Raw genomic sequence first — 133,212 nt, 5'->3', positions numbered from 1 at the left:
CATTGTTGAAAGTGAGTATCTCCCTTTCATTTCGTTTTTCGCTCCGAAGACCCATTTCAATGTTGAAAGTGGCATCTCCCTCTCATTTCATTTTTCGTCTATCTATACTCTTTTGACAACTCCATTAAAGACCTACAACTCCATCTATCTCTTATTTTTCATAAACCCTCGTTATTTCCTAGAATAAATTCAATTTTGCTCATTTGATACTGGTTATCCTAATGAAAAAGGTTTATTTGATTTTTAACTTCCGAAACAAGTAAAAAAATTCGGAACTTGATTTCTGAAATAAATTCTTAAATTCGAAAGTTGAGTTTCAAATTTGGTTTCGGAACTTGATTATCGAATAGATTCAATAATTTTGGCAATTGATATCCAAAAAAAGTAGACTATGGTGGCTAAATTTTGGTATGAAAATGGTCATACTGGGTCTTGGATTCGAGTTTGTAGACTATGCTCTTCACCAACTGAACATTGATCTTTCACTGAAGTTGTTTCTTAACTTTCATCTATATTGAAAATATGGAGTTCTCATTGTGTGGAGTAAATTCTTTTTAGTTGATCCAAACACAAGAAGAAAATGATGAAACAACTTGTCTCAGATTTGCAAACACTTGAGGAAACTGTTGGATACTACAGGGTCATGTGCTGATATGAAAGTTTGTGACTTTTTCACAGATTAGTCGTTGTGTTGGCTATGAAACTTGTAAGCACACACACTACAAATTTAATAATCCTTTCACTCGATTTAAACCAAGAAACAATGGAAAAATTAGGATTTAATTTTTTTTTAACTCAAAAAATGTGTATTGATTTTTTTTTAAAATTTTTAAATGATGTGTACAGAGAAAAGTACAGAGAAAATTTTGACTTATTATGAGTGTGTTTTGATGTCCATTAGGGTTATTTTACTTTAGGGTATAATTGTCATTAAAATAATATTTTATTAAGTGTGTGTATTAAGGTAAGCAAGTATATGGAAACAGAATTTTTTGAAGGGGATCTGTATTAAGCAGAAACCTCAGGAGGTGTTAGTGTAATTTACCCAAAAATTTATCACAAATTTGATTCTCATAGATTGTGTATCTTACCTTTCTGGCACAAAAGAAGGAGAAAAAAGAAGAAGAAGAAGAAGAATAAACATAATAGAAATAAGGGTATAATCGTAAATATAATTTCTAAATAATATGTTAAATCTACATTTTCAAAATCAATGGGATTAATTAGTCTATAAAAAAAAATTTGGGACTAAACGGATCATTATTCCTTAAGATGGAATTTATAAGTAAATTTTACTTTAAAATTGTTTTGGATGGCCTATATATGTATAAATTATAACAAATTATTTGGTCAAGACTTAAAAAATAACAAAATATTTTTTTTGAAAAAATAAAAAAAATATTTTTCTTCAAAATAAAAAAAAATAATTTTTGAAAAAAATAAATTTTCAAAAAATAATAATTTTAAAGAAAAAAATAAAAAAAAATATTTTTTTGATTTTTTAAAAGAAAATAGAATTTTGAAAAGAGTTTGATTATAAGTTTTGAAATTGAGTTTTAATAACTTTGTTTGATTATGAATTAAATTTTTTTTTTCCAAATTATGATTCTAATTTTTAACCAAACGCTACCTTGAATTCTTACATTCTAATTCCAAACTAACATACAAGAAGGAAAAGATTTCTTTAGAAATTTAGTGTGTTTGGTTTCATCTTTTTGAATTCAGTTTTTTGAAAACTGAGCATTTTGTTTTTCATTTTTTTTGTTTTTAGTAAATATTTTTAAAATTTTAAGTATTTTTTTTTACTTTTTTGGATGCACCTTATTTAGATGTATTTAAAAAGTAAAATATTTGTTGAAAATATTTTAAAAAATTATAAATACACAAAAATACGAAAAATATACTGACTTTTCATTTTTTTTTTGTATTTTTGGTATTTAGTGAATTTTTTAAATATTTTTTTTACAAAAATTATACTTTTTAAATGTATTTATGTTAGGTATATCTAAAAATTTTAAAAATTGCTTCAAATATTTAAAAAAATCAATAAAAACAAAAAAAATATAGAAAACAAAAAAGTAAAATTTTCTAAAAAATGTTTTCAACAAACTTGTTAAAATAGTAAAGAGAGAGAGAGAGAGAGAGAGAGAGAGAGAGAGAATATACCTCTGTATATTTCAATAATTAATATGAATGAATACAAGACTCTTTTATATAAGAAAAGGAGAAGATAATATGGTAATGCACAATATGGTAATGCCTAATATGGTAATATAGATATATGGTAAGTATGATAAATAGAATATATAGTTATTATATTTAACACCCCCGCTCAAATTCAAGTAGGGATACCAACTTGAGTTTGGAGAGAGAAACTAAAACAGGAAATAAAAAAAAATAAAAATAAAATGAAAGGCAAATGGATTGCAAAGTCCGAACGGGAGCGCAATGGCGCTTGAGATAGATCGGAGACTGAAGCTAATGCCCGAAGACAGTTTAAAGGGTCATGTCCATATCGAACCGTTGTAGAGACTGAATGTTGAACCAACAAGCGTGGCACACACATAACTTATGATGTGGTGCTGAACGATAATGGCAACAAATGATTGAGTGCACCAAGGTGTGACTTGGATTGTACGCCAAGGGGCGGCTTGGATGGTGCACCAGGGGGCGACTTTTGGTGCGCCAAGGAAACGACTTAAAGAGTGTGCCGACAGGAGGCGGCTTAGAGAGTGCGCCAAAACGAGACGGCTTAGAGAGTGTGCCAATGGGGCGACTTAGAGAGTGCGCCAAAAGGAGGCGGCTTAGATAATGTGTAGCAATCCTAATTTTTCGTAGGTCATTATTTATTTATTATTACTTTACTTTATTTTTGATTTTATTATTTGCGTAATTACATGAGAATTTAATGTGTTGTTTAGTTAATTTAATGTGATATTTAATTAGTTTAATATGGTATTTAATTATATATAATTAATCTGAATATTTATATATTTATATATTTTATATATATAAAAAAAGTGTTTTAAATATTGATAAAATATATAACATATTTATATATGTTGTAATTATTAATAAAATAAAATAAAATAAAGCAAGTTAGAGCCTTTTTGGTTATATATATATATATATGGAAAATGTTTGAGGGTCACAATTTTTGTGGCTCAAATGGCTCAAAATTGTCAAAACGACGTCGTTTTGGCAATTTTAAAGTTGTTTTGTACTCAAAACGACGTCGTTTTAACAATTTCGAGCCATTTGAGCCACAAAAATTGTGACCCTCAATCATTGCTGTATATATATATATATATAAAGGAACCCTACAATTTTTAAAAGCTGTAGCCGCATGAGAGAGAGAGAGAGAGAGAGAGAGAGAGAGAGAGAGAGAGAGAGAGAGAGAGAGAGAGAGATTAATTAATAATCAAGAATCAAGAATCAAGAAAGAGGGCTTTATGTATGGGGAAATTCCGAGAGCAAAGAGAGACGGCGGTAGAGGTGAGGAAAAATAAAAATAAAAAGGGTTTGGGTTTTATTATTAGTTCTTCAAATAAAATTCACTTTTTTTTATTTATATTTAATTCATTATTTTTATTTATTTATTTGATATTAGTTTGATTTTGTATTTATATAAAGATGATAGATTGATTTTAATTATTTTAATTAGTTGTGTATACAAGGCTTAGGATTTTTATATGGATTTATTTTATAGTTGTAATCACACTCATAGATATATGAAATTAAAATAAATTAGGAACCCATAGATAAATTCTTTACATTCCACATGACTCCATGGATTGTTGTTTTATTTGAGTGATGGTGAGAAAGAGTGTATAAGAAAAAAAATGAGGATTATGAGATTTATTTGAATGCCTTAGGCTTGGCATTGTTATGTATGTTTATTATCATGAGTGAGATGTTGTGTATATATATATATATTGTTGTCTCGTTCTCATGAGTAGACGAGTGCTTTGATTTACGTGCGTACGTATATACTAACCATCCAGGGAGTGTGGGTCAAACTCGGGACGATATCCCCGTGCAAGTTTGGCTTCGGAGCGGTGCTAGGTATATGGGAGGCACATGGGATATATGTGTAGGCCGGAAGTGGAGGGCCGAAGTGGTGGAGTTAAGGTATAAAGATTTTAATTATGAATTTATTGGTATAGTGTGAATTGTATTGATTTGTACATCTTGAAAAATTGTAAACGACCTCAATAAAATATGAAATTTGAGCAGAGGCATGTATACGTGATTCTAGACAACTTTTGTATCTTAACTTTTTATTAAAAAGATCGATTAGAACTTCTAATCGGATAATCTTGATTATTGTTGTTTTGATTTATTTTAGCAATACAAATTTTAGATGCTGTTTTAACCCACGAAACGAGCTCATTTTTATTGGTTTCGCGTAAACTGAAGTAAAACCTTATTCTGCACACTTTTCGTGTTTTGGATTTTTCCGAAAAAAAATCATCTTAGGGCAGTTTTTGTTCATTTTCAGCTTCGGATTTTTCGATTAAATTCCGTCTAGGTTTTTCTATCAAGTTTTTCTCTCAACCTGTTCAGTTTTTGTTAAATTCGTTTGCGTTTTCTTTTCAGAAATTTGATTCTGTACAACTTTCGTTCTTTGAGTTTTGATCAATTCGAATTATTTAAGCATGAAACGGTGCATTTTTATACTTCTTCAGCAAGTTACTTATGATTAAATTATACTAACTTTTTTTTTTTTTTTTTTGCAGGATGGTACGTCTGACCAACTTTTTTATGCAGGGCTAACCCGCCATATTTTTATTTCTATTTTGTTTATTTTATAATCAATTTATATTCCGTTGTGTACGGACAAGAAATTAAATGCCACCGTATCTTGAGAAACTACCCATTCGTCTCGGTGCAATTGGAACTACTTGTCTTGTCCCGTAACAAGAATTAAATGTATTTTTGTTTGTGTCTAGTGAACACGTGGGTGTTAAATCTTATATTCATACCAGTATACATGTATACTGACCCGCTTTGTCTCTTGGCAACTCGGGTGCATTCTGTTTGAGCGCAGCCGAGCTTCCTCTGCAGGATTAGTTGGGGTTACGGTGGTGACGTGGAGTAACTATAGTTTTTGGACATATATCTTGAATTTCTTTTGTTTTCTTGAGCTTAAGGTTGATATTAGTTTATGTATTTATTATTTTTTATGACTTTAGTATTGGGATAATTTGGCATGGTTTGTAACCGTACATTATTTAAGTTAGTTTGACTATTTATTGTTACTTTAATGTTGGAGGCATTGGTTAGTTGTGAAATTATGGTGGATGATTTGGTTAGCGTTTAGTTTTTTTTGTTTCACCCCTAGGATTTGGATGATGGAATATTAATTGGGGTTTAGTCCTAATTTAATATTTAATTGTCTAAATTTTGGGGCGTGACATAATGCGCTAGTGGACGGCTTAGAGAATACGCCTGGGGGTGGCTTAGAGAGTGCGCCAAAAGGAGGCGGCTTAGATAATGTACCAGGGGGTAGCTTAGAGAGGATGCCAAGGGGTGACTTAAAGAGTGTGCCAGGGGACGACTTAGAGAGTACGCCAAAAGGAGGCGGCTTAGAAAGTGTGCCAGGGGGCGGCTCAGGTGGTTCACATGGTATATCACCATGCTCAGGTGGTTCACATGGTATATCACCATGCTCATGATATAGGGATAATACCCCCCATCAAACTCAAATAGGGTGGAAGATAGAAACCTAGTTGAGGTTGAAGCAAAGGGAAAGACAGAGTGGAGCAGAAGCACAAAAAAAAAATAAAAAAAAATATGATAGAGATATTTGGGGTTGAAATAAACCAGCAGACAAAGGAAGAGATCACCACGAAGAGATACTGACAGGAAAACATGACAGCAGAATAGGTTGAGGTCTGGCGGGCGGCCAAGGCAAGGCTGCAGCTCGCCGATAAAGCAAAATTACTAAGTACTTAACCTAGCTCTGATATCATGTTATGAGAAAGACAGAGTGGAGCAAAAAAAAAATAGAAATATGATAGAGATATTTGGAGTAAGAATAAACCAGCAGATAAAGGAAGAGATCACCACGAAGAGATACTGATAAGAGAATATAAACCAGCAGATAAAGGAAGAGATCACCACGAAGAGATACTGATAAGAAAATATGACAGTGAAATAGCTTGAGGGCTTAGGTGGTTCACTTGAAAACAAACATATTTCTTTTTTGGAGTTTTCTGGAGGAGGGATTATTTAGCATGATGGGATGTAAATGAGAGCCACTAATAAGTTATTTAAATTTAACATGTTTATCTTTTGAGCTAATCTTACATGAATTATAACCAATTTGAGCTAATATAAATGATTATTTTTAATATATGAGCTATAATTTTTTTTTTTAAATTACATGAGCTATTAGTTTTTTTTTATTATTTTATTATTTTTTATTTTTTTAAATATTGCACCATATAAATTTATCCAGTAGAGCTTAAAAAAGTAACAAATTTGAAATTGTATTTCAACTTGGATTTCCTATATATATACTAGTGGCAACCCATGCTATACACAGGCAAGTAACAAATGGTGGTAAACAATACTAAATATGTTAAAAATTACTAACAAAATTCTATAATATTAATTTAGATAGGTACTTAAATAATAGATTTGATTGATCTCAACTAAAAAAAAAAAAGAATCATAGTGAGATTCTATAAATATAAGATAAAAATAAAAATAAATTAAGTTTGAATTTGAAGATAAACTATAAGAATATAGAAAGTGAAAATCAGATAAATCCTAGAAAAAGAATAAACTTAATTGAAAATCAAAAGTAAGAGTAGATCATGTAAATATAAGATAAAGATTAAAAAAAAAAAATCAAGTGTAAATGTGAAGATAAATTATAAGAATATAGAAAGAGAAATTTAGATAAATCCTAGAAAAATGAGGTAGAGAGAAATTGAGTAAATATCAAATGAAGATTGAAAAAAAAAAAAATCAAAGTTGAAATTTTAAAATTCAAAAATAAGATAAGATAAACTTGATAAGAAAAACATCTAATATAACTCTAATAATAGAATAACTGGAGAGAATGGTAGTTTAAAAATTAGATAAGAGTAAAATGTCACCTATAATTTGTTAAAATTGGTAAAACAGAACTCAAAAGTAAGAACCGTAGTAAGTTAAAATTATAGAAGAGTTAAATGCAATCTATAATTTTTTAAAATTTAAATTTTGTGTAGTTAAAAAATAAACATTTATGTTATCTTATTATACAAATTTTAACTCTATTTTTAATAGTTTTTGTATTCTAAAGCTATTTAATTAAGAAAATTCAAGGATCACTTTTTTATTTTTTTAAATTTGTTTTGTGTCTATAACCTATAAATTTCAACAACTTTCGTATTTTGAAGCTACTAAATAAAAAAAAATAAAAATAGCATCACTTTTTTTTTTTTTTTTAACATCTTAGTTAGTTTTATTTTTACTTTATGTTACATGATAATATAATCATTCATTTTAAATAAGAAAGTCTTAACCACAGAACGCGCATGACATAAATATTTCTATGGCAGTGACATGTGAAAATAAAATTCAACAACCATGGAAAAAAATTTCTAACCTATGATTTTTGTCTAAATACATAAAACATTCAAATTAAATTTTAAAATTTTGATCATTAATACACTACAACAAAATGCACCTTTGGCGGCCAAAATTGGCGACCAACATTTTTTTAGTTGGGGTATATTCATTATTGGCGACTAAAAAAAACATTTGTCGCTAAAAATGCCAGAATTGGCTACAAAAAAAAAAAATTGGTCGTTGTATATTGACTTTTGGCTACTAAAATATTTAGTTGCCGAATGGGAAATAATTTTTTTTTTCTCTTTAGCGACTTAAGTTTTAGTCGCCAAAAGCTTACTTTCAGCGATAAAAAAAAATTTAGTCGCCGTATATTGACTTTTGGCTACTAAAATATTTAGTCGCCGAATGGAAAATAAAAAAATTATTTTTTCTCTTTGGCGACTAAAGTTTTAGTCGCCAAAAACTTACTTTCAACGACAAAAAATTATTTTAGTTACCTTCAACTGACAAAAAGTAATTTTTTTTTTAATCTTTGTTAACCTATCTTCAGCGACTAAAATTTAGTCGCCAGATCTGTTCAAAATTTTAGTAGGAAAAATTTCATATTAGCGCCTAAATTTTTGCTCAAATCTATTACTTCTTCACACGGTTCTTTCTCTCTCTTGCTCTTCCCCTGTCTCTCTCTCTCACACAGAGAATCAATCACTCGTACTACCCTCTTGGCTCTCTCGAATCGATTGTGAACCCGGTTCAACCCACCTTGGCCACGGAGGACATGGGAGCCGGACGCTTCATACTGAACATTTCTAAGGTTAATGGGTCGGTGGCGATCGATACAGGAATCCGATTCGAAGCGGCTGGGAATGGCGTACAAAGATTCGTTCTTGCTCTTTGTTGTATAGCATTGTATCTATTGGTGCGAGATTGATCATTTCTCATCATAATTATTAATTTTTTCTTTCTTTTTTCTGAGTTTGTTTGTGTATTTTTGCGATTGATTATCATACGAGTAATTGAATTTGGGGCTACAAAATTATTCAATTGAAGTCAAATGTGATTCCACTTCTTATTCATGGGTTGGAGTTTAATGTGACTCCAATCATCACCACAACCATTTTGTAGTTTCTTTAAACCTCTCTGGTTTTCAAATATTGGGTCGATTAGGACCTGAGATAGCTGAATTGACCCAATTGAAGTCCATTGATTTCAGCAACAATGGTTTCACAGGCTCAATCCCTTCTGAATTAGGTAATTGTAGTCTCATTGAATACTTGGAACTCTCCCAAAACAGCTTCACTGGTGATATACCAGAGAGCTTTGGGAATTTTCTGAATTTGAGATTCATAAACTTGTATTCTAATTTCATGAAAGGTTCAATCCCTGAATCTTTGTTTCGAATCCCACATTTGGATACTGTTTGGCTCGATGTGAACGAACTTAATGGTTTGATCCCATTGAATGTTAGCAACATGAGTGAGATTTCATCTCTTTGGCTATATGGTAATCAATTGTCAGGCACCATTCCTTCCTCCATAGGAAATTGTACCAAATTGGTAGAACTTTACTTGAATGATAATCAATTTGTTGGGGATTTACCGGAGAGTTTGAATAATCTTGAGGAGCTAATGTATCTTGATGTTAGTAATAACAGTCTAAAGGGTACTATTCAATTGGGTTTGGGTAGTTTCAAGTAAATGGACACTTTGGTCTTGTCTTTCAACTATTTTAGCAGTGGTATTCCACTAGGGTTGGGAAATTGTAGTAGCTTAACTCAACTTGCCGCTGTTCGTTGTGGTTTAACCGGTCCTATCCCACATTCTCTCGGACAATTAACCCAGCTGACACTTCTTTACCTCTGTGAAAACCGTTTATCGGGTAGAATACCACTTGAACTTGGTAATTTGAAATCCCTCAATGATCTTCAGCTGTATGACAACCAACTTGAGGGGGAAATCCCAAGCAAATTAGGGTTGCTGAGTGAGTTGCAGAACCTTTTCTTGTTTACTAACCGTTTGGATGGTGAGATTCCAATAAGTATTTGGAAGATTCAGAGCCTTGAGTTCTATTTGCCGATTAGTTAGATCGGTCTCCCTCTCTCTCTCTCTTCCTTCCTCTATTTCCCCATTTCTCACACTTGCCCTAGGGTTTTATATGATTTTTGTTGTTTAATTTTGTGTTGAATTTGAGTTAATGTTGTGTTGATTTCCCACACTTGGTATAGGGTTTGTGTTGATTTTTACACAGAAATCCCAAATTCAAGCTGGATTAAGCAAGAATTTGGGACATGATTGGGGTATTCTAATTCTAAACTATTTAGTAACACAGATTGATTACCACAGATTTAAGCAAATTTTGAGGAAGGTTAAAACACAAATTTGTTACTAAGAAGAGTAGAGAATGAAAATATCAGGAACTATATTCATTGTGTGGATTGGGAAACGCAAATTTGGCATAGTTACATTGGGATCCCTAAAACTTTTAATTTGCATAACAACTCTCGAACCAACGTATGGATATCACAACCAAATTCTCCATGACAAATAAAACTTGTGACAACAAATAGAATGTAATTAGCACGTGTAGGTTGCGAGTTAGAGCCGAAAATGCTTTAAACTTAACCAAAAAAGGGCATTAAGGGGGCGAAAATGCAAAACAGCCCCTGAACCACCGTACGGATGTCACAACCAGCTTCCTCATGACAAATAGCACCTGTGACAACAGACGAAATGTAATTAGCATGTGTAGGTTGGGAGTTAGAGCCGAAAACGCATTAAACTTAATAAAAAAAGGGCATTAAGGGGGCAAAAATGCAAAATATCCCTCGAACCACCGTACAGATATCACAACCAGCTTCCCCATGAAAAATAGGACTTGTGACAATAGACGACATGTAATTAGCAAGTGTAGGTTGGAAGTTAGAGCCAAAAACGCCTTAAGCTTAATCGAAAAAGGGCATTAAGGGAGCGAAAAATCGAAACAGTCTCGGAACCACCATAGGGATATCACAGCCAGCTTCCCCGTGACATATAGGACTTGTGACAACAAAGAGAATGTCATTAGCACACGCAGTTTGTGAGTTAGAGCCAGAAACGACTTAAACTTATTCGAAAAAGGGAGAGTTTGACATCCAATAAATGTTCAACATTTTTATTGTAAATGATGCCATTGTTTCATCGTACACAGTGGTCATTTGGGTGTTAAGCGTATTAAGAAAGCATGATATGGTTATGGAGATAATTCCGTAGATTACTCAATCATTTTACTTTGATAAAAACTACTCTATTTCATCTCAACTTTTTTACTTGTGCAGGTATTGGAATTACTTGAGGAAGCACACATATGTTCTGGAATCTATGGTTTCTTCCTCTCCCTTTCTCTCTATCTGTGATTTCTCTATCCGTTCTCTTGCTCTTTATCATTTCTTACTCTCGTCTCTTGCTTTCGAAGGCTTCTAGAAGATCTTTGTCTTTTTCAGTAGCTTATTTGTTCGAAAGAGTTCTCATTGAAGAGGTATGGCTTGAAATCCCTAAAACCCTATCCACTCTTTTGTACTTCATTTTGTTTCCTCTTAATTAGTTATTTCTTTCATATATTTTGCACTATGTATTGGGTTCCTTTTGGTAAATTTGAATGTAATATTTGATTTTTATTAGTATGAATTTCTGATTTTGGAGACCATTATATAAATTTCCTTTGAGTTGTTCTTTATGTGGTCTTCTCTTTTTAGTATTTTCTATGCACATACTTGCAAGCATTTTTATTCTTTTATTTTGCTGTGAAAAGATTGCAAAATTCATTTGGGTAAGAATTTTTCACCTTAAAAAAAGGGTCAAACAGATGGCTTTTAATGTTCTTGATTTCAAATGGGGTTTGGGATTTGAATTTTTCTTGATTTCAAATGAGTTTTATTAGATATGTTAAAATAATAGTACAGAAGTGCTTCAATTAATCAATACAAATGAATATATAGTAAACCTTGCTGGGTCAGTAGGTCTAGATCTACAGTGTTGGGGCATCAACAATTTTCTGCCTGAATGGTGATCTCTCTCTCTCTCTCTCTATATATATATATACATATATATATATATATATATATGTATATATAACATATGTATGTACATATTTGTATGCACAATTGCATATACACATGTGCATATTAATTCTCTGTTTTTTCATATTTGGAATTGAATTTGGATGTAGTATAATGGAATGGAAATTACTTGGTTGAAATTCTGGAAGTTTAATCGGGATGAAGAAATTTTGTTACCTAAACAGGAGAGTTTGGAAGTGGTTAACAACCACATGTTGGTGATAATTATATCATGTCCACAATTTTACGTAATGTGCATTGAAGTACCAAATTTCCTTTGTAATCTTGTTTATTGGTGCGCATCATAAACAGAATGTATTATTATGTAGTTATCTTACCATTCTATTGATGTTTAAGTGAAAGTATACTTTTGTTTAACAATTCGTCTTACCATTCTATTGATGTTAAGTGAAAGTATACTTTTGTTTAACAATTCACTAGCATTCCATGTTAAGTAAACTTCACTTTGCCTGTTGTTTAGTTTGCACCCATGCCAGAGTAATTACATATGCATTTTGCTGATATAACCAAAAAGCTGACTGAATACAAAATTTGACAAATTGACATCATTGAAAATGGAAAGGAAGGAATAAATACATGCTAATATTATGTGTATCTTGTTGACACTTATTGTTGTCACAATAATAGAACATTAGGAGTTGCTGTAGAAAGCAAGTAGCATACTATGTTGGGTTTATAATATGTAAACTCACAATTTGAATATATTGCTTAGCCTTTAATTGGGTAATTGTTAGAAACCCCTGATTTTTCTTGCTAGTCTGGTGTATGCACAAGATGCTCAATGTGCTGTCATAATAATTCTCTGGTGTACATGTCCTTTTCAACTCATCATTCACAAGAACACCTATAATTTTGTATGTGTAGCTCCATTTCATATCAATTTATTTATTTATTTTTGGTGGGTAATATTCATCTCAATTAGTGATGAACATGTATTTAAATGGTTCCCAATAAATAAAAGTTACAATGGTTCCCAATAGCTCCATTTCAAGTGGGAGAAATATCAAATGTGGGGTGACTGGTGGGTATTCATTGTCATTGTATTTCTTTGTATGAAGATATGATATTAATTATGTTGCCTTCTTGTTTCTTTCTATGATAGTGGATTGGAATTGGGCCCTCACAAAATGATGGTGGGAACTACTATTAGTGGTAAGGCTTTAAGGTGTGGATTGTGGGATAGATATGTTATCCAGGTTCTTAATGAGGAAAAGATATTGGTGTTGTTTGTATGGTTGTGGGTGTGCATTTATGGCTTTGATTTTGACTCAAATGGTTGCTATATTTGATTGGTTTACATACTCCCCACAGTGAAAATTTTGACATTGAAAAGCCTTTTGCTAGTTAAAATTTTTGAGTAAAGAAAATGATTTCCACTTGGATTCCAATAGGACAACAATGCATTAAACTTAACCGAAAAAGGGCGTTAAGGAGGCGAAAATACAAATCAGCCCCCGAACGACCGTACAGATGTCACGGCCACCTTTGATTTTTGTACGATATATTTTGTATGGAATTATTATTTTAGTTTGGACAATAGTTGATTTGTATGGACTTTGATATTTAATGTTATTTATTTTTGGTATATGGATACAGATTGTAGAATGATTGATAGTATGTATCATTTTGTTTTTATATGTATTACAGGTGGCGTTGTATATAGATAGGTTATGGAGAAATTATAATTTCGCGATAAAACATAATATCATGTTTTTGGCGACTAAACAATTAGTAGCTAAAAAGAAATTGGGAAAAGACATTTGGCGACTAAAAGTTTTGTAGCAAAAAAAAAAAAGACATTTGGCGACTAAAAGTTTTGTAGCCAAAAAAAAAAAAGACATTTAGTGACTAAAAGTTTAGTAGCCAAAAAAAAAAAAAGACATTTGGCGACTAAAACTTTAGTAGCCAAAAGAAAATCAAACATTTGGTGACTAATATTTCGTAGCTAAAAACAAAAAACTAAATTATAAACGCACTTTTACCGACTAAAATTTTAGTAGCCAAAAATGTAGAACTTTAGGCGACCAAATATTTAGTAGCCAAAAGTGGAACTTTTTGCCGACTAAACATTTAGTAGCCAAAGATTTGGACTTTCGGCGGCTAAATTTTTAGTAGCTAAAACAGAACTCTTTGCCGACTAAAATTTTAGTAGCTAAAAAGGTGGGACTTTAGGCAACTAAAAGTTTGGTAGCCGAAAAGGGTCTAATTTAATTTAATGTTCAACCTTTTAGCGACTAAATATTTAGTCGACAAATGAACACATTTGGCGACTAAAATAATTTTAGTCGCCAATTAGCTTTCCCGACTACTCTTCGGCTACTAATTTTGCGACCAAAAAATTTAGTCGCTAAAGCCCTTCGGCGACTAAAAATTGACTTTTGGCGACTAGAAATTTAGCTGCCAAAAGTAAAAATTCTTGTAGTGATATGTAATGTGTTTATAATTTCAACACAAACATAGTTGAATAATAATTTTGTTTATAAGAAATTAACCAAACTTTTATTGAAGTATTCACATATTGAATCCAATTTGTTTAAAAATTACATGACATTCAATAATGTAATTGAAATTAACAATTAAATATTAATTAAGTAAAAAACATGTATATTGAGTTTTTGCTCTTCGAATGGATCCAAATGGCCTTGTCTGCAATTGGTTTTCGTTATATATATATATATATAAAGAGTATTATGAGTTGAAAACAAAGTAATTTATTTGTATATTCATTAAGGATTTTGAAATCCAATCTTGAGCTTCAAATATTCCTTTATGCAGTTGACTTTTTACTGCAAAAGAAAAACTTATCATTTAAAAACTTAATCCTACTCACTACATATATGCAAAGAAACAAATTTAAACTCGTGAAGATCTCAAATAAAAAAAATAAAAATATAAGCAAAAATATTTTAGAGCTACTACATAATTAAGTTTACTTACGTTTGAAATTAAATTGAGTGCCCTCCTTATATATTACAACAAAATCGAACGCATAAATTAATATAATTGAAGAACAAAATATAACAAAAAATATATGAGATTGAATAAAAACTTCTTTCAAACTCATGAATGTGTTCCAAATACTCTTCTCGATTGATACAATTTTTTTTTTAAAAAAAGTGGGTGAACTCCAACTGCATCACAAAAATCACTTTTTTTATTGGTCTTTTAGCCCTTTGTTGCCATTGCTTTTTTTTTCTGTACGACATAGTTGTAAAATTTTAAAAAAATGAATAATAAATTTTGGAGGCATAAGCGCATCTACTATATTATTATAATTTTAACAACTAACTTAGATTATGAAGAAAAAAAATTAAATACACCAAATAAATTAAAACTAAAACAAACAAAAAAACCCGCAAAAGAAAAAATAGAGCAAAAAACATTATATGAGATTTCAAATATATATTTCTTTTCACATGAGAAAAATCTTGCATAATTGATTAAATCACCTGTTTAATTTCTCTGCAGGGTTCTTCTGTTCTCCAATATTTTTGTCCAATTTCATATTGTCATGAAAGTAAGGTTTTGAGATTTATAGCTTAATTTATTTATTTTTTTTCAAATATCCTTGAGTAGGATATAAATTTGATGAATGAATTTGAATTAGAGTCAAACTCATTTTTTGTCTATAAATATTTTGAAAAAATCCTATCCATATGATATTATATATATCCATGCCCTAAGTAATTAAAAAGTGAAATAAAATATATTAAAAAAGAGGAAAAAATAGGAAAATAGAATGAGAGAAGAATAGATGTGCCACCTAGGAAAGAGTTTAATGAGATGATAGAATTGAGAATTTGGAGTTTTTTAAGAGATTTTTTCCTGTACGTTGTAGTTGTAAAATTTTTAAAAAATGAATAATAAATTTTGGAGACATAAGCGCATCTACTACATTATTATAATTTCAACAACTAACTTAGATTATGAAGGGGAAAAAAAAATTAAATACTCAAAATAAACTAAAACTAAAACAAACAAAAATATTTACAAAAGAAAAAATAGAGCAAAAAAATAATATGAGATTTCAAATATATATTTCTTTTCACATAAGAAAAATCTTGCATAATTAGTTAAATCACCTGTTTAATTTCTCTGCGGGGTTCTCCTGTTCTCCAATATTTTTGCCCAATTTCATATTGTCATGGAAGTAAGGTTTTGAGATATATAGTTTAATTTATTTTTTATTTTTTAAAATATCTTTGGGTAGGATGTAAATTTGATGAAGAAATTTGAATTAGAGTTAAACTCATCTTTTATCTATAAATATTTTGAAAAGATTCTATCCATATGATATTATATATATCCCTAAGTAATAAAAAAGTAAAATATATTAAAAAATAGGAAAATAGTGAGAGAAGAATAGATGTGCCACCTAGGAAAGAGTTTAATGAGATGTTAGGATTGAGAATTTGAAATTTTTTAAGAGATCACAAAACATCGCTCTTTGTATTGGTCTTTTATCCTTTTGTTGCCATTGCTACTTTTTTCCTATACGTTGTAGCTGTAAAATTTTTAAAAATGAATAATAAATTTTGGAGGCATAAGCGCATCTACTACATTATTATAATTTTAACAACTAACTTAGATTATGAAGAAAAAAAATTAAATACACCAAATAAACTAAAACTAAAATAAACAAAAAAATCTGTAAAAGAAAAAAATAGAGCAAAAAATATAATATGAGATTTCAAATATATATTTCTTTTCACATGAGAAAAATCTTGCATAATTGGTTAAATTACCTGTTTAATTTATCTACAAGGTTCTTCTGTTCTCTAATATTTTTGTCTAATTTTATATTGTCATTGTCTTAACCCAAACCCGCCCCTATAGGTTTAGCGTCGTAACCGGCCGCTAATCCTAGGATTATTGAAGGCCTCTTAATAGAATAACATTTAATTGGGGACTGCAGAAGCAAATATACCAAATATGAGTAGTCCATAGAGCCGTGCAAATATACATGGGACAGAAATTTGAAACCTTATATAATATATTCATATATATGACATCATGATGCATTGGTTTTCATCACATTTGATACAGTTGTAGCCCAAAAAGGAAAATAGCTTTTATATGCAAAACAAAAGACTTGTTCGTATTACAAACAAAAATATAAGGTCTTTACTATTGCCACTTAAACTTGACTTGATCATACTAGGGAACCTCCTCGGAGGCACAACGGTTGACTGACAAAACATAAGTGCCAGATCCTCTACTTTGGGTTTGGTCATGCGCCTGGTCACCTATATGCATAATATAAATAGTGAGCGGAAGCCCAGTGAATAATAACAGAGTAAAGATTTTAGTGAATGATGCCTAGAATAGATTTCAAATCTCGTAACAAATCAGAATCATAATCAGGTTTATAACAGAAACTGAGTCGTAGTCTTATTCATATTCAAATCACGTGTCGTACGTCCATTAGCATAAACATGTCTCTTTGGTCAAGCATATCAAGTTCCAAAAGGAACCTCCGGTACCGGGTAACATATCTCATACATCGGCCACGGTATTGTTTCCCCCAAGCGAGGGCCTGTGCCACAGTATTGTTTCTCCTGGGCGAGGGCCTGGGCCACAGTATTATCCCCCGGGCTAGGGCCTCATGACCATAAGCCATAGTATTATGTCCCTTGGGCGAGGGCCTCTGCTAATGATACCATAATTACGTTTTAAGAAAATTGGACAATCATTCATTCATGCAAAACATAGCATTTCAGAAAACTGATCATTTCATATCATCAGAAAATAATTAAAGTCAAACATAACTTTATAGAGTTATTACTCACAGATAACTAGTGGCTCCAAATACATGAGTAAAGTAGGTAATTCACTTAACTTGAGGCGCGTGACCTACACAACATGACAGATACATACATTGAAACACACGCTCGAATTGTACATAACTTATTTCATTTGTCCTTAGTGTGTTTTTAGCCTTTATCCTCATTATAGTGTTTTAATCTTGGCCTAGGAATGCTTTGGATGGCATGAGGATGCAAAAAAATGTACTTAAAAATATTTTCAAAACTTGCTGAAAATAAGGTCCACGCTCGAGCGTGGCTTTTCTCACTCGAGTGAACATGCAAAATGTGAGGGTCCGCTCGAGTGTAACTTCCTCGCTCGAGTGGTCTGCAAACTTTGACAAAAGTACTGGTTGCTTAATTTTCACGCTTGATGGACGCTCGATCCCTACTTGAGCGTGAGACTTAGACCTTCGTTCGAATGTGACTTTTGTCGCTCGAGCGTTCGGCAAAACATATGAACTTCTAGGAGCATGCATTTCACGCTCGAGCGGATTTCTGGTCGCTCGAGCGGAAGTGCAAGATCACAGAGTCGCCGTTCGAGCATAGAATTCGCTGCTCCAGCGGAGAGGCAAAATCTGGGATTTCCAGATTGCTCTCATTGGTTCAAACTCGAATTCAACCTAATCAAAACACAGCTCTTGGCCTCAAAACTTGAGAAGACACTTACAAACTTACAAAACATGAAGAATTAAGGATTATTGCGCAAAATCAAGGCCCAAAAGTAAGTAAATTGGCCAAAATTCAACTTGAAACTTCAAAGACATAATATGAACTTGTCATGAATATATTGACTTGAGTTCTTAGTTTCCAAAACATGATCAAATGAGGTCTAATGGTGAGAAATGTTATGAATTCTTCAAGCCATGCTAGAATTACAACATGCATGTGAGAAAAGCTTTGACAACAACTTTAAAATGTTATGAAACATGCATGCATGTATGGAATGACTTAGCTTTTTTCAATTCTAGCTCAATTCCCATATAAATTCACATTTTTCATTTGTATTCATGTACTAAATGACTCAATCCCATGGTTGTAAGGTTGAGCTCTTACCTAGGCTACTCAATTGAACTTCACTTAATCAAAATCTTGAGTAATTCTCCAAATTTCCTAACAATGGCCTTCTCTACTTCAAGTTTGGCCCCAAGTTCTTTAGTCTCTCACTCTCTCCCACGTTAAGCTCAAAGATGAGGGAATGAGGATGTAAAAATGTGTAGGAAGAGGTAGGAGTGGCCTTATATAGGTTTGGGCATAAGTGTAATTATTTATTGATCAAGTTAATCAAGTAAGCATTAAATTATTTTAATTTAATCGTTCCGAATCAAATTTCAATTAAACCTACTATAAAATTCTAATTAACACATAGTCAATTTCTGAATCGGATGCCAATAAGGCCTTCGATTCGTAATCCGAAACGGAAACATGAACAGATCTTTCTACGTTAAACAAATATAAACACATATAATGTAATGTGTGATACAAAATTTCACTTTAATTTCTTTTTTAGATATAATTAAACATGAATTAACGTTAACTATGAGTTGTTACAGTCATGGAAGTAAGGTTTTGAGATTTATAGCTTAATTTATTTATTTATTTATTTTGAAATATCTTTGAGTATGATATAAATTTGATGAAGGAATTTGAATTAGAGTTAAAATCATCTTTTATTAATAAATATTTTGAAAAAATCCTATCCATATGATATTATATATATCCATGCCCTAAGTAATTAAAAAGTGAAATAAAATATATTAAAAAAGAGGAAAAAATAGGAAAATAGAATGAGAGAATAATAGATGTGTCACCTAGGAAAGAGTTTAATGAGATGTTAGAATTGAGAATTTGAAGTTTTTTAAGAGATGTTTTCCTGTATGTTGTAGTTGTAAAATTTTAAAAAAATGAATAATAAATTTTGGAGGCATAAGTGCATCTACTGCATTATTATAATTTCAACAACTAACTTAGATTATGAAGGAGAAAAAAAAATACACCAAATAAACTAAAACTAAAACAAACAAAAAAATCTGCAAAAGAAAAAATAGAGCAAAAAACATAATATGAGATTTCAAATATATATTTCTTTTCACATAAGAAAAATCTTGCATAATTGGTTAAATTACCTGTTTAATTTCTTTGTAGGGTTCTCCTGTTCTCTAATATTTTTTCCCAATTTCATATTGTCATGGAAGTAAAGTTTTGAGATTTATAATTTAATTTGTTTTTTATTTTTTGAAATATCTTTGAGTAGGATATAAATTTGATAAAGGAATTTGAATTAGAGTCAAACTCATCTTTTTATCTATAAATATTTTGAAAAGATCCTATCCATATGATATTTTATATATATATATATATATATCCCTAAGTAATCAAAAAGTGAAATATATTAAAAAAGAGGAAAATAGAATAAGAGAAGAATAGATGTGCCACCTAGGAAAGAATTTAATGAGATGTTAGGATTGAGAATTTGAAATTTTTCAAGAGATCACTACATTTGATTATATATATATATATATATGTGTGTGGGAGTCGAATAATTACGTGCTCAAGAGGTTCAAACAGAGCGCCGAGAATGATGGTAAGGATAACTCGGCGCTAATCAAACCTATTGAACAAGAACATGGCCGAATATGCCGAATAATTTCTGACGTACCTGGGGGTCCCAGATATGATATTGAAAGGGTGGACCCTAGGAGAGCAATATAAAAATGAGAAGATCAGCCAAAGAGAGGTATGTGTGAATATAGAAGATAATTTAAGATAGAACAAATTAGAGAGAATATTGACTTGTCCGTCGGAGTGCTAATTCCGGTACCCCTGACCCGAGTGTTCATCCCTTTTTTAGGTAGCAATTAGAGGAGCAAGAACGTCTAACTAGATTCTGGAGTATTTCCAAACCACCTCACCACAATTGCCGCTGTCTGTGGGAATACTCAAGTACGTCCATGGCGGGCGTAACAAATGATCCTTTGGTAGTTGCTGACGATGTTACGCCAAAAGATGACATCACTCCAAGAAACATGCTTGGACTGGAGAATATCAACGTGCGACAGGCCCTAAACTTCAACCCAGTAGCTCAGACCTCACCCTCAACTTCTGTGCAAGAGACTATGCAGACAATCATAGATCAAGCAAAGCGAAATGAAAAGTGTTTAGAAGATATGATGGCTAAGAATGAATGCTTGCACCAGGAATTGGCCCTGGAGCTAGCTAAATCCCAACAGGCCACAAGCCATGACCGAGGTCGATCTCCAAGAAATAAAGACGATCGACGACGTCGACTTCGGAAACATGATAATGGCAGTGATTCTGACTCACCATACCAGGAACCCAGAAAGAAGGGACGAGTCGATGTATCCAGCTCATCCGAAGGAAGTTCGTACGTATGACATAGGCGAAGGAAATGAAGTGATGATTCAGATGAAGAAGACACGCATGACCCTTTCGTACGATGCATTGCAAGGGTTGTGCTGCCTAAAAAGTTCAAAGCATCGACGTTCACCCTATATGATGGAGAATTAGATCCCACTGACCATATTCATCATTATAAACAAGCGATGATGTTGCATGCCGATAATGAAGCCCTCATGTATCGAATGTTTCCAAGTAGCTTGGGACCATTAACCATCAGATGGTACTATAAACTAGAGTCGGCGTCAATAAAAAGTTTTCATCAACTCCAAAAATCCTTCAGGGCAAGATTCATTACCAACGAAGTTCAGCCAAAGCAAGTCGACTCTCTCTCGGCAATGCAAATTAAACCAGAAAAGACCCTCCATGAGTATTCGACGCGCTATTGGGAATGTTTCAACCTAGTGGATGATGCCTGCAATGATTTCATGGCCATTACCGCCTTTAAGATGGGATTATATCCTGATAGTCCTCTCTGCAGTTCATTGACCAGACGGCCCCCCAAAACAGTTTAGGCACTAATGAAAAAAGTTGAAGAATATTGTAAGGTAAAAAACGATGCCTTGTGGGTCAAGGCCGAACAGAAAGTTGTTAAGTCGACTCCATCTGGTCTCATTCAGCAGATAAGTGTCGTGCCATCAAGGAGCCCCGAACCTCGGACTCGGGCTAAATGAGACAAAAGGCGTGATTCGCGCCGTTTAAAGATCAGTGTTCGCACCGATCAAACGAACAATATCAAGTGGATAGCAGGCGCACAAGACGTTCGGGCAAGAAGTATATGGAATTGGCAGAGCCGATCAGTAAAATCTTATCCAAAGTCCATCATATTCCGTTCTTTACATGGCCGTCCAAAATGATGGGGCCTCCTGATATAAGGAGAAATGATAAACGGTGCGAATATCACAAGGACCATGGCCACGATATCGACAGTTGTTATGCACTGAAAGACCATCTAGAAGAGTTAGTGCAAGACAGCCGACTGGCGCAACACGTCCGAAAGAACAATCCATCGAACACGGTAGCCTTACGGCCGGATTCACCTCCACTTGGTGTAATTTACATGATATACAGCCTATCGTCGTTAGCTAAGGTACATACAATTCACTTGTAACCTAGCTTGCCCAAGCCGATCACACCAGCGAAACGGCCCCATGAAACTGAGAGGATTAGCTTTGATGACACCGACCTAGATGGAGTAACTCTCTCCCACGCCGATCCCCTCGTCGTTGAGCTAGGTGTGAACAGATTCACAGTTGAGCGTGTTCTCATCAATCAGGGAAGCACCTTGGAAATAATGTATTACAAAACAGTTGTTAAACTCGACTTCACTTATTCGGATTTGTTGCCGGCTGATTACCCATTGTTCGGCTTCAACGCCAACCCTGAGTATCCCTTGGGTAAGATCACACTACTAGTACAGGTGGGTAGCAGATCAATAGATGTAGAATTTCTGGTCATTAAACTCCCGTCACCATACAATCTCATCATGGGAAGGACTTGGTTGCAAACCATGCAAGCTGTGCCTAGCAGCTACCATCAACTACTCTGTTTTCCAACCGAGTATGGCATCGAGCAAATTTAAGGTTCTCAGAAATCGGCACAAGCATGTTATCTTATTGCTGCGACAAAGAGGCCAAAGGAACTGAAAGTAAACTCGATTAAAGTACTGAATCAAGAGAGCCTCGAGGACATTGGGAAAATCCCCAGCGAAAAGGTAACTAAAGACCTTGATCGGACCGAAATCAATGGGAGTCCTGACAAATTCTTCATGATTGGCACCTATTTGAGCGAAGTTGATAGGCGCGAGCTGGTATCATTCTTACTCAGCAACCTTGACGTGCTTGTGTGGACACCGTACGAGATGCCGGAGTTGGATCCAGCCGTGGCCCAGCATCGTTTAAACATTGATCCAAAAGTCAAACCAATCATTTAGAAAAGTCATCGGTCAGCTGCGGAGCATACATCGGTCGTTGTTGATGAAGTCGATAGATTGCTTGATGCCGGGGCAATTTTTGAAGTCACTTATCCCACATGGTTGTCCAATATCGTGGTTGTAAAGAAGAAAAATAGATTTTGGCGCATTTGCGTCAATTTCACGGATTTGAACAAGGCTTGTCCAAAGGATTGTTTTCCTTTTCCCATAATCGACTAACTTGTGGACGTAACGGCACATCAACAGCGCACGAGCTTCTTGGATGCCTACAGGGGTTATCATCAAATTGCCATGCATCCGGAGGATCAAGAAAAGACTGTATGCCTCACCCCAAAAGGAACCTATTGCTACAAGGTCATGCCTTTCGGAATGAAGAATGTAGGGGCAACTTACCAGAGACTGGTTACCACTATGTTCAAGGAACAACTCGGCCATACCATGGAAGTATTCATCGATGACATGGTGGTGAAGCCCAAGGAAAAGCACAACCATCTAGCCGATTTATCAGAGACCTTCGGCATTCTCTAAAAGTACAAGATGAAACTAAACGCCTCGAAATGTGCATTCGACATTGGATTTGGTAAGTTTCTCAGTTATATTGTCAACCATCATGGAATAGAGGCCAACCCGAGGCATATCATAGCAATTCTAGAACTTGGCTCCCCTCAGTCGATCAAAGAAGTTCAGAAGTTGATGGGGATGGCCGCCGCCTTGAATAGGTTTATCAGCCGTTCCTTAGATCGCTGCTGACAATTTTTTCACACACTTCGGCAGAGCAAAGCATTTGAATGGACTTTCGAGTGCTAGGCTGCATTGGACGGCTTGAAAACTTATCTCTGATCAGTACCACTCTTGGCAACTCCGTCGGCAGACAATCTGCTCATCTTGTATCTGGCAATATCTGATCGGGCAGTCAGCGCCGTGTTACTAAAAGAAGAACTTGGGAAACAACAACCAATTTACTATGTAAGCAAGGCCATGGTCGACGTCAAAACGCGATATCTATCGCTGGAAAAGCTCATCCTTGCTCTCATGGTAGCTGTAAGAAAATTGATGCACTATTTTCAGGCTCACACCATAGGGGTATTAACGGACTATCCTCTCCGGTCAGCACTTCGTAGCGCGGAAGCATCAGAACGATTCTCGAAATGGGCTTTGGAACTCGGCCAATATGATATCTAGTTTTTGCCTAGAACTACCATCAAGGGGCAAGTGCTTGCCGACTTTGTAGCCGAGTTCACGGGATGCCATGTCGACTTCAAGTCCGATCAAGTGCAAGCTAAACCTAACTGGCGAATATATGTTGGAGACATTTGGCAGATGTACTATGATGGATCATCCAACTAACGTAACAGCGGGAGGCATAGTAATCATGACCCCCAAAGAGGGAAGAATCGAGCAAGCGGTCAAACTAGGCTTTGATGCATCAAATAATGAGGCCACATACGAAGCATTGCTAACCGGCCTTCGTAACGCACTTCACCTTGGTGCACGGCGGTTGCTTGTTATCTGTGACTCGAAATTAGTCATCAACCAGTTGAAATGGGAGTATGCAGCTAAAAATGACCGCATGGTAGCCTACATGAAAACGAAAAATTCCTTGCTCATGAAATTCGACCACCACAACTTGAATTAGATAACCCGGGGTCAAAACACTCATGCGGATGCCTTTATTTGCCTAGCCTCTGCCATTAACTCAGAAGTCAAGCGAATAATCGAAGTAGGGTTCATCCCAGAGCCGAGCATCACCTCCTCTGAACTGGTTCAAGTTAACCTCATTGAACAAAGACCAAGTTGGATGTACCCTATTGTTGTATTCATTTCCTAAGAACAGCTCCCAATGGATAAGAAAAAAGCCCGTAAACTGTGAAATAAAGACCTGCGATACTACCTGGATCAGTAGGGAAAGCTTTATAAAAAATCTCTCTCTGGGCCATACTTGGAATGTGTTCACCCAGATAAAATTGATGAACTCTTGGCCGAAATACATGAAAGTAACTGTGGTGCCCATTCTGGAGGATGCTTATTGGCCCACTGAGCCGTAACACAGGGGTATTATTGGCCAACCATGCAAATAGATGTCAAAAACTATGTGAAAAAGTGCGAACAATGCCAAAATTTTTCCTCTTTAACTCATCTATCTGCCAAAGAATTAAACTCTATTACTAGTCCTTGGCCATTCGCTCAATGGGGACTTGATATCATCGGACCATTACCACGGGCTCTAAAGAACAAGCGATTCCTGATCGTCACAATAGATAATTTTACAAAGTGGGTCGAAGCAGAGGCATTAACACATATTCGAGATGTCGATGTTAAACATTTTGTATGGAAAAACATCATAACACGATTCGATATACCGAGAGCACTTATCTTCTACAACGGCACCCAATTCGATTGTGACATCTATCGGGAGTTATGCAACACATATGGTATCCGGCCCTACTTTTCCTCGCCGGCATACCCACAAAGCAATGGTCAAGCGGAGGCTTCTAATAAAGTGATCTTGGACGGCATCAGGAAACGGTTGGAAAAAGCCAAAGGCAGGTGGGTCGAAGAATTGCTTAGTGTGTTGTGGGCTCATCGCACTACTCCAAGACCATCTACTGGGGAAACGCCGTTCGTTTTGTGCTTTGGAACCCAAGCAATTATCCCCTTAGAGATTGGCTTACCCACGCTAAAATCCAAGGTTTTTGACATGGACCGTAACGACATGATGTTGGCCTTAGATCTAACTCTGAATGAAGAAAGCCGAGATCGTGCTCTTGCATGCATGGCTCGGTATCAGCAATAACTCGCCAAGTCATATAACCAACACGTATAGTTGCGTCGTTATACACCTGGAGAATTAGTCCTCAAGAAAGTGCTTCCTACTACTAAGAATCTGGCAGACAGTAAATTAGGCCCCAACTAGGACGGCCCTTATCAGATTGATTCAATCGCTGGAACAGGGGCGTATCGGCGTTCAGACATGGCTGGCAGAAGTTTGCCACACCTCTGGAATTCCACACATCTGCGTAAATTTTATCATTAAGCCAACTTGTACGGCGTGTTAGTTTGTTTCTAATTTTTGTTGCTATGTTAACGTGTACACATCTACAAATTCCTCAATGCAATGTCCTTTTTATTGCCATCTCATTAATAATGGTCTAAAAAAGACTCCGAATTTGGAGCGCCCTTCGTCGATATCATGTATGGGCCGAATAAGCCTCCAAATTCAGAGCACCCTTCGTGGATATCACGATTAACCCACAAAAAAAACTTCGAATTCGGAGTGCCCTTCGTGGATATCACATATGGGCCGAATAAGCCTCCGAATTCGGAGCGTCCTTTGTGGATATCACAATTGACCCATGTAACAACCCCGAACTCTGATTAACGCTAATCTATGATTAATTATGCCTAACAGTAATTAAGGAGAGATTCTGAATTAATTTTTATGTGCGTGTGCTGCATTATTTGTGTTTGTATCTATTTAGCTTAGAAAGATATGTTCATATTTTAGCTTCGGTTTGCAAATTGAGGGCTTTATCAGTATCCAATTCAGAAATAGACTTGACTTATGTGTTAATTGAGAATTTTAGAATTTTATGGTAGGTTTAATTGAAATCTGATTTGGAACGATTAAATTAGATTAAATTTATGCCATTTGATTAGTTTTGTTTACCTATCACATAGTGCGCCTTTTTGACCCCGCTAGTCCATCTCCTTGCATTCAACACACACACACTCTTGAGCCCACACACACACAAACGTGAGAAAGAGAGAGTAGAGAGAGATTGAGCTCAAACAAAGAATTGGCTAGGAAATTGTACACAATTTGAGGCCTTGAGTTAGAATTCAACCTTAGGTAAGAACTATACTCTTAAACTTTGTATTTAAGACAAAAAGAATATGGATTCAAGAGAGTTAGGTGTGCAACTAAGCTAAGATTGAAGAATTAAAGCTCAATACATACATGCATGTGTAATTCATGGCATTTGAGGTTGTTTTCCCAAAGAATTCTTGCATGCATGTCATAATCCTAGCTTTGTTTTGGAAATTCTTCCTGTTTTATGTCATTTTGTCATAGTTGATCATGTTTTTGAGTTGAATATTGCATTTGATCTTGTTTTGAGAAGCTTTGGTTCAAAGAATTGCATACAAGTCATGTTCATGAATTATTCTTGAGTTTCAAGTTGAATTTTTCCATAATTGGCAAGCCATTGGGCCATGATTTCTTGAAATGATCTTTAATTCATGTTGTTTTAAGGGTTTTCATGTATTTTCTCAAGTTTTGGCCCAGAAAATTTAAGTATGATGCTTTAATGTTTGAGTTTGAACTTGAAGATCAAAGCTGGAAATTCCAGAAATTTGATCCACGTTCAAGTGGGGATCTTCACGCTCAAGCGTGCACTCTGAGTACATGCGCTTCCGTTCGAGCGGCATGAATCACGCTCGAGTGTGAAATACATATACCCAGAAGCTCATATGTTTTACAGTCCGCTCGAGCGAGGGAGTTCACGCTCGAGCGAAGGTTTGAGTCTCACGCTCAAGCGGGGGTTGAGCGTTCGTCGTGCGTGAAAATCATGCATCCAGTACTTTTGTCGAGTTTGTAGTCCGCTCGAGCGGGGACAGCCACACTCGAGCGAGCCTTCACATCTTGTACGTCCGCTCGAGCGGGGAAGGCCATGCTTGAGCGTGGACCCTATTTTCAGCAAAATTTGAGAAATGTTTTCAAGTGCATTTTTGCATCCTTTTTCCATCCTAGGCATTCCTAGGCCATGCTTGAGACACTATAATGAGGATAAAGACTAGAAACACGCCACGAACAAATAAAGCAAGTTATGAATCATTGAGCGAGTGTTTCAAGTGTGTATTTGTGTGTATGTTCGTGTAGGTTGCGTGCCCCGAATCAATTGATTAATCTACTCTGTTTGTTTGCACCCGGAACCAACTGTGAGCAATAACTCTGTAAATTTTCTTATTGATATGATATGATCTGTTTTCTGAAATACTATTTTATGAACTATGAACGAATGTCCAATTTTCTGAAATGTATTGTGGCACCCTTAGTTCACGTGGCCCTCGCCCGGGGGTGACAATACCGTGGCCGTTATGCACATGGCCCTCGCCCGGGGGTAACAATACTGTGGCTTATATTCACGTGGCCCTTGCCTGGGGGTAACAATATCGAGGCCTGTGTTCACGTGGCTCTCACCTGGGAGTAACAATATCATGGCTACTTGCGCGCAATATATGGACCTTTATGGTCGTTGGTACCAACTATGCATGTGGGTCTCCGGACCAAATTGATATGATAGCTAATGGATGTACCACACATGATCTTATGTAAAATCTGAATATGAATATGAACATGTATCTGAATCTATTTCTGATATGAACACGGATTTCTGAATCTGTGATGGACATCGTTCATTTAACCCCTTTACTTAGTTATTATTCACTGGGCTCTAGGTCACTGTATTATTTATATGTATGTAGGTGGGCAAGCGCGTGACCAGGCCTGAGATGTCGCCTGACGAGTTTTGGTGTCAGCCAACTATTATGCCTCCCGTGGAGGTTCCCTCTGTGATCTACCCGAGTTCTTAGTCCTTGGGTTTTTTGTATTTCTGAAATGTTTATGTCTGGCCTAAAAACATAGTAATCTATATATGTGGCTTGGATGATGTAAGGCTACTGTATTTTGATGCCTTATCTGTATGTATGCAAACATGTATATGGAAGTTTTAAATTTTCTATCCTATATATAACTGCACAGCTTTATGGACCATGTAACTTTGTATATTTGCTTCCGCAGCCCCTGTTGTATATATGTATTTCTGTCAGAGGCCTTCGGTAATCCTACGATTACTGGCCGGTTACGATGCTAAACCCTTAGGGGCGGGTTTGGGTTATGACAGCCCATAAAAAAGACTCTGAATTCGGAGTGCCCTTCATGGATATCACGTATGGACTGAATAAGCCTCCAAATTCGAAGCACATTTCGTGGATATCATGATTGGCCCCTAAAAAAGACTTCGAATTCGAAGCGTCATTCGTAGATATCACGTATGGGCCGAATAAGCCTCAGAATTCAGAGCACCCTTCGTAGATATCACAACTGGTCCATAACAAAGACTCTGAATTCAGAGTGCCCTTTGTGCATAACCACGAACGGCGGAGTAATCCTTCGAATTCGGAAGGCCCTTTATATTTCGCAGTAGAATGGCATGGACCAACATTCAATTGTCACAAGTAGATACAAACATTAAACAAAACAATATAGCAAATATTTATTTATTTCACCGAAGAAGTACAAATACATGGCTTTTGACAAATTCAAAAGTACAATAATGTATATTGATATTTAAGTCTTCTCCAGCTCGACGCCTTCTTCATCGTCTGTTTTCTCAGCGTCGTAAGCTTCAAAGGGAAACTTGTAATTCTGATATAGAGGTGACGTCGAACCGACACCCGCGGCCTGTAAAGCCTTAATCCATCCATGCTTAAATCCACGATTTTCGCATCGACAAACATCATCGGCTAACTTTTCCCTGGTCTTTTCAGTACCAATTTTTCGACCGTAAAAAAGCCTTATTCGTAGGCCCTCGTTCTTATCGCTTCTCTTGCGAACATGCTCGCTGTATCACGATCAGCAATGGCATGATCAAGAAAGCACTAGTTTACTATTTTCGTTATGATCGGGTTCGTTTGACTAGCCAACTGCGTTTCAGAATCCTTAGCTTTTTTCAACTCATTCTCGGCCTTTTAAGAGCGATGTTCCAAGCTCCTAATGTGGCCGTCTTTCTGTTCTATTTCTCTTTGCGTGGCACGAATGTGCATGCTGATTTCGTAAGAGGTGTATAGTCCCTTCACCACTCCATGGACGCCCTCCGGAAAAATTTCGTAATTAGGCCAACCGACCATTGATTGCTGGACTTTGGACGGAAAAATTTGTCGAGTAAACTCGACTGCCACATTTAGATCGTGGATAATCGAATCCGCTTCAGTCATCGGTTTATTCCCAACAAAAATCAAAAAACTCAATGAGCGTGGTGGCCTATTGGTTTTGTTTCGCGAACATTAGGAGCTCCCTCGTTAGTGCCTCTCCTTTCTTGATGACTTCTTTACGCCACCCTCTCTTGCAGACCTACTCCGACGACGGGGGGAGCGACGCCTCTCACGCTCCTCCGACGTCCTGTTACCCGTTCGTGCAGGTTCGTCACCTCTTCAATTCATTTCTAAGTCCAGTTCAGTTAGCGTCCTGCCCTTCCCTCTGCTGTTAAAGAATACTCTTCTTGACATACAAATTTCCTCAGTTCGACACAATGCTTTTTTCCCTCTCGCACTCTGTTGAATTTGAGCAAAATATATTTAATGACAGCACCAGACCCATGCGCGCCTAGCCCGCCTCCCCATCCGCTTATTAATTACGGATGCAACGTTCTCGAAGCGACCGCTTCAAAGCATTTTGCCGAATAAATACAATGCCCCAACCGATCTCATGAACTATACATTTTCGGCGGTTCTGTTCAGTGATCCGCTGGGACAAGGGCATAATTATTAATCTATTCAGCCTATTTTCAAAGCATTTCGCCGAATAACTACAATGCCCCAACCGATCTCATGAACTATACATATTTGGCGGTTTTGTTCAGTGATCCGTTGGGGCAAGGGTAGAATTATTAATCTATTCGGCCTATTTTCAAAGCATTTCACCGAATAACTACAATGCGCCAACCGGTCTCATGAACTATACATATTCAGCAGTTCTGTTCAGTGATCCACTAGGGCAAGGGCAGAATTATCAATCTATTCGGCCTATTTTCAAAGCATTTCACCGAATAACTACAATGCCCCAAATGATCTCATGAACTATATATATTCGGCGGTTTGTTCAATGACCCACTGGGGCAAGGGTAGAATTATCAATCTATTCGGTCTATTTTCAAAGCATTTCGCCGAATAACTATAATGTCCCAATTGATCTCATGAACTATACATATTCGGCAGTTATGTTTAGTGATCCGTTGGGGCAAGGACAGAATTATCGATTTATTCGGCGTAGATATGACATTTGTCTATTCGGCGTATTTCAGTTGAAATGACATTTGTTTTTCAACATTTAATGATAACATTCAATAAATTGTGTACATCCACTTTATACACTTGTCATTTTGCCGAACTAAGTACAGGTCATGATCTCAGTTGAAATGACATACTTTTGTTTTTCAACATTTAATGATAACATTCGATAACAAAATAGACATTTTCATTAATAAACTGTTTACATCCACTTTATACATGAAAATGTCCTACATCTGAAATAAACTGTTAACAAAAAACTAATAAAAGCTAACAAAAAACAAATAACAGGTATCTATTGCGAAACTGCTGATCAAGGGTCCAAATCCTCTAGATCCGATTCCAACGGTTCGACTTCCAGTTATTTGTAAGGAATCGCTTGATCCAGAGTCACCTTAGCGGCCGCCAAAGCCTTCAGCCATCCATGCTTGAAGCCTCGATTCTTGAACTTCAAGGCTTCATCAGCATAAAGCTCCTTGGCTTTCAGCAGGTCAGTGTAGACCACCTGAAACTCTCTCCGCGCGCCCCTCTTTCAGAGAGGGCGTGAATTGGTGCCGTGCTACTACAGTTCGGACTCCTGTCACGGTTCTAAATCTAATCTCACAAAGTGCAATGTAAGACTGATAAATCACCAAAGAATCCAAATCCGGCAAATCGTTTTGAAAAATCGATTTTAATAAAAAAGCGTCAAACTTGGACTACTTTGCCAGATTTTAGAGTCGCCACCTAAATATTTTATTTTGGGAAATTTAGGAAACCCTGACTCGTGCCTAAGGCTACGTGTCCGTCGCCACCAAAGTTGCCTCGGCTTGGGAACTTGGGTACGAGAGGGGAAGGTCCTGAAATGAGCACCCCCGCTCGCCCGATCAAAGGATCGGTCTCTACTAAACATGATATGTTATTCCGGTTTATTAGCTAACCTTATTATGTGATGCGCATAGCATACAAGTATAGATTAAATCACTCGATTTGGAACAAAACATCTCATGTTCGTTTTTCGAAAATGGTTTGGAAGTGCTACTCGCAAGTAGGCTAAAATGCGAATTTTCCACCCTTAAGTGGGCTTAGAAAAACATAATTTTGCTACTCCGCAAAGTGAGCTTAAAACTCACAATCATCGAGTTGTTCCAATTCAGGCAATCAAGCCTTCATCCACAAGCATTCATGCAGTTAATCACTTAAGCACATAATCTCATGGCAAGCATGCTATCATGGCAACACCCACACTCATGCAAAGTTGCTAAAACATAAACACTTATAGTGTACTCCGAGCCAAAACAGAAAACTAGTTAGAAACAATGCATGATCCTAACTATGTTAAGATGCCTAATGCAACACATGCAAAAATGCAACTAAAATAGGCTCGACTATCTAAGATGACATATGAATGCAACAATTGATAACATGCTTTGAAACACGTATTCAAGTAAATGTATTGAAATATAATGCGGTTTGAATGATGCGCCGAGCCTGGTGCATGCAAGACAAATGAATGATGCAAACATGCAAAGCATAAGGTATGCTAATCAAAACGTGCCCTAAAACTGACCATCGAAAGCGGTAAGTAAAAGGGAGAAAGAAGTAGGGGTCGGAAGACATGCACACACGCACGCACCCTTATTACAACAATATGCCCTCGCGAAGGAGGATCCGAATGAATATGCTAAGCTAAGCTAATCAACTAATCTAATCAAGCTAATTAGACTAATTATTACAAAACAATAAAGAAATAGCTAAACTAAGCTACTTAATTATTATAACACTTAATAAATTAACAAATTAACTAATCATGACATCTAACTAAACATGTAAGATATGTAAACTAGGCTGCCTCAGCTCTGCCTTGAATAATGAAGGATGCATGCTCTCGGTTGCCGCTTCAAAACGCCTTCTGGTTTGCTCTTGAGATGCTCTGTTTGCAGGGTGTCTTTAGGAACTTTCTGCTCCACCTTACCAAACCAACTTTGAGGAATCCACCAGTGGCCTGCCGGCCATGAGGAGTTGCTGTCGGCCACCTGCGGGCCAAGGGTGTGCACTACTGGCCATCTGTGAAGCACTGTTGGCCACTGGTTTGCTGTGACACCAAACTGCAACAGAGCACAAAACAGAGGAAAATGGAGGGTCTCCCAAGGGTATGTATATACTGTGCCACTCCTTATCATCTCAAAACATCAAGGGAGAGGCACCATTGGATCCAAAACCATCAATCAAGCATCTCAATGCAAGATGGCCAAGGATCCAACTTGTACACATTTCAATAAATGCAAAACATACAAGACTCTAAGACTACGGCCTTATCATGAGTGATCAAAGGCAATGGAGACAAAGAGAATTGGCTCATTTTCATCACTTCAAGTATGAAATGAACCAATTCATCTGTGTTCAATAAAACGTTCAATTGAACACAATGCAATGCAAATGCAACATGCTTATCTTGGCATGTTTTACTTGTCCAATTCTTATTTACACATTTTAAGCTACTGAGCCATTCATTAACCAATTTGTCCAATTGTGAAAGTCTTCTAATGAGAGGAAGGTCAATCAAAAGATGACTTAAGACATGGGAGAAACCATGCCTTTGACTAGTAGAAACCCTCAAAAGAGAGTTAAAGCCATTTAAGCATAAGTCTCAATCCCATAGCTTAAGCACAACTTAAGACTAACCAACCCTCAAAACAAATCAAAAGTGGAGAAATGAGGGAGGTGGCAGATTTTTTTAGTGCTGAAATGGCATGCTAAAGACACCAAACCATGCAAGCAAAGCATGCAAGACATGTTCAAAAGCCACAATTATCAAGACTAGTGAGGAGCATTACACTAGAGTCATGAAATATCAATCCCAAGTGGCCAAACCAACTATGGACAGACCTCAAACATGTCAAAACAGTGGCCAAAATGTGCTGAGATGGTAGCATGAAAAGCAAGAAAAGCATGCTCATGTATTGGCCCATAAACAAGGCATAAGGCACAACTCTCAAACAAAATGAATGAGTGATATATGTAAGTGTGTGATGGAGTTATATGCTCTGAAATCACATGAGAAGTGATGCTATATCATGCAAACATCACAAGCAAAGCATGATAGAGGCCCCAAAACTCAAAGCTAGTTAAGGCACTTGCACTATAGCTATAAAAAGCAAGCCTCAAAAGGCCAAGATCACTCAAAACAGTCCTAAAGCATGCTAAATCATAGCCAAAAACATGCTAGAGTGGAGCATACATATGCTAGATTAATAGGCTAAACCATCAAGTACACTATGCTAGTGAGCAAGTTTACACTACAAGTGCAAGATGCATGCAAGAGGTGACCAAACTAGCTAAAAATAGAGTTATAACATGGCAAATCAGTGGCAAAAACATGCTTAAACCAAGCTTTAAAAGGGTAGAAAAACATGCTCATTTGGTAGGCCAACAATACATGCAAGCAAGACAAGAGGAGAGGGGACCACCCCCTCCCATTTTGGACCTCAAAACCATCTTTCCACCACTGAAATTCCTCTGAAATTCCTCTGGAATTCAGTGGTTAAAGGGCCAAAAAGAGATGGCTTGAAATGCTTTAAAAGATGGCTCAACACTTAGCAAATAAGCAACAAAGGAGGGTGGACCACCCCTAACTTCAAAGAGGCCTCAAACCATCATTTTAAACACTTAAAAACAGAGGTTCTTTTAGTTGACAACTAGGCCAAAATTAACATGAAAAGGTGGCTAAGACTATATACAAAAATAAGCTTAAAAGAGGGAAATGCTCACCCTTGAAGCACAGCACAAGAACAACCACTTTTCTTGAGCCAAAATCACCTTTTAGAGCTCAAACAAAGTCCCAAGCTACCTCAGCCCAAAGATGATTCACTATTGTTAAGGGTTGATAGGTTGAAGATGATTGTATGCAAGCCTTCAAGCACAAATGCCAGAGAGAGAGAGAAATGTAGAGAGAGATTTAGAGAGAGAGGCTCCCAAAATTTCACTCCCAAAATGTTCTAACCCTCAATATGAGATATATGGCTTCAATATATAGCAAAATACAAGCTTTAGGCCAAAAATATCTCAAGAGAGATAGCTGTACCAGCTGGACAACAAATATCTGCCAAAAACTACTTTCTGCCATCAATGGCCGGCACATGACCATTGTTGGCCGGCACTTGATCATCCATGGCCGGCATGGGTCACTTTTGGACGGCATGGGGCTGGCATTGGCCATTCATGGCTGGCACATGGCCCAAAAATCCCATTTATGGCCCACATTCTCCATCTCTGGTTGGATAGAAAAATCGGCTTATTGGTCTAGACTTCAACTGAACATATCTCCTTCATTTGGACTCCTTTGCAGGTCATTATTGAGCCCAAATTCAATCCCTTGAAGTCTTATTTCCAATGGTGGCAGCCTCACATCAAAATTCCAACTGTACAAAAAGTTGTGCTTGTTTGAGTGAAGACTGTTCAGTTTCGATCCTACCCGGATTCATGCCGAACTTCTCTTCCAACTGGGTTTCTTCTCTCCTCTTCTCTTTTATTCAAATCCAAACCCATAGATAAGGTGTTTTGAAATATTTTTCAAAAGAGTTCATCTCTCCTTCATTCATTTTCACTTTCTCCTTGCTCAGTTTACCGAAAAGCGCGACATTTAACAAAATGTGAGCGTCGGAACATCGTAGGAACTTTTTCAAAAGCTATTTTGAAAGAGAGGGTTTTAAGGTCTCAAAATCATTTAGTCAAAAATAATTTTGGTCCAAAAAGGAGTGTGAGGTTGGGATTTGTCTCTCTCCTTGCTGAAGAAATCGAACCTTTGCCCTGCACATCTTTCATCACCAAGTAAACCATCAGTAGCGCCCAAGTCTTAAGGGCGGTAAAAAATGGGGTGTCTACAGCCGGCTTCGAAGGCTTTGGCCGCATCCGCCTTAGCACGCTCTTTCGCCTTCTTCTCAGACTCAAGTTCGGCCTTCAGCGCTGAGACTTCTTCTTGAGCCGACTTGAGAGAGTCGTCTATCAAGTTTATTCTTTCTTCGTGGCCTTGCGGAGTAAATCGGCGTGTTCAGCTTTCTGTTGAGCAACCACTGCCCTCATTTGCTCTTCTTCAGCTTTTGTAGTCGCTGCAGACAAATCGGTGAGGGCTACAGTGACCTTGCCCTTCTCTTCCTCCAGCTGACGCTCAAGGACGCCGAATCGCTCCACAACATCGTAATGATGACGACCAATCTCTGCGAGCCTTCCTACCGTCTAGAAAAGAAATCAAATTAGTTTGGACAAGAATATGAATTTAAGTTATTTGGAAATTAGAGGTTTTCAACTTACCAAAATGGTCGACTCAGCGGCTAGAGTAATTGAGATTACGTCTAGCTCAGCACGAAAAGTCGCTTGGTCCGAAGGCAAAGAAAGGGCTGAAGCTACACTCAGGGCCATGGTGGGATCTTTGATCGCCGAGCCACTGACAAGCACCAACGCATTCTTCATCCTTGATTGGATAACGAACACCTCGGCCAACTCATCTTCGATGGGCGACATATCCACCCTTGGCCGTTTTTCAATCGGCGCCTCTCACAAATCGATCACAGCGTCGGCAGGACGCTTCTATCTTGTGAGATCGGCTTCCAAGACTTCAACTTGATTTTGTTCAGGAATTAACTCGGCCAATGTTGTTTCCCGGGCCGTTTCTTCCTGACGCACTTCGCTAGTTGGCGTTATTTGGTTCCCTCCTAGCCCGCCGATCTGTCTCCTGGCCGCCATCCTCTCCGCATTTCGTTGCCTAGCAAACTGGGCAAGCGACTCCGAGCTCATCTCTTCGGCTTCAGATTCGGCTCCTGGCAGATTCTCTAAGCCGGTGAAGATATCGTCCTCTGGAGTAACTAAATATACTCGGCCAAAAGTAAAGGAAAGGTCAGCTTATTGGTCTGCGCTGATATTCTCGAACGGTAATTCAATTTCTTTGTTCAACTCCTGGTTCTTCCCGTGGCCCTTAAATTGTGCGTCTTCACTAGCCTCCCTACTGGCATCAGAACCTTTGATGCCAATGTCGCTGAGACTTTTGTAACTAGAGAAGATGAGTGCAGTAAGCTGTCGTTCGTGTGTCGGCACAGGAATATTATCTGCTGTCGAAAAAGTGGAGTAAGTTGGGTCATATCTCAGCAAGACATGGGCTGCACGACCTTGTCCTTAGAGGTTTGCACTGTCTTTGTAATTAAGGACCGTCTTCACTTGGCCCAAAACGGCTTCATCTGCGGATGGCAGTGCTGGTTTCAAATCATTGCCCGCAAAAGGCAAATGATCAGAACAGTATTAAAGCCAAATAAACTATTTATTTTAAGATGTGTTAGCAATCCTAGCCGGCAACCTGGTTTGCCATTTTGCCTGGGAATTAGATCTTGGTGATCTTCTCTCTCGCCGAATTTCCAATTACCTCGGATGATGACCATGACATCATCAACCGTTTTGCCAGAGCTAGCGAGCATGGTTACCAAATGATGATCAACATCCTTGGCTCTTAAAAAGTAATGGCCTTGTCGACCGGTCGATTTCGCCATAACGTAGCAGTACCAAATAGCTGAGATTCCTAGGTTAAGACCCAGTCGGCGATTCAATTCCACTATGCCCATAACAATACGGTAAAAGTTCACGTTTAGCTGAGAGGGAATTAGTCCTCAGTAACGCAGGACTGTCTTAAGAAGAGGATGGAGGAGGAATCGAACTCCACCCTCTGCGATGGCCAAAAGAGGAAAATTAATGGTGCTAGTGCTAGCCCTCTCCATGTCCACTACGTTATCTGGAACAAGGGATAAGTAAACGTCGTCTAGAATGAAAAAATGAAGATGGAAGGCTACAACTCAATCCTTAGGAAGAAGGGCTTTCAAATGTCTTGTCGTTCAAGACGAAACGAAAATAGCATGTACAAAAAACAAAAGCAAAAATATGCGGGGAAATTACAATGAGAAACAAAATGCGAATAGAGAGGGGACTTACAGGATAAAGAAGGAGACGAACAGTAAGAGGCGAGGTTGTAGAGGTCTGGAAGGAGGTTAATATGAAGGATGCTCGAAGGTTGACAGTAACTTTCCAATTCAAGAGTATATAGGCGTAAAAAATGTCAATGGCTTTTCGATTCAAAAGTATATGGAGGTACAGATTTCAAAACGCATTAAATGAATGTCAAATACGAAGGGGCGGGAAGCTATAATGATTCAAGAAGCGCATTTGCTCTGACGAATCAGTACGAAAAGGAGTGCAGCCGTCGTACCTGTCTTTCGAGAGCTCTTGTTTTGATTGGCCGAGAAACCAAACACGCCAAGTAAATATTTTATTTGGGTGTTTGGGGGACAATTGTGGGAGCCGAATAATTACGTGCTCAAAAGGTTCAAACAGAACGCCGAGAATGATGGTAAAGATAACTTGGCGCTGATCAAACCTATTGAACAAGAACAAGGCCGAATATGCCGAATAATTTCTGACGTACCTGGGGGTCCCAGATATGATAATGAAATGATGGGCCCCAGGAGAGCAATATAAAAAGGAGAAGATCAGCTAAAGAGAAGTATGTGTGAATATAGAAGATAACTTGAGATATAAGAAATTAGAGAGAATATTGATTTATCCGTCAGAGTGCTAATTCCGGCACCTCCGATCGGAGTGTTCATCCCTTTTTTAGGTAGCAATCAGAGGATTAAGAATGTCTAACTGGATTTTGAAATATTTCCAAACCACCTCACCACAAAATATATATATATATATATATAATATCGATATCCAATTGATCTCAACTGAGTTTTTAAGTATTTTTCATATGGGCTTTGATTTGATGATAAAGGCACAAAACACGTACAACATGTGTATAATTTGATTTATTTGATTTGATTTGATTTTAATTTTTTAAATGGCACGGTTTGTTGTCCCTATTCTAATCCGAAGTTTAATACTTCATTTATATAATTTAAATATACACATCTATTCATTAAAAAAAAATAATTAACTTTTGTAGTTTTTTTTCTTTTTAAAAAAAATTGTTTTCTTTTCAAAAATTTAGGATCTTCTAGACCATAACAGGATCTAAAAATGTTTTTTTTTTAATTTAAAAAAAATTATTAAAAACATAATTGGCAAACTGTATAATTTGAGGAATTTTTGGATGCCAATAAGATAGATGCCACGTGGTATCTTCTTCTATTATTTGGAAAAAAGTAGGGCCATAAACATTTGTGATTGGTGAAATGTAATGTTACATGATACTCTATTAATATACAAAATTTCTGCTATAATTCTCAATGGAAAAAAATTGGAATCTCTAAAAAGTTTCTTAATTTTACCTAGTTACATTACTTATAATTTTTTTATTTATCATAAACTTAGCCATGTAAAACTTAAACTCTTATCACGTTATTGTGAATAAATTATGAATTTCAAATTATGTTGTCGTTTGGCAAAAAAAAATTTAGTTGATTTTTTTAAGTTGAAACTTGTTTAGCTTGAGATTAAAAAGTTTATTTGGTTTGACTTTTTTGACTTTTGTGAGAAAAAAAATGAAATGATTATGATTTAAATGTGTTATTTTGTCTTATTAACTTATTTAATTTATTTTATCTTTTGTATTTTTTTAGCCCCAAGTAAATAGCCAAACAAAGCCCATGAATGGCTAATATTTTTCTTTGACAACCTAATGGGGTTCTTGATTTTATTTACAAAGAATAAAAGGAACATCAAAACAAGACCACTTAAGGTGGGATGCTATAATTGCATCTCAATTATTTGGGTGGACACTCCAATGTTTTCTCTTTTTTTTAATATCATTTTATGCCTCAAGCAAATGATCAAAATGGGCAAAACTCCAACTTCTGCCAATCACCCAACTTTGGCCATCTTTTCTCATCCCCTCTTGCCACGCCATAACCCTTTTAAACTCTCTAGCACCACTCTCCATCCATTCCCTATCCTCCACCGCCATCATTCAACTCCTTTTATAACCTTTACCACCACCCCCTTGCAAACCCTTCCCACTACACCCCCTACCAAATTTGTCATCCCTCCCCTACCCTCTAACCATTGTGAACTCCATTTTTCTTTTTTTTTTCTTTTTTTTGGTTCTCAGTAGAGGAGGACTAAGGGTTGGAGGTAGAAGGTGGATGATGAGGTGGCGAGACAAAAGGAGTAATGTTAAGGATTATAAAAAAAATATCATAAAAATGATCATGAAAAATTATTCACATTTGGATTATATATATAATAAAACATCACACATTAATCAAATGATCAAAAATTTTCATGATACATTTCATGATTTTTTTTTTTTTTATGATTCTTAATATTATTCAGAGAGAAAATGAGTGGGGTGGCTAGAGCATACAAGGGTAGGGATGAAATTATTGAAAATATTCAACAAAATTTAAATATTAATTTGAAATGGTCTAAAAAAATTGAGGCGTTCAATAATTTTTATCCTTTGCTTGGAAATAGGAGTCAAGGAGTCCTGCACAATCTATTTTTAAGGACAATGAGGCCGACGCTTGAAATGTATCTTTCAAAGGAGAACAAATTTCAGTTGGCGTTCTAGGGCACCCAAATTGGGCTTTCGTCCACTCCAACTCATAGCAAAGCAACAAAGTTTGAATTTAATTTAAGCACGTGCTCTTATCCCAAAAAACAAATAGATAAAATTAAGCACGTGCTGAATGTTATAGATATTTTTTTTGGTAATAAAAAAAGGTTGTTACAAGAGATGCCGCCATAAAGCTAAACACCCACTACTTTTGCACAAAGACAACCGAATATATAATAATATTTTAAGTTAATTATTAATGAAAAAAATTATTAGTGAAAAAATTATATTAATAGATCTCATTTTGGATGTGTACTATATACCTCAATTATGATATTTTTTTTTTAATTATGATCTATTATTTTAGTTATGATCAAAGGATATTTAGATGTAGTGTTAGTTATGACTTATTATATTTTTTTTAGTTATAATTAAAAATGATTTAGTTATGATATTTGTGTTAATCAACGCTATGACCTATTTTGACAACACAGTTAAAAACTAATTTTTTAATTTTCTGACTTTTTTTAGGTCACATCACTTCTCTATTTTTTTATACAAGCCAACTTTTAACATGCGTCTCAAAATAGGCTTACAAATATTATAACCTGTCAAATAAAAAAAAATATCATAACTCTTATACAATGTACACCTTTTAAAAGTGTGTATTTTAAAATGACCCTTGAGAGTAACACATATTGGTCGTCTTCGGCATCACTTGTAAGTTAATTTTTATAGTTATAACTTAAAATATCTAAATTAAATTATAAATTTGTTTGAGGTAACTTTTCACGATTTATAAAAAACAAAAAATTTAAATTTCCCTCAAAGATATAATTAAGATAAAAAAAATGTAATTATTTTGTTCATCTTTATTTTAGAGTTTCAAATCCGTATTAAAAAAAGGTAACAAATTATATACTTTAAGAAAATCTTACTTTTTGAGATTAAACAAGTTGTGAAAATGAAATATGGTATAATTAAAAATTATAACTAGACACCATTAGCCCACTTACAAGATTATAACTCACTTTCATCTCTTATAAAAAATTGATTATAATCAACTTTTAACTAAAAAATTGATTATAACCATCTCTTCAAAACTCATCAATTTTTTAACCAAAAAACTGATTAATCAATTTTTTTTAATCAAATAAGTCCAATGAGTTGACTCATCAGTACTATGATATTAAAACTCATCATTATTAAAAGTAAATAGGAAATAAAAATAAAAATAAAAAGAGAAACAACCATAGTAGAGATGTTGGAACAATCTTCTGTGTAAAATAAAAAAACTTGAAATAAATTCAAACAAAATAAATAAATAACATATCGGATTTATTTATCGAACTCAAACAAAATTAAGACCAAGTCGAGTGTGTGACACTCTGTCCTTAAGACAGATTCGCCCCGCTACGGTGCTTACGGTTGAATGACGTCTATCTCCCAGGATACAATGATCTTCACAAATTTATAGAAGCACTTCAAATAAATTTGTTCGGCGAACCAAACCTGTGATCTATACTCTCTTTAATTTATTCTAAAACTAAATATGAAGAATAAAGAACGCAAGAGAGCAAAATGAAGGCAAGAAAAATGAATTTTCGGAATACTCAAAATTGGAATGGGGCTGCCTTTATATAGGCTTTGTTGGCACCTATTCAAATTGAATTGAAAAGGTATGAAGAAGGGACATACCCCTTCATTTAAAATAAAGAGACACCATGAAAGGTTTGCACCCTTTCATTCAAAATAGAGACCCTTCTTTTAAAACAAAAAGACACCATGAAAGGTTACACCCTTTCATTCAAAATAGAATCTATTTCAATTCACAACTACCTCTTTATAAATTTATAAATTTTCCAACAATCCCCCACATGAATGAAATTGACAGAGAGAAAATGCAACAACATGATGTAAATACAGAGAGTACAGAAATTGAAAATATTCTGCAAAGGATAGGTAGCTTTTGGCTTTGAACCTTCCCTTGTGAGACACTATCGGATTTACTAGCTAACCAGTGAACATGATGTCTTGAACTGTTCAGCCGTTTGTGTAAACCAAGACAATAGAACTCACACAGTATATTCCCAGACACAGTTTAGTTCTCACTATTGTGTTCATTTTGGCCCTGAACAACCTGGTCTTCATGAGTGCTTTAGAGAATTGTAGCCCTTCACAAATCTCATAGAACCGGCCCAGTTCATACTCATATAGGTAATTCTTATGAAAAGTATCCTGCCATACTCCACTAGGTTTACCTAGATATAAGAATCATTAAAAGTATTACTTAACCTAAATCGCTGCAGACATCACTTATTTCATCATAGAAATGGGTAGGAGTTGGACTCCACAGTGATCCTTCTGAGTCAATCACAACTCGGTTGTCCCTTTGAACCTAGATCTTGGGATCTCCAGTCAACTAGGTTGGGTTGCCGTTGTGGTAACTCTTATTTAATAGGCTTTAGTCCCATTCCCCTCGATGAATTCTCAACTAACTCTCTTGCTAACCCTTTGGTTAGTGGATCCGCTATGTTGTCTTTAGACTTAACATATTCTATGGAAATAATTCCATTGGAGAGTAGTTGTCTTACGGTGTTATGTCGACGACGAATGTGTCGTGACTTACCGTTATACATATGACTTTGTGCTCTACCAATTGCTGATTGACTATCACAATGTATGTATATAGCAGGCACCGGTTTTGGCCATATTGGAATATCTTCAAGGAAGTGGCGAAGCCATTCTGCCTCTTCCCCTGCTTTGTCTAAAGCTATGAATTCAGATTCCATAGTAGACCTAGCAATACAAGTCTGTTTGGAAGATTTCCAAGATACAGCCGCCCTACCAAGAGTAAAAACATACCCACTGGTGGACTTCGAGTCTCTAGTATCCGATATCCAATTTGCATCACAGTATCCTTCAAGTACTGCTGGATATCTAGTATAGTTAAGCCCAATGTTACGAGAAAATCGGAGATATCTTAGAACCCTTATAATTGCTTTCCAGTGTTCTACTCCCGGATTACTCGTATATCTACTTAATTTACTTACTGCATAAGCTATATCTGGGCGAGTGCAGTTCATCAAGTACATTAAGCTTCCAATAATTTGGGCATACTCTAATTGAGAAATACTTTCCTGTACATTTTTAGAAAGATACAAATTAACATCTACAGGAGTTCTAGCAAGATGATCATCATCTTTGCTGAATTTGTCAAGTATTTTCTCAATGTAATGAGATTGTGACAAAGCATATCCTTCTGATGTTTTGGTAATTTTCATACCAAGAATTACATCAGCAATGCCCATGTCCTTCATGTCAAAATGTTTATTCAACATTTTCTTGGTAGTTTTAATCATATCATTATTACTACCAATGATGAGCATATCATCTACATAGAGGCATACAATAACATAACCTTTGTCTGTGTTTTTAATGTAAACACATTTGTCACACTCATTAATTTTAAATCCATTTGACATCATTGCCTTGTCAAATTTCTCATGCCATTGCTTTGGCGCTTGTTTTAAACCATATAATAATTTAACCAATTTACACACTTTCTTTTCTTTCCCTGGAACAGAAAACCCTTCTGGTTGTTCCATGTAAATTTCTTCATTTAACTCACCATTTAAGAAAGCGGTCTTAACATCCATTTGATGAATTTCTAGATTGTATAGAGATGCAATGGCAATTAGCATTCTTATGGATGTTATTCTAGTAACCGGTGAGTACGTGTCAAAGTAATCAAGACCTTCTTTTTGTCTAAATCCTTTGACTACAAGTCTTGCCTTGTATTTGTCAATTGATCCATTCGCTTTCATTTTCCTTTTGAAAATCCACTTATATCCAAGAGGTTTACAACCTGGTGGTAAGTCCACTAGTTCCCAAGTGTGATTTTGCAATATGGATTCAACTTCACTGTTGACAGCTTCTTTCCATAAAGGAGCTTCAGGACTGGACATAGCCTCTTTAAAAGTTAAAGGCTCATTTTCTAACAAATATGTTAGAAAATCTGGACCAAAAGATTTTGAGGTTCTAGCACGTTTACTACGCCTAAGTTCCTCTTCCTCATTTTGATCTAACTCTTGTTCTTGATCATGTTCTTGATCTTGACTAGTAATAGCATCAAAAGATCTTTTATTTGTACTAGTCTCTTGTCCAGTCTTCTTTGGAAATACATGTTCAAAGAAAGATGCATTCCGAGATTCAATAATAGTATTTACATGCATTTCGGAATGTTCTGATTTATGAATCAAAAACCGATATGCACTACTATTCTTGGCATAACCAATGAAAATGCAATCAATGGTCTTAGGACCTATCTTAGTCTTTTTAGGACTAGGAATAGCCACTTTTGCCAAACACCCCCACACTTTTAAGTATTTGTAGGATGGTACTCTTCCATGCCACAATTCGTAAGGTGTTTGATTCACTTTCTTTCGGGGTACTTTATTAAGTATATAATTAGCAGAAAGTATTGCTTCCCCCCACAAGTTCTGAGGTAATCCAGAACTTATTAACATGGCATTCATCATTTCTTTTAAAGTCCTATTTTTCCTTTCAACAATTCCATTTTGCTGAGGTGAGTAAGGAGCAGTGGTTTGATGAATTATTCCATGTTCTTTACAAAACTCACCAAAAGGTGATTCATATTCACCACCTCTATCACTTCTAAGTTTCTTGATTTTCTTACCAAGTTGATTTTCTACTTCATTCTTATATTGAATGAAAGTTTCCAAAGCTTCATCCTTGGTTCGAATTAAATAAATATAACTATATCTAGTATAGTCATCTATAAAAGTGATTACATACTTTTTTCCACCTCTGGTTTGAATTGATTTAAAATCACAAATGTCACTATGAATTAATTCAAGTGGTTCCGTACTTCTTTCAATTGAATGAAAAGGAGTTTTAGATAATTTTGCCTCAACGCAAATTTCACATTTATGATTTGAATCAATGTTAAATTTAGGTAAACATTCCATATTAATTAATCTACGCAAAGATCCATAATTAACATGTCCTAGTCTACCATGCCATAAATTTGAAGACTCACAGAAAATTAAACCAAATTCACAGAATTAAATTCTGTAAAAATAAAAGAAACAAGAATGTAACTTTTATTTTCCAATTAATTTGAAAATAAAATTAAATTTTATTTAAACAAATTAATTCCACACAGAAAATTAAATTCTGTAAAAATAAAAGAAATAAAAAACTATAACTTTTATTTTCCAAATAATTTGGAAATAAAATAAAAAATTTTTTAACCAAATTAATTCCACAAAAGAAAATAAATTCTGTAAAAATAAAAGAAATAAAAAACTATAACTTTTATTTTTCAATTAATTTGGAAATAAAATAAAATCTTATTTAACCAAATTAATTCCACACAAGAAAATTAATTCCGTAAAATAAAAGAAATAAAAACTATAACTTTTATTTTTCAATTAATTTGGAAATAAAATAAAATTTTATTTAACCAAATTAATTCCACACAGAAAATTAAATTTCTGTAACACTTCAATAATTAAAATACTGAAACAGAATTTTAATTAAAGAAAACTCAGAAAATAATTTCTAAAAACCAAAATTAGTTTTCTGACAAAATTCCACAAAAATATATTCTGAATTGTTAATGACACCAGTATCGTACTACTAGTTGTTGTCAAAGAAAAGAGACAGTATATTACTACTATCTGTCAAATAGCATATAATCACTATTTGTTTTTCCAACCAGAATATTATTTTGTAAATTCACAGAAAATATTTTTTTTTTCCGAAATTATTTACGAAGAATGAAAACGGAAAACAAACGAAAAATTCTGTAAACAGAATAATTCGAATCTGTCTTAAGATTGTTGGAACAATCTTCTGTGTAAAATAAAAAAACTTGAAATAAATTCAAACAAAATAAATAAATAACATACCGGATTTATTTATCGAACTCAAACAAAATTAAGACCAAGTCGAGTGTGTGACACTCTGTCCTTAAGACAGATTCGCCCCGCTACGGTGCTTACGGTTGAATGGCGTCTATCTCCCAGGATACAATGATCTTCACAAATTTATAGAAGCACTTCAAATAAATTTGTTCGGCGAACCAAACCTGTGATCTATACTCTCTTTAATTTATTCTAAAACTAAATATGAAGAATAAAGGACGCAAGAGAGCAAAATGAAGGCAAGGAAAATGAATTTTCGGAATACTCAAAATTGGAATGGGGCTGCCTTTATATAGGCTTTGTTGGCACCTATTCAAATTGAATTGAAAAGGTATGAAGAAGGGACATACCCCTTCATTTAAAATAAAGAGACACCATGAAAGGTTTGCACCCTTTCATTCAAAATAGAGACCCTTCTTTTAAAACAAAAAGACACCATGAAAGGTTACACCCTTTCATTCAAAATAGAGTCTATTTCAATTCACAACTATCTCTTTATAAATTTATAAATTTTCCAACAAGAGATTCATATTTTGTATGTACAAATATATTCACAATGATGTAATAAGTGTAACGAGTCTCGTATCATTAAGGCATAGTTTGGAAAGTTGGTTTTGGTAGGTTAGGAGCTAAAATAGCCATAAAAATAAAATAGGCTATTTTAGCCACAAAAAACAAAACATCAAATCCAACCCATAATTATTACACTTCTCTCTCACCAAAAAAAGTCAAAAAAGTCAAAAAGTCAAAAAGTCCTTCTCAAACTAAGCTTTTTAGCCCCAGGCTAAAATAGTCAAAAAGTCAAAAAATCAACTCACTTCCCAAACGGAGGTTGAGTGTGTAACTAATAAAAAACTGACACTTGTCAAATCATATTATTGTGAGTTAAATTGTTAAAAATTTATGAGGATCTCAAACATTTAAAAAAAAATTATAAATGAGATGAACTTTTAAAAAATAATTACATACACAAAAAATTTTAATAATTAAAATTTATAAATTTTATCATTAATCTAAAATAATAAAAATCAACCCTCAACTGATTTGTTATTTTTCTATAATTTCCATCAAAAAATCTAATAATTTTTTTTCCATCCAAAAAATGTTCGCATTCTATATTCGGTAAATTTTGAGGATTTTTATTGAGGGAATAACAATATTTTGGAAAACAAAAGGGCACCTTTCAAAAGGATGGATCGTACGCACCTTATAATTTAAAATAAAAATAATATAATTTTAATTTTTTTAGGCATAATTAAAATAAAATATTATAACTAAACATAATATGAGACATAATTAAATAAATCAGGAGTCATAATTAAAAGGGAATTTACGTGTAGGTCTTAATAAATGGACTTATTATCTAATAAGTTTTATGATAATTAATAATATTTTTATTAAATACTATTAAAAAAAATTACTAATTATTAATTTTCAGCGACACTTTAAAAATTTTGTTACAAAAAAATCGCTAATTATAGATTTTAGAGTTAGTTAAAAAAAATCGTCACAAAAAAAAAAATACTAATTTATAACTTTCAATGACAATTTGAAAAATTTATCACAGGAAAACATCGCTAATTGTAAGTTTTAGCGATAGTTTATGAAAATCGTGACAAAAAGTTACTAATTGTCAAATTTTAGCGATATATGTAAAAAATTGTCACAAAAAAAATATTTTTTAACAATGATTTTACTATGATTTATTTTTAATAGGATTTGATATGAATTAAATCTAAATATTATGACATATTAGTAGTTTATCCTAATTAAAAAAATATCATAACTAAACAAAAAAATTAATCATAACTTAAAGTACATATGATACGTATTTTTTAAGGGGGTGTATATTAAAATTTCCTTAAAATTTATTATTATTACTTTTTGAAGTTTAATAAATAAATGGTAATTTTTTTATTTTTTTTTCCAACTCAAAGGCAATAAGGTGTTTGGGAAGAGGGTTTTAGCTCACTAAAAGATAAAATAGATTAAAATAGTTAATAAAATAAATGTCACATTCAATTCATAATTATTTCATTTTTTCTCTCACAATCATCAAATTAATTATAAAAAAAAAAAAACTAAGCCTCTGTCTGGGAAGAGGTTTTTTAGACTTTTTTGGCTAAAATAGTCATAAAAGGCAAAATAGACTATTTTAGCCACAACAAACAAAACATCACATCCAATCCATAATCATTACACTATTCTCTCACAAAAAAAGTTTAAAAAGTCAAAAAATCCTTCTCAAACCAAGTTTTTTAGCCCAGGCAAAAATAGTAAAAAAAAGTCAAAAAATTAAAAAATCAACACACTTTCCAAACGAAACCGACTAAACTTCTCAAATACAACTATTTTAATCTAATTAAAATAATCAAAAAAATCAAATAACCAACTAAGCCAGTTTTTTAATTTTTTAAAATAACATTACCTCTTTATTTTTTTACACAATTTTGTAAAAAAAAAAAAAAGGCTAAAAAAATAATAAAAAAAATGAATTGTCAAAATAAGCTAAAGATGATCAACCCAACGACTCCGTTTCTAGCTTTTTTTTTTTCTACAAAAAAAAACCCCAATTCCACTCTTTCTTCCCTGCAATCAAATCATTCCAACTTTCAGTTACAGAGCAAAACATGGGTCCTCTCTTCAACGGTCTCTTCTTCATTCTCATCTCTCTACTGTTTTGCCCAATACCCAGTTCTTCTTCTTCTTCTTCTTCTTCTTCTTCTTCTTCTTTGAGTTCAAAAGGGCTCTCAGAAATTACCCAAAGCTTTCTCGATTACGCCAAGAGAAAAGATGTTTTTGATTGGATGGTGAGTATTAGGAGGAAGATACACGAGAATCCTGAACTGGGTTATGAGGAATTTGAGACAAGTAAGCTTATCAGAGATGAATTGGATAAGATGGGTATTTTTTACAAACACCCAATTGCTGTCACTGGCGTTGTTGGATTCATTGGCTCCGGCGAGCCCCCTTTCGTTGCGATACGGGCCGACATGGATGCTCTGGCTATGCAGGTTTCTTCCCAAATTTTAGTAATTTTTTTGTCATATTTATTTTAATGGCTTTTTTTTTTTTTTTTTTTTTGGTTAAAGGTATTTTTAATGGTGTAATTTTGTTTACTGGTAATTTAAGTATTGATGTTGACTTCTTGGATTGTGTACTTTGAGGACTCGATAGCTTAATATGTAGTTGTTATGCAGATTTAGGCAGTGGGGGTACTATTTTGCGGAGTTAGAAGCATATCTTCAATCCTTCCATCAATTTTGTCATCAAATTCAAATTTGATGAAAAAATGACTATAAGTGTGCTCCAATCATTTTGGGGCCACTATTTTGGGGAGTTAAGAGCATCTTTAATTCATCAATTTTTTCATCAAATTCAAATTTGATGGAAATTTTTGATGAAAAAAATGGGTTAGAAGTGTACTCTCCAACCATTTCATCAAATCTGTATCAAATCTAGGGAGAGGCATGTTTTCAACAGTTCAAATTTCTATTTTCTGGGTATTTTTTTAATTTTTTTTTTTCCGTCTTACTGTGTAAATGCTATTTTCTTCCCAAATTTAAGTAATTTCTTCTTCTTTTTTCCTGGATTTTTCTTACTGTGTAAATGCTATTTTTTATGTTACTCTTGTTTGTTTCATCAGAAAATATTTTCTGCATTTTTTGGCATTTGATACAATGGGAAGGAAATTCAACCTAAACATTTTCCATGTCAACAGAGAACAAAATGTTTTACCAATGCCACCACACTACTGTCGCCCATTGCCACCTCCCCCAATTTAGCTGTGTGATCGCAACCAAACATAGCAAAATATTTTGTTCTCTTTGGAAAACATTTTCCAGAAAAAGGTTTCCCTGGGAAAATATTTTTTGCCAAAACAAACTGAGTGTTAATGGTACATTAAATTAGGTGTGCAACTTGGGCAGGTTGGCTCGGGTTGGAAGGTTGCCTAGGCCCAGCCCGAATTGTGTTTGTAAGCCCGCCCAAGCTTGACCATCAACTCCAATTTGGCTGCCCAAGCCCGGATCGAGCTACATAATTTGAACTTGGGCTAGCCGAAAATTTCCTAATTGAATAGATAAATAACCAAAAAAAAAAAAAAAAACAGATTGGGAGTGATTCAATAACAATCATGTACTAAATAAATAAAAAAAATAATTCATCTTCATCACATCCAAATAGAATTAGATTATAAAAGAAGGAAATTTCTAAACAATCCATTAAAAAATTAAATCATACCTACATTAAAATTTGCCCAAACTATCTGTAAGTAAACCATTACTTTATAAAAATGATCTTTTTTTTATAGTGTTTACTTGTAAATCCAACCAAACAAGCCTAGAAGACAACTTTATCAAGAGTTTTAGAGAGAGAAGCTGAGGGATATAGTATGGAACCCAACTCAACACTCTCTTTCCCGCGCGCGCGCGGGGGGCGGGGGGAAGGAAAAAAAAATACAAATTAAATCTACAAAAGGATACATCGGATGCCTCATGATCTTGTTCGTAAATCTCAGGAGGAATGAGGGATCATGTGGCTGAAGCTCAAAGCTTGAACTTTAACGGTGATCAAAGAGAGAGAGAAAGGGAAATGACAGTAATGAGGAAAAGGGGGTGGTCTCTCTATCCAAGAGAAGACAAAGTGAAAGCAAAGAGGGGCAGTTAGGGGTTTGCGTGGTGTGATTTGGGCAGTTTGAGAGTAAAATTATAAACTGAATGGCGGATTAGTGGATTTGACAAATTGCGGTTTGAGCGATTTTGGGCGGATTGGAGGATTGATCAATATTCTAACCAATTATCAAGCCTTTGGATAATATATTACACTAATTTGCATAATATTTTTCATATATATAACACAAATTAATTTTACATAATATTTTTCATATATATAACTATTAATTTTTAATAAATTTCACATCTTAAATCTCTCTCACACTCATTTTTACTTTGATATTTTATTATAGGTTAAAAAATATATATGTATTAATTATAGCGGAGCAGAGTGGTTTCGAAGTCGGATTATAAATTTTAAAGCTTAAACCGCGATTAGTGGATAGAGCGGTGCGGATCCGTGTGGTTTTAGCAGATTAGGCAGTATTCTGCACAGCCTTAAAGGCTACCCCACGTGGTTAAAACAAAATTCCATTTATAACCTCTGAAGCAAATGAGGTTGAAAGGCAAAATGAAGGAGACATGCCCACAATTATACATATATTATATAATTTTTATAATATATAAAATGCAACTCGGGTTCGGGTTGCTCAGGTTGCACACAGCCTCTGTCCAGGCCTAGCCCAAATTGCAATTCGGGCATCAAAAATTTGCCCAGCCCCATCAACATTACAAAATATTGTTGTTCAAGCCCTAAAAAAACTTGGGCTGGGCATGGGTTGCCCGGGTTGAGCACGTCCAAGTTGCACCCCTACATTAAATGATATAATTTTGTTAACTAGTAATTCAAGTATGATGTTCTTGACTTCTTGGATAGTGCAATTTGAGGACTTAAAAGCTTAATATGTGGCAGTGGGGCAGAGACGGAGCCAGAAAATTTATTCAAGGGGGGCTAAATTAAGTGTTGAAAAGAGTCCCATACACAAAGTTCTCAATGTTACAGAATATGTGGAGAGGTTGTTTTTGTGGTGTGAAGAACTCATAATGCCTAGGTAGCCTTAGGGATAAGCTAAGTGTAAAAAAAATGATAAAATTAATTTCTCAATGTTACAGAATTTGTGGAGAGACTGTTACTGTGGTTTGAACTCATGACACCTAGGTAACCTTAGAGACAAACTAAGTATAAAAAAATGATAAAATAAATTTCTTACATGAGAAATTTCTTACATGAGAAATTTTTAAAAATAATAAGTTAATCTGTATCAGTCATTTTCTAATAGTTATTTAATTATTTCATACAATTTTTGAGTTATGTAGTTAATATCTTAAATTGGACTGTCATTTTATTGCACCTCCCATCTTTTGATAAATAAATTTTTTTTTTTTACTATCCTGTAATTTCCCTTTTGAAATATAGGAATAGTTGAATTTTTTTTTAAAAATAAAAACTTGCAGGGATCATCCCATCTACATTGTAAAATTAATCTTGAAGTAGACGGCTTTTCATGTATAATATCAAAATAATTTTAGAATTAATGAGTAGTAGTGTAATTTTGAAGAACTTTGGGGGGAGCCATGGCCACCTTTGGTCACGGCATAGCTCCGTCCCTAAGTTGGGGCACTATTTTGGGAACATAATAGCGTAATATATAGCTGTTATGTAAATTTAGGCATTGTGAACCTGTAAAGGAACAAGATGGAAAGTTTTGAAAACCCCAAAACACTTTGAATATTTTAAAATATTTCAACAAATTTCTGCTTGTGTGTATTCATTAAGTGGAGGAAAAGGGAAAAGGAGATGAGGATATATGTGTTGTGAAGTGTATTCATGAGGTTGTGATTTTTGTAGGAATTGGTGGAATGGGAGCACAAGAGTAAAATTCCTGGGAAGATGCATGCATGTGGGCATGATGGTCATGTTGCAATGCTTCTCGGTGCTGCAAAGCTTCTTCAAGAGCATCGTGATCTTTTACAGGTTCATTTTGTGACACTTACTCATCATACCTAAATAAAAGCATATCTTCTCTATTCTTATCTTAGCATGTAGTTGGTAGTTTTCATGGTACTTGGGGGTTTCTTTTATGAGTGTGTGTTTAGGTGTTTTCGCAATCCAGTAGTGTCAGTGTGAAGTGTAGACTGGCAATCAGAAGATCTTTCATATAGAGTACCTTGTCTAATTTGCCTTCATTCGTCTTTAATTCCTTAACTGATGGTGCTAATTGTTGAATACAAAAATTAGAATACATAGAATCTTTTTATTTTTAGTATTATGTATATAATCTGTGATTGTGTTAATCACTAATTTAGTATTGTTTCTTTATTTATGTCGTTTTCTAAATTATATTGTGAATCTATTATATATATATGGCCTCTATCTCATTTATGGGTAAGCCAAATAATTCTTTTCATTCTTTTTGGTATCAGAACTAGGTTAAGTACCTAGTAATTTTACTTCACTGGCGGGCAGCAGCCTTGTCTTTGCCGCCCGCCGGACCTTAACCAATTCCACTGCCATATTTTCTTTCAGTATCACTTTGTGGTGATCTCTTTCTCTATCCACTAGTTTATTCCTATCCCAAATATCTCTATCATATTTTTTTTACTCGCAATCTATTTTTTTGTGTTTCTGTTCCATTTTGTCTTTCCCTCTATTTCAACCTCAAATAGGTTTCTATCTTCAAACCTATTTGAGTATGAGGGGGATATTATACCTATATTATGGTGACTATGGTGATATACCATGTGAACCACCTAAGCAGCCCCTTCTGGCGCACAACCCAAGTGGCCCCATTAGCGCACCACCTATGCCTCCCTCTCTGGCGCACAACTAAAGCCGCCCCTTCTAGTGCACCACCAAAGCCACCCCTTGGTGCACTTTCTAATAAGTCGCCCCTTAGCGCACTCAATTATCTATTGCCATCATCGTTCAGCACCACGTCATAAGTTATGTGTGTGCCACACTTGCTGGTTCAACTTCCAGTTCTCTACATCAGTCCAGCATGACCCCTTTAAACTGTTTCGACGTTGATTTCGGTTTGTTCCTACAGTGGTCCAGCATGGCCTTAAACTATCCCGACATTAGTTCCAACCAATTTCTACAATGGTCCGACACAACCATAAACTATCTCCCGGCATTAGCTCTGGCCTCTGATGCCGATCAGGGTCTTGTTGGCTATCGATCAGGGTGTTTCCTGGCCATAGATGCTTCGGCAGCTCTTCTAGGGTAGTTCAATCCCTGTTATTTTCCTTTTCTAGGGTGTAATGTTAATGTATTAAACACTTTTTGGCCTTTTTTATTTAGTAGACTACCAGATTTGTTCAGTAGCATTTATTTGGACTAGCTGTTGAGTCTTTTCTGGCTTCTTCCACTTATCCATTAGCAAGCTGCGATTGTTGAATATCTTCACACCAGCTTGAGGAAGAGTGTTGAATATAGAAATTAGAGTACATAGGATCTTTTTGTTTTTAGTATTATGTATATAATCTGTGATTGTGTCAATCACTGATTTAGTATTGTTTCCTTATTTATATCGTTTCTTAAATTGTATCATGAATCTATTATATATACATGGCCTCTACCTCATTTATGGATAAGCCAAATAATTCTTTTCATTCTTTTCTAATCATCTTTGAAACTGATGAAGGATTCACTTTTTGAGTGACGGTTTCGAAGATAATTTTATATTTTATTTTTGTGTATTAGCTGATTTATTCTACTATTGGCTTTGGTGGATTTTAGATTTGAAAAGCACAAGATTTTCAAATAAAGCACTAGTGCATTAGTGGGGAAGTGATTGAGGAGATATGCAGTGGAGAGGGAGATTTTGTGTAGGAAGTTGGTGGATCTTGAGTATGGAGGGGTTAAGTACTGAAAAAGGCGAGAGGGCCTTATGAAGTTGTTAGGAAGGCTAACAGAGTTGGTAGGGATGACTTTTCCATGAGTATTTGTCTTTCTGGTTTTCTCAAAGACAACAACTTTCAAAAGATTTATGGTGTGTTGAATCTACCTTAATTCTAGATCTTCTCTGTACAAGTGGATAGGGAGACTTTGGTGGCAAATTGGATAAGTGGTTTTTGAGTTTGTCATTCCCTGGAATTGTAGATTTTCAGGGAAATTCAAGACTGGGAGCTGGAGTGGATGGGTGTTGAGTTTAGTGAGGTAGAATTTTTTAGGGAAATTTAGCCAAAACCCCTCCATTGGACCCTTATTTGATGAAAAGGACAACTCAATTTTTTTTACTTCATAAACCCTCTACGGAGGAGGCACATAATTGAGTAAGGACAAAGAAAAATATCCTCTTTTTTTTTCTTGGATAATATTGTCAGAGTAACATATTACTGTGAGACAGAGTAACATGTTACTGTTTACATCAATTTTGATGATAATAATTTTTTATCTATTTTTTTTAAGAATTTCATCGTCAACATGGATTTTATTTGATAGATCTTGATAAGAGGATTCTAAAAATACTAATTTTGCTAGAAATCGACATCTAAATCAAAAGTTATATTATTTTAAAGTTTAATATTTTAGTAATAGTAGTATGTATTGGACTTTTCAAGGAAATTTTTTTGTACTTGTTCTTAATGCATTAATGTTTTATTATGAGGGGTTTTGAGCAAATTCTCTAAGCTCCACCTGATTGTAAGTTAGGTTTTTTTTTTTTTTAACAAGGTTACTATGGCCAAAATTTTATGATTGATTATTGTAAGAATCTAAATGGGTGTTGTTGAAGTAATGGAATGAGGATGTAGTGGTTTATCTTTTGTTGATGTTGAGTTTGGGGCTCTTTTGTTCTATATTTTAAGGTCTGTAAGGCCGCTTTTGTTGTGGAAGGGGATAAGATGGTATTATGAAATCCAGGACAAATTATCCGGAGACTAATTGTTTTGAATTTTGTGTTTGGATATAAATTAAGGGTAAATTACCAATAGATCCTAATAGTTAGACTTAATTCTTATTAAGTCCTATAGAAAGTTAGTCTTAATAAAATCGTTGCTAAAATAATATTTTGTGACGATTTTTTGTATATGCCGCTAAAAATTGACAATTAGTGACTTTTTTGTGTCACAATTTTTATAAATTGTCGCTAAAACTTAAAATTAGTGATATGTTTCTGTGACAAAATCTTCAAATTGCCGTTAAAAGTTGAAAATTGGTGACTTTTTTGTGACGATTTTTTTAAAGGAAAATGATTGGTGGCCCTAAAAAATTTGCCCCTAATGCCCCTAATTTCCATTTTTGGAAACTGTTTTCTTTTTTCCTTTCTTTTTTTCCTTTTTTTTTTTTTTTTTTTTACTAAAAGTGGAATTTCGGGGCATTCGAGCCCCGAAATTTAGGGCCCTCAAGCAGCGCTCTTTTTTAAACTATAGTTAAAACTTATAATTAGTGACGTTTTTTGTAACAAAATTTTCAAACTGTCGTTGAAAATTAACAATTGGTGATATTTTTAAATAGTGTTTGATAAAAAAAACTATTAATTATCACAGGACGTATTGGACAATAAGTCCACCTATTAGGACCTACACGTAAATCCCCCAATATTATATCCTAATTATAAGTAATTGTGGGGACATAATTTTTGAATGACAACACGTGGCCGAGGTGTCACCGAAGTGCCAGCCGAGGTGTCACGTATCCTAGTCATGACGCCGAGATCATCTCGGTTAGACCGAGATTATTTGCGAAGATACTGGAATCCGGGATAAGCGGATAAGGGACAAGAGTCCTAAAATGAGAGAGGATTTCAGTTTGGGTAAAGATAAGACTCTTAGAGAGTTTATTCCAATCCTACTGGGAGTTCAAGATTAGCAGTAATCCCGAGTCCATTGAAGTTAGGCTTCTATTGGGACTAGGATCGTGTTGGCTATAAAAGGGAAGCACCCCCATGGGTCTAAGGTATGTCTTTTATGCTCTGTGTAGTGAGTTAAGCACTATTGGTTATCATTGAGAGATATTTTACTAACTTGATCGTCGGAGTGCCCCCGGTGGACGAGCCACCGCCGGAATCTTTTCTTTTTGTGACAGGTCATTCGGGCTTAACCTATTCTGCTGGTGTTCTCCAGTTGAGTACTAAGTTGGCAGTGTGGTTGGAAATTGACATGCACAGTAACCAATATTCTATCCTAATTATAAGTAATGTAAAATTTTAGAGTGAGAAATAGAGGCTATTTTCCCCTCAAATATTTTTCTTAAATTAGGGATATGTAAAAATTATCAAGGGATTGTTGTTCAGTACTATGGTAAAAGATGGGAAAGTCAAGTATAAGAATGAAGGTTCAAGTCTGACAAGCCACTCGTACTGACAAATAGGGAGGTTTAAGTAAGCGACCCGTATAATCTTGATCAGAAAAGGGACCAAAGCTTGATAATCACCAAAAGTAAAAATTACTGATTCAGTTTTTGTTCAGCTTCATAATCCCTGGGAATCTTGAAGGAGAATTAGGCTGTGTTTGGAGCATGAATTGAAAGCAAAAGGGAAAAGATGTGTGAAATTACTAAAATGTAGTTATATTTCATTCACATTTTACCTACCTTTTCCTTTTCCTTTTCTTTTTCCCTTTCCCTTTCCAAACCCCTACCCAAATTCATGCTCCAAACACAGCCCTAAGGATGACTTTGGAGATTTCCTCATTACTAATTGTACTAGTGCTCTATATGTCTAATCTGGGTTTTGTAATTAACCATGCAGTTATTCTTTCTTGAAAAGTATTATTCACTATAATCTTTTGATGATTCTTATTATGATACTGGTTTTTGCATTGGTTTCTTTCTGTAGAGGCAGGACCATAAACTTCTTAGGAAAATGTTAAAAAAATTTAGATGAAGGTAATGCTGAATCTCCACTGATACTAGTGCTGTAATACCACACTCGCTCTGGATGCTTTCTAGAATTCTTTATCTTTGACAGACCTGCATTAGAAGATCATCCCATGCTATATATTCTAAACATTTTTCATAATCATTGCTTTCTTTGTTTCAAAAACTTGTAGAAAACTAAACATGAATCTTGAATGAAGAAGCTAGTACTTCTATACAAGTGTACAACATTGATTCTGCATGATGCAGTGAAAAAAGATGGAAAGAAACAAGAATACAGACAGGTTTGTTGTGGCTGGCAATTCCTGATATCTGAATATATCTGATACATACAATCTCCACGATATCCTAATTATAATACATTTAAAATCTTAGGACTCCTTGCATCTTTATAAGCCACAGTACAATGTTGGTCACCAGTGACAAATTTGAAAATAAATAAATAATCCTATTGAACATCTCTAAATAGATAAATCTAGTTGTGAACTTGTGATTGTATAAATTGAAAGTAATCAGAGTGTCAATGATTGCGCATCGTTGTAAGAGAGTTTAATTGTGCTTCAAGTTCCTCTCTCTCTTAATCTTTATTTTCTTTTATGTGGGCTTTGTTTTTTTTCATCTTTTCTCATGTAGACGCTTGAATTATCTTTTTTTTTTCACAATAGGGGACAGTTCTTTTAGTCTTCCAACCAGCAGAGGAAGGAAGTGGAGGGGCAAAGAAAATGGTAGAAGCCGGAGTACTGGAGAATGTTGAAGCTATCTTTGGGCTCCACGTCCGTTCGGACATACCCATAGGTGAAGTCACCTCCAAATCTGGACCTCTTTTGGCTGGGAGTGGCTTTTTCGAAGCTGTAATAAGTGGAAAGGGAGGTCATGCAGCCATTCCTCAGCACTCAATAGACCCAATTTTAGCAGCTTCAAATGTGATTGTCAGCTTACAGCATCTGGTTTCACGAGAAGCTGATCCATTGGACTCTCAGGTAGATTCCAATTTTCAACCAACATTTTTATCCCTTTCGAATTTTATGCAGAATTTAAAATGCTGTAGCTGAACATCGAGCAATAATTATCTGCAAAATTTGTTTTGCACATTTATAGTAGTGAACATGGTCAATTTCAAGTCTTGTAACTATAATTGGCAGACTAACAAAATAGAGAATACTGCCACTGTCTTTAGAGTTTGTTTCTTTGAAAACGATACCTTTGTTGGGTAAAATGACATGCACTTATGCACTTTCTTGATAGGTTTGTTAGGAACCCATAACACCTAACCAGGATTGGTAAAATAAAAAACACAAAAATGAACAAATACACAAGAAAGATAAATCACATGCACACACGAAGAACACAATGATCAGAAAGATTACAAGAGATTGCAAAGATAACCACCTCCCTCAACAATAAATACATATAAATTAAGGCAACAGGTATAGAAGTGCAGAAATACCAAAATGCTCTTTACTCCAAATTCGGGATCCGTTGTTGAGTGGTTAGTGCATAGTACTTATCGGGATCCACACTACCCCAACAATGGTCTTGCTTGATAATTGTTGAGACTCACAGTTTCATCAGTTCACTTGGGAAGATTGCAATAGGCAGCCGAATATCATAACCAGTATATTCATCAACAATGTGAAAAGTCAATTGGATTGTGAATAGGTGTTGGATGAAACATATCAACATTGGGTTGAATTTAGCTGGCGACTTTCTCCCTTAGAAACTCGAGGTTTAAAAGGAACTTCTTCTCTTCCTTCCTACAGGAATTTTAGTTAGTTTTCAAGATTAAATTATAATGCAGACATAAAATTCAACTTGGGTTTTGCCAATCCTGGAGCCTGCAATGTAGGCAGCCGTAAACCCTTGCCTATACAAGTAGTTATACTTTTAGAACATAACCTTCAAAGTTTGGTATCATCAAGAATTCTTTCTGAAAAAGACTGCTCAACTTCCTTTTAGAAACTTGGAAATTTAATGCTTTTTAAAGGTGGGTGTGGATCAATGATTTGAGGAGAGATTTGTGAAGGGAAAAAATTTTGTTCATTTTCCCCTTTACAAATCCCTCTTCAAATCCTTGATCCAAACACAGCATGAAAAAAGAAAATAGTAGTAATAAGGTGACCTAACTTGAATGTTTTCAATCTCCGAGATGGTTCAAGGCTCCTTAATCTACCTAAACTTGCTTGTTCTTTGTTCTGATATGCTCCAAGATTTTTTATTTGGAAAATACATGACATTTTTATTTCCATTGTTTGTATGTCTTTTGTAAGATTTAACTATTATGTATGCTTGCAGGTAGTAACGGTTGGTAAATTCCAAGGCGGTGGTGCATTCAACGTTATTCCAGATTCTGTCACCATCGGGGGCACCTTCCGAGCCTTCTCAAAGGAAAGCTTAATGCAACTAAGACAGCGAATTGAAGAGGTACATGGCATTTAAGTTATGCACTATAGTAAATATTACGACGAACTGCGGAAAAACTTGGAACATTTTTTGAACTTTCCACATAATTTTCATTAAGCAATGTAATTAATTTTGTAGTAAATGGTTCTATAATTTTATATTAGTCAGAAATATCTGTTCTATAATTACTCAATAACTTATGTTGGACAGCTTAGGATGCTAATGTATGATTATTTCTTTCCACATGCTTTCTGTCCAACTTGTAATATAATGGTTTTTGATTTTGATTTATATTATTCCCCAAACTTTTTCTCAAATTATGTTAAATTTCTTTACTTTTTAGATCCATCTTGACTGTACGATCCTTAGAAAAAAAATTATAATTTGTTGAATATTTTTTTTGAAAAAAGTTCAAAAAAGACAAAAAAAAAAGCCAATTTTTTAAGGCTATTATTTGATAAAATTTGACTTATTTTCATCTTTAGTAAACATTTTCAAAATTGACTCAATTGTTTTAATTTTTAGAATCGACTAGTCGAGGCAGACCTAAAAAGTTAAAAATTTTGATTCAGGAATGAAAAAAAGTGTTCAGAAAATACAAAAAATAAGGTGGCTTTTAAGTATTAGCCAAAGGTTACATTATTCATCAAATTTTTTTTACTGAAATTGTTGTATTGGAGTACACGGGCTAACTCTTTTCACTAACAGGTAATAACCAAACAAGCCGCCGTACAAAGGTGCAACGCAACCGTTGATTTCCTTGCAGACAAGAAACCTTTCTTCCCTGCAACCATAAACGATAAAGGCTTGCATGAGCATTTTCAAAAAGTTGCAGGGAATATGATCGGAATTCATAACGTCAAGACCATGCAACCCTTGATGGGTTCAGAGGATTTTTCATTCTACCAAGAGGTGATACCCGGATACTTCTTCTTCCTTGGCATGAATAATGAAACAAATGGAAAGCTTGCATCAGCCCACTCACCCTACTTCAAAATCAACGAAGATTCACTTCCTTACGGAGCTGCTCTTCATGCGTCGTTAGCCTCTTCATATCTTCTTGAACTCCAACCTAGGACTACAATCCCAATCAGTGAAGAACATCATGATGAACTGTGACGTTCTTTCTTGAATTGTTTTGATAATCAACATGGGCCCTAAATTTCTCAGGGTCTGTTACTGTTGAATGTAACAAATAATAGCTCGGTCTTAGGTTTTTTCAGGCAAATTTATCAGCAAGAACTGTGTTAAATGTTCGTCAACAACAAAGAAAATTATTGTACCTGATGTTTTGACATTGCTACAGTGACATATATACTTGGATGTCAGTTGATCTGATGACAAGAATGTTACCAAGTCTTGAATTATATGTGTTTGTTTTGTTCTTCTTGATTAGCATTCTAGTGAGATTTCGCTGTGTTCAGATTGCTTCTAAGACAATATTATGCTTGCCAACCCAAGGATTAGCAATGTTCAAATTTCAAATGGTATAGTTTTGCTTATCCTTTTCCAAATGGTATCACCTTCACACCATGTATATGACACCAACATTTTACCTTCTCAAACCGCCTTGATTGCCACTAACAGCCTTGATTGCCATGACCGTGGTGCAGTGCATATTATTTAAAAATTTCAAATATAATTTATATATTTAGCCTATGAAGATTTCAAATACAATTTATATAGGGCAAATTTCACTTTACTTCCTGTGGTTTGAGTCGGGTGCGGATTATCCTTGACATTCGGAAATCACCACATAACCCTCATGTGTTCAATTAACAGAAGTTATAAATTGACAATTATACCATCATTTTCATCTTCTTCTCCCTCTCTTCATTTCATCATTTTCATCTCCTTCACAATTCACTGCCCAAACTTTACATATATATACAAGCAATATTTTTTTTTTTTTTAGAACATAACACAAATATATATATATATATATATATATATGGATAAAACTTGAGCATATAGAGTTTTTTTTCAATCTTCACTATGCATCTGTATATATGTGTATGTCAAAATCGTGCATCTATATATGTGTGTCAATCTTCATCAGATGGTTTGATATCTATATATATATATATATATTGATTGGAAAACATTATTGAAAAAAAAAAGAGCGAAGATGTTGATTCTAGAAAAACATATATATATATAATGATATATATGTATATGAATGTATATGATTTCAGCAAAATAAATATCTAATGATGTTTGTGTATATATATATATGAATGTATATATGTTTGTATGACCAGTTGCTAATGGTTGAAAAATAGAAATAGGAAAAGAATGACATCCTTTTGTAAATTTGAAGAGGTAAAAAGGTATTTTCGTCGTAAAAATTGACTCGCTCTCTATAGAGGCGCGTGATTTTCACATTCTGCTATCTTAGACAGAAAAGCTAACAATGCGTTTTACATGGGAGTTATGTGGTGATTTTCGAATGTCATGAGGTAATTCGCACTCGGCTCAAATAACACGAGGATAAAATGAAGTTTGCCCATATAAATATATATATATCTAGCCTGTTGTCACGAATGACAAGTTGTACCACTATAGATTAAATGAGCATTCTTTTTTTTTTTTTTTTTGAACGGGCGAAATCTGAAGCAATTACAAAACATCAAACCTTAACAGATCCTCCATAGGAGAAGGGGGAGAGCTAGCCCATCCCAAAGGTAGAGCACCTTGTAAATGAGTGGAAGCAATCCAGTGAGCAACGCCATTTGTGGCTCTAGGGGTCCAAGAGAAAGAGAAAGAGGTTCCCAATCCCATTGAGCGAATGTCTAGAATGCAAACTCGACAGTCCCATGGGGGAACCAACCCTGTCGTATTTAACTCAATCACTGATTTGTTATCGCTGTCCACTTGGACGTGCAAAAGACCAAGGGCTTGAATGAGAATGCACGCGAGTCTAACTGCCATGGCTTCGCTTTGCAAGACTGAAGAAGTATGGGCTGAGCAGACCCTGCCATCAACTAAAGTACCCTTCCAATCTCGTAAGACAACCGCAATGGAGGCTGTCCTCCCATCTGAGGTGAAGCTGGCATCACAGTTTGCCTTGAGAAAGCCTCGATAAGACGGATGCTAGGAAGGGTGGGACTGAATGGACTGAGTGCTCGTTGAGGGGGAGACTTCTTCTTGAACACCATGGCAGTAAACTTCCCTCCAAAGGGACGCTGCTTGCCGAACCACTTGTGCGGGCTCTATTGGCGAATGATTGAAAACCCAGTCATTACGAGCTTTCAAGATAAACCAGCCCACAACTGTGGCCCTGTCTACTCTGTCTTTCCTTTCTTTATCATTAGTGCAGTTCTCAAAGAGAGATACAGTCCAGGCTCGTGCAGAGGAGGTGACACCAATGCTTGATAAGAAACCTAGATCAGACCCAAACCAGACTGCTCTGGTCCAGCTGCAATGAAAAAGTATATGTTCAATCGTTTCCGTGACAGCCCCACAGATAGGACAGGATGGAGATGTGGCACAACGACGGCGATAAAGGTTGTCTTTGGTGGCTAGCTTGTTGCAACAGACCCGCCACCAGAAATTGCGAATCTTTGGTGGAACATGGAGTGCCCAAATTAATTTCCAGAAGTGCTTAGGAGGTTGGGTAGAGGACGAAGCGCCAGAGCTACCCATGAAAGGGTGATCCTCAAGGGCTAGCTGATAACCGCTACGAACTTCATAAATACCCAATTTCGTGTAGTGCCAAACAAGGGAGTCTCCCTGGCCTGCCAAAGAAATTGGTATAGAAGAGATGGCTTGGGACTCTTCTTCTCCCACCAAAGCTCGTAACTTCCGGATATTCCATTCCTATCGGAATTGATGAATCACATCACCCACCATGTGCACCTGACAGTCCCTGGGTTTAGGCGTGTGAACTCGGAAATTCCTAGATTGTGGTACCCATTGATCTTCCCAAAACCGAAGAGAGTGACCGTTGCCGACCTGCCATCGTAAACCTTTCCTGAGGAGCTCTCGACCTTGAAGAATACTGGAGCAAGCTCAAGAAGGGCTTCTACCCCTAGATGTTGCTAGGATATTCGAATCTGGGTAGTAGACTCCTCTCAACAACTGAGCACAAAAGGAATGCGGTCGAGTGACAGTCTCCAAGCCTGTTTCGCAAGAAGGGCTAGGCTAAAAGCTTTGAAATCTCTGAAGCCCATCCCTCCCTTAGATTTAGCCACCACCAAACTGTCCCAGCTTGCCCAGTGAAGGCTTCGGGTGGAAGGAACGCCTCCCCATCAAAAATTGCTCGTATAGGAGTTTAGACTATCACAAAACTTCTTGGGAAAAGCAAATCAAGCCATTGCATAAGCGGGTATAGCTTGCACAACAGATTTTACAAGGACCTCTTTCCCTACTTGAGACAACAAGTTTTGTTTCCATCATTGCATTTTGCTCACAGCTTTCTCCTTTAAAAAACCAAAAGCTTCAGATTTTGATCTACCCCAAAAGGAGGGGAGCCCCAGATATTTTCCATCATGAATGGAAGGGATGTGCATGAAAGCACAGATTTTGTTCTTCACCACCTTTGAAGTTTTTGCCGAGAAGACGATCCCTAAGAGCATCTCCAACGGTACTAGGCATTTTACCTATCTAAATATTACTATAAAGTATATATTTTATTTTGCCTATCAATTGTTTTATGTTTTTACTCCAACCATGCTCTTTATTTTAGCTATTAATCCAAATACTATTAATTTTATAGAATGCCACGTCAACAACAAAGATGGAGGGAAATGATCCTAATGATTGAATACATTTTGCCTAGCGTTGAAGGCTAGCTACATGTAGCTAGTGAATATGAGTTGAGCCAAAATGCCTAATCATATGCCTAGTGCGTTGGAATTGAAAAAAGTGAATCACACTAGGCATTTTAACTAACAAGTATTATATGCCTAGTGCCTTGGAGATGCTTGCCACTATTATACCGAAGTTCTTGCAACATAAATAAATAACACATTATGGAAAAATAAGTCATTCCTATGTTTTTTGATTTATATCCATTAGTATTCTCTTTTAGTTAGGATATTATTCATGGGTTGATTTTATTTTATTTTAAAGCAAAAATGTTCCTTACATTTTCAAAAATTTAGGGACAAAATTGAATTGCAAAATCTTTAAAACAATACAATTTGGTTCTAATTCAATTCCACAATTATAGGCTAGACAATTCATCACTATACCTGTCTATCTAGTTCAATAAAAATTGATTATACATAGACGAGCATGCTAAAAATTTTATAAACATAGTTCAGTTTTTTAGAATATTCTTCAAATTATAGAGTATTTATAAAGTGTAAAAAAAAAAAAATCTTCATGTTATATGGCTTTGTTTGGAAAGTGGGTTGACTTTTTCGTTTTTTGATTTTTTTGATTATTTTAACTTGGGTTAAAAAGTTTGGTTGAGAATGATTTTTTAACTTTTTAATTTTTTTGACTTTTTTTTTGTAAAAAAAGAGTGTAATGATTATAGTTTGGATGTGATGTTTTGTTTGTTATAACTAAAATAGCATATTTTATCTTTTGTGGTTAAAATAACCAAAAAAAACCCATAAACCATCTTTCCAAACGGAGCTATAGTAATCACTATAAAAATAAAATACCGATATTATAAAAAGTATAAAATTATATAAATAGTGACAAAAATTATACACCGCTATTTTTGTATAGATAGCAAAATATTTTGTAAATATGATGAATAAAATGAAGTTTGAAGAATAGAATACGAAAAAATGATAAATACCAATTTCATGGAACGGTTTTCAATTTTTTGAGTTTTTAGTTCATAAACCAAACCATTATCAGCGGTTCTTAATTTGTTTAGACCAACAATCAAATTGTACCTTCGGAAAACTAGACCTTACATTTTGACAAAAAATTTTTTGAATACCCCTACCTTTAATAGTATATTACAATGATTGTAATTAATGCATACATTATAAAGACATATAGATAAATAATATAAAATATACATTTTAATATGAAACATAAGCTAAATTACATTTTGTTCCTCTATATTTTACTATTTTTTTATTTTGACCCTTCATGTTGTAAATTTTTTTAATTTACTCTTACGTCTAATTTTTGTCTAAAATTAAACCAAAAAATGCTACATTGACGATAATACATTTTTTTATGTTATGTAACAACCAACATGGTATTTTTATTCTAATTTTAGACAAAAGTTAATTTTAAAATAAAATTTAAAATATTAAGAGCCAAATTGAGATTAAAAAAAAGGAAAATGATTGGTGGCCCTAAAAAATTTGCCCCTAATACCCCTAATTTCCATTTTTGGAAACTGTTTCTTTTTTTCTTTCTTTTTTCCTTTTTTTTTTTTTTTTTTTTTTACTTAAAGTGGAATTTCGGGGCATTCGAGCCCCGAAATTTAGGGCCCTCAATCACTTCCGTAAAAAAAATGATAAAAACATAAAAAGAGCTACGTGTCATTTTCCCTAAAAGTATGACAACGTTATGTCAAACTTGTGGGTTCAATGTATTTTATCTAAACTTTAGGGGACGTTGATGTAATTTACTTTTACACTATAAATATCGAAACAAAAAATGGTTGAAACCATTGTTTGGTTTTTCAAGAAACCCTAGAAAGACTCGCGGATGATCGATATCGCAGTCCTCAACAAAATCGAAGGTACTCTTCACTCTTACATGGTATTCAGAAAATCAATTTATAATCTTCATTGTTTTGTTGATTTTTGTTCTGGGTTTCAAATCTTGATTGATGGTTCGAAAACGATTGATATAGTCATAATTGATTGTAAATTATGTATTATAATGTAAAAGATATCAATTTTAACCCGTATATATATATATATATATATTTATGTGATGTTTGAGTTTGTTTATTTGGTTACTTCATCGTTATGAATTCGTGTTCTTGACTGAAATTTTATATTTACAAGCCTTTGAATTATTGTGTAGATGTATGTGTATATATGGAATTTTTTGTTTTTGTGGATTTTGTGCGTACCCAAAAATTGTGCAGAAGAAAAGCTGTATTCGCAAAAGGGAAATGCTAACCTTAATATTTTAGATTTTTTTTTTTTTTTTTTTTTTGGGGGGGGGGGGGGGGGGGAGTGTATAAGTATGTGAAGATGTATCAAATATGTAAAAGTACATAGAAACGTTTGCCAAATCAAAAACTAAAAATGCAAAGAATCTATAAAATCAACCAACAAAAATTAATCTGGAAACACTCTCCCAGAAACCCAACCATACAAAACCACCAAGAACCGGTTCTACAAAATAGGCATTTGGGGAGGGGGGGATCAAGATGATGCAAACAATACAATGTTTGCCAAATCAAAACTAAATATGCAAAGAATCTATAGAATCAACCAACAAAAATTAATCCGGAAACACTCTCTCAGAAACCCAACCATACAAAACCACCAAGAACCGGTTCTTCAAAATAGGCATAGAAAGTCCCCCTCCCCTCCCCAGTTGGAAAATCCCCCTATTGCGTTTCAACCAAAGCAACCACATTAGAGTACTAAAATTTTGGTCATTATTCACACCTTAATAAGCAAGACCATTGGCAATGTGTGTGTGTATATGCGTGAAATGTGTGTATGGAATTTTTTGTGTTTGTGGTTATTGTGTGTACCCAAAAATTATGCAGAAGAAAAAAGCAATATTGGCAAAAGGGAAATGGTAACCTCGATATTTGTGTAAAACGTGTTTTATTTATTTATGGGAGTGTAAAAAGTGTATTAAAATATTTAAAAAATGTGTAAAAATATGTTGGAAGTGTATAAAAATATGTGAAATGTGTATTAGAGTACTAAATTTTTCATCATTATTCACACCTTAATAAGTACCATTGCTGCCTGCTGTAATATGTGATGATGATAATATATATCATGTATTTGCATGCAGATTTGTACCAAGTCTCTGAAAAATGTTATGGAAGAGAGTTTCACAACAAAAACTTCTCAGCAGGAAGCATCCTACTGGCAAACAGAAAAAAGTTTCAAATACCATGAATTGGGCCTTGCTAAGGAAGCCAAAGAGAAAGGTTTTAAACATTGCAATGAATCGATTTAGGGTTAAAGAAAAGCGAAAGATAAGAGATGTTAACGGCGGGGGTGAAAGAACTGGCAATTTTGATCGGATCTCAGAATTGCCTGAGCCCATTATCCATCACATTCTCTCTTTCCTTCGTTGTCCCAAAGATGTTGCTCGAACTAGTGTCTTGTCTAAGAAGTGGAGAAGAATATGGACTTCCTTCCTCACGTTTGATTTTGATCAAAAGTGTTTCAAAGCACAAAAAGCAGAGTTCAAACAATTTATCGAACACTCCTTATCAACCCGAATTGCGCAATTGGTTTGTATAAAGAAGTTCAGGCTGCACTTGACTTCTTTTGATTCAAAATGGACCCATCATATAGACCGCTGGTTATGTGCTGCTACTGCAAAAAAAGTTGAAGAGTTAGAAATTTATGTTGGGATAAAGAAAAGGAGGTGTTACAGTTTGCCTCGGATTGTACTGGCTGCAGAAACATTAACTTCATTGAAGTTATATGGGTGTAAGTTGGTTAATCACAATAATATAAACCTTCCTAATCTGAAGCAGTTATCTATAAAGAAAGTGCGTATAGATACGAATATTATTCAGAGTTTTATTCGTCGCTGCCCCCGGATTGAGGATTTGAGATTGATACTCTGCACTGGGTTGGACCGTCTTCATGTTTCAACTCTTATTAAACTTAATAGGCTTGAGGTACACGAGTGCAATGGGCTCAAGTGGGTTGAGATTGAAGTATCGAGTCTTCAAACTTTTTGGTGCTGCGGGAAGAGGACTACACCATGCAATATTAACTTGGATAGGTGTAAAAATCTAAGAAGTTTGACATTGAAGGATGCCAAAATGACAAGTGAGTTGTTTCAGGATCAGATTTCTAAGTTTCCGGTCCTTGAGAAGTTGGTCTTGAAGGAATGTCATACCCTAGAGAGAATTATAATTTTTAGTGAAACACTCAAGAGACTAACCCTTATACGATGCAAAAAACTATATGCCATTATTGATGCTCCAAATTTACAATCTTTTGAGTACACTGGTTATCAAATGCCTATCTTTCCAATGGGGCAACCGAATCTGCAGGAAGCCAAGTTTTATTTTGAATCGATGATGGAAAAAGATGAGAAGAATAAACATGCCTTTGAAGGTCATAACATTAACTTGTTAAATAAGTTTCTGGAATCTCTGGGGAAGTTTAATCAATCCGAAAGTTTGAAATTGGTTGTACGCCATGATAAGGTATTAATTATTTGGATTCTTTTGGTATTTTATAGTTATTATTAATATATTAACTTTCTCATGTGTTTTTCCTTGTTTGCATTGATTGACGTGGTATTTGAAGGATGTGATTGTTTGTGAGGAATTGAGAGATATCCAACTTCTTCCATTCTATGATCTCAAGTTAGAAATAATTAATTCATCAACGAGTTTAAAAGATCTTCTTGACAGTTTGTTACGGACAACTCGCCCAGAGAATCTATCCGTAGTATCACCCTCCAACAGCGAATTCCTAAAGGTATTGTTGTTCATTCCCAGATTTCATTACACATTTGCAGTGCAATAACAAGGTCCTCTTTTCCCAATTTCATTACATGCATAGGTAAGGATGTGAGAATATAGACACTTTCAGATCCTTGCTTTTTTCTACGATGTTTGAAAATGAAAACCTCACATTTGCTTGTAAGCCTCTTTCATGGATAAGAGATATAAATTCTATATTTTTCCAAATTTTATTTAATTTTAAATACGTTTCTACATAATTTGCAGATCTTTTTTAAGAATATTATACAATATGCAATATGTGTCAATGATGTTTCCTTGTACCCATATCCAACTTTTGGATATATATTACACTATTCTAAAACTTAGGTTTATGAAGGTTTGATGCTTGGATACTTACCCATACCCAATACTTATACCCTGAGTCCATGTAACATAGCATGCATGTAGTGTAATAATAACGAGGTCCTCATACTTTTTAAATTTTGCTTCTCATCTACTACCACAGCATAATATGTTTTTTTTTTTGGGGGGTTAAACAAGAGAAGTTTATGAAAAACCTTGAACTTGGACCTTCTAAAAACAATGTTAATTTTGTTTTTTTCACTTGAATTGCAGTTCCTACCTGAGAAAATGATGAACAGAGAAGCGAATCTACTCTGCTGTAGATATTACTGGAGGAAATGCTGGTGGCATTACCTAAAAGCTGTTAAAATTGAAAATGAATGGACTTCAGTTATGAATCCTTTGAAAAAGCCATCTTCAACTCTGCATCAGACTACTACTTTTAAGTTGGAATGGACAGAGGGATGAACATGCTATGGAGGTTTAGGTACATAATTTGTGTTTTCTAATGTCATGCATAGTTGGAATTAATTGAATTCTTGGTGATCATCATACTTTTTATTGAATTCCTCTCTTTTTATTGGCTCCCATTGTACATTATGTCATATATGGATCAATATGGTTCTTGTTAAGTAGTTGCAATTCAAATTTGTTGAAAATTTAGGTTGTTATGGAATATATATGATGGTATGACATGAATCTAGTTGAGAAGAAAGAAGTGCCAAATTCTGTATTTAGTTGACAGAATCGGTTGTCAGAAGGCAATATGAATCCAAGGAGATGAGTGTGAAAGTTCTTTTTCTGTATTGTTGGGGCAAAAACAGTGTGTTTGCAAGCATAAAATCTAATGGATGCATATGAATGAAGAGTTACAAATAGGGAAGCCCATTTTTAATATTCTACATGACAGGAAACTACAACCTGTAAATTATCACCCCCCCCCCCCCCCCCCCCCCCCCCCCCCCGCGGTCTCTCTGTCTTTCTCTATGCAAATGCATCTGATGCTTGCCACAGATACATTATGGCTTAATGTTGACTGAGATCGTAAATTATAGAGTTTTCATCCAATTAACACATGGCAAATGCTATTTAGTGCTCCTGTGACATTGTTTAGTATTGTGATTGATGTGAAAAATATTTCAAAAATATTGAAAATGAGTTTTAAAGTCCTTGAAATATTTTGAGATTTGCCAAATGACTTGTGTTTTTTTTTTTTTTTTTTTAAAAAAAAAAAAATGGTTAGTGGCATTTTGTTAGCAAAACTATAAACAATATACTCTGCTAATTGTGAAAAGTGAGGGTGTTTTTGCACCCGCTAACATGGCACCAAAAAAGTGTTTTAAGCACAAAACAAAATCAAATTTCTTGGATAAACCTAGAATGGAATAAGATACTTGTAGTACATGTCACTTGTTCTGAAGTTCTGTATATCTTTTGAAAAAAGAAAAAAACAAAAACAGAGCCATCCCTTTATCAAACATTTCACCATCTTTTCTTCTCTACTTTGCATCTAGGCTTTCCTTATTTTCCCTGCATATCCATGGTATGAAATTTCAAAACTCTTTTACTTTTCAATCTTCTATCAAATATATGGGTTTGAAACTTAACCTATGTATTACTTACTTCCCATTTGATTGGCTCTATTTACTTATTTTTATTTTCAATTTGTTTTCTTCGTATGTAGATAATATATCATGAGAATAATTAACTTATAACAAACTATAATTATCATTGTTGAACTTTGATTCTCTAATCAATCGGAATTTCATATTTCTATTAGATCCTCTCTATCTCCAAATTGAGTTTGTATATGTAGATGTCTGCAAAATAATTAACGCAAGCTTACTTGACTAATCTCATAAGTAAAGACCTCTGCAATAGACTTGTTCGGATCTATGATTTAAGTACTATTTTATAGCATGATTGTCTCTTTTTTTTCCCCTTCTTTTTTTGAGAATCAGAAAGCATGCAATATATTAAAATAAAAAACAGAATACAAGTACAATAAAAGAAAAAATTAAAAATAAATGACAAAAAGTCACAAAAAACAGCAACGACTTGAGAAATCCAGATTTACTCACAATGTGGTCAGGACTATACTCTTAAGGATGGAAGATCTGTCTCAAGCATAAAATCATACCCCCTCGTCGTCACTGAAGCCGTTCGCCGCCACCACTGCTTGAACTCTACCACTATATAAATGATCGTCTCTTTTTATATTTGATCTTTGTTAAAAATAAATGGATCAAAATTTTGCACTCATTGTTTAAAACATTAACCCTAATGGTTCAATTAAAAAAGAAAGAGCCATAGGTTAAATAACAAAATGCAATGGAGTTCCCTACTCTCTTGAATCGTCATTGCAATCACATCATTCGAGTAACTCTTGAATCACAAGTTATGCATGTGGAGGTCTTTTTTTTTTTTTTTCTTCTTGAAATTTGATTCGCAATTTGAATTCATAATTGTACAAGCATTTAACACTGAATTGAATTTGTTGAATTTTTTAAGAGTAAATTACAACACTGATCACTTTAATTTGAACAAAATTTCAATTTGATCATTGTAGTTTTAATTTGAACAATTTAATTCTTACACTTTTAATTTTGTTATAATGTGATTTCTCAATCATGCGTTGACAACATTCTGAAATAACAAAAAATTCACGTACAAAACTAGGCTAAAGTGGAATTCAAAATAAACTAGCACTTTATTCCTTGTAATTTTTAAACAATTTGATCTCTATACTTTCAATTTTGTTGTAATGTGGTCTATCCCTCGGTCACTAGAATTTGTAACGGAAAAAAATCATGTGCAAAACTAAATGGACCAAAGTGAAGTTCAAAGCAAATTTCAAGAACCATCAGTATAATATATTTATTACACTATCACCACACCACTATCACCACCACCACCGCACCCTACCACCGCCACCACCACCACTAATATAATCAACCCCCAGTATATTAATTTCAAAATTATAACTAAATATAAGAAAAGATGTTTTTGAATAATCATTTTTTAAAATAATTTTTCCCCAAAGAAATTGAGATTTTCTGTAATGTTCATCTGCTTGTTTTCTTGTACGCGGTTGAGCCAAAAATAGTGCTTTCAACCATAATTTCTATGATTGTGTTTGGATCATTGATTTGGATAGAAATTTGAAAAAAAGAAAAGAAAAATGTAGATGAAATATGTATGAAATATAATTATATTTCACCTACTTTTTTTCATTTTCATTTTCATTTTCAAATCCCTACCAAAATTCATGATTCAAACTTACAAATAGGGAAAGCCCATTTGCAATATTCAACTGACAGTAAACAACTGTAAATCATCCCCACTGAATAAAAATATCACCAATGTTGTGTGAATATTGCATAAAAAATGATGTGACAGTATTATTTGTATTATCAAAAGCAATAAGCTCAAAACCTAGCCAAATCATTATGTATAAGTTTTATGTATGAATTTTCTGTCTATATATTGCTACACTACACTCCCACTAAATAAATTCAAAAAAACAGAAAAAGAAAAAAGAAGACTTGTTTGGGTGTTTTTGCACCACAAACATGGTACCAAAAATGTCCTTATGCACTAGGCAAAAGCAAAATTCCTAGATAAACCTAGAAAATGGAATCAGATACTTGTTACTACTTACTAGTATATGTCAGCTGGCTCTGTAGTTCTTTTGTATATCATCAAACAAAACACAGCCATCCCTTTTCTTTCATCGTCTCTACTCAGCATCTAAGCTTCCTTACTTTCGCTGTATATCCATGGTATGAAATCTCAAAAATCTATTACTTTTCAATCTTTATCAAGTATGGGGTTGAGACTTAACCTATGTATTACTTCTCTTTGGATTGGCTCTACTTATTTTCTTTATTTTCAGTTTGTTTTTCTTCAAACATAGATAAGATAACCAAATATGTATGTATATATGTACACATATGAGCTATAGTTATCATTATAGAATCAATTTGATTCTCTGAACAATCAGAATTTTGTACTTCTGCAGGATCCTCCCTATCTCCTAACAATCAATGTTCTAGGACTTAAAATTTTATTGCGAATGTTTCGGTGTTATACTTAGGTTGGAAAACCAAGAGACATCATCGAAAATCTTCTTTCTTTTCCTTTGTTGACAACTAAGGCAAGTCTACTCAACTAATCTCATAAGTAAAGGCCTATTATTTGCATTGCAACTAATAGAAAAGAAGAAAAACAAAAAATAAAAAACTAGGGTAGACTAGTAGTTGAATGACTCAACCTTCTTGTTCAGGGCTATGATTTAAGCAATCTCAAATGGCATTGTTGTCTCTGGTATATGTATGATTGTATATGATGGTATTACAGGAGGGTGAAAAGGATCAAGCTGGTGGGAAAAAGTTGAGCATAGTTGTGGGACCATGGGGCGGTAATGGCGGAAACTATTGGGATGATGGCAGTTACAGTGGGGTGAGAGAAATCACACTTGCTTATGACCGCTGTATTGATTCAATCCGCGTGGTGTATGACAAGAATGGCAAGCCTGTTGCAGCAGAACAACATGGAGGTGTCGGAGGGACTAGAACGGCAGAGGTAAAAACTTGATCCATGATTCCATAAAAAACTTTCATTTCTAAGTAAGAAGTCTCTGATATTGGAAAGTTTTGATGTGAAAATATCCACATAGGATACGAAAGAGCTCTAAGCTCACAAAATACAATCTTAAAATGTCATAAACCTGACTACTAAAGACCATAACCACCTATTTATAAGCTAAAGGTGAACTAAATGGTACTCATTAACCTTTGCACTTTGGTGTTGCAGATTAAGCTGCAATACCCGGAGGAGTTCTTAACAAGCGTTAGTGGCCACTATTGTCCGGTGGTGTATGGCGGCAGCCCTGTGATCCGATCGCTCACGTTCAAGAGCAACCGAAGAAGCTACGGGCCATTTGGAGTCGAAGAAGGGACCCCATTTTCTTTTTCAATGGATGGAGGCGTAATGGTGGGCTTCAAGGGGAGGAGTGGATGGTATGTGGATGCAATTGGCTTCCGATTGTCCCGTGCCCAGTCAACAAAACTCTATCAGAAGGTTCATCGGAAGCTCAAGAAACTCATGAGCACCTCGTCCCCATCTTCAGCCCCGAAAGATGGTGAAGAGCCTGTGTAGACTCACCGAAAGTTAAAAGCCACAATGAACCCCTATTTATGTTCTCAGCAGTCGAGCTGTTTTTCTCATTATTGTATTAGATCATTATCTGTTGAAGTCTGTAAAATAGATGGAATGGTAATTTGAAGGGACTTCTGTTTCATAACAATAAAACAATTATAAAGAAGATGAAGATCTATTTATCAGTTTAAAGATAATTCATGTCACAACAATAATCATGAAACTCTGATCTTCACAAAGTTACTGCTCAAGTAATTCGACCTTCTTGTTCTAACTCCTGAACTCGTGTTGCACACACAGACACACATGGAATCATCCATACACCACCAAATTTTCCCTAGGCTTTACCTAAAACTTCACTCATCTTTTCAAGGCATCTAATGAATCAAATTAGTCTCCTAGTTTAAACTCTAGTACCTCAATGCTACATGCACACATGTGAAAACCAATGCTCATGCACCACTCAGTTGTCCCTAGGCTTCAACTAAAGTTCCTAGTATTCTCTCTAATTCATGTAGCTTAACAGATCTCTCCTCAATTTAGATAGTTCTGGGAGGTCTCCCTACCTCTTGGCCTACATAATTCACGTATACAAGGGCTCAAGTTTCGATTGATATTTGCGGAGTTGATCATCCCTCTCAAAAACATCAACTGTGCTACATTATTCACTATAAGGTTTTCCTCATCTAAATAATGCAAATTGTGTCTACACTAGAAATTCCTAGGTCTCTGAGATCTTAAATTATAGAGTTCTCATCCAATTTTTAACATCAGGCAAATGTTAATCTGTTCTCTGACACATAATTTAGTATTGGGATTGGGGAAAAGTATTTCGAAAATAGATTAAATGTTAAAAAGAGTGTCTTCTTCTTCTTCTTTGTTAGCAACATCAATAACAAAGTACTCCACTAATTGTAAAAAGTGAGGTGTTCTTGCACCACTAACATGGCACCAAAAATGTGCTTATGCACAAAGCAAAACCAAAATTCCCGGATAGACTAGAAATGGAATCAGATACTTGTAGTTATATATCATCACCACTTGCCTTGACAGAAAACAATAAACAAAACAAAAAACATAGCCATCCCCTCTATCACACATTCTGCATCTTTTCATCCCTACACAGCATTTAGCTTCCTTACTTTCCCTGTATAGTGATGGTATGAAATCTAGGAAGTCCTTAGTTTTTCATCTTAATCAAATATAAGTTGAAACTTAACCTATGTCTTCTCTTAATAATTAACTTCACCTCATATATGATAGTATTACAGGAGGGTGAAAAGGATCAAGCTGGGGAGAAAAGGATGAGCATAGGATGATGGGGCGGTAATGGTGGAACCTATTGGGACGATAGTGGTTACAGTGGGGTGAGGGAAATCACACTTGTTTATGTTCAATCAGTGTGGTGTATGATAAGAATGGGAAGCCTGTTGCAGCAGAAAAACATGGAGGTGATGGAGGTGTTCTAATGGCTAAGGTAAAAACTCAATCCTTGATTCCCCAAAACCAATTGTTTCACTCTAAGATGTCTCTGATATTGAAAAGTCTTGTGATGGTAGTCATCAAGCTTTACACTTGGTGGTGTTGCAGATTAAGCTGCAATACGCAGAGTTCTTAATAAGCGTGAGCGGCCACTAATGCTCGGTCGAGTATGGCAGAAGTCCTGTAATCCAATCGCTCACCTTCAAGAGGAACCAAAGAAGCTACGGTCATCTGGAGATGAAGAAGGGACTCCATTAGCATGATATTTTCCTCGTCTAAATAAACTAACAGGATATTTAAGAATAATGATTTTCTCTCACACTCCAAATTTCAACGTTCCCTCACAAGTTCTTAGTATTATAACACAAGTCAATATGCCGCATTCACCCACAAGGTTCAAAACTGGCTCTTACAAGTTGTGTGTGCACGTGTGCACATACAAACATGACACAGACAACATAATTGAATCACTAGAAAAACACCAAATTTAGCAATACTAATGGCATGCCCAATGAACATATTCGTACTCTAAAGCAAGCAATGCACAATCAATGAAGACTTTAGAAACTGTACAAGGGATAGAGAAACCAGAAAAAATAAGTCCTTCCAGAATCAAAATTCTGCCACTACCAATGTTTTTACTAAGAAAATTCCAAATAATCTGTACAAAATGCACCTCAGATTTACATTGAAAAATCATATCTAAATTCATTCCTTTCATATAACAAGAAGAAAAACTGCTGCCAGTGTAAAATCCTGGTGCCAGAATTATATATATATATATACAGCAGCATAGACACAAAAACACATCTAAATGAGTGTTTTCTCTGTAAAGGTACAATCTTTTCATGAGCATAAACCTAAACAATATCATATATATACATATATATATATATATACACATGAAACCTACATTGCAATTCAAGAGATGGAATAGGGCAAAACATCTGGACACAATAATCAAAAGGTTAACATAATAATTGATGATTGCAAATTCAGTCAAATTTACACATTAAGCTCATCAAACAAGTATTAAAAATTTTAAATACAGAGTTCACAATAAGATTCCCATTTTCCATTACCCACGGGCTTTGAGCTCGGCAAGTCGCCTCGATAAGTCATCCTCATCCACCTTCTCCGACGCCTTCACCGCCACCGCGTGCGCCGCCGGCTGCGGCAGCCCCACCGACACCTCGAGTCCATAATCATCCGCCACCTGCTGCATCAAGCTATTCACGTCTCCCTCGGGAGTCGACAGCGATGTGCTTCCGGCCATCGAACTCTCCATAAACTCGGCCTGAACCTCCATATTCACGAACTGTCGCTCGAACTGGTCCATCGTCTCCGACATTTTCTGCAAGTTTCCGGTAGCGAGGGTCGATTCGAGCGATTTCACGATCGAGGACATGGATTTGCTGATTGTGGTCATCTTGGCCTGAGTATCGAGTCTCGCGACCACGGCATCGAGGCGAGAAGCGAGGCGAAGGTAATTCATCTGTTCGCTTCGCTTGCGGATCGCGTTCTCGGCGTAGATTCGAGCCCCGTCCATGTTTCCTTTCTCGATCGCTTTCTTGACTTTGAGTTTTTCGGATTTCTCGTCTTTCTCGCATTTCTTTGCCTGGCGTTGGAGACTCTTCGCTGTGAACTTGAGCTCCATGATCTGGTTCATCAATCGCTCTGTATTCCCCATTCTTGATCTAGAAGGTGAGGATCTACGAATTGATTGGCGTTTGATCTTTGTGGAATTCTCTTTTTTCTCGCGTTCGAGTTACGGTTTGTTGTTTGGCTCCAAAGAAAATTATTTGTATGTGTGATTTTTCCTTCGCTTTCGTTTTCGGATCATGTGCGACGCGGACAATTATTTTGCAATGAATGCGGGTCAGGGTCGGGCTTGGTCCGGGACATTGTGGGTGTTTGGAAAATGAGTTTTTTTTGTAGGCTTTTTAAGTTATAAGATATTATTAGATAAATTTTTTTTGTGTCGGAAAAGATAGTTAAGTTTTTTTGTGATTAAATGTGATGTTTGTGAGATAAAAAATGAAATAATTATAAAATTTGATATGATATTTTGTTTGGATTAATTTTTTTTTATTTTGTAACCAATTTATCTTTTAGTAGAAAAAAACAAAACCCAAACTTCCCAAACAGCCCCATTGTAAAAATGGTAAACTACTCCCATTAATGATATTAAAAATAAATCATAATAAAACCGTTATTTAAATAATTTTTTATATATGTTGTAAAAAATTAATAATTAATAATTTTATTGCCGTAATTTTATAAATTGTCTTTAAAACTTATGATTGGTGATATTTTTTTGAATAATGTTATATGTATCAATTAATGTACACATTAGTGTACTAACAGATGATGTGACGTCATTTGTATAGTTTTAGGTATTATAACTTGTACAATAAATATGGTCAATAATAATAGTATAACATTAGTTGGTACATTAGTGTGTACATTAATTGGTGCATGTATCGCAACCGATTTCTTTATGACAAATTTTTTAACTATCATTGAAAGTTAAAAAATTTGACTTTTTTTTTAAATTGTCGTTAAAATTATAATTAGTGATATTTTTTATGACAAAATTTTCTAATTATCGTTAAAAATTAATAATTAATGACATTTTTTACATTTTTCAACTGTCACTCAAAATTAATAATTGATGACATTTTTAATAATAAATATAATTAATTATCATAAGATCTATTTGATAATAAATTTATCTATTATAACCTACACAGGTCTCCCTCGTAAAAATGGGCCATTTACCACGTGAAAATAAAATTGCCATTTCAAAATTTATTTCAGAAAATTTTTTAAATTCCAAAATTATAATTATAAATTTTGAACGTATATAGAGTATGACACTAATATATATATATATATATATATATTCGGAAGTGATAAGTATTATCCAAATAATATTGTGTATTAACACTTTCAGTTTCTGAGGTATGATCATATTTTTCACTTTAATTTCTATTTTTCTCCTTTTATTTTTAAGTTGTCATTTTTTCTTAAGTTGGCCTAAATTTTAATCATCATTATACTTTCGTGATGTAAATAAAATAAATTATAATTTTGTCCCAAAGTATAAGTTACAATCATTTTCAATTCACAATCACTTCTTTATTTTTGTCCATTTGCTATAAAATTAGATTTTAGAGTGAGGTTGATTGAAACTAAGGATTATTTAGAGACTTATTATTTTATTCCCTCACACAGCTTTTTATTTGTATCTCATCACAGACACATTTATATTCCTATATATTTGTAATTTTTTCCTTCAACTCTTACCAACTGATTTTAGAGAAGGGTATATCTAAAATTTTAGATCCTCAAATTTGCCCACATTAAGTGACAAAAGAATTGAAGCCTATATCAAATCGACTTGTGAACCTCTATGGGCATGTCTCAAATTCCGTTGAGTAGATTATCCATAAAAAAAATTAAAGTTACTCAAACATTTGTAACTCACAACAAGACTACATTTATATTTAGAAAAACTAAACGTTTAACATGATTTTGATAATTTTTAAAGGTTATTATTCGGCTTGATCATGTGATTATAGTTGGCCGATTAATTTTATTTTTTATATGGAAGATATATTCAAAGAACCCTATAATATAAACGATTTAGATCATCAAAATATAATCAGAACAAACTTTATGGGGTGTGACAACATGGATTACATCACAGAATCCACCCCAAGTCTTATATTTAGGTTGTTTGTTACCGCTTAAATAACTTATTTATAACTTATTTTAATTTGAGAGTATATGGCTTATTATTTTGTATAATTCTTGGCTACAGCTCATTAGAAAAAAATAACTTAAATAAGTTAAAAATAATAATTAACTAAATGTTAGAAGAGTTATGTTTTTAATTTTTAATTTTTAATAAACTATATCAAATAATGTCATTGTTGAATATGTAACAAATAAAAAGTGTTTATTCTACCATGTTATTGTAGAGAAATTATTACTTTTTTCAAACTCATATGATGCTCCATCTTGTTATTTATTAGTTAAATAAGTGAGATCCAGTACTTTTCGTTGGATTTATGATAATCAATTTGACAAATGTGAAGTAGCAGCTCCAATAGCCGCTGGGTTTATGAAAGTAAATTTGACAAATGTGAAGAGCTGCCATTAGAGCTGCTATTGTTACAAATTACAATTTGGTAGTTTTAGTAGAGCAGTGTATTTTAATGACAAGAAATAACAGTTACTGCATTTAAAAAATATAAAAGTTTATGTTAAATTTGAAACAAATTTTGACATTTGCTATTTGTGTCCATGAAGTGCAACAAAGCTGTTGGAAAATGGTTTTATATAGGCATATTTTTAACCCAATTTGGGTGGACCCCAAACGTGTTTTGGGGTGGGTCCGAAAAGGTGAAGTGGTGAAAACGGAACGTCAAAACCATTTATGAGTGAATGGGAAGATGACGTCGTTTTCGGGTTTAACATTAATTTCTTTGATAAAATTCATTTGAATTTTTCAATAAAAAAATTATTGTGGGAATTTAATTTAATTATAAATTCAAATTTTGGGTTCCTGAGTGGTTTCCTAAGGTTTGTAATTTTGGGAGTTTAATTTAATTCTTAATTCAAATTTTTATTTCCTAATTGGTTTCCTAAAAATTTGATTAAACTATTTAAAATAGTTTAATAAAGTTATTTCTTTCAAGTGATAGATTTTTTATGAATTAACTTTTCTAACTATTCTAATAGTTTATTTATTAAAACAGTTTTTGTAACTGTTGCACTTCATAACCTTTTAAATTGTTTGAAAGCAACGGTCAAGTTTACATTCAAATCGGTTAATTTGAATAAGACACCTATTGACTATTCAAACGGACACTTTTTGTTGCCTATAAATAGAATTGATATTCCAGCAATCTGTGGAGGTTGGTTTTTTTTTTTTTTAGAGACATCGAAAAAACCAGTCAGAAAAATAGTCTGAAATTTTGTTCCATTGTTGTCCAAAATTTTCTATTTTTGCATTATTCTTCATTTTAGTTTTAGAATAAATTAAAGAGAGTATTAGAACACAGGTTTCGTTCGACGTACAAATTTGTTTGGTGTGCTACAACAATTTTGTGAAGATCATTGTATCCTGGGAGATAGACGCCACTCAACCGTAAGCACCGTAGCGGGGCGAATCTGTCTTAAGGACAGAGTGTCACACACTCGACTTGGTCTTAAATTATTTATTCAGTTTAATAAATAAATTCGGTACGTTATTTATTTATTTATTTGGATTTATTTCTATTTATTTTATTTACACAGAAGATTGATCCTACAATCTTAAGACAGATTCGAATTATTCTGTTTACAGAATTTTTCGTTTGTTTTCCTTTTTCCATTCTTCGTAAATAATTTCGGAAAAAAATTATTTTCTGTGAATTTACAAAATAATATTCTGGTTGGAAAAACAAATAGTGGTTATATGCTATTTGACAGATAGTAGTAATATGCTGTCTCTTTCCTTTGACAACAACTAGTAGTACGATACTGGTGTCATTAACAATTCATAATATATTTTTGTGGATTTTTTTCAGAAATTAATTTTGGGTTTTAGAAATTATTTTCTGAGTTTTCATTAATTAAAATTCTGTTTCAGTATTTTAATTATTGAAGTGTTACTGAAATTAATTTTCTTGTGTGGAATTAATTTGGTTAAATAAAATTTTATTTTATTTCCAAATTAATTGAAAAATAAAAGTTATAGTTATTATTTCTTTTATTTTTATAGAATTTAATTTCTTGTGTGGAATTATTTTAGTTAAATAAAATTTTATTTTATTTCCAAATTAATTGATAAATAAAAGTTATAGTTTTTATTTCTTTTATTTTACAGAATTTAATTTTCTGTGTGGAATTAATTTGTTTAAATAAAATTTTATTTTATTTTATTTTCAAATTAATTTGAAATAAAAGTTACATTCTTGTTTCTTTTATTTTTACAGAATTTAATTCTGTGAATTTGGTTTAATTTTCTGTGTAGTGTAAATTATAATTATAATTTTGTTTTATATATTAGAATTGATGGCTACTGAAACAAATGCCCAAACAAGTACTACTGTGGTGGCTGCAATGACGCCAACCCCCTCTCCTGTTGTAACAGTACCGATAAATCACGGTGAAAAGCCAAAGAAGTTCTTAGGAACTGACTTTAAAAGATGGCAACAGAAAATGTTGTTCTATCTTACAACTCTAAACCTGGCTCGTTTCCTCCGTGAAGATGCTCCTATCCTGAAAGAGGATGAAACCGACCGGCAAATGGTTGCTGCGGTTGATGCTTGGAAACATGCCGATTTCTTTTGCCGGAATTACGTATTGAACGGACTTGACAACACATTATACAATGTCTATAGTCCAATCAAAACAGCAAAGGAACTTTGGGAATCGTTGGAGAAAAAGTACAAAACGGAAGATGCCGGCTCAAAGAAATTTGTGGCTGGTAGATTCCTGGATTTTGTAATGGTTGATTCAAAAACTGTGATCAGCCAAGCTCAAGATTTCCAACTCATTCTGCATGACATTCACGCAGAAGGTATGTCTCTCAGTGAATCCTTTCAAGTTGCAGCCTTAATTGAAAAATTGCCAAAAGGCTGGAAGGAATTCAAGAACTACCTCAAACACAAGCGCAAAGAAATTTCTATGGACAAGTTAATTGTGCGTTTGAGGATTGAGGAGGACAACCGCAATTCTGAAAAGCGGGCTGGTAAGCTTCCTATGGAGTCTAAGGCAAATGTGGTGGAACATGCTTCAAAAACCAAGAAACGAAAGTCTTTTGGAGAAAGTTCATCACAAGGCTCTAAAGGGGGGGAAAATAAAAAGTACAAGTTTAATGGCAAATGTTACATCTGTGACAAAGAGGGACATCGGGCCAAAGATTGCCGTAGCAAAAGCAAAAACAAAAGAAGAACAAGCAAGAAGCCTGCTCAAGCCCACATGACCGAAGTGGATAATATTTCCAATGGTGTCGATGACATCAATCTTTCTGCAGTTGTTTCCGAGGCAAATCTTGTCGGAAATCCTAAAGAATGGTGGGTGGACACTGGTACTACTCGCCATATCTGTGCCGACAAAAAGATGTTCACATCTTATTCTATTGTGGATAATGGTGAACAACTTTTTTATGGGCAACTCCTCAACTTCCAAAGTTGAAGGACAAGGAAAGATTGTACTCAAGATGACATCTGGAAAGGAACTCACTCTCAACAATGTGCTGCATGTACCGGACATTCGCAAGAATCTTGTTTCCGGATCTTTGTTGAGTAAGAATGGGTTTAGGCTAGTATTTGAGAGTGATAAATTTGTACTTACTAAGAATGGGATGTATGTAGGAAAAGGTTACATGTCTGATGGCCTTTTCAAGTTAAATGTAATGACCGTTGTACCCTCAGTTATTAATAATACTACATCTTCTTCTTACTTGCTTGAGTCTTCAAATTTATGGCATGGTAGACGAGGACATGTTAATTATGGATCTTTGCGTAGATTAATTAATATGGAATGTTTACCTAAATTTGACATTGATTCAAATCATAAATGTGAAATTTGTGTTGAGGCAAAATTATCTAGAACTCATTTTCATTCAATTGAAAGAAGTACGGAACCACTTAAATTAATTCATAGTGACATTTGTGATTTTAAATCAATTCAAACCAGAGGTGGAAAAAAGTATGTAATCACTTTTATAGATGACTATACTAGATATAGTTATATTTATTTAATTCGAACCAATGATGAAGCTTTGGAAACTTTCATTCAATATAAGAATGAAGTAGAAAATCAACTTGGTAAGAAAATCAAGAAACTTAGAAGTGATAGAGGTGGTGAATATGAATCACCTTTTGGTGAGTTTTGTAAAGAACATGGAATAATTCATCAAACCACTGCTCCTTACTCACCTCAGCAAAATGGAATTGCTGAAAGGAAAAATAGGACTTTAAAAGAAATAATGAATGCCATGTTAATAAGTTCTGGATTACCTCAGAACTTGTGGGGGGAAGCAATACTTTCTGCTAATTATATACTTAATAAAGTACCCCGAAAGAAAGTGAATCAAACACCTTACGAATTGTGGCATGGAAGAGTACCATCCTACAAATACTTAAAAGTGTGGGGGTGTTTGGCTAAAGTGGTTATTCCTAGTCCTAAAAAGACTAAGATAGGTCCTAAGACCATTGATTGCATTTTCATTGGTTATGCCAAGAATAGTAGTGCATATCGGTTTTTGATTCATAAATCAGAACATTCCGAAATGCATATAAATACTATTATTGAATCTCGGAATGTATCGTTCTTTGAACATGTATTTCCGAATAAGATTGGACAAGAGACTAGTAATAAGAAAAGATCTTTTGATGCTATTACTAGTAATGATCAAGAACATGATCAAGAACAAGAGTTAGATCAAAATGAAGAAAAGGAACCTAGGCATAGTAAACGTGCTAGAACCTCAAAATCTTTTGGTTCAGATTTTCTAACATATATGGTAGAAAATGAGCCTTTAACTTTTAAAGAGGCTATGTCCAGTCATGAAGCTCCTTTATGGAAAGAAGCTGTCAACAGTGAATTTGAATCTATCTTGCAAAATCACACTTGGGAACTAGTGGACTTACCACCAGGTTGTAAACCTCTTGGATATAAGTGGATTTTCAAAAGGAAAATGAAAGCGGATGGATCAATTGACAAATACAAGGCAAGACTTGTAGTCAAAGGATTTAGACAAATAGAAGGTCTTGATTACTTTGACACATACTCATCGGTTACTAGAATAACATCCATTAGAATGCTAATTGCATTGCATCTCTATACAATCTAAAAATTCATCAAATGGATGTTAAAACCGCTTTCTTAAATGGTGAGTTAAATGAAGAAATTTACATGGAACAACCAGAAGGGTTTTCTGTTCCAGGGAAAGAAAAGAAAGTGTGTAAATTGGTTAAATCATTATATGGTTTAAAACAAGCGCCAAAGCAATGGCATGAGAAATTTGACAAGGCAATGATGTCAAATGGATTTAAAATTAATGAGTGTGACAAATGTGTTTATATTAAAAACACAGATAAAGGTTATGTCATTGTATGTGTTTATGTAGATGATATGCTCATCATAGGTAGTAATAAATGAGATGATTAAAACTACCAAGAAAATGTTGAATAAACATTTTGACATGAAGGACATGGGCATTGCTGATGTAATTCTTGGTATGAAAATTACCAAAACATCAGAAGGATATGCTTTGTCACAATCTCATTACATTGAGAAAATACTTGACAAATTCAGCAAAGATGATGATCATCTTGCTAGAACTCCTGTAGATGTTAATTTGTATCTTTCTAAAAATGTACAGGAAAGTATTTCTCAATTAGAGTATGCCCAAATTATTGGAAGCTTAATGTACTTGATGAACTGCACCCGCCAAAATATAGCTTATGCAGTAAGTAAATTAAGTAGATATACGAGTAATCCGGGAGTAGAACACTGGAAAGCAATGATAAGGGTTCTAAGATATCTTCGATTTACTCGTAACATTGGGCTTAACTATACTAGATATCCAGCAGTACTTGAAGGATACTGTGATGCAAATTGGATATCGGATACTAGAGACTCGAAGTCCACCAGTGGGTATGTTTTTACACTTGGTGGGGCGGTTGTATCTTGGAAATCTTCCAAACAGACTTGTATTGCTAGGTCTACTATGGAATCTGAATTCATAGCTTTAGACAAAGCAGGGGAAGAGGCAGAATGGCTTCGCCACTTCCTTGAAGATATTCCAATATGGCCAAAATCGGTGCCTGCTATATGCATACATTGTGATAGTCAATCAGCAATTGGTAGAGCACAGAGTCATATGTATAACGGTAAGTCACGACACATTCGTCGTCGACATAACACCGTACGACAACTACTCTCTAATGGAATTATTTCCATAGAATATGTTAAGTCTAAAGACAACATAGCGGATCCACTAACCAAAGGGTTAGCAAGAGAGTTAGTTGAGAATTTACCGAGGGGAATGGGACTAAAGCCTATTTAATAAGAGTTACCACAACGGCAACCTAACCTAGTTGACTGGAGATCCCAAGATCTAGATTCAAAGGGACAACCGAGTTGTGATTGACTCAGAAAGATCACTGTGGAGTCCAACTCCTACCCATTTCTATGATAAAATAAGTGATGTCTGCAGCGTTTGAGGTTAAGTAAAATTTTAATGATTCTTATATCTAGGTAAACCTAGTGGAGTATAGCAGGATACTTTTCATAAGAATCACCTATGTGAGTGTGAACTGGGCGGGTTCTATAAGATTTGTGAAGGGCTACAAGTCTTTAGAGCACTCATGAAAGACCAGGTTGTTCAGGGCCAAAATGAATACAATAGTGAGAACTAAACTGTGTCTGGGAATATACTGTGTGAGTTGTATTGTCTTGGTTTACACAAACGGCTGAACAGTTCAAGACATCATGTTCACTGGTTAGCTAGTAAATCCGATAGTGTCTCACAAGGGAAGGTTCAAAGCCAAAAGCTACCTATCCTTTGCAGAATATTTTCAATTTCTGTACTCTCTGTAATTAGATCATGTTGTTGCATTTTCTCTCCGTCAAATTCCATTCATGTGGGGGATTGTTGGAAAATGGTTTTATATAGGCATATTTTTAACCCAATTTGGGTGGACCCCAAACGTGTTTTGGGGTGGGTCCGAAAAGGTGAAGTGGTGAAAACGGAACGTCAAAATCATTTATGAGTGAATGGGAAGATGACGTCGTTTTCGGGTTTAACATTAATTTCTTTGATAAAATTCATTTGAATTTTTCAATAAAAAAATTATTGTGGGAATTTAATTTAATTATAAATTCAAATTTTGGGTTCCTAAGTGGTTTCCTAAGATTTGTAATTTTGGGAGTTTAATTTAATTCTTAATTCAAATTTTTATTTCCTAATTGGTTTCCTAAAAATTTGATTAAACTATTTAAAATAGTTTAATAAAGTTATTTCTTTCAAGCGATAGATTTTTTATGAATTAACTTTTCTAACTATTCTAATAGTTTATTTATTAAAACAGTTTTTGTAACTGTTGCACTTCATAACCTTTTAAATTGTTTGAAAGCAACGGTCAAGTTTACATTCAAATCGATTAATTTGAATAAGACACCTATTGACTATTCAAACGGACACTTTTTGTTGCCTATAAATAGAATTGATATTCCAGCAATCTGTGGAGGTTGGTTTTTTTTTTTTTTAGAGACATCGAAAAAACCAGTCAGAAAAATAGTCTGAAATTTTGTTCCATTGTTGTCCAAAATTTTCTATTTTTGCATTATTCTTCATTTTAGTTTTAGAATAAATTAAAGAGAGTATTAGAACACAGGTTTCGTTCGACGTACAAATTTGTTTGGTGTGCTACAACAATTTTGTGAAGATCATTGTATCCTGAGAGATAGACGCCACTCAACCGTAAGCACCGTAGCGGGGCGAATCTGTCTTAAGGACAAAGTGTCACACACTCGACTTGGTCTTAAATTATTTATTCAGTTTAATAAATAAATTCGGTACGTTATTTATTTATTTGTTTGGATTTATTTCTATTTATTTTATTTACACAGAAGATTGATCCTACAAAAGCAAATGTTTCCCTCCCTTTCTCCAGTTTTTCTTCATATTTTCAGACCATTTCAGTAAACAAACAAATGAAATAGGATGTCTGGTGGAGCTATTTCTGCATTTCTTTCCAATATTTTGAAACTCGAACAGGTGAGCGGACCGAAAAAGAGTCTGGATAGATGGGTCATCGGTTTAACCGTCGAGTCAAAATAATCGAAACCATGACGTCATAATTAATATTATATAATTTTAAAAATATAATTATAAATTATAAATAAATAAATATATACATGCTCAAATAAAAATAAAATTTGTTAGCATAATATTTATTAATACTATTTAATAAAGTCATAATTGATAAGAAAAAGTTGCTTGTTTTAAAAAAATTAAATTTTTTTAACATTCCTTTCCAACAAACTGATTGAATTCTAGATTTAATTTTGGAAGGAAATTAAATTTTTAACTCTCCCTTCAATCATTATGATTCAAATAATTTGGATCAGAACTAGGCCCGAGTCCTGCTTTCACCGGTCTAGGTTTTAAATCATTGTTTCTTTCTATTCATTTGCTGAAATGGTCTAAAAAGATACAAATGACCATTAAAGTACAATTGTTATAATTTGACAATTTATTACTATTCATTAACAATTTGTCAAATTATAATAATGATAATGATAAAATAGCAATTGCCAAGACGCCCTGGTAAATGACAAAAAATAATATTTTAAAATTATTAAATAATCACTCCACAATGGCAGTGTTTGGCAACTAGGTTTTTGGTTTATTTTTTGATTTTTTTCGCTACAAGACAAATGTTTTACAAAATTAAAAAAAAATCAATCTAAACAAAATATCATATCAAATCCTATAATCATTTCACTTTTTCTTTCACAAATATCATATCCAACCAAAAAAAATTCAACTATATTCCCAAACACAAATTTTTTTTTCTCCAATAATATTCTACAACTAAAAAAACCTACAAAAAAATTCACTTCCCAAACAGCCGCATTGTAGGTTAAATTATGAAAAATTTGTGGAGTCTCAAACAATATTCAATTTGAAAATTAAATTTCAAAGATTTTCGAGGGAAACCCAAAGGGCCTAGTTGCTTAATAGCTTTGTCCCAAGTGTTTTAATGGGGGGAACCAAAGAATGGAACAAGAAGCATGTATTCCTTTACACATCTCTCAATTCTGGAAAAACCCAAAACCCCTTTCTCTGTAACAAAAACATATCTCTCTTCATCATCACCATCAGACCACCACCATCACCTGCAAGCAATTTGCAATTGCAGATGTGGATAGAGAAGATCAGGAGCGATCAACACCATTAGATTTGTCATAGAAACCAATGACATGCATTGGCATTCGTGCCTCGCCAGTCACTCGAACACAACAAACACAAACCACCGTTTCTCTCTCCCAGTGGCAACGGTCACGGGACCAGGTGTCCACTTCTTTGGACACCCCCTTACGTGTCAATCCCAAAAGTAACTCCCCCCCTTTTTCCCGAGCTCACAGACACCTGTTCTCTCTGTCTCTCTGTCTCTCGACCCTGTGTTACCATATTAGCGTTATTTTCCTGATTGAAAAGCTTAAATTTGATTTTTGGCTGAGGACCCAAATCGCCAATTGAGCAAAAACAAACTTTTTTTTTGGGTTCATTGTAGCTTAAACAGAGAGACCCAAATCAGTATTTTATCAAGAACTTACCTTTGAGGTCGAGTTAGGGTTCTATCGATTCTAGAAAGAGATACCCATTTGGTTTTTTGGAATCTTTGAAGGTTTTCTTGGTTTGGGTTTTTGGGTTTTGGGGCGTTTGGTTGGGTGGGTTTGGAAATGAATGGGGATGGGGAAGAAGAACAAACTGCTTTTGAGATAGCGGTGGTGGTTCCAAGGAGGGCTGGGAAGCAAGGGGATGAGAGTTATGATTGCGTTGAGTTTCTTGTTGATGTGTTCAGGAAGGCTGGGTTGATTGTTGACAGAGTTATTGGTTTTCAGGAAGAATTTATCAAGGTTCAATCTCTATCCTATTATGTTTTATGTGTTCTCTGGTTGTCCTTTTATTTGCAATTATATCTTGTGTTGCAATAGAAGACTGTGATAAACTATCAAGTATGTCAAAATGATCCACACATTGTAGTGTTTTGCTCATTGGTGCAATTGACAGTATGTAATGAAATACCTTTTAACATTGTTATTGTATCTTACCAGCTGATGTTTCAAATCCATGGATTGATAGTATATGCAATTAAATTTTCTAATTTATTAATTTTTCTTTTTTGCCAAAGTTATGCAAGGATACTAAATTGTCTGGTATGGATGCATCTAAACACACCCATATTCTCTCTCTACACATTTGGGGCTACTCAGTGCATGAGGCTCCCGCTAAACCGGGGTTTGGGGGAAACAAACCTCATCCCATTTTTGCAGAGGTTGTTTTCGTGACTTGAATTCGTGCTATCAGTGATTCTAATGGCAAATCTTATCATTGAGCCAAGCCCCTCTTTCACAAGATGGGTGTAGAGAAAGCAAATTAGGGGAGTATTTAGAAGCTTCTATCTGGTATTTCTTATATGAGAACTCATAGTTTATTTTCTACTCATGATTATTCTAATTTTGCAGCATAAATTATTGAAATTACCCCAATTTTTAATGGACTAGAGTTCTGTTCCATGGTTATGATATTATCAGTTAAATAAGTTCATACTATCACAAGAATGTTGGAATCTTACTAACTGGTTCTATAATATCTATAAAGAGGGAAATTGTTGCATTTATTTGTAAGATTTAAACACATTGGCATTATGATTTGATTCAGTCATGTACTAAGTCTGAATTTACATTCTGTGATCATCACTTTTTTAGCTGGCAGCACCTCTGGAAACTCTTGGGAGAGCTGCAGCTGAGTTGCAATTAAAGAAAAGAACTCATTTTGGTAATAGTTACTCTGCTACTCCTTAGTTTTTTTTCATTGTCTGTCCATGATTTGGACTTCCTTCTCTATTTCTCTTCCTCTGAAATGCTCTGTTATCGTTGATGAGTATATCATTTGCGGAAAAAAAAGATGTTTTTTTGTGCTTATTTGTTAATTGCTTGATACTGATTTCAGGAATGGATCTACCGTTTGAGTGGGATGAGGCAGAAGCTTTTGTCAGACAACCTGATGGTTCATTGTTCAGTTGGTGCGAGCGTTATCATTGCTACCATCACATTATATATGGAGTGGTGAGTTGTTCTATTTGTTGTTGTTTCTCTTAAATGGACATTGGCTATCTATATTAAGGCAATGAACGTGCATTTCTTTGTGGATCGTAGAGTTCAAAAACATGGCCATCCAATTTTAGGTGAACTCGCTGCCAGTTCCCTTTAGTTTCCCTTTTTTATGGTGTTATCACAATTGCTGGCTCTATTGCTTGGATGTTGCTCTCCTTTTTACTTTGTAATTCAAAATCAATTCACAAAATCCCACATGCATAACAAATCTTTTTTGGGCTCTATCATATTAAACTTATATGTGTCTCCATATTTCTTTTCCGTTTATGCATATGCATTGATTTATGTGTAAATTCAGTGAACCAAGTGCGAGAACGTAAAACTAATCTGTTATGGGATTCTTGGCTTTGCGGTTTCCTTGTATGCTCAATATTGCTTGTTGATTGATTCTTACTTTCACATTTACAGGTGAACAAGAGCAAGTCGGTTATAACTTTAAAATCTGATGGCAAAGAGTTCCACTGGAAGTCGGGAGAATCTCTTGTTCGGAAGTTGGAGTTGGAGGGCATTGTCAAAGAAGTCTTTCCTTTGCATGGTATGCTAGCTTTCATGTATAAGTATAACAAAGTTACCTGTAATTCTGGGACACTCAGATGAATTGTGGTTTATAGATGAAATAAAGAGGAAGTGGCTTTTGAGAAATTGGGCATTGAACTGGTGGGACGTCACACGACAGCCTCTGGATGAGATCTATTCATATTTTGGGACAAAGGTGAATCTTGATATGGTGCTAGTTGCTATTGCAATTCATATTCATTTGTATTTTTTGAGTTGCAATAACCTTTAATAATGTAATTTACGGTGTAGATTGCAATATATTTTGCCTTCCTGGGAATGTATACGCGGTGGATATTTTTTCCAGCTATTTTCGGGGTTACCCTGCAGTTGGTTGACTTTGGGTAGGTTACTGTACCTTTTATTATGCATATAGATTGATTTTGAGAATTTGATGTAATTTGGTTTGTAAATTATAATAATTTCTGTGATTGCTTACTGTTTTCTTCAGATCATGGCAGTTATTAGTGCTCCCTGTTTTCTTCATAAGCATTATATCATGGGCTGTATTGTTTTTCCAATTCTGGAAGCGTAAAAACTCTGCCCTCCTAGCTAGGTAATCACATTTATCCAACTGTTATTTAGTTGCTGTTAACCTTTGGATCTAATGCTTCATTTTTTTTCGGCAGAAAACATTTTCCAACAGAAAAACTGTTTACGGAATTTTTTTTTTCAGAAAATATTTTTCTTGGAATTTTTTTTTTATGTTTGGTTGTGATCTTGAACCTAATGTGCTGTTGATTGTATTAGTAGTGGTGGTAGGGTGGTGGAGGAGGTGTTGGGGTAGTGGTGGTGGTGAAGTGTGGTAGTATGGTGGCATTGGTAAAAATTTAGTCTGGAACATGGTTTCCACTTTAAAATGGTGGAAAATATTTTTCGCCCTAACAAGTTTGTTTTCCGTTGACCACGGAAAACCTTTTTGTTTTGTTTTGTTTTTTTTTTTTTTTGTGGTGGTTGTGGGGGGGAGAGTAAGAATTGCTTCTTCCCTCCCTCCCTCCTTCCCTCTTGTTTATATTTTTTATTGCTGTTTTATTCATGTTTAATGTTGTTTCTAATCTTTTCCCCATGTGTGTTGTAGGTGGCAAATTAGTTGTCCGTTTGGAGAAGACCCTGGGTATAACTTTTTGGAAATGGAGTGGAGTTCCTTCCAGTCTCCTGTGGAACTCATAAAGAAATGGGGCAACGATAAAACAAAAGAGAAGGAGCTATTTCAAAGGAAGGAATGGTTCGGATGTCTGATGAGATTCAGAAATGATGCCATCATTATCTTGAGTATCATATGCCTTCAGCTTCCATTTGAATTGGCTTATGCTCATCTCTACGAGGTTATTGGGTCCGATCTTATGAAGTGAGAATCTCATTACTGTTGTTTTGAATTTATGTTATTTTGCTCCTTTTAGGAAAAAGAAATTATTATCCTTTCTTTCTTGCAACTATTAGCATCTGTTTTAGTTCACTTTCTTATCTTATTATTTTTTAATCCTAGTGTCTGATTTATGCTTGTTTTGCTTTGTTTAGCACATATATATGCAGCGAATATACATGTGTGTATTTCTGCATGCATTTTCATTTGAACTTATCACATTGTGATACATTTAACAAAATATAGTAGTCACTAGAGACATGAGATCGGTCCAATGCTGCATGAAGTTATTTTCCTTTCCATTTGAAGTTAAAACTATGTAGCATTAGATGGATCACCCACAACAAGCTTTGTTGATATTAATAGTACATATTCATGCATCATCAATAATAGTTTGTCCAGTGAGAATGATATCGTAGCCTACCATAAAATTCTTCTAATTTAAGCCTTCATTTGTAAAAAAATTAAGATGATGGTCTTAATGCAGACTGCATGGTATATGATTATTATTGTCATGAGCCAAACACGTCCCTAAAAGTTTGGGTCATAACCGGCCAGTAATCCATGGATTACCGAAGGCTTCAAATGAACATACAAAATATTTATGTTAATGGGGCCATAACGGAAGCATATAATGAGAAGGAGTCTATTGAGTTGTGCTGATCATGAGCAAGATCATAGAGATAACCATGTAACAGCCTAACAAGAATATAGGAGTCAAAGAAAAAATTGTATATAGTGTTTACAACCTAAGACTACGAAAGCAAAAACAAAATAAGATCAAGGTGTGGTGTGAGTCAAGACAAAACTCCATCTCGGAGGCGGACTCGATTGGGTCTCATAAAGAATAGCTCCTGAAGCTGACTCTAGGGGTGTGCTCCATGCTGCGGATTACCTACATGTAAATACATAATATTGGGTGAGCGAATTTCAATGAGTAATAATACAGTAAACAACGTAATAATCATAATATTATCACAATATCCATAATCATGTAAACAAAATAGCCTTAGGGCCAATCATATATCAAAACAGCCTCGGACCCAATTTGCACATATCAAAACGGTCTCGGGCCCAATTTGCACATATCAAAATGGCCTCGGGCCAAATATTTATCAAAACAGCCTCAGGCCCAATTTGCACATATCAAAACGGTCTCGGGTCGAATCATATATCAAAACGGCCTTAGGCCCAATTTGCACATATCAAAACGACCTTTGGTCCAATCATATATCAAAACGGCTTCGGACCCAACATTTATGTATGTATGGACCAAAGAGGTGACTCGTACGGACTCTAGAAGTGATTCCCACTGTAGCACTTAGTTTCGTACAAAACTTTGTTCTATACCAGAAATCAGTAGGTCTTAAAGACTAAACAATTCATATCATGTCATAGCATAAACGGAACGGCCTTGGGCCCCCATATCATATTATAAACAATTCACATTTCTTGTTCATAACTCATTTCACATTTCTTGGAAACTTGTGCATTTTGACAAAATACGATATTTAGAAGATCATGTCGTACATAAATCAAAATAGATAATGAAAAATATATCTTTACTATACTATTATTAGAAGATTATGTCGTACATAAATCAAAATAGATAATGAAAAACATATCTTTACTATACTATTACTCACAGTGGTTTTCAGAAATGGTTGACCGGTCCTCGAATCATGACCTGCAAACACAATGCGCATGGTACAACATATCTGAACATAGAATTACACTTTTGATCAAATTTACTTCTCTTAATCTTTTCTTAACCAAATAAATCAATCCTTTACTTTGCTTCTTAACTAATTATTTTTGTTGGTTTTAAATTCATTAGTCCTCAATGGGTCATAATTCGTGTCTAGGAAAATAGGAAGAAACAAAAGGAAACTAGGTTAGGAGAGGAAATAGCATGAAACGGTTATAAAGAAAGTGAATAGTCTTCACTAATTTGAGCAAATCTATTTGTGTACTTAGAATTTGGATATGAGACTACCACTATTGGAAATTAGACTTCTGGGGCTTGAATTTAGGCTCAAGAATTGTTTAAACGGAGTTCAGATGAGGGAGATATGCCTTTTGAAGTTACTAGGTATAAGTTGAAACAGGGTTGGCTGTACGTGCGCCCACTTTGACAACTCGAGCAGTGGCCTTGGCCGCTCGAGCAGTGGTTTAAGCAGAATGCAAACCTCTATTTTTCATCATGTTCTGCTCGTGCGGAGCTCGTTGCCGTTTGTGCGGTCAAGGCAAAATCAAACCGTCCAAAAATTGCCAAAAATGCAAACCTTCCAAACTCATTTCCAAGCTCAAATCAAAGCAAAACTCACTTAAAAACATGATATACAAGCATGATACAAGTGTAATTCCACATTAAACTTATCAATCTTGCATCAACTTCATGGTCTCATCTTTTCCATACAATCATGAATTTCATATACAAGCTCAAAATACATATATCTATGAATGACCTTTCAACAAATCTTATTTGTATGAACCATCAAAAATTTATTTCATGGATTAATCACAAGATTGAACTCAAGTCAAACAAAAATGAAGAGATTTCTTGATTTTATTCCAAACCTTTACACAACTCAGACCTTAGCTTAAAATTTCCAATTTAATCTTGATTTCATGCCAAAGATGAGTTAGAGACAAAGATTATAAGTAGATTATTATACCTTAACTCAAGCCTAAGGTTTGCCCTTTGATTCTCTTCCAAAACCCTAGCTCTTCTTCTTCCTCTCTCTCTAACTTACTCTAACAAACTCTCCCGCAAAATGAAGAACACAAGAGGCCAAACACAAATAAGGCTTAACTCATAAATTTTAATTTGATCATTACGAATCGTAATTTTACAAAATTTCACTGTAGGCTCTAAAAAATATGTTAATCACAGATATGAAGTTGATTTTGATTTATCGCGCCTCTAAGGCTATCAATTTTCCACTCAAAGTGGTATTTGCAACAGATATTTCTACATTCAACAGATCAAGTTCCAAAATCACAAAATTCACATACTTAAAACTTGGAAATTCATATCAAACACATAATCCCATGCATAATTAAATGTAATACGGGTTGGGTTATCACAATTATCTTCTTTGTAGTGTCAACTTCTTGTTTCAGTATTTCCTCCATAAATTCTTTGACTTATCCGAAATATATGGATCAATGACCTGTCCCCTTGACTCATCCAAAATATAGGTATCAATGACTTGTATTTATTACATAATATTGTTTAAAATATTATAACACCGTGTAAATATTTTGTTTTCAGGTTTGGGCTGACCGTGGTCTATCTTTTTGCGATACAGTATTTTAACAAAATTGGGGGCAAGATATCAGTCAGACTCATTAAATATGAAAACAATGAAAGCACAGAATATAAGGCTGACAGCTTGATTTACAAGGTAAAAAGGAGAGATCGGTGCAATCCCTTATGAATCTGGTGTTTTATGGTTACCGAATTCTAATTATTTACTATTTTCTTTCCGTTGTAGGTGTTTGGCCTCTATTTCATGCAGTCATATATTGGAATTTTTTACCATGTGCTTCTTCACCGCAATTTTGCTACTCTTCGCCAAGTTTTGATTCAACGTCTAATTGTGTCTGAGGTAGGAAGATATTATTGATTATCTTTTTTGTATTTATATTCTTTTTTGGATTTTTATGTACTTTTGTGCCGGAAAATGTTTTCCAGGTGCTTGAAAATCTGATGGAAAATTCTTTACCCTATCTAAAATACAGCTACAAAAAGTACAGAGCTATTCGGTAAGCCTCTTCCATTATTATAATCTGTTTCAAGCCTTGTAATTAATAGATCGTAGCTTAGCTTTATCTTTCTCATACATGCCTAGAATGCGGTTTTATGCATTGCTTCCCATGTAGAAAGAAGAGAAAACGCGAGAAAGGTTTGTCAACAGGGAAGACCCAGTTCATTTATAGGGTAGAGAAAGAGTATCTTAAACCTACTTATTCTGCAAGTGTTGGCGCGGAACTTGAAGATGGGCTCTTTGATGGTAATGTATAAATCCGTGCAATTGTCAGAAATATATATATTTATGTCTAGCAGTAACATTTGGAAATCATATGAAATTTAAAGCATCTCATTCTGTTTCAGAAACTATTTGGAAAGCATTTTCTTTTCTTGTTTCCATTTAAAAATGCATTTAAATGGTTTTATTTCTTATTGAGAGGGGTTAATTAAACTTTACTGGTTTGTGGTTTTTTGGCTAAAAGAGCCAAAATGTCATATCATACGTATGTATCAATCACTTTTTCCCTGACAACTATCTATTCAACCAAAAAAACCATTCCAAACTCACTTAACTTAAAGTTGCAAAATGGGCACTGAATATCACCTTATCCCCCTCAACTTAAAAACCTCCTTGAAGAACAAGCAAAATTTCTTGGTGAAGCCTGTGACCGCCCTGATTTGTTGATTAAATGCAAAGATCAAAAGTGTTATTGCAAGTCCTCAAAGAAATCTCAACATTTTCAAAAATGAAAGCCCAAGAAGAAGCATTCTTCTTGCTCCGTTTCTCAAAAACATAGAATCCAGAAATGTACATTTAGATGCCTCAACTATCGAAATTGCTTCACTTTCAACCCCTCCAGAAGAGGGATCCACTTTGTACAGTTTTTGATTGTTGAGGGGACTAACATACCGTTTTAAAGTTGGAAGGGCGTAAGGTGATATTCAATAATTAATCCTATTAAAATGCATTTAAATGGAGATTGTATATTTGTCATTTCCTTTTCATGTGGTTTCGAATCACCATGGAGATAGTCAAATATTATTAATTTTTTATGTGGGTTTTGTATAACCGTGTGAAATTTAAAACAATTCACTTGCAGACTTTCTGGAGTTGGCATTGCAGTTTGGCATGATTATGATGTTTGCTTGTGCATTCCCGCCAGCCTTTGTCTTTGCTGCATTGGTATTAATGCTCGTAGTTGCTCTTTCAACATAATTACTGATGCTTTTTTAAATCATATCAGGTCTAGACAAAGTAAATGAAAGTTTGTACTTTGTACGGTTGTCTTGTGTGCAGAACAACATCACGGAAATCAGAACTGATGCGCTAAAGCTGCTTGTCATGTTCAAAAGGCCCATTCCCCGTGCTGCAGCAACAATTGGAGCTTGGCTGAATATATTTCAGGTATCGGTTATATCTTTTCCAGACTAAAATCATTGTAGTGTCCATCTTTAGTGGTGATTTTCTAAATGCACTGTGAATATTACTACAAAAAACCCGTCTTAGCTGAACTCACTGGCACCTCAATCTCATTGTGTTGTTGATAAGACTTTCATTCATCCTATTTACAAAGTACTTTATCTCTATACAAAAATATACATGTATTGTTTTCTTTTTTCCTACTATTTATATAAATTTTTTGAACGTATTATATTATTGAAAGTTACATTTTATAGTAATTACTATACAATATGAAGAATTTGTTTTGTTTTTATCATTTTGAAAATTTGTTTAGAGAGAACTCTAAAAAATTGAAATGTTTTGAAATTTTGGAATGCTTGTATAGGTAGAATTAAATTTTATTTAACAAGATAATCTAGATGTAGTGATGAATTTTCTAGTCCAGATATACTAATTTCTTTCAAATGCAAGTATTTTGGCCCCGTCAAAATGGAATTAATTTTACCTCCCCCCCCCCCCCCCCTTTGTAAAATTTTTGGGTCCACCATTGACTAAACTAAAATTCATTTCTTAAAATTTATTTCTCATACAAGCATTTCTTGCGATCAGTAGTGTTTCTGTGCATTTAGGCATGCATTGGTGGAAATATTGGAATTCCAGTATTCTACTAATATTTCCATGTGGGGGGAAAGAAAAAAAAACGAATTTTTTTAACATTTCGGCCGTTAAATGTTATTTTCCTCGTCATGGCTTTGGCAATTCACTTTATCAATCAACTAACAAATTCTGAATATCTAGCTTATTATCTCTACTGCAAACTATTAATTCAAGCATTAAGAAGAAAAAATCCATCCATTACCCTTGGGAACGATGTTCTGTCATTGATTTTATTAAACTGTTTAGATGTGGTTTTTACATTCGGCTTCTCAGTCTACTCATCCAACAATCGTACTACTTACATGAGACAGCTTTGAATTTCAGTTTCTGATGGTGATGTCAATATGCACCAACTGTGCGCTTCTAGTATGCTTATATGATCAGGAAGGGAAATGGAAAATTGAACCGGGACTTGCAGCGATCCTCATTATCGAACACGTGCTCTTGTTAATTAAATTTGTGTTCTCTCGCCTTGTTCCTGAGGTGACATTCTATACAACTTTTTTCGTGCACAAAAATTCTACCCACCCACATCTGCATTTCTCTTAATGATTAGACAGTGTTTGTTCGAATACAGTCGAACAAGAATGCCTATTATTAACCCTCTGTTTTTTGTTTTGGTGGAAAACATTTTTCGCATGTTATGGTGTCTGGTGTACTAAGGAAAAATGAAAGTTAATGAAAAATATTTTTCGTGATCAACGAAAAGTAAGCTTGTTGAGATGTTTTACTTTTGAAAGGTGAAAAACGTTTTTTTGACTAAAATCTTACCAGTGCCATTACATTACTCGTCACCGCTGCCACATCCACCTCCCACCACCATCACCACCTCTACCATCCCACACCATCACCATCCCACGACCATGTTAACCACCACCACCCCACCACCCCACCACCACCACCACTTGTACATTATTTTGAAGGTTGTAACCAAACATTAGGAAAGAGTTTTGTACAGAAATGTTTTCTGCTGAAACAAACGGATGTAATGAAAAATTGAGAACTAAGCATTACAGTTATTAATTTTTTTTTACAGGAACCTGCTTGGGTAAGAGCCAACCGGATGAAGAACGCAACGCAAGCACAGGACATGTGTTCGAAGCAGCTTTTGAGGACGATTTCCGGGAATGAAAAGACATCTTCTTTATTAGAAAAGATCGATTGACATGAAAACCCATCCGGTAGATTCGAAGAAATAAGATTTCCTTTTCAACTTTCTTCTGTCTTCAGCCTTCAGTGATGGGTCTATGTTCCTCAAAAAGAACAAAAACCAAAACCCAAGGGACAGTTGTGACAATTTTCTCAGACAGTTTGTATAACCAGTATAGAGAAGTTTTTCAATTTTGTATAAATCATAGCATTGATGTATAGACTTTTATTCATGAACTTCGTAGTGATTCCTCGGATTCTTGAGAGCTGCGACGAGAGCTTCCAAAGCGGTCGCTAACTTGACGAGCATAGGTAACAACAGCTTTAGCCCATCTTTTGATCTCGGATTTGAACTTCTTCGAATCCAAGTGTTTCAGTGACTTGATTCCAGGTTCTATAGAAATCTCCATGAAGGGGAAGCAGCTGCCAATGCGTGGACGCTTTGCAGCGGCTTCGCCTCCGCTGCTGCTGTTCAGAGCGGTGTCGGCCTTGACCGACATGGCGGTGGAGCTTTGTTTGATTGATTGGTTGGTTTTGAAAGCTTGATGATTGAATTTATATGGTCAGGAGGAGAGCGTTGGGTGAAGACAAGAAACATATAAAGAATTCTATTGGGGTGGCTTATTTAAAGAATTTTCAATATTCTGTACGCCAAGTCTTACTTATCATATCAACCTATGAATATGAAGCGTGTTGCTGTAATTCGAGCCTAACATGTAGCTGATATTCTTGACATAGAAAATTATTTTCATTGCTTTTTAACTTTCGCAGTATGCATACGCGTAATTATTACAGTAGTTTCGGAATATTACGGTTAATTTTTCCATCCTGGTTGTTTGATTCAAATTTTAGAGTGTTTTGAGAAGATGGTTAAAATTTAATTTTTTAGTTTTTTTTTTTTTTTTTTAAAAAAATATGTAAAAAATGTGAGAGATGATGTGATCTAAAATGGGTTAAAAGTTGGAAAGTGGCTTTTAATTTACTTCTCAAAAGAGGCCATTTAGTTTCTGTAATTTTAATTTGAATAATTTAATTTTTATACTGTAAGTTTAGGTTTAATTTGGTCATTTTGTCCAAATTGGAGATTAAGATTAATAATTTTGAAACATTTTTCAAGGTTTTAGTTTGGTTTTTTGGTCTAAATTGAAGGTTAAAATTAATAATTTTGATATATTTGTCAATTTTTTAGGTTGTAAATGTGGATAAAATTAATAAAAAATTAGATGGAAGGATTAATTGGAATTAGATTTATAGTGTATGGAATAAATTATTCAAATTGAAACTACCAGGATTAAAATGAAATTTGGATCAAATTATAATAATAAAAACTGTAATTAACACAAAAAATTATGATTGAGGAATGTTGATTTAGGACTCTTTTGGAAAGATGGCTAAAAGTTAAATTTTGGCTTTTAGCTTATTTTAGATTATATCATTTCTTTATTTTTTTTACACTTTTTTTAAAAAAAAAAGTTTTAAAAAGTCAAAAAATTCAATTCTTAACTAATTTTCCAAAATAACCCTTACTTTTGTTAAGTAGTTAGGATATAAAGAAAGAATGATTCACCTAGGTAGGGTTATGTAAAAAAATAATAATAATAATTAAAATTTAAAAAAAAATTGTAAATGGCGTTGATTCAGAAAATGTCACGATGTGTTTCGGATTATTCGTTTTTAAACTGTCACAGATATAACTAGTTAAATATCATGTCACCTATCTAGAAAGTGAGCCCATATATATGTCTTGGATTACATATAAAACTATGGGTTAGTAGTTTACTCTGCCCAATTGGATTTGAGAAATTTCGCAGCAAAGAGAAGAATACGTGCATGTATGTATACTTGTTTGTCAAGTCATAAACAATTTGAATTTTTTTTTTAGATGGGTATAAACCATTTGATTTCGTCTTAGTCTGCAAAAAATTAGTTCTAGTCTAGTCAAGACATATACAAATGGGTAATATGAAAAGCTCATTTTACTTCTTAAATCATTTTATTTATTCTTGGCAAACTAATTACACGCATCCGACATGGACAAGTTTATGCTTCATGATACACAACAATGACAGGTAGAGTAATGCCGCATCGCTCAAATTTTGATTTGTCCAAATTGTCCGAATTTTGACTTATTACTCGTCCGGTAAGAAAGTGATAGTTGTGGTTAACAAGGATAACAACTACGGTAAACAAGTGTCGCACTAGTCGTTTGAGTGGTCGACCGGCAAGCACAAATTTAGCTTTTGGGCAAATTCAAATTCGAATTACCAAATCATTTTCATTGGTAGTTATGCAAAATTTGTTTATTTGTTTATTTTTTAATACTTGATACATTTGAGAAGGTTTGTTGAGAAAGTTTGTATGTGCATTAGTTGAAACGTGATAAAATTGGCAAGTGATTAGAAAGTAGTTTTGGCAACAAAAACAATTACAAAAAGGAGGACAACTGGAATATGCCCAAATTTGTCAATTCAGGCAATATTGTTTAATTCTGTATCGTAAAGTTGATGCCTTTTTGTTTTCATTTTTTTATTCTACTACTAGGTATTAGTAGATCTATTTTTTAATTTTAAATTTATATATGGGGAACTTACTGATACTAAGTTCAAAACCCAGCTAATTCCAAAACAAAATACTTGCACTAATTAGTCCAATACATTTTTAATTGTTACTAAAATTTTTTTTTTTTTTTTTTAATTTACAGACACTGTTCACATCTTACTACCGTCGGACTTCCGTCAAACGGTCGCCGGGTACTCGTCGGAATGTTCAACATCGCCGGAGACTCGTCAGAATGTTTAAAACATGTTATGAAACTGTAAAATTTTACAGTTCTAAAAATGTTATAAAACTGCAAAATTTTACAGTTTTAAACCATGATTTATTCCAGCACTAAAAAAAAAATTTGAAACTGTAAAATTTTACAGTTTTCACCGCCTGTAACTAAAACTTGAAAATTACTTGTTCAGAATTCGAAAATTTTCTCATTACAAATCTGTGTGATATCTGTATAAATCTGAGTCATTACAGATCTGTTTCAATGATATTATAGATCTATTTCATCATTAACAACAACAACCATAGATCAACAACTATCCCAAAAAAAATCTGTAAATAGAGAGAGAAAGAGAGAGAAATTGACAAAGATATATACACAAATCTGTTCAATCTAAGCACAGATCTGAGGATGAGCGTCTTCTTGTTCTTGTTCTTCATCGTCTTCTTATTCTTGTTCTTCATCGCCTTCTTGTTTGACTTTAGGACTGAGATTAGGGTTAGAGGAGGAGGCGTAAAGAGGGAAGCAAAAAGTAGAGAGAGAGGGGAAAAGACTTTTGGGTGTACTCAAAAAGTTATGGGATTAAATAGTGTCTACATGTTTCACATGGAACTTATGAGTAATTTCCCCTTTATATATCATACGAAGCCTAAAAACTCTCCTCCTTGGCCCTTCTTTGGAGGTTTCTATTATACCAAACATTATGCCTATTTAATAACCTTGGATGTGAGACGAAGGAGGGTAGTGGGTTAAGAGGCCCCATTTGCTTAAGTTTCATCCTCTTTCATTTTTCTTAGTTTTATTTTTATTTTTGGCAAATATAAAAATTTCAGTAATTAAAGAGTAAATTACACTTACCTCTCTTAAGATTTATAAATAATAATAAAAAAATACAATCAACTTTACAATTTTGACATATTAGAATGACATCCCTTCTAATAAAATTAAAGCGACTTAAACTAATATAGATAGTGAGTAAATACTAAAATAAATAAAGATAAATATATATTTTAGGGTAAATTACAAATACACTTCCTGAGATTTGCTTAAAATACGAATTGTCCTCTGTAGTTTGAAAAATTATAAATACCTCATTGTCAGAAATTTTCATTTGTCAGAATTAATTAAAAAAGTAAAATTTCTAATTGTTCACCTATATAAGGGTGCACAAGATAGTGCGATGTAAGGGTGCACAAGATAGTGCGATGTAAGTAAAATGCATGAAATAAATGCGAATATACAAGACAGTGTGATACGGGGTGCACAAGATAGTGCGATGCAAGTGCACAAGACAGTGCGATGCAAGTGAATGTACAAGACAGTGCTGTGGAAGGTGCGATGTAGGTTAAATGCACAAAACAGTGTGATGCAAGTTTGCACAAGATAATGCAATGCAAGTTGAAATATAAGATAAATGCACAAAATAGTGCTATATGAGTGCACAAAACAGTGCAATGCAGGTGCACAAAACAGTGTGATGCACGGTGAATACGTATGGTATGCAAAGGGAAATAAGCAGTATATAAAGTAGTGCATCATGTACCTTATGAAATGAGTGTACATCTTGCCACAACTCATTGAAATGCAACAGAAAGAGAGGCAACTCGACAAAACTCTGTTAATTACAAAACAAAGTCAAGAGCAAGAGCAACGAATCATGCAATTCAACTCAACCAGAGGGTATGAGCATGCAGGCATAATCCAAAGCACATGTATTAATTAGAGGGAAGATGGAAATCCTAAGAGGGTTTTGAAATGGTCAGAGACAACTTTCGAAAGCTGAATCATATCAGAATCAACATGGGGGTAAACTACCCTAATCCAAGGGAAAGTGCCCAACAAATGGCTCTGAGCGGACTGAGGGAAAGGTTGGGTTCATGCCCCTTGTTCGAATGATGATCCAATCTGATGTACTGAAAATTGCCCCTAGTGTCCAATCATTGGCCACCGGTTAGGTTCATGCCCCATGTTTGAATGATGACCTGATCAGATATACTGAAAATTGCCTCTAGTGTCCAGTCATTGGCCACTGGTTTCACCATTATGCAGGTACATGTAATGAGGATCATCAGATCTTGGAATAGTTGTCAACCAAACAGACTCATGTTTCCCTTCTACTCCAGCATGCTTGAGAACTTACTCTAGTCCCCTCCAAAGTAGTGACAGATTCCTCATATATACTTTGCAATGATCATGAATGCGATGCCCCCCTGTATGGGCACTCTTAGTTTGTTTATGAATTCCACTCATGGACTCGTTTTCGAGTTTAGAGCGAACATTCGTGTATAGAATTTTGACCATGCCACTCTGTTAAACTTTTGAGCGACAGACTCGCTAGGGTGACTCGATGAAGAGCGCCTTTGAGTGACATACATGCCATGATGACTCGATAAAGAGTGCTTTTGAGTGACAGAACGCTATGGTGACTCGATGAAGACTGCAGACTGAGAAAAACATCAAGCATGACACAAAAAAAACTTACAATTGACCCAAAAGTAAAAAAAGACTCAAGGTAACTGATCATTCATAGTGCTCCTAGTATTACTCATGTTCCCTTTAGAACTCAATTTCGATTTCTCTCTTTTGCACAAGATAGAGATTCTACTGATAAGTTCAAGTATTGAAAATTTCTCCACTTATTAATTGAAGTTAGTTCTTTCTTAGCCAATGCAAGTATGTGATATGCGCAGCAATCGGTGTAGCTCATGGATTGATGCGAAGCTAACGACGTGAATTGGGCAAGGTGATTGGGTTGAGATAGATATGATAGATATGGTTGAGATTGAACTTCAGGATGAAGTTGCCTACGTATCCCAAGAATGGTAATCAGGTCAACGTAGTTCATGGCTGAGGTTCACTCTGCTATTGACACTCTTCTTTTGCGCTCTAACTTTTGTCAAAGTCGCCCCTTCAGGGTTTTCAACCTTGCGACCTATATTTTTTTGATTTCTCGTTTTTCATGCTCTAACTTTTTTCTAGGTCGCCCTTTCAGGTTTTCGGCCTAGCAAGCCTCTCAAGGATAGCGTAATAACTTTTGTAGTGAATTTGATCAATAATCATCTTTGCCCTAACACTGGAACTGGCTTCGCCTTGATTTGAGCTTAGTTCTCTATTCTTTTATGTATGTCTTTGTCCTTTCTTTTCGTTCTATTTTCAGAATTGGTTCTTCTTGCAATGTGGTACCTTCTTGCATTGGCTTCCCCGAATTCAGACAAGAGTTCCCTTCCTTACAGTTAATTGGATTTCATTCCAATGGATGCCCCTGGCTTGATGGTTGACTTCTTTTTTCCTTTTTTTCTTTTCTTCTGTAATGACCCCGACCTCCAATTAATGCTAAACCATGATTAATTATGCCTAATAGTAATTTAGAAGGAATCCGGAATTAAATTGCATGTGTGTCGCATTGTTTTTGTGTTTCTATCTGTTTGCGATAAAATGATATGTTCGTGTTTTATGTTTTAAATTGCGAATTGAAGGTCGTATCGGCGCCCGATTTCGAAATCGACTTGATCTATATGCTAGTTAGGATTTACAGAATTTTATGGTCGGTTGAATTAAAATTTGATTTGGAGTGATCAAATTAGATTAAATAAAGTTAAAATAACATTAGTTGAGTTATTTCATGAATGCCACCTAGTGGATTAATTCAGGGGCCCATTTCTTCTCACACCTTACACTTGTTTAACACACCATCCTTCACTCCATCTTCTTGCTAAACCGTGAGAGAGAGAGAGAGAGAGAGAGTGTGTGAGAGAATTGATTTCATCTAAAGTTGCTTGGAAAATTAGGGGAGATTGAGGAAGACTCGGGAGATTGAGTCTCTACACTTAGAATTCAAGACTTGAGGTAGGCATTCACCCTATTAATTATGGAATTGATTTGTTAATGTAAGAATTCTAGTGAATTAAATGGACTCATGTTAGGTTTAAGCTAAGATTGGTGAATTGAAGCTCAATACATACATGCATGTGTAATTCATAGCACTTGAGTTGTCCTTCTAAGGAATCCATGCATGCATGCACAAATTTCCATATTTTGAGTTGGAAGTCTAAGATTTCTTCCATGCATGTATCAATTTCACTTATATTATAGCCATTCAACTTATTTTCCATCAAATTATTAAGTTTGGTTATGTTTTGGAGGGTTTGAATTCAAGGAGATTCTTGCATGTTGAATTAATAGCATATTCATAAAGTTCAGGTTGATTTTACTCAAATTAGGTTGCTCTTAGGCCACGATTTCTTGAAATGATCCTTCAAACATGTTGTTCTATGGGTTATTAAGCGTTTTCCAAAGATTTAGCCCAGAAAAATGAGTTTTGGATGGTTGAAGGTCGAGTTTCGTGCTCGGAGGTCAATCTGGATTTTCTAGAATTTTGACCTACGCTCGAGCGGGGACTTTCACACTCGAGCGTGAAGCCTGAGTACATGCACTTCCGCTTGAGTGGTGAGAGTCACGCTCGAGCGTGAAATGCGTATAGCCAGAAGTTTGTGTGTTTTGTAGTACCTTCGAGCGGGGGAAACCACGCTCAAGCGAGGGTCTGGGTCACACGCTCGAGCGGGGGTCGAGCGCCCGTCGAGCGTGAATTTCATGCATCAAGCACTTTTTCATTAGTTTGCAGTCCGCTCGAGCGGAGAAGTCCACGCTCGAGCGGAGATCCATTTTTCTGCATGTCCGCTCGAGCGGGGAAATCCACGCTCGAGCGTGGACCTTATTTTCAGCAAAATTTGTGAAATGGTTTTCAGGGCACTTTTGCATCTTCATTCCATCCTAGGCATTCCTAGGCCATGTTTAAGACCCCATGTAACAACCCTCATACTGTTTACTGATTAATGACTGATTGATTACCGATAATCACCGATTACTGTAAAACGGAACTGATAATGACTGATAACTGATTGAGAATTGAACTGATTAAAGTACTGAACTGACTGACCGAAATTGAAACTGAATTGAGTGAATACATCTGTTTGAATTGCATTTTATCTGTTGACTGTTTGTTTGATCTGTTCGTGTTTTATGTTTAAACTATTAATTGAAGGCCTTATCGGCGGCCGAACCGGAAATGGGTTAGTGTTTTATGATCGCCATATTTAATATGAATTTATGGTATAATTATCTGAAAACTGATTAGGTATGATTAAATTAGTTTAAATATTGACCAATTGCAGAGTTGGCCTTATTTAACGAACTACCCCTAGTGGGTCACTATCTCACACACACACTTGAGCCTTATACATTGAATCAAACATTTCTTTAGCCTATTTGTGAGACCCTTAGCCGACCATAGAGAGAGAGAGACTTGAGGAGTTGAGTTCATCTCAATATTGCTTAGAATTTGAAGAGGATTGAAGTGTAGATTGCTAAATTGAGCTCCTAGCCTTCTAATTCAAGACTTAAGGTAGAGTAATTACCCTCTTGCTTATGAATTGAGCTTGTTCTTGCATGATTCATGTCAAATTAAGGAGCTAAGTCTTGTTTTAGTTCATACATGTTGAAATAGAACATAATTCTTGCATGCATGTTTGAATTGTTGGATTTTGAGTTGAATTCATGGCAAATTGTCACATGCATGTTCATAATTATGTTTAAGTCCATGTTTTCATCTTGTTTGTGAATCAATTGGCTCCCTAGAGCACGTTTTGAAGCTTGAAAGTTATTTAAAGATCATGCATGTCATGTTTGAGATTGTTCTTGACAATGATTTGAAATTGAGTTTGAATTAAACACCCTTGGGCTTTGATTTCTCAAAATTGAGCTTTGAACCATGTTATACTATGTGTTTATAAATGTTTTCCAGAAAATGGGCCCAAGAGGATTGGTTTTGATGCATTTGAATGTGAGTTTGAGCTTGGAGGTGCAATCTGGAATTCCCAGATTTTGCACTTACGCTCGAGCGGGGAAAGCGGCGCTCGAGCGTGGAATCCGAGCATCCAGCATCTCTCTGCACTGTTTTGCAGTCCGCTCGAGCGGAGGATTGGGCGCTCGAGCGGAGTCAGGTCTCACGCTCGAGCGGGCGTCGAGCGGAGATTTCACCCATCCAGTACTTTTACAGTACACTCGAGCAGGAAAGTTACGCTCGAGCGTGTACCTTTGTTGCATGACCGCTCGAGCGGGGAAACCTGCGCTCGAGCGGGACTCTGTTTTTCTGAAAATGCTTTTAAGTGTGCCTCCTTGCATCCTCATCCCATCCTAGGCATTCTTAGGCCTAGTTTAAGACATCTTATTGAGGATATAGAGGTAGAACACACCGAGGCATTAGGGATTAAGTTGTTATATTTCCCAACTGCGTAGCTTAGTGTGTTCAATCTGTTAACTGTGTAGGGTTGGCGACTGGGGAGACACGCTCTAGCATACTGTAGCCCGAACTTTGTGAGTAACAATTGTGTAAAGATATGTTCAACTGATATCTTTTGAATACTGAACTGAACTGTTTACTGAACTGGTATTACCGAATGAATGTATGTCCTTTATTTCTGAACCGTACTGTGGCATCCTTAGTACCTACTGTTTACTGTTACTGTTACTGTTACAGAGATCTCTGTCGGTTTCCTCGTGGAGCCACTACTGTTTACTGACTGATGGCCATCATTACTGTTCGGTCTTTTAAGACCTACTGTTACTGTTATGCTAATGGATGTACCACATATGATTGTTTACTGTACTGAACAACTGAAATACTGATTGAATTGAACTGTTTTCATTACTGTAAGGACATTCATTCTAAACCCCTTTACGCTTTATGTTATTCACTGGGCTTTAGCTCACTGCTCATATATATATGTAGGTGTACAGGCACCAGACCGCGGCTAGAGGCGTCAGGGTAACTCCAGTTTTGTCAAGCCAGCCTTTGTGCCTCACTGCGCGGTTCCGAGCCTATCGTGTTAAGGCTTAGGGGTGTTTTACAATTCCCCCTTCTGTACCGTCTACTGTTTTGTATAGACTGAATGTTTACCGTCCTGTTATCTAGGGTTGAGTCCCTAGTCTGAATGATTGTAAATATTGTACATACCGTTCTGTACTGTTTGTATATGTGAATGCATGAAAAATCTTTTTGGCATACAGACTGACACAGCTCAATGGACATTATTCATTTACTGTATTGGCTTCCGCCAGGCGCTGTACTCTGTTTTACTGTACTACTGTTCTGCAGGCCTGTGGTAATCTCGGATTACTGGCCGGTTACGGTGCTAAACCCATAGGGCCGGGTTTGGGTCGTGACAGAGTGGTATCAGAGCGATACTTAACCACGAGTTATACCGCACACACGTGTCCAAATGAGCTATAGGGTGTCCTAGAAAAGTGATTAGGGCATTTCATGAACTTGAAAAGTGTGTGGCTATGCTATGACTGAATACATGTTGATGTGATAACTGTCTAAATATGCGATTGTTTATGTTACAATTTATAACTGATATAACTGCTTATAGTGAAATGGACAATGCAAATGAACCTGAATCCTCATCTACTGAGGCAAGAATGGAAAGAATGGAAAGAATGATGGAACTGATAACTGCTAGACTTGAGCAACAGAACCAACAGCCCCCACCTCCTCCTCCTCCGGTACAGCCGGAACCTAATGTTAATGTGAATGACGGGGATATAATTGCTCTGACCCAGAAGTTTAGCAAAATGAAACCGCCATCCTTTCAGGGAGGCCTTGAACCGTTAAAAGCTGAAGCTTGGGTTCTGGAAACAGAAAAACTATTTGAAGTGTTTCCGTGCTCAGAAGTGAATAAAGTATTGTTAGCTACCTCCACCCTACAAGAAGAAGCTAGAAGGTGGTGGATGTTGATCCGCGATACAAATACTGTTCTGACTTGGGCTCAGTTCAAGGAGTCCTTCTTTGAAAAGTACTTCCCACAGTGTGTCACGGATAGGAAAGTAACTGAGTTTGAACAACTGAAACAGGGCACCACGTCGGTTGCCGAATATGAAACAAAATTTACTGAACTTGCCCGTTATGCACCGTATATGGTGGATACTGAGTATAAGAAGGCCAGAAAATTCGAAGGTGGCCTTAATGTTGCAATTCTTGACCGAATAAATGTTCTGAAACTACCGACTTTTGTAGGTGTTCTCGACCGGGCACTGATGGCCGAGTCGAACATTGCAGCAGTGAAACAATCTGAAATACCAACAACTGAATGGCATGGTAAAAGGCAGGGTTTTAAGTTCAAGAAAGGCAAGCACAACCCGGCCAACAAGAAACAGAATACGGGGTCGACAACTAGCCCCAGTCAAGGGAGTGGTTTCATACCACCGTGTTCTGAATGTGGCAAGAAGCACAAAGGGGTCTGCTACAAAATATCAGGAGCCTGTTATAGGTGTGGCAAAGTGGGCCACATGGTTAAAGACTGTCCTTCTGCTCCACAAACTGGTAGTAAAGCTACACCAAGCGTGGCGGCATCAACTGTTACACCGAAGCCTAACCCCAAAGCTACCGGGAAAGAGCCTATGAGGCAGGGCCGAGTGTTCGCCCTAGTACCGGGAGACGTCCAAAATACTGAAACCGTTGTGTCAGGTATCCTCTCTATCTGTACGCAAAATGCATATGTATTGATTGATTCGGGGTCTACACATTCTTATGTATCGCATGTTTTTTCACGGAAATTGAATAGACCCTTAGAACCCATGAACTATCTGTTAGCCGTATCATCACCTGTAGGGGGATCCATGACATGTGCTTATATGTACCCCGCATGTGAAATTATTGTTGGGGATATGCATCTGTTTATTGACTTACTGCCATTGAACATTGATCATTTTGATGTTATATTGGGGATGGATTGGTTACAAAAATATCATGCCACTATTGACTGTGTGACCAAGCAAGTTGTTTTCCGTCCACCTGGTCTGCCTGAATTTGTGTTTAATGGGGTTGGAGTAGTACCTCCCCCGTATTTGATTTCATCTGTGAAAGCTGTAAAATTGATTAGAAAGGGCTGTAAGGGATGTTTGTGTTCTGTACTGACTGTATCTACTGATGATAATGCTAATGTGAACTGTATTCCTATAGTCAGAGAATTCCCAGATATTTTTCCAGACAATTTGCCAGGGGATTTGATTGACAGGGAGATTGAATTTACCGTTGATGTGATTCCCGGAACACAGCCGGTTTCTAAAGCTCCTTACCGAATGGCTCCAACTGAACTGAAGGAGTTGAAAGTGCAATTGCAAGAACTGTTAGACAAGAAGTTTATCAGGCCCAGTACTTCACCGTGGGGCGCACCTGTCTTGTTCGTAAAGAAGAAAGACGGCTCACTGAGACTGTGTATAGACTATCGTGAACTGAATAAGGTAACTGTAAAGAACAAATGCCCATTACCGCGTATTGATGACCTGTTTGATCAGTTACAGGGTGCTAAAGTATTTTCCAAGATTGATCTCAGATCCGGATACCATCAGTTGAAAGTTAAACCAGATGACATTGATAAAACTGCTTTTAGAATGAGGTATGGACATTACGAATTTTTAGTTATGCCTTTTGGAGTCACGAATGCCCCTGCTGCATTTATGGACCTTATGAACCAAATTTTTAAACCATACCTTGACAATTTTATTGTTGTATTTATTGATGACATATTGATTTACTCCAAGAGTATAGAAGAACATGAACATCACCTGAGACTTGCCTTACAAACCTTAAGAGAACAGAAACTGTATGCTAAACTGTCTAAATGTGAATTTTGGCTTGACCATGTTATGTTTTTGGGGCATGTTGTTAGCAAAGATGGGATTTCTGTTGATCCACAGAAAATTGAAGCTGTAGTGAACTGGTCTAGACCAACGAACGTGACTGAAGTCCGAAGCTTTTTGGGATTGGCTGGATATTACAGAAGATTTGTCAAAGATTTCTCTAAAATTGCCCTACCATTGACTCAGTTAACTCAAAAGGGGACATCATTTGACTGGATTGATCAAAGAGAATCTGCTTTTCAGGAGTTGAAAACTCGATTAGTGACTGCACCTGTTCTGACCTTACCTTCAGGTACGGATGGTTATACTGTATTTAGTGATGCTTCTCATAAGGGTTTGGGATGTGTTTTAATGCAGAATGGGAGAGTTATTGCTTATGCTTCCCGACAGTTGAGACCACATGAAAAGAACTACCCGACCCATGACCTGGAACTTGCTGCAGTGGTGTTTGCACTGAAAATTTGGCGTCACTATCTGTATGGGGTGACATGTGAAGTATATACCGACCACAAGAGTTTAAAATATTTCTTCACACAGAAAGAACTGAACATGAGACAGCGGAGATGGCTAGAACTGATTAAAGACTACGACCTACAGATTCTGTACCATCCGGGAAAAGCCAATACCGTTGCCGATGCATTGAGCCGAAAATCGATTGGAAACGTAGCATGTTTGCTCACAGGACAGAAAGAGTTGCTTTGTGACCTTGAAAAATCTGAAATTGAAATTGTTCTAAGAGAACAAGGTGGAACCTTAGCTGCTATTTCTGCCCAACCAGCACTGATTGAAGAGATTAAAGAGAAACAGCAACTGGATGACTTCTTGAAGAAGATCATCGAGGAAAGAGGATCCAAACTGAGACCGGGATTCAAATTTGAGGATAATGTACTGAAATTTCAAGAAAGACTGTGTGTACCGAATGATACTGAACTGAAAAGAAGGGTTCTGCAAGAGGGCCACAACTCAAGATTTTCTATCCATCCGGGGAATACGAAAATGTATCAAGATCTGAAACAGAATTTCTGGTGGCCGGGAATGAAGAAAGAAATTGCCGAATTTGTGTCCAAATGTCTTCATTGCCAACAGGTCAAAGCTGAACATCAACGACCTGCCGGATTATTGCAACCCCTACCCATACCAGAGTGGAAATGGGAGCATATCACGATGGATTTCATTGTGGGATTGCCTCGCTCCAGAAAAGGTATGGATTCAATTTGGGTTATTGTTGATAGACTAACCAAATCTGCTCACTTCTTACCTGTTAAGACAATCTATAATGCGGACAAATTGGCCGTTATCTATATTGATGAGATTGTAAGACTGCATGGAGTACCTGCATCTATTGTTTCTGACAGGGATTCGAAGTTTACGTCGAGGTTTTGGCAAAGCCTACAGACTGCACTGGGTACTGAACTGAGACTAAGTAACGCCTATCATCCCCAGACAGATGGCCAGTCAGAAAGGACCATCCAAACTCTGGAGGATTTACTGAGAATGTGTGTCCTTGATTTTCAGGGAGACTGGGAAAACCATTTACCCTTGGCTGAATTCGCCTACAACAACAGCTACCATTCGAGTATTGGCATGGCGCCTTTCGAGGCATTGTATGGCAGAAAATGTAGATCTCCGATTTGCTGGGCAGAAGTTGGAGATGGGCCTTTGCTTGGGCCCGAGATTGTTTATGAAACAACTGAGAAAGTGAAACTGATACAACAGAGACTGAAAACTGCACAGAGCAGACAGAAGAGTTATGCTGACGTCAGAAGACGAGACAGAGAGTATGAAGTGGGTGATCACGTATTTGTAAAAGTGACACCGATGAAAGGCCAGACTCGTTTTGGAGTCAAAGGCAAGTTAGCGCCGAGATACGTCGGACCATATGAGATTATTGAGAAAATCAATCCGGTGGCGTATCAAGTTGCGCTCCCTCCTGAAATGGAGCATATGCATAATGTTTTCCACATTTCGATGTTAAGAGATTATCTCCGGGATCCCTTCTATGTAATAGAGCCTACCCACGTAGTGTTGAGTGATGACTACACTTACGAGGAACGGCCTATACAGATAGTAAACAGACGGATTAAGAAACTAAGGAACAAAGAGATCCCGCTAGTGAAAGTCGACTGGCAGAACCATGGTGGCGTGTATGTCACTTGGGAAAGGGAAGATGACATGGCTAAAAGATATCCTGAACTGTTTCCACTGAACCCTGTTTTCTTCCAGAATGAAGGTAACTCGAGTTTAGAGGACTAAACTCTTTATAAGGAGGGGAGACTGTAACAACCCTCATACTGTTTACTGATTAATGACTGATTGATTATCGATAATCACCGATTACTGTAAAACGGAACTGATAATGACTGATAACTGACTGAGAATTGAACTGATTAAAGTACTGAACTGACTGACCGAAATTGAAACTGAATTGAGTGAATACATCTGTTTGAATTGCATTTTATCTGTTGACTGTTTGTTTGATTTGTTCGTGTTTTATGTTTAAACTATTAATTGAAGGCCTTATCGGCGGCCGAACCGGAAATGGGTTAGTGTTTTATGATCGCCATATTTAATATGAATTTATGGTATAATTATCTGAAAACTGATTAGGTATGATTAAATTAGTTTAAATATTGACCAATTGCAGAGTTGGCCTTATTTTACCGAACTACCCCTAGTGGGTCACTATCTCACACACACACTTGAGCCTTATACATTGAATCAAACATTTCTTTAGCCTATTTGTGAGACCCTTAGCCGACCATAGAGAGAGAGAGACTTGAGGAGTTGAGTTCATCTCAATATTGCTTAGAATTTGAAGAGGATTGAAGTGTAGATTGCTAAATTGAGCTCCTAGCCTTCTAATTCAGGACTTAAGGTAGAGTAATTACCATCTTGCTTATGAATTGAGCTTGTTCTTGCATGATTCATGTCAAATTAAGGAGCTAAGTCTTGTTTTAGTTCATACATGTTGAAATAGAACATAATTCTTGCATGCATGTTTGAATTGTTGGATTTTGAGTTGAATTCATGGCAAATTGTCACATGCATGTTCATAATTATGTTTAAGTCCATGTTTTCATCTTGTTTGTGAATCAATTGGCTCCCTAGAGCATATTTTGAAGCTTGAAAGTTATTTAAAGATCATGCATGTCATGTTTGAGATTGTTCTTGACAATGATTTGAAATTGAGTTTGAATTAAACACCCTTGGACTTTGATTTCTCAAAATTGAGCTTTGAACCATGTTATACTATGTGTTTATAAATGTTTTCCAGAAAATGGGCCCAAGAGGATTGGTTTTGATGCATTTGAATGTGAGTTTGAGCTTGGAGGTGCAATCTAGAATTCCCAGATTTTGCACTTACGCTCGAGCGGGGAAAGCAGCGCTCGAGCGTGGAATCCGAGCATCCAGCATCTCTTTGCACTGTTTTGCAGTCCGCTCGAGCGGAGGATTGGGCGCTCGAGCGGAGTCAGGTCTCACGCTCGAACGGGCGTCGAGCGGAGATTTCACCCATCCAGTACTTTTACAGTACGCTCGAGCGGGAAAGTTACGCTCGAGCGTGTACCTTTGTTGCATGACCGCTCGAGCGGGGAAACCTGCGGTCGAGCGGGACTCTGTTTTTCTGAAAATGCTTTTAAGTGTGCCTCCTTGCATCCTCATCCCATCCTAGGCATTCTTAGGCCTAGTTTAAGACATCTTATTGAGGATATAGAGGTAGAACACACCGAGGCATTAGGGATTAAGTTGTTATATTTCCCAACTGCGTAGCTTAGTGTGTTCAATCTGTTAACTGTGTAGGGTTGGCGACTGGGGAGACACGCTCTAGCATACTGTAGCCCGAACTTTGTGAGTAACAATTGTATAAAGATATGTTCAACTGATATCTTTTGAATACTGAACTGAACTGTTTACTGAACTGGTATTACCGAATGAATGTATGTCCTTTATTTCTGAACTGTACTGTGGCATCCTTAGTACCTACTGTTTACTGTTACTGTTACTGTTACTGTTACAGAGATCTCTGTCGGTTCCCTCGTGAAGCCACTACTGTTTACTGACTGATGGCCATCATTACTGTTCGGTCTTTTAAGACCTACTGTTACTGTTATGCTAATGGATGTACCACATATGACTATTTACTGTACTGAACAACTGAAATACTGATTGAATTGAACTGTTTTCATTACTGTAAGGACATTCATTCTAAACCCCTTTACGCTTTATGTTATTCACTGGGCTTTAGCTCACTGCTCATATATATATGTAGGTGTACAGGCACCAGACCGCGGCTAGAGGCGTCAGGGTAACTCCAGTTTTGTCAAGCCAGCCTTTGTGCCTCACTGCGAGGTTCCGAGCCTATCGTGTTAAGGCTTAGGGGTGTTTTACAATTCCCCCTTCTGTACCGTCTACTGTTTTGTATAGACTGAATGTTTACCGTCTTGTTATCTAGGGTTGAGTCCCTAGTCTGAATGATTGTAAATATTGTGCATACCGTTCTGTACTGTTTGTATATGTGAATGCATGAAAAATCTTTTTGGCATACAGACTGACACAGCTCAATGGACATTATTCATTTACTGTATTGGCTTCTGCCAGGCGCTGTACTCTGTTTTACTGTACTACTGTTCTGCAGGCCTGTGGTAATCTCGGATTACTGGCCGGTTACGGTGCTAAACCCATAGGGCCGAGTTTGGGTCGTGACACCCCATAATGAGGATAAGAGATTAGAAACACACTTAGAGCCAACGAAATAAGTTTTGTACAATTAGAATGTGTGTTTCAAGTGTGTGTCTGTTATGTGTTATGTAGGTCACGTGTCGCGTGATCAATCTGCTCCGTCTGTCTGTTTCAAGGCCAACTGTGAGTATTAATTTAGTAAAGTTATGTTCAAACTGTATCTACTTTCTGTGTGATAAAACAAGATCTGTTTTCCGAAATGATATGTTCTGTACAATGAATGATTGTTCAATTTCTGATATGTATTCGTGACATCCTTAGCATCATGTGAAATTTGTTAGCTGTTACCCGGTATCGGAGGTTCCTTTACGAAACTTATTTCTGTCTGCAATTTGTTACCCGTACCGGAGGCCCTGTCACGGGAGTTGAGCTTCTGTTCTGTTCTGTTACCTGGATCCGGAGGTTCCTTTATGGAACTGGTTATTCATAACCCCACGTGTATACGTTCTGTTATGTTCTGTTCTGCTAATGCTAATGGATGTATCACGTAAACTTAATCATGACTTATGATTTTTGTCTGTATATGATCTGGACAAACTATGATTTTGATATGAACTGAATTATGATTTCTGAATCTGTACGAACTCATTCATTGAAACCCTTTACTCTATTATTATTCACTGGGCTTTCGCTAACAGTTTATATTATGTATGTAGGTGAGCCGGCACATGACCAGGGCCAGAGTTAACGCCCTTCTATTCCATTTTTGTCAGCCATCCGTTGTGCCTCCCGAGGAGGTTCCGATTGAGTCTAAAGCCATGGCTGTTTTTGTACTCATGCTAGTCTTTGTATGTGTTTTGTAAGGGTAGGTCTTGGGATGTAATACTTTGTAAATATTGGTGTCCTTTGACTGGCATGCTTATGTATATACATAAATTTTGAAATGTTCTGTCCCATGTACATTATCACAGCTTATTGGACCTTGTCTAGTTTGTATTATTGCTTTCGCAGCCCCTTATTATTTGCTAATCTGTTCGAAGGCCTTTCGTAATCCACGGATTACTGGTCGGTTACAGTGCTAAACCCATAGGGGCAGGTTTGGGTCGTGAAAGAGTGGTATCAGAGCACGTGTTGTACCGCACACACAGGTTCGTATGAGCTTTGGATGTCCTAGTAAGAGTTAGGGACATTCCATCTGCATGTGTGAGTGTGTGGTAATTCAACTGAATATGAAAACTGAATGTACATTGAAATCAAATGAATTGAAAGAAACAAATAAGATTATGCCTGTGTTTATTATCATCTGATGTCTGTATAGTAAGATGGAGAATGCAAGGGGAAGTGGTGAAAGTGAATCTTCAGAGGCTCGCATGGGCCGAATGGAACATATGTTAGCAGCATTGACTGAAGCTTGGACACAGCAACAGAGACAACAACCTTTGCCCCCTCCGCCTCCACCGGCACAAGCAGAGGCAGATAATACTGACATCATCAATCTGACACAGAAATTCATAAAAATGAAACCGCCAACGTTCTATGGTGGAATTGAACCTTTGAAAGCTGAGACGTGGTTGCTTGAGATGGAAAAATTGTATGAAGTATTTCCTTGTTCTGAAACTCAGGAAGTCCTCCTAGCCACCTACACTCTGAAAGATGAAGCCCACAGGTGGTGGTTACTGATCCGAAGTGGCAATGGAAATATGCCATGGGCACAGTTTAATGCTATCTTCTACGACAAGTACTTTCCCCAATGTTTCAGGGATCGGAAAGTATCTGAATTTCAGGAACTCAAACAGGGAAGAATGTCTGTGGCGAAATATGAAGCTAAATTCACCGAATTAGCACGGTTTGCTCCACATATGGTGGACACTGATTACAAGAAAGCACGGAAGTTTGAAGGTGAACTGGATTTAGAGGTGTTTGATCGGGTAGGTGTCATAAAATTGCCTACTTATGTAGAAGTGTTAGACAGATCCTTAATGGCAGACGCCACCCTAGCCGCCATGAAACAAGGTAAAGCCCCAGCAACTACAACAACTGAGTGGAGAGGAAAAAGATCCGGGTTTGGTTTTAAAAAGAGTCGGTCCTTTGTTAGTAAGAAGCAAAACACAGGGACTTCGAACAGCTCAAGTCAGAGTACTGGGTTTATTCCGGTCTGTTCTGATTGTGGAAAAAGGCACAGGGGTGTGTACTACCGAACGTCTGGTGCTTGTTTTCGGTGTGGCCAGCCAGGTCATGTAGTGAAAGATTGCCCGCTCAGGTCTGAGACTACTAGCCGTCCTACAGCAAGTTCAGCGGGATCCGCTTCTGTGGCCAGAACCAATGCCAAAGCCAATACTGAGAAAGAACCTCTGAGACAAGGCCGTGTGTTTGCCTTAGTTCCCGGTGACGTACCGAACACCTATACTGTGGTGTCAGGTGCACTCCCTATATGTTCTCAAAATGCATGTATACTAATAGATTCTGGTTCTACACATTCCTTTGTATCGTATGCTTTCTCTTGAAAATTGACTAGACCATTAGAACTTATGACATATGTGTTATCTGTATCTACGCCGTCTGGGGATTCTATGGTGTGCACTCATATTTATCCAACATGTGGTATTATGATTGGCGATATGATGTTATATGTGGACTTATTACCCTTGGACATTAATCATTTTGATTGTATTTTGGAGATGGACTGGTTGACTAAATAATGTGCTACCATTGACTGTGCAAACAAAACTGTTGTGTTTAGACCACCAGGTATGCCTGAATTTATTTTTTATTGGGAATGGGGTAGTTCCTCCCCTATATTTGATTTCGGCTATGAAAGCTGTAAAACTCCTTAGGAAGGGATGTAGGGGTTATCTGTGTTGTATACTGACTGTACCATCTGACAGTGTTACTGTAGAAACAATCCCTGTTGCTTGTGAATTTTTCGATGTGTTTCCGACTGACTTACCTGGGGACTTAGTAGATAGAGAAATTGAATTCACTGTTGAGGTGTTTCTGAGGACACAACCTATTTCCAAGACTCCCTATAGAATGTCTACCTCTGAATTGAAAGAATTGAAAACCCAACTTCAGGAACTGTTAGATAAGAAATTTATCCGTCCGAGTACTTCACCTTGGGGTGTTCCAGTTTTGTTTGTCAAAAAGAAGGATGGATCTTTGAGAATGTGTATAGACTATCGAGAACTGAACAAAGTGACTATCAAGAATAAATACCCTCTGCCCCGAATAGATGACTTGTTTGATCAACTTCAAGGTGCCCAAGTGTTTTCCAAAATTGACCTCAGGTCCGGTTATCATCAATTAAGGGTTAGAGTTGAGGACATAGAGAAAACCGCATTCCGAACTAGATATGGACATTATGAATTTTTAGTAATGCCGTTTGGGATGACCAATGCACCTGCAGCTTTCATGGATCTTATGAATAGAGTGTTTAAATCATATCTGCATGACTTCATTGTTGTATTTATTGATGACATTTTGATCTATTCTAAAGACAGGGAAGAATATGAGAACCATCTGAGAACCACCTTGTAGATTTTGAGATAAAATAAATTGTATGCTAAATTGTCCAAGTGTGAATTCTGGCTTGACAGAGTGGCATTTTTGGGACATGTAATCAACAAGGATGAAGTTTTTCTTGACCTTCAGAAAATTGAAGCTGTTGTGGATTGGCCTAGACCGACAAATATGACAGAAGTCCGAAGCTTTCTGGGACTTACAAGTTACTACCGGAGGTTTGTGAAAGACTTTTCCAAGCTTGCCATGCCATTGACTCAGTTTACTCAGAAAAATGTGCCATTTGACTGGAATGAACAAAGAGAGGAAGCTTTCCAAGAGTTGAAAACCAGGTTAGTGACTGCACCAATCTTAACCTTGCCTAATGGTATTGATGGGTTTCAAGTGTATAGTGATGCTTCCTATAAAGGCTTGGGTGTGTATTAATGCAAAATGGAAATGTGATTGCCTATGCTTCTAGACAACTCCGACCTCATGAAAAGAATTACCCAATACACAACCTTGAATTAGTAGCTGTGGTGTTTGCTTTGAAAATCTGGCGTCACTACTTGTATGGGGTAACCTGTGAAGTGTACACCGACCATAAGAGCTTGAAATACTTCTTCACCCAAAAGGAATTGAACATGAGACAGAGGCAATGGTTAGAGTTAATCAAGGATTATGATTTGCAGAGTTTGTACCATCCAGGAAAAGCTAATACCGTAGCGGATGCCTTGAGCCGAAAATCAATGGGAAGTTTGTCATGTCTGTTATCCAATCGGAAAGAATGGCTGAATGACCTAGAACAAGTTGGGTTGTTAACTGCTATTTCCTCTCAACCTATAATTCTTGACGAGATCAAACAGAAACAGTGCGAGGATGAATACTTGAAAAAGATCACGGAGGAACTTGATTCAAAGTTGAGGCCAGGATTTGTGTTTGAGAATGATGTGCTAAAATTTCAGAACCGTCTTTGTGTGCCCGATTGTTATGATTTAAGGAAACGTGTTATGACCGAAGCTCACAGTAGTAAATTTGCTATGCATCCGGGGAACACGAAGATGTATCATAATTTGAAACAGAATTTTTGGTGGCCTGGAATGAAAAAGAGTATTGCAGATTTTGTGGCTAGATGTCTACATTGCCAACAGGTTAAAGCCGAACATCAGCGACACGCTGGTTTGCTACAACCACTCCCAATACCGGAATGGAAATTGGAGCACATTACCATGGACTTCATTGTGGAATTGCCTCGTTCTTCTCAAGGTATGGACTCTATCTGGGTTATAGTTAACCGTTTAACTAAGTCTGTCCGTTTTCTGCCTGTCAAAACTATTTATAACGCTGATAAATTGGCCAATATCTATATGACTGAAATTGTGAGATTGCATGGAGTGCCAGTATCTATTGTGTTTGACAGGGACTTAAAGTTTGTATCGAGATTTTGGTAGAGTTTACAACAGGCTTTGGGGACTGAATTGAGACTGAGCAGTGCCTATCACCCATAGACAGATGGCCAAACTGAACGAACGAACCAAACTCTGGAGGATATGCTCAGAATGTGTGTGTTAGACTTCCAAGAGAATTGGGAGACCTACTTGCCATTAGCTGAATTTGTGTACAACAATAGTTACCATTCAAGCATTGGAATGGCTCCCTACGAAGCTTTGTATGGAAAAAAATGTCGTTCTCCGATATGTTGGGCTGAAGTAGGTGATAGACCTTTGTTGGGACCGGAACTTGTGCAAGAAACAACCGAGAAAGTGAAACTGATATAGCAGCGTCTGAAAACCGCACAGAGTCGACAGAAGAGCTATGCTGATGTTCGAAGACGAGATAGGGAATATGAAGTTGGGGACCATGTGTTCATTAAAGTGACACCAATGAAGGGTCAAACTCGGTTTGGTGTTAAGGGAAAATTGGCGCCAAGGTATGTTAGACTTTATGAGGTCCTTGAAAAGATCAATCCAGTGTGGTATCGGGTAGCCTTGCCTCCGGTAATGGAACATATGCACAACGTCTTTCATGTATCGATGCTTCGGGAATATTTGAGAGATCCACTCCACGTCATTGAACCGACACATGTGCTTTTGAACGATGACTACACCTACGAGGAAAGACCTATTCAAATTGTGAACCGCAGGATCAAAAAGTTAAGGAATAAAGAAATACCGTTGGTGAAAGTTGATTGGCAAAACCACGGAGGAACCTATGCAACTTGGGAAACCGAGGAAGACATGATGAAGAGATACCCGGATTTGTTCCCACTGGACACAATGTTGATTATGAATGAAGGTAATTCGAGTTTGGAGGACCAAACTCTTTTAAGGGGGGAAGACTGTAATGACCCCGACCTCCGATTAATGCTAAACCATGATTAATCATGCCTAACAGTAATTTAGAAGGAATCCGGAATTAAATTGCATGTGTGTCGCATTGTTTTTGTGTTTCTATCTGTTTGTGATAAAATGATATGTTCGTGTTTTATGTTTTAAATTGCGAATTGAAGGTCGTATCGGCGCCCGATTTCGAAATCGACTTGATCTATATACTAGTTAGGATTTACAGAATTTTATGGTAGGTTGAATTAAAAATTGATTTAGAGTGATTAAATTAGATTAAATAAAGCTAAAATAACATTAGTTGAGTTATTTCATGAATGCCACCTAGTGGATTAATTCAGGGGCCCATTTCTTCTCACACCTTACACTTGTTTAACACACCATCCTTCACTCCATCTTCTTGCTAAACCGTGAAAGAGAGAGAGAGTGTGAGAGAATTGATTTCATCTAGAGTTGCTTGGAAAATTAGGGGAGATTGAGGAAGACTCGGGAGATTGAGCCTCTACACTTAGAATTCAAGACTTGAGGTAGGCATTCACCCTATTAATTATGGAATTGATTTGTTAATGTAAGAATTCTAGTGAATTAAATGGACTCATGTTAGGTTTAAGCTAAGATTGGTGAATTGAAGCTCAATACATACATGCATGTGTAATTCATAGCACTTGAGTTGTTCTTCTAAGGAATCCATGCATGCATGCACAAATTTCCATATTTTGAGTTGGAAGTCTAAGATTTCTTCCATGCATGTGTCAATTTCGCTCATATTATAGCCATTCAACTTATTTTCCATCAAATTATTAAGTTTGGTTATGTTTTGGAAGGTTTGAATTCAAGGAGATTCTTGCATGTTGAACTAATAGCATATTCATAAAGTTCAGGTTGATTTTACTCAAATTGGGTTGCTCTTGGGCCATGATTTCTTGAAATGATTCTTCAAACATGTTGTTTTATGGGTTATTAAGTGTTTTCCAAAGATTTGGCCCAGAAAAATGAGTTTTGGATGGTTGAAGGTCGAGTTTTGTGCTTGGAGGTCAATCTGGATTTTCCAGAATTTTGACCCACGCTCGAGCGGGACTTTCACGCTCAAGCGTGAAGCCTGAGTACATGCACTTCCGCTCGAGCGGCGAGAGTCACGCTCGAGTGTGAAATGCGTATACCCAGAAGTTTGTGTTTTTTGCAGTACGCTCGAGCGAGGGTCTGTGTCACACGCTCGAGCGGGGGTCGAGCGCCCGTCGAGCGTGAATTTCATGCATCCAGCACTTTTTCATTAGTTTGCAGTCCGCTCGAACGGGGAAGTCCACGCTCGAGCGGATATCCATTTTTCTGCATGTCCGCTCGAGCGAGGAAATCCACGTTCGAGCGTGGACCTTATTTTCAGCAAAATTTGTGAAATGGTTTTCAGTACACTTTTGCATCCTCATTCCATCCTAAGCATTCCTAGGCCATGTTTAAGACCCCATAATGAGGATAAGAGATTAGAAACACACTTAGAGCCAACGAAATAAGTTTTGTACAATTAGAATGTGTGTTTCAAGTGTGTGTCTGTTATGTGTTATGTAGGTCACGTGCCACGTGTCGTGTGATCAATCTGCTCCGTCTGTTTGTTTCAAGGCCAACTGTGAGTAATAATTTAGTAAAGTTATGTTCAAACTGTATCTACTTTCTGTGTGATAAAACAAGATCTGTTTTCTGAAATGATATGTTCTGTATAATGAATGATTGTTCAATTTTTGATATGTATTCGTGACATCCTTAGCATCACGTGATATCTGTTAGCTGTTACCCGGTATCGGAGGTTCCTTTACGAAACTTATTTCTGTCTGCACTCTGTTACTCGTACCGGAGGTCCTGTCATGGGGGCTTAGCTTCTGTTCTGTTACCCGAATCTGGAGGTTTCTTTATGGAACTGGTTATTCATAACCCCACGTGTATACGTTTTGTTCTGTTCTGTTCTGCTAATGCTAATGGATGTATCACGTAAACTTAATCATGACTTATGATTTTTGTCTGTATATCATCTGGACAAACTATGATTTTGATATGAACTGAATTATGATTTCTGAATCTGTACGAACTTATTCATTGAAACCCTTTACTCTATTATTATTCATTGGGCTTTCGCTCACAGTTTATATTATGTATGTAGGTGAGCCGGCACATGACCAGGGCTAGAGTTGACGCCCTTCTGTTTCGTTTTTGTCAGCCAACCGTTGTACCTCCCGAGGAGGTTCCGATTGAGTCTAAAGCCATGGTTGTTTTTGTACTCATGCTAGTCTCTATATGTGTTTTGTAAGGACAGGTCTTGGGATGTAATACTTTGTAAATATTGGTGTCCTTTGACTGGCATGCTTATGTATATATATAAGTTTTGAAATGTTCCGTCCCATGTACGTTATCACAGCTCATTGGACCTTGTCTAGTTTGTATTATTGCTTCCGCAGCCCCTTATTATTTGCTAATCTGTTCAGAGGCCTTTGGTAATCCACGGATTACTGGCCGGTTACGGTGCTAAACCCATAGGGACGGGTTTGGGTCGTGACATCTTTTTTTTTTCTTTTTTTTTTTTCTCTCTTTCTTTTGGGTTCTTTTATCCTTTTCTCTTTGAAATAATGAAACACCAGGGGGGAAATTCTATGATTTATGAGGTCTAAATTCCGCCTTGTACTTGCAGGTCTGAAAGTCACCTTGTGCTTGCCAATATGATCGCTTAACGGCGAAGAGAATCCCCAGGACAATGTAGAATACCATGTACAATTCTGAACCTATCTTCGTAAGTTTTGCAAAAGAAACAGCTTAAAATTTTTGAAATCATGAATGACTTTGCACCAATAAGTCAAAATTCACTCAAACTATTTGGGGGATCCTTCTTAACACTCGAGCTTATTAACAGAATCTCATTCAAAAAATAAATTCAAAAGCAAATTCAAAGTTTTTTTCTATTTGTAAGAGGTCACACATGCATCATTATAGGCACAATAAAATGATCAGAAACTTGACTCCTACATTCTTATAAAGATGAAGACTTGAGAGTACACGAGAGTGACTCAAAGGAAAAGACTCAACTGACGCAACAACGCAAAAACTGACAAAAAATAAAACTCACAACACAACTATTTGCAGGACACAACTCAAAACAAAAAAAACATTTCTGAGACAAAATGGGTTTTCCTTCTCCAAGTCCATCTGTAGAACTTCAAAAACAACTTCAAGTAGCCCACGGGAAGGTCTAGATCTGCCTTCAATTCAGCAATACACATCCATACTCAAAAGGATTGATTTTTGACTTTCAAATCGGTTACGTTGTCCCCACACATTTTCTTGACCGAAACATTTGCTTATTTACACCATGTCCCTAGTTCTGAAGGTCCTTCCCAAGTGCTTTCAACAATTACCCTAGTTGAGACTGAGATTCATCATTCCAACCACCAGTGCTGGCATCACTGCTTCATCAAGCTTGAACTCACCAAGATCGAGTAAACTTTCCATCTCTATGAAGATTTTGTTCCTTTTGCTCAAATCGGAATCAGAAGATTCAGGAATGAACACAATGGGTTTGGGCTCATTGGCGGGTGTGATGTGTTGGCTAGGGTAATGGTTGGTTGGTGGAAAGCTGTGTATGAGTTTTATGTTATGGGGTGGCAATCTATTGCGGTCAGGGAGAGGGTTATTGACAGCTTTGGGATTTTCAGGTAGGATGATGACCTTATTATCAATCAAGTCTTGAATTTCGTGGCGAAGGTAGAAGCAACGGTTAATATGATGACCGTACTATTGATGAAATGTGCAATATTAGGTAAAGTCATGTTTAGGTAGGAAAGGGTTAGGGAGAGGTCGAGGATTGAGCCGTTTGAGATATCCTTTCTTCATCAGTACCTTCAATGCACAGGTTAGGCTCATATGGAGCTGGGCGAAGGTTCGATTTTTGGATGAGAAAGCATTAGGTTTAGAAATATTGGCAAATGGGTTAGCGGGTGTTGGCCAGGTATTCATGGGCTTGGGACTGGAATTAGGATGGGTGTTTTTCGTAAAACATCTTTTTTCATTGTTTGCCCCCTGATTCAAAATGCTCTCATCTTGAGCGACAAAAGTGTTATCCACAGTCTTTGCAACAACTTCGAGTACTTGCTGCTTGTTCAACCCTTTGACCTTCAAAGTCTTAATAGCCCACCGAAGTTGTGCATAGGAATCAATACTTGTCCCAGCTTTGTTCTTGCCACTTGCTTCTGCTTGGCCAAGGGATTGGGTGGTTATATCGAAGCGAGGCCCATTTGTTGTTGATCTGTCATCACCCAGACTTGAGATAGACTCGAGTTGGCCCTTTTCAACTGCGGCTCGCCCCAAGATTGAGGAACTGTTTAATAGGATCGAAACCCCAAATGTTAAATCTGTCACTGTTCCTTGAAGGTCTTCAATCATTCCCAACATCTCAACAGTAGTGGGTTTGGTCGTTTGGCACTCTTGATGTCTCCGAACCGGAGTGGGTGCATTAATCATTCACAAATTAGTGCTTTCTGGAATGAACACCTCAGGTTTGGGTAAATGGGCCAGGGTGATGTATATGCTGGGGTTGAAGGTAGGAAGTAATGTATGGATGAGGTTAAGGTGGGGAGGAGATACTTAGTCATGGATGGGAAGTGGGTTGGTAGTAACATTGGGGTCTTGAAGTGGAGCTATCGTTTGGTTGTCGATGAGATTCTGAACCTTATGATGAAGACGGTAGCAACGATCAGTGCTATAACCGCACTGCTAATGGTAAACACAATACTTGGTGGGGTTTTGTCTAGCAGGGAGTGGGTTAGGAAGAGGTTGGGGATCAAGGGCTTTGAGATACCCTTTTCTTATCAGGACTTGTAGTGCGCTGGTTAGGCTCATATAGAGAAGGGTGAAAGTTCTGCCTTGAGCTCGGGTTAGGCTGGTTGTTTATGGGCTTGTATTGGCAAACAGGTCAACAGTGGTGACTGTATTGATTTCAGTGCGTTTGGGAATAGTGTTACTGCTAGTATTGCTGCTCCCGAAAAACACCCTCCTTGTTGGTTCGCTTGTTGTGGGAATAATCCCTTTGTTGAATGCACTCTCAATCTGAACCCCCAATTCATGCGAATTTTTGAAAGTGAATAGTGGAGTGATCATTAACTTCTGTAACATATCAGGCTCAAGGTTCTGCACCACTATCTATACTTGGTTCATCTCAGAAGGTCGATCTGTCATTTGTGCTTCCTTTGCTCTCTACCTTGCAACAAATTCCACAAAAGGTTCTTCTGGATTCTAGTGGGTTGCTTCAAGATCTTGAGTGGTCATTTTAATTTGGGTATTGTAAGAATACTGATTAACAAATGCCTCAGCCAACTCTTCCCAATTCTGCTTCACTTTATCCTCCAACTTGGCGTACTAAGTGGCTGCTATACCCGACAGGGTTCTTCCATACAGAGAGAGTTTCTAAGGCTTAGTTAGACCCATCAGTTTCAAAACGTCCAAGAAAAGCCGAATATGTACCATAGGATCTCCAAACCCGTCGAAACGGTCAATGTGTGGCATTTTGAATCTGTCTGGGAGCCTTACGGAAACCTTAGTATACCCATCATCAATGTCAGATATAGAGTTAATTCCCTGTGCCTTTTTGAATTGCTTCTCAAGGTTAACAATTTTTAACAAGGTCGGGTCGAGATCATTAGTATCAAAGGGACAAAGCCCCTCATTAGGCTGTACTAGGGGTCTAAAAACTTGAGCTTGAGCTAACCCTTATCGAGGATCTGGACCTTGCAAATCTTCAGTTGGCGAAGGTTGGTCAAAGTCGACCGGGGGCCTAGGACTGGATGTGTAGTAGATGCCCCAGATGGGCGTTGCATTTCAGTATTGGTCTCATCCTGCATGGCAATTCCCTAGCTTAACGCCGCTATCATGGCCACAACTTCTTCTGGACTCTGAGCCATCACGGGGTTTGTTGACTTTGTAATCGGAGATATGGATAGGTGTAAGCTGAGAACTGACTAACAAGGATTTCAACTTGGTTATACTTGATGTAACTGAGCTGGATAAATGGTTTAACTGATTGGGTTTTTTCAGAATGGATCTTTTGGGATTTGATGGATCTTTTTTGAGTTGGCCTTTCGTGGATCAGATGGATTAGGCCTTTGTTGAGTGGGTTTTTTTTCTGGGATTTGGATGGACTGGGTCTTTGCTGAGTTGGGTACGACTCTTTTTTTGGCTCAGTCAAACCTAGCATTAAAAACAAAATCCCCCATCAGATCAGGATACAAGGTATGCTAGTCAAAATAAAGCAAAATACAATTTTGGCCCTGGTTTTGGTCTTGCTGAAAATTCGCCGATATTAAACACAAACCCCTAGATTTCGATCCAAATTCTAATTCTAATATGACCCTTAAGTTTCAAAAGAAATCGCCTCAAGATTAAGACTCTCCCAGGATTATATCACACATTTCCAAATATTTCACATTTTGCACAAAAACATTCAAAACACCCCTATGAGAGGTTAGGGTTTCCCTATCCTAGCTTTGGAGTGATCTACGGCTTTATTATTCAAACAAGTGGTATCACATCATCTTGCATATAGGAGAGCATCATGTCCTAGTTTGGAACAGTCTTTATGGCTTTACTATATACAGCTAAGCTAAACGGTCAAAGCGGTATCTCAATAAGACTACCTAATATGCCTCTCACACCTAACACCGAGAAGTGAAAGGAGGATCACGCGGTACAATGGTAGTGCAGATCTAAGGGTTGTGTTCCCAACATGGCAGAGCCCACGACTGGTTATCCTTTTGACAAGCTTTTGGGCAAGCCTCCGACAAATCGTCTACGAATAGCAGATGGCAAACACAGTGACTTAAAGAACCAATGCAAATGCAATGCAAAGAACATATAAGTGTAGATAAAATTTGACATCATGAATTTCAAGTCAAGTTCTCTAAATCCCCAGCGGAGTTGCCAGAAACTGTGGCTCGACTTTTCGTGCTCCTTTCAGATACGACTAGCCCTACAGTTTGGACTTTCGTGTTTCTGAATCTGATTCCACAAGTGCAATACGAAATAGATAAACACAAATGACTCCAAATACGACAATTCTTTTGGAAAATTGATTTTGAATCAAAATGCCAAACATGGACTGTTTTGCCAGATACAAAGTAACCACCTAAATGTTTTATTTTAGGAAATTCAGGAAACCCGGGACTCGTGCCAAAGGCCACTTATCTGTCATCACCAAAGTGTCTCAGCTCGGGAACTTTGGTACAAGAGAGGAAGGCCATGAATTGAGCATCCCACTTGCTCGATCAAAGATCGGCCTTTACTAATCATGATGTGATTCTTATTTACATTATATGCATTTGTTCCGATTATTAGACTCTCATTACTATGTGTTGCACACAAGTATAGACTAATTTGCAAAAATTAGAACATTTGATTTCATGTTTGTTTTGAAAATTGTTTTGAATATGTACCACTTGAAAAAGTGATCTCATATGTACATTACTCAAATTATTCCAATTCAAACAATTAGCCTTCATCCACAGGCATGCAAGCAAGTATATCGATTAAACAATTAGCTTCATGGTAATCATGCTTGACATGGTAACAATCACATTCATGCAAGATGCTAAAGCAAAAATGCTCACCTAGTACTCTGAGGCGAGCCAAAAGAAACAAAAGAGTTAGAAAACATGCATGCTCCTGACTAATGTAACATGACTAATGCAACACATGCGATATGCAACTAATAAGCTTGGTTACTAGTTATGACATGTGAATCAATTTGGTAGCATGCGGTTTAAGCACCTTTTCAAAGAAGTATTTAAACGACAATGCATTGTTAAAATGATAAATCGAGTCTCGATGCACGCAAGACAAATGGATGCAAACATGGAGTATGCTAAAAGAAACATGATGTTCTATTCTAACCATCATAAGCAAGTAAATAAAAGGGAGAAAGACGTGGGGTTGAAAGACATACACATTATTACAATTTTGGCCCTCGCACAAGAGGGTCCGAATGAACTAACTAGCTAACTAATTACCTAAGTAAGTAACTATTACAAACCAAATGAAATAAATTAACTACACTAGCTAATTAATTAATTATTACAACAACAAATTTAACTAACTATTCAAGCTAATTAAATAAATACAACACAAAACTAACTAGCTATTCTAACTAATTAATTACAAGTCTGCTATATTACAACACTAATATTACAACAACACTTCACGGATCTCGAGAATTGAGAGATGGCTCATGCAACAAACGCTGATTTTTACCTGATAATGCTCTCCGTTTTGCTACTGGAATGCCTTTGTTGCACAATTAGAAAATTGTACATGTTTTCCACCTCAGCCTCTGCTCTGCTCTGCTAAAAAAAAGACACTGCTGGGCCAGAAAAAGTGACCGGCAACCCAGAAGTAGTGGCCGGCCACCCATTAAAAGTGGGTTGCCATCCACTAAAAGTGGTCTGCCGGTTACTAATGTTGTTTCTTCCCTGCAACAATAGAGGACAAACAGAGCACAAACCAGAGTACTTTCAGGAGATGTTTGTCCTCTCTACCTCTCCTTATCAGCAAACAAGTCAAAGGAGGGGTAGGCTTAATTCGCAAATCATCAATCAACGCAATTTCATTACATGATGACTTATAAATCAAGGGACATAATTTCAATAAATGCATAACAAAAGACCAACAAAACCTCCTCCCTATCATGGATTGATCAAGGGAAGTAATTGACCTTGTAAACTTGAACAATTTCATCACTAGTAAGTATGAAATAACCCAAGTTTCCATGTGTTCAATTAACGTTCAATTGAACACACAATTAGCTTATTATCTTGTTCCAATTTTAGTTCAAGTTTTATTACTTCATTTTAATTACCATCTATTCCTTAATTCATTTGAGTCCAAAATGAAGATTAAGTCCTCTAATGGAAAGAAGTTCCAAACCAAGAGTTGTTTTAGGCATGAGAGAGATGTCATGCCGTTGGTAATGAACCCCCAAAGGGATTAAACCATTAAGCACAACAACCTAAATCTCAAGCTGAAATAAGCAATTAGTTTGAAACAACTTTCAAAACAAAGAAAAAAAGCCAAGAAATGAGGAGGTTGCAGAGAGAATTAGAGATGAAAACAAGTATGGAAAGTAAGAAATAAATACTATCAACTCAAATAGGTTGGTGATTAAGACCTAAACTACCAAGCCTATGAGGACCATTACACTACAAGCATGCTATACAAAACTCAAATGCAATGAACAACTAAAAACAGTCCTAAAACAATCCAAAAAAAGTGCTGGAATGAAGACAAAAATAGTTAAAACAATAAGGTAAAACATTGAGGAATTAAAACTAGCACACAAGCACAAGGAGATGAGGTTAACCCCTCCACTTTTAGGACTTCAAAACATGTTTTTTGCTTCTGAAAAATCTCTGAAAATTAGTTGAAAAAATCTCAAAAAAAGTTGATGTGAATGTGGGAAACACAAAGGCAAAGGCCTTAGAAGCAAGGTTCAAAAAATGGTTATCAACCCCTCTACCTTTAATGGCCTTAAATCACAAGTTTTAACGCAAAAATATATGTAATAAACTGCTTAAAAATAGCAAGAAAAGATGGAAAACAAGTGATGTAAAGATGGTACAAAAAGGACTAGAAGGTATGCCTCTTGAAGAGGAATGCTATTTTGAGTTACAAACCA

At 35.8% G+C, this 133,212-nt stretch overlaps 6 protein-coding genes and 1 pseudogene across 9 annotated transcripts; 6 read left to right on the top strand and 1 right to left on the bottom strand.

Moving 5' to 3' along the window:
* The first annotated feature begins 8,344 nt into the window (after positions 1–8,344).
* LOC145812828 (uncharacterized) lies at positions 8,345–9,650 on the top strand (annotated as a pseudogene).
* Positions 9,651–48,877: 39,227 nt separating this feature from the next.
* On the top strand, positions 48,878–61,566 carry LOC114271248 (IAA-amino acid hydrolase ILR1-like 4). The gene is made up of 5 exons (XM_028212878.2): positions 48,878–49,380; positions 52,829–52,954; positions 58,465–58,779; positions 60,092–60,220; positions 60,908–61,566. Exons 1-5 carry the CDS (start codon positions 48,997–48,999, stop codon positions 61,316–61,318), a joined length of 1,365 nt encoding a protein of 454 aa, XP_028068679.2. The 5' UTR covers positions 48,878–48,996; the 3' UTR covers positions 61,319–61,566.
* Positions 61,567–66,674: 5,108 nt separating this feature from the next.
* Positions 66,675–70,753, top strand: LOC114271243 (F-box/LRR-repeat protein 13). Its single transcript, XM_028212873.2, has 4 exons — positions 66,675–66,860; positions 68,108–69,488; positions 69,592–69,765; positions 70,368–70,753. Exons 2-4 carry the CDS (start codon positions 68,130–68,132, stop codon positions 70,560–70,562), a joined length of 1,728 nt encoding a protein of 575 aa, XP_028068674.2. The 5' UTR covers positions 66,675–66,860; positions 68,108–68,129; the 3' UTR covers positions 70,563–70,753.
* Positions 70,754–71,543: 790 nt separating this feature from the next.
* Positions 71,544–75,446, top strand: LOC114271246 (Mannose-binding lectin superfamily protein). 3 transcript variants are annotated; one of them, XM_082909487.1, is made up of 4 exons: positions 73,807–73,876; positions 74,191–74,250; positions 74,454–74,678; positions 74,910–75,446. In XM_082909487.1, the coding sequence occupies exons 1-4, from the start codon at positions 73,874–73,876 to the stop codon at positions 75,252–75,254; spliced, it is 633 nt and encodes a 210-aa protein (XP_082765613.1). In that variant the 5' UTR covers positions 73,807–73,873; the 3' UTR covers positions 75,255–75,446. The 3 variants fall into 3 exon arrangements, with proteins under 3 accessions (XP_028068677.1, XP_028068676.1, XP_082765613.1); XM_028212876.2 differs by lacking the exons at positions 73,807–73,876; positions 74,191–74,250 and adding an exon at positions 71,544–71,637; XM_028212875.2 differs by lacking the exon at positions 74,191–74,250 and having other exon boundaries at positions 73,744–73,876.
* Positions 75,447–77,684: 2,238 nt separating this feature from the next.
* LOC114271245 (ESCRT-related protein CHMP1B) lies at positions 77,685–78,791 on the bottom strand. The gene has a single exon (XM_028212874.2). The coding sequence runs from the start codon at positions 78,424–78,426 to the stop codon at positions 77,815–77,817; it is 612 nt and encodes a 203-aa protein (XP_028068675.1). The 5' UTR covers positions 78,427–78,791; the 3' UTR covers positions 77,685–77,814.
* Positions 78,792–89,510: 10,719 nt separating this feature from the next.
* Positions 89,511–101,062, top strand: LOC114271242 (anoctamin-like protein). Of its 2 annotated transcripts, none has more exons than XR_014356910.1 (16): positions 89,511–90,389; positions 91,242–91,311; positions 91,486–91,601; positions 92,058–92,184; positions 92,261–92,361; positions 92,457–92,548; positions 92,656–92,760; positions 93,283–93,552; positions 96,845–96,977; positions 97,068–97,181; positions 97,268–97,338; positions 97,456–97,586; positions 98,425–98,507; positions 98,622–98,729; positions 99,695–99,866; positions 100,420–101,062. XR_014356910.1 is itself a non-coding variant. In XM_028212871.2 (16 exons), exons 1-16 carry the CDS (start codon positions 90,213–90,215, stop codon positions 100,546–100,548), a joined length of 1,986 nt encoding a protein of 661 aa, XP_028068672.2. In that variant the 5' UTR covers positions 89,511–90,212; the 3' UTR covers positions 100,549–101,062. The 2 variants fall into 2 exon arrangements, 1 of the variants encoding a protein (XP_028068672.2); XM_028212871.2 differs by having other exon boundaries at positions 99,708–99,866.
* Positions 101,063–119,060: 17,998 nt separating this feature from the next.
* Positions 119,061–122,332, top strand: LOC114271263 (uncharacterized). Its single transcript, XM_082908054.1, has 3 exons — positions 119,061–120,099; positions 121,885–122,202; positions 122,328–122,332. Exons 1-3 carry the CDS (start codon positions 119,061–119,063, stop codon positions 122,330–122,332), a joined length of 1,362 nt encoding a protein of 453 aa, XP_082764180.1.
* Positions 122,333–133,212: the final 10,880 nt, after the last annotated feature.

Source organism: Camellia sinensis, chromosome 15 (assembly GCF_055761805.1).
Source record: "Camellia sinensis isolate YWXY chromosome 15, ASM5576180v1, whole genome shotgun sequence".
Taxonomy (NCBI): domain Eukaryota; kingdom Viridiplantae; phylum Streptophyta; class Magnoliopsida; order Ericales; family Theaceae; genus Camellia; species Camellia sinensis.
The sequence above is the reverse complement of the archived record's forward strand: the minus strand, read 5'-3'. Positions and strand labels throughout refer to the sequence as shown.

Excerpts from the sequence above, each read along its gene's own strand:
- LOC114271248 (XM_028212878.2), top strand. The coding sequence starts at position 48,997 with ATGGGTCCTCTCTTCAACGGTCTCTTCTTCATTCTCATCTCTCTACTG. Across the intron at positions 58,780-60,091 it reads CTGATCCATTGGACTCTCAG|GTAGTAACGGTTGGTAAATT; the intron begins GTAGATTCCAAT and ends GTATGCTTGCAG. Across the intron at positions 60,221-60,907 it reads TAAGACAGCGAATTGAAGAG|GTAATAACCAAACAAGCCGC; the intron begins GTACATGGCATT and ends TTTCACTAACAG.
- LOC114271243 (XM_028212873.2), top strand. The coding sequence starts at position 68,130 with ATGTTATGGAAGAGAGTTTCACAACAAAAACTTCTCAGCAGGAAGCAT. Across the intron at positions 69,489-69,591 it reads TGGTTGTACGCCATGATAAG|GATGTGATTGTTTGTGAGGA; the intron begins GTATTAATTATT and ends TGGTATTTGAAG. Across the intron at positions 69,766-70,367 it reads CCAACAGCGAATTCCTAAAG|TTCCTACCTGAGAAAATGAT; the intron begins GTATTGTTGTTC and ends CTTGAATTGCAG.
- LOC114271246 (XM_082909487.1), top strand. Across the intron at positions 74,251-74,453 it reads TTCCTTTGTTGACAACTAAG|GAGGGTGAAAAGGATCAAGC; the intron begins GCAAGTCTACTC and ends ATGGTATTACAG. Across the intron at positions 74,679-74,909 it reads GAGGGACTAGAACGGCAGAG|ATTAAGCTGCAATACCCGGA; the intron begins GTAAAAACTTGA and ends TTGGTGTTGCAG.
- LOC114271245 (XM_028212874.2), bottom strand. The coding sequence starts at position 78,426 with ATGGGGAATACAGAGCGATTGATGAACCAGATCATGGAGCTCAAGTTC.
- LOC114271242 (XM_028212871.2), top strand. The coding sequence starts at position 90,213 with ATGAATGGGGATGGGGAAGAAGAACAAACTGCTTTTGAGATAGCGGTG. Across the intron at positions 90,390-91,241 it reads TTCAGGAAGAATTTATCAAG|CTGGCAGCACCTCTGGAAAC; the intron begins GTTCAATCTCTA and ends TCACTTTTTTAG. Across the intron at positions 98,730-99,707 it reads CTTGGCTGAATATATTTCAG|TTTCTGATGGTGATGTCAAT; the intron begins GTATCGGTTATA and ends TTTGAATTTCAG.
- LOC114271263 (XM_082908054.1), top strand. The coding sequence starts at position 119,061 with ATGGAACATATGTTAGCAGCATTGACTGAAGCTTGGACACAGCAACAG. Across the intron at positions 120,100-121,884 it reads CACCTATACTGTGGTGTCAG|GAAAAGCTAATACCGTAGCG; the intron begins GTGCACTCCCTA and ends TGTACCATCCAG.